Source organism: Salminus brasiliensis, chromosome 9, assembly GCF_030463535.1.
Source record: "Salminus brasiliensis chromosome 9, fSalBra1.hap2, whole genome shotgun sequence".
NCBI lineage: Eukaryota > Metazoa > Chordata > Actinopteri > Characiformes > Bryconidae > Salminus > Salminus brasiliensis.
The window spans coordinates 25,636,776-25,780,954 of record NC_132886.1 but is presented as its reverse complement, the minus strand read 5'-3'; the positions used below and the strand labels follow the sequence as shown (position 1 = coordinate 25,780,954).

General features: G+C 39.2%; 4 protein-coding genes across 8 annotated transcripts; 2 read left to right on the top strand and 2 right to left on the bottom strand.

Annotated features, from left to right (window-relative positions):
* Window positions 1–45,853: 45,853 nt before the first annotated feature.
* Window positions 45,854–53,411, bottom strand: mettl4 (methyltransferase 4, N6-adenosine). Its single transcript, XM_072688027.1, has 8 exons — window positions 53,015–53,411; window positions 52,857–52,922; window positions 51,937–52,297; window positions 51,499–51,568; window positions 50,611–50,785; window positions 49,376–49,482; window positions 48,114–48,196; window positions 45,854–46,092 (listed from the first exon to the last, which is right to left on the bottom strand). Exons 1-8 carry the CDS (start codon window positions 53,237–53,239, stop codon window positions 45,893–45,895), a joined length of 1,287 nt encoding a protein of 428 aa, XP_072544128.1. The 5' UTR covers window positions 53,240–53,411; the 3' UTR covers window positions 45,854–45,892.
* A 1,074-nt stretch (window positions 53,412–54,485) lies between these two features.
* Window positions 54,486–97,232, top strand: smchd1 (structural maintenance of chromosomes flexible hinge domain containing 1). The gene is made up of 49 exons (XM_072688026.1): window positions 54,486–54,758; window positions 56,467–56,542; window positions 57,293–57,451; window positions 57,614–57,696; window positions 57,850–57,983; window positions 60,980–61,094; window positions 61,791–61,910; window positions 62,028–62,194; window positions 62,313–62,403; window positions 65,308–65,524; window positions 66,274–66,388; window positions 66,690–66,873; window positions 68,185–68,256; window positions 69,045–69,170; window positions 69,535–69,648; window positions 71,433–71,539; window positions 72,339–72,421; window positions 72,557–72,667; window positions 72,782–72,859; window positions 73,225–73,347; window positions 74,064–74,208; window positions 74,896–74,995; window positions 75,212–75,284; window positions 75,931–76,067; window positions 77,335–77,469; window positions 77,665–77,898; window positions 78,582–78,727; window positions 78,833–78,918; window positions 79,853–79,971; window positions 80,088–80,249; window positions 81,158–81,286; window positions 82,567–82,646; window positions 82,755–82,912; window positions 83,171–83,286; window positions 83,386–83,447; window positions 84,272–84,356; window positions 84,478–84,606; window positions 86,034–86,189; window positions 86,373–86,505; window positions 87,149–87,268; window positions 87,402–87,487; window positions 88,952–89,074; window positions 89,177–89,358; window positions 90,534–90,643; window positions 91,407–91,477; window positions 92,330–92,504; window positions 93,824–93,982; window positions 94,363–94,476; window positions 96,635–97,232. The coding sequence occupies exons 1-49, from the start codon at window positions 54,606–54,608 to the stop codon at window positions 96,640–96,642; spliced, it is 5,961 nt and encodes a 1,986-aa protein (XP_072544127.1). The 5' UTR covers window positions 54,486–54,605; the 3' UTR covers window positions 96,643–97,232.
* Window positions 97,233–99,343: 2,111 nt separating this feature from the next.
* On the top strand, window positions 99,344–121,311 carry emilin2b (elastin microfibril interfacer 2b). The gene is made up of 8 exons (XM_072688025.1): window positions 99,344–99,804; window positions 101,834–101,956; window positions 107,201–107,391; window positions 107,539–109,056; window positions 118,947–119,114; window positions 119,275–119,322; window positions 119,537–119,668; window positions 119,759–121,311. Exons 1-8 carry the CDS (start codon window positions 99,644–99,646, stop codon window positions 120,067–120,069), a joined length of 2,652 nt encoding a protein of 883 aa, XP_072544126.1. The 5' UTR covers window positions 99,344–99,643; the 3' UTR covers window positions 120,070–121,311.
* On the bottom strand, window positions 121,161–135,394 carry LOC140562400 (phosphatidate phosphatase LPIN2-like). Of its 5 annotated transcripts, none has more exons than XM_072688018.1 (20): window positions 135,238–135,394; window positions 132,178–132,378; window positions 131,733–131,828; window positions 130,906–131,117; window positions 130,442–130,543; window positions 130,152–130,278; window positions 128,108–128,705; window positions 127,264–127,363; window positions 126,924–127,102; window positions 126,140–126,233; window positions 125,984–126,053; window positions 125,810–125,893; window positions 125,616–125,692; window positions 124,763–124,901; window positions 124,515–124,663; window positions 123,234–123,320; window positions 122,978–123,130; window positions 122,671–122,785; window positions 122,051–122,154; window positions 121,161–121,867 (listed from the first exon to the last, which is right to left on the bottom strand). In XM_072688018.1, the coding sequence occupies exons 2-20, from the start codon at window positions 132,367–132,369 to the stop codon at window positions 121,717–121,719; spliced, it is 2,829 nt and encodes a 942-aa protein (XP_072544119.1). In that variant the 5' UTR covers window positions 132,370–132,378; window positions 135,238–135,394; the 3' UTR covers window positions 121,161–121,716. The 5 variants fall into 5 exon arrangements, with proteins under 5 accessions (XP_072544119.1, XP_072544120.1, XP_072544123.1 ...); XM_072688019.1 differs by having other exon boundaries at window positions 130,152–130,275; XM_072688022.1 differs by lacking the exon at window positions 122,051–122,154 and having other exon boundaries at window positions 121,724–121,867.
* Between the last annotated feature and the right edge of the window lie 8,785 nt (window positions 135,395–144,179).

The following is a 144,179-nucleotide window of genomic DNA, read 5'->3' as shown; positions in this document are numbered from 1 at the left end:
GTAGCTTTGAATAAGGCCATCAGATGTTTATGAGGCTCAATGTGTCACAACCGATTGGGGAACAACCTTGTCACTGAAAACAAATACATGCAAATAATAACACCAATGCTTATAATTACATGATAGTGACAGAATATTACATTGAGCTCAATGTAACAAAATCATCCGTGCAGCGAAACATTTGTGAGTCATTGTCCTAACCCATTTCGGACATATTTTGCTTGAAACAGGAGGTAATTATGCTTGGAACTATGCCGTTACAAAACAATGAGCAATAATGCTGCCGTTTGCATAATCTGACATCGTGCTTTAAGCTCTGCTGGATTCGCTGTCATTGGTGAGAGGCTATTTAGACAGCTGATAGTGTGATGAGGAACTCATTATTTTACACCAACAGTGCCACCTCCATGCCTGTTGCCATAGAAACCACAGAGAGTGGACCAAGACTCCCTGTCCTTCTCATACCATCACCTGAGTTCTGAGTTTGATTCGGGGGGGTGGGCGGGGCGCTTGCTGGTGTGGATCAGCCGTTTTTGAATTCTGCAGTTTTTACAGCACAGTTGGCAAGCAGACTGTCCTGACACTCTAGTTCTGCTCTTTCTGATTGGTATAAGATTAAAAAAAACACTTTTTAATAATTATCAACATTTTCTGGACTAGAAATTAAGCTTAAACATATATTTCCAGACAGTATTTTTACTGTCACATGAAACTGCTGCATAATTTCTTAGGATTTCTTAGGAATTCTTAGGATTTTTTTTTTCATGCTATGTAAATATTATAACTACATTATAACACAACTGCAAAATAATGATACATTGAATTAAATTTATAATAAATAAGAATAACTTTGTATTAAATGTATTTTCCAACCTCAGCATGATCTAGTCACCTCTGCACATGAAAAAAACATTTAGCATTAATTATGAACACAAAGCAAAAGACTTTGTACAATTGTTTGCTGTTTCCTACATTGTCAATCACTTTTTTCATGTCAATCAAAATGTGTTATACTTTGCTGAATTTTCCTACCCCCCAAAATATCTAGGCATTATTTCATTGCATAAGTCATTACATTCAAAAAGGTTAAATTGGTTATAATAAACTGTGAAGCATATTCTATACACTTCTATTCTTTGATAAATCTCTAGCTAATGGCTTTCACTGATGAAGAGGAGCTTTAGATCAACAATTAATCAACCAGTTTTCTAAAATAGCTCTGAGGTGCATCTCACCTCCACCTCAACCTTTGGTTGGCAAGCATATATAGAAAGAGCACAACCCAGTGTTACAATTTCTGACAATGGAAGAACAAGGATCACAATGACATGGTCTGTCAACAAATGACAGAATAAAGAGTAAAAGCTTGAATATGAATTCTGTCCAGTATCTTGCTGTCAGTCTTCCACATACAGTAATGTGTAACTTTGTACTGTTGGAATTTATCAAGTCAACAAGTGAATGATGATTATGATCACTGCATCACTGTCATCAGAACCTTAGCCATCAGAAAATACCTAAGAGTCCACTTCCAACAAAACAATGGACATAGCCCAAAATGCTAAATAACTGAGCAAATGAGAAAACCTGTAATGGTCTGTCTAACCAAACAGATACAGTAACTTAGCATGGGATATCCCTCCCATTTTCTGCCAATATTGAATTTCAAAATCATTAATAAAAAACAAAACATTTTTGCTCAGAACTGATACTGAAATATTGACAATATTTGACTGCATTCGGGTCTTGTTTGTAATCAATGACACAATAACACAAGGACTTTTCATTCTGATGACACAGACATGTTCATTGACTTAAATTTTGTCAATTTAAATATTGACAGAAATTGGCAACCATTCCTGAGAATGACTCTCCAATTCAAATAAAGTGAAAATGATTATGTCCTGTTAATAAAGTTAAACCACAAAACAACAAAGGTGAAACTTTTACAAATATAAACATGGCTTTATTTGGCTATATTTACTAATGGTATGCTTCCCACAAACAGTTTACTATGAAGCAATTTGATCTGATACTTTATTATACTGTAACATTTAAATGCAGTTTATTATTTTATGGATACTGTTTCACAGTTTTACATAGCCAAACATGTACTTGAATAAAAATGCATCTACATGTAAACATAATGAAGAACCTTGTTTTAGTAGGGTGCAATATTTGTCATAAGACAAAGATAGATTAGTTTCATTTTATACTCATATGAATTTGGTTGGATGTTTTAATAATAAAAATCAATACAAAAGGGCAGCAATTTCACTTGTTGGGAATAAAGAAAAAATCTATTGGTTTAAATTAAAGTATCTTACATTTAAGGCATTGCAAGTTGTCCATACTTCATTTCCAGTTCTGAAATCCATGTAATAGTTTTCCTCACATATAGTATATCTCCCAAAATGGTGACAGCATTGCTTCTCACGCAGAAGTTATGCACTCACATTTCTTATAGTTGACCTGATGAGATACAGATGGATGTAATAATAAAAATAATAACTCATGACATTTATATAGCACTTTTCAGAGACCCAAAGATACTTAGTATAAATTACAGTTAAAATTAGCATGTAAACAACAAAACATCAAGGCAAACCATATGGATGATAAAAACAGATGAATGAATGAGAACCCTGAGGAGAAAATTGACATGAGTTATGATAGATTCAGGACAGAGGGAGGTTTTGTTGGAATAGACAAAGAGAGTAGCTGGGTTCGATTTAAGAGTATGTTGGTTATGCTCATTGGGAGAACTGAAATTTTGACTGGGGGATATCCAATTTCCAGTCTGAAGTTAACTCTACACAGGCACACAAGGATCTTTTAGAAATAGACACAATTGCATCCCTCTTTCTTTCTCTCTCTCTCTCTCTCTCTCTCTTTATGCCAAGGCAATGAATAACGGTCACGCTGCTTGTTGTTAAAATGCGTTTTTTAGATGGAGGGCCATGTCTGTGGCTAAAAGGGATTACAGAGGTCTGACCCTCTCCACACACAATGACGTGTGACTGTGCATAAGTGTGGTGCAATTGGTGAAGCTTCTGCCCTCTTCAACCGTAATAGACTAAAGACACCAGCACCAAGAAAAGATAGGTTGAAAAGATAAGTAGTGGAATGGCATCAGAGAGAAATATTGGCAAAATCTGTGAAAGGTAAATAAAAAACACATAAAAACCAAAAGGGATCAGATTACAATGAACCAACGTGAACTGGAGTAAAACCGGAAAGATCTGGATGCAGGTACAGTTGACAGTTTAACAGTTCACCACCAAAAGGATGTACTAGTACTAACAAAGACAGACTGACAAGCGTCCATTAGCTCGCTGTTGTCTCTGTTATCATCTCCTGTGAAAAATAGCAGTTTAACATTATGCCTGTTTGAAATTATAGAATAAAAAGTAAATAAATCTACAAACTGATAGAGTTTCTTATGCTTTATTTCATGTAAGTGTGTTATCAGAGCACCATTCATTTTGAGTCTTGGATCCTCTTAAAGTTTCTTCCTTCTGATTTAAGGATGTTTGTCCTCGCTACTGTTACCTTTGGCTTGCTCTCTTGGGGCTCAGGCACAGATCTCTGTAAGGCATTCAGGCTAAAGTCACATGGACTCACTAATGAACTTATGGAATGACGTCTGACAAACAGCTTGTCATAATAGTAGTTGTGTACATAATAACCAGTATATTTTGAGATATTTATATAGATATAGATATATAGATACAGTACAGTATAGTACACTGTATGGACAAAAGTATTGGGACACCTGCTTGTTCATTGCTTCTTCTGAGGAAATCAAAGGTATTGAAAAGTTTGTCCTGCTTTTTTTGGACTGTCTTCAATGTCCAGGGAAGACCACTGCTGTGAAGATGTGCACCCCACCTCATCCCCAACTCGCAGACTCATCCCAAAAGTATTGGATGAAGCACCAATCATCATTCCAAAGAAAACAGTTCCACTGCTTCACAGCTCAAAGCTAAGGGGCTTTATACTCCTCTACTCCCCTAGCCCTGGCATTAGGCATGGTGCCAATAGGTTCATGTTTATCTGCTCCAGAAAGTCCTATTCTATTGGCAGTACTTCTCTACAGGGACTAGACAAGCTGTGTGAGCATTTGCACACCTGTGTCAGCAAGGGGTGCAACTTAAGAGTAACTGAATGCATTCATTAGAAGGGGTGTCCACAAACATTTGGGCATATAGTGTAACTACTTTCAAGTTGTCTTCTTTGTTCCACTCAGATTTACAATATGAGTTGGAAGGTTTCGTTCATGAATAATGATTCCTGATTTGTGAGTCGTGGATCATGAAGTTTGATTCATTTATGAGGTCCTCTGTGACCCTGATTTCAGACAAAAACTTGCCCAGGTAAATTACCCATGACCACCTGGCTCATAAAAGTGGTCAGACTAATGGATTATATAATGATAGTGAGCAGGTGAATGACCTACACACACTCTCACACATGCAGAGATCTACAGTTTCAGTTAGCATGTGGAGCTTGACCTCTGTGTGGATCTGTCTGACGTTCAACTTCACGTGTCAGTGTGAATTTGAGTACAGCTCAATCAAATTAACTGCAGAAAGCCCCCTGTCTCTCTCTCCCAGTCTCTTTCTCTCTCTGTCTGTTTGTCTGTCTGTCTGCTTTGCTCGCCCAGTTGCAGTCACTCTTCAGTTTGAAATTAGATTCTCCAAACATTGTCCAAATATGAAGAAAATAAATGTGCAGAGTCAAGAAGGAGGTAAAAATAAGAAGCAGAAGATGGAGAGATTGGACAATTTGATATTAATAGCAACGTTGGGAATAGTTTAAAGCAAGTGAAAACATGCTTCCCTGAATAGCAGATTCCCTGAGAGTTGTGTGTGTTGGTTTGTGTTTGTGTATTCAGGCTGTTCCCAAGTCAGCAGTTCTTTGAATTCCTGATTAAAAACAAGACCTCATCACATTCAAATTCTGACCTCCAGGAATATTGCTTTTGCCTTAGCTCCATTCCAATGTTTTTTTACTCGCCCCAAATACATGTACATGTAAATCCTCAGTAGATTGTCTCTTTCATGCTAGATTACTCAACTGTGCCATCACATGTCCAAATTCATCAGGACACTAGGACCTGGACGAGGCTTATCTCACCTTGACTTATGCGAAGACGCCACTTCATGCTGTGAATCTCCCCCTCTACCACATCCAAAAGGTGACTCGAAAGGCCATTGAAAAACACTGAACTCATCATGTTCATGAAACCAGTTTGATGCATTGTTTGCTTTTTGATGAGGTATTATCATGCAGAAAAGTAGTCATAAGAAGATGGGTAAATTGCATCCATGAAGTGATACATGTGGTTAGTAACAATATTTAAGAATTTAAGAATATTAAGAACCCATTTGCTGTTCTGACCTGCTTGCCTTATGGCATCATGCTATCTGTATTCCAAGCCATTGTCAACAAGCAAGTCCTCATCATCTATTGTAAATCTGAGGGAGCTTGTTGGTCACATGAGGGCAATACTTAACCAAATATTGTTTCAAATACCATCTGTTACTTCACTGGGTTTTTCTCAGTCTGTAGAATGTAAGCATGGAGTTGTACAAGGTCTGTGGGTCTAAAAGGCCAAACACCATCGAGACGTTGCTGTGCTCCCACAGCTTCCTCAGATTCTACATAGTGCTTGAAGAGCTCTGATGGGGGACATCAATCAATTCATAGTATGTGGACCATGTAAAACCTCATGTACAGAATACATCTGTAAGACAGTCATTACCAAGCCAGATGGACCCTGTTTATTTAGTGACTTTCTTTACCTGTTGCAGATAAGTCTTCAAGAATACAAGTCGGACTATTGAGAATCCAAGCTCATAGACCAATCACCCAGACTGAACCTTCAGCCACATTCTGGGTGGCTCTCATTATCTCAGCTCCCAGACACTCAGGAACAACCCAGGTATAACTGTTTTCAAACAGAAACACAAAGGTTTCTATTAAAACTCCCAGCAAGAAGTCTGAAACCAACCCCTGTTCTGCAGTGACCATGGTTTCATCCCTCAGTTCTTGTGGAACTATGCAGCACTAACATCTACAATGCCTGCAGCTACTTTAAATTGCACAAATTGCTGATGTGCAAATGCACACACACAGCTTTTATAGAACCCGTATAAAAGTACTGCCAATAGAATAGAACTCTCTAAACATAAACATACCTAATGCCAGGGGTGGGCTAGAGGGGTATATGCCCCCCCCCCCAACATTGAGCTGTGTAGCTGTGTTCTTTGTAATGATGGTGAGGTGATGAGATGAGGTGAGGTGATGATTATCCGACATCCTGACCACACTAATGTGCTCATTACTGAATGCAATCAAATCCTCACAGTAATGCTCCAATGCTCAAGTAGAAAGCCTACAAATGAAGGATAAACAACTTTTTCATATATTTAATATGAAAAGAGACAACGAATGAGTAGGTGTCCCAATACTTTTGTCTCTTCAGTGTAAATATCCATTACATGACAGTTGGCTGTGTGTCTCTTTTACTCTCTCCCTCTAGTTTCTTGCTCTTTCCCATTCCCTCGTCACTTTTTCCCTTACTTTATCTCACTCTCTGATGATGTACAGGTGCCACCGTTGATGTTGGTGAGAGTGGCTTTTCTGTTAAGACGTGATTTGCCTTTTGGAAAGAGCGGTTTGCGAGGAGACATAAGGCGACACACAGGAATGGCTTTATGGTGTTTGGAATTGAACTATGAAATTTGACCTATCGAAGCTGCGAGTTGCCCTGGACACCGATAAGTTATCTCCTACATGCATGCACATTTCAACACCTAGGTGTTCCCTAGTCTAGATATACTAGGTAAGAGGACTATGGATTTTTTTTAATTGCTATATTCACCATGTGGGAGGCCTCACCGCCTTAAATAGCACCTAGAACTATCCACCTGCTGACATTGGAGATTAATGTGCTTAGAATGATGACATATTATAACATAATGAGGCCATTTGCCTCGGTTATCAGCAGCAAAAGTTGTTTATTTTTTCTCCAAACAGTAAACGGGAGAGTGACGAAGTGACATGGAAGTAGAAAGGGGCAAGGCACAGATGTCGCAGATGTGCTGTTAACATTATGATGTGGCAAATTAAAATAAGCTGAAACAGCAGAAATGGTCACACTTGTCCTTGATTTTGAGAAGGCTAATTAGCTTGCTGTAACTCTGCGAGAATATCTTTTTCATTCTATTATGTACAACTTCACAGCACACAGGAGGGAAATCTAATTGGTTTCTAATTACTGGTGATTAAGAGGAAATTGTTGAGGAGCGTAAAAAGGGTAACCGAGGCAACAGGAGACATAAAGATGCCTAATGCTGAGTAGAAGGTTTTCTAGTAGCAGGGGGTGTCTGTGTAGTAGCGGGGGATGCCTGTGCATGTGTGAGATAGAGAGGGTCAATGAAATCTATGTTTTATTGGTCCTCTCCAGCACTGCAGAGAGAGGCAGAGAGAGATAGAACGGAGGGACAGACTGGGGACAGATCATCTGTTCCACAATACTAGTTATTTTCATTTTATTTAACTTAAAATCCCTGTTTCTATTTTGACCCAGGAACTTAACAGAAGATAAAAAAAGGGTAAACCAAACACTGTTGTCTCCACCAAAACAGCTGGACAGAGCATACAATGAAGCCAAAGCTGGAGGAAGCAAACAGGCATCCACACTATTCACAAACTGGCCTACCTCAGCTAATTACCAAACTGGAGCTAAATACACATCAGAAGGGAGTACTGGCTTAGTACTGGCTTATTTTTGCCGGTAAGACTTGAGGGAAACCAAGGGAAGTGAGTGGGGAAATGCTTGCCTGGCTACAATCTATTCCGCTTGCTAAATGCACATTGTGCTGAAAGGACACAATACTGTTTCTGTTACAGTGTTAAAACTATGCTATAATACGCAGATTCTGCAAGCTTTCAGTCTGTGAGCTTGGGCAGTCACATGTCCTCCGGTTTAACTGTGAACACCGCAGGGCTATGCTAAGGCCTCTGCACTTCTTCGTTCACCCACATACACTATATATATATATATAATTACTAACATCTCAAATCATTGAATTCAGGTATCTTTAGTGGCCACCGGTATATAAAACCAAGCACCTAGACATGGCAGACTGTTTCACAAACATTTGTGAAAGAATCCTGCTTCTTTGTCTGGCAATCCGATGGACGAGTCTGGGTTTGGCAGTTGCCAGGAGAACGGTAGTTGACTGCATTGAGCCAAGTTTGGTGGAGGGGGGGATTATGGTGTGGGGTTGTTTTTCAGGAGTTGGGTTCGGCCCCTTAGTTTCAGTGAAAGGAACTCTTAATGCTTCAGCAAACCAAGAGACTTTGGTCAGTTTCATGCTCCCAACTTTGCGGAAACCGTTTGGGGACGGCCTAAGTGGTCCTACTGCACTTATAGGCGGCCCTTGAGCAAGGCCCCTCAGAAACCAAATTCCATCCGTGTCCATCAATATGGTTGTAAAACAAACAAAAAGTACTGTCCACTTACTGCCTGTATACTGTCCACATACCACATGCACTGGGCTTATTTTATCTATCTAGAAATCTGTATATTTACATTTATCTTGTTATTCGTGCCTTATTTTCATAGACAACCGAAGTTATAGATATACTTTATTATCTACACATCAATGAAAAACAAAAAATACTCAATAAATGCATTTTCTTTGCATCCAATTTTTTATTCAAGTCATCGTGGTTATACATAGATCCATTGCTTTTACTAAAGAACTCACCCCAAGGACTGTAGAATGGTACAACCACACTGCTTTGGGCTTTAAATAACTGTGAGAGTCACATTGCTCATTATAGTTCATTCAGATGGTGTCAGTAAATGTGTCAAATTGCCTTTATTAAAAACTTGAGACAAAGGGCCAATAAAACTGCGACACCTTAATTGAATTTTGAGGGACAGCTCTTGGCTCAAATCCATTCAGGGAGATGGAGTTATTGTGCAGAGCATGGCGGACTTGGTGGATTAGTAAATGAATGCCTGTAATTTGATGTGGAAAGAGGACAACATACATGCCATTTTGACATCCTTCAGCAGATAATCAGTGCGGGACAGCTGATTAACATGTCAATTTTCTAGATGTTCCAGACATGTTAATCACCATTAGCATCATTATTTGATATAGAGAAAGTAACATAACCAGTAAGATTAATATATAATGTATTACCACCACTGACTTCCAGTACAGGTCAGAACTCTGCCACCTTCAGAAATTCTCTGATGACTCTGTGGTAGTCGGATGCATCAGGGATGATGAGGATGGAGAATACAGGGACCTGGTTAACAGCTTTGTCGTGTGGAGTGAGAGGAATCACCTGATTCTCAATGTGGCCAAGACCAAGGAAATGGTGGTGGACTTCAGGAGGAAGAGGACCACGACTGGTCCCATTACCATCACGGGTCAGGATGTGGAGCAGGTAGACACCTATAAATACCTGGGTGTCCTCCTGGACAGCAAACTGGACTGGAAGGCCAACACAGAGGCTGTGTACAGGAAGGGGATGAGCAGACTCTACTTTCTGAGGAAGCTCAGGTCCTTTAATGTGTGCAGCAATATGCTGGAGACCTTCTACCAGTCTGTTGTTGCTAGTGCTGTCTTTTTTGCTGCAATCTGCTGGGGAGGCAGCATCAGGAGTGGAGATGCCAGAAAGCTCAACAAACTGATCAGGAAAGCTGGATCAGTCCTGGGCTGCTCTCTGGAAGGCTTTGAGGTGGTTGTGGAAAGGAGGACTCTGAGCAAACTCACTGCCATTCTGGAGAACACTTCCCACCCCCTCCATGATCTACTGGTCAAGCAGCGGAGCACTTTCAGTAACAGGCTCCTTCAGCTCCGCAGCAGTAAGGAACGGTACAGGATATCGTTTCTCCCAACAGCGATCTCGCTGTACAACGCCTCGTCACTGTGCCGGGACATTATTGTGCACTGAGTGTACTAATAGAACAGTCCCGCTGTTTCTCAATCGGACACTATTCTGTTCATCAGTATGTACTGCCACACAGCTCTGTCATCTGCACTGCCACTTTAAAACTCTATACTGTAATGATACCCCAGGATGCCTTACATCACTACATTATATTAATGTAGTTACTGCACTGTTACATTACACATAATTCATTCTGTATATTACATTATATTAATGTAATTATTACTGCACTACAATCACTTTTTACGCTTTTATGCCTCTATCATGCTGCTCTCTTGTTTGATTTTGCTGCTGTAAAAACTGACTTTCCCTGTGGGATAAATAAAGTGATCTATCTATCTATCTATCTATCTATCTATCTATTATTACTACATGTCCAAATGTTTGTGGACACTTCTTCTAATAAATGCACTTAGCTTTTATAAGCTTCACCCATTGCTGACACAGATGTGCAAATGCACACACACAGCTTGTTAAGTTTGTGTAGAGAAGTACTGCCAATAGAATAGCGTTCTCTGGAGCAGGTAAACATGAACCTATTGGCACCATTCCTAATGCCAGACGTGGGCTAGAGGGGTATAAAGCCCCCCCAGCATTGAGCTGTGGAGCAGTGGAACTGTGATCTGCAATCAGGTCCACAGCAGTGCTCCAGTGCTCTTTCCTGGACAGTAGAGACAGTTACTCCAACAACAGCAGAATAAACTCTTTTTTAAGATACTTGATTTCTGAGAAAACAATGAATGAGCAGGTGTCCCAATACTTTTGTCCATTGCATGTATGAATGAGTCTTACACACATTTGTGAATGCATTTTACATAAAACAAATTAAATATAAAGGGAAAAAAAAGAAAAACAGAGTGAAAGACAGATAGGGAGAATGGGGAAACAGTGTGCTATTAGAGGCTGTTTGTGTGTGTGTGTGTGTGTGTGTGTGTGTGCTGCCAGGAGCACCAGCAGGAGCTTTCTCTCTGTATAAGGGCAAAGCCAAGTCCCCAAATGCCACTCAGCCAGACATACCCGTCGCTCCAGGTGACCTTTGACCCCTCAAGGCTCTTTTTGCTGATGGAACCCGATTCGACAGACAGTTCAAAGCGCTGAGCACTATTTGACGCGCCCCCACGGCAAGCCACTGGAGGCCAGAATACATCGACTCTCGCTCGTCACTTTGAAGTCAGACACTTGCAGTTAACGCTGGGTGAGGATAGCATACTTAGTCAGGGACAAATACAAAAGATTCAGAAGTCATGGGTGTGAATGCTAACCGTGAAGCAAATTTGGGAACTCTGAGCTAAATAGAATATGAGTCAGACACATTAGCATTAACTGTTAATTAACATCTCTTAAGAATATGATTCAGTTGAAACAAACCAAAAAAAATCATAGACTCCAATTCACTACTTGTCCGACATGATTCGGTCTAGCACAGAAAAAACGAGATTCGGGTCTGATCCAGTATGTTTCCGTAAGGTCAGGATGTTGGATGATCCCCATCCCACTTTATCCCCAACTCCCCAACCCATCCCAAAAGTATTGGATGGGGCACCAACCAGCATTCCAAAGATCACAGCCCCATTGCTCCACAGCTCAATGCTCACCTGGCATGAGGCATGGTACCATATGTAGGGTCATGTTTGTCTGCTCCAGAAAGTTCTATTGTGTTAGCCGTACATGTCTACAGGGACTGGACAAGCTGGGTGTTAGCAATGGGTGTAACCTAAAGTAGCTGAATGCATTTTTTAGAAGGGGTGTCCACAAACTTTTGGACATTTGACATATCACAAAACAATACAAAACAAGTAAGTAGATAATAAATTTTTATTGACTAGTCCAAAAGGAAAAGCTCAACATCTGTCTGACATCCTTTTATCTCTTTTAGATCTCTCCACACAGTCAAAGCCAATCTGAGATTTACTCTTGTCCAATCTTTTGATCACTCTTCCTTGCTTCCTCTGACAATGCCGTCTTTGGCTTCTTTGTAGCCTCTACAATTTTCTTTGCTTTGTAGCCAAACTAGCTTCTTCTTATAGGTAGATGAAGACCCCTTAGTTGTGGTTTTACCTACACACTTTACGCAGCTATAACAGTAGGTTTGGAACTCTGCAGTTATTGTCTCAGCTGAGGTTCAGTGAGCCTTTTAGAACGAACCATTCTTTCACAAATGTTTGTAAAGGCACACTGCATGGCTAGATGCTTGATTTGATACACCATTGGTCATGGGACTGAATAAAACATCTGAATTCAATGATGTAAGAGGTGTGTCTCAATACTTTTGCTTATGGAGTGTAATGGAGCCACATTAAGATTAGCTGCTTGACCTGTTTTGTAAAGCTCAATGCAAATCTTGCAACCATTACAAGCCTGGAGTGGCAATGACTTAGACGCCATTGTCCCAGTACCATCAGAATTAGTTTAAGGCAGTTGTTTTAAGGTAAATGTGCTACATAATGTTGCTTTAAGATCTTAATATGAAGTCACATAAACAGTAAGTGCCTGCAGAAATCTTGAATGTTATTTAAACAAGCGCTCAGATAAATACCACTTTACTTAAGGTTTACCATACATGCAAAGGGTAATACAATAAGGTACTTATTGTTATTTGACAGCTTAAGGGCTGGCTAAAGTGACCAGAAAAAATGGTCCATCATTTATGCTGTAGCTACACACTTCAGCAGGAGTTTTTATAAAGGGACTGACTTGGGGCAGAGGCACAGGATGTGATCATGTACAGTACAGTGTACAGCACAATCATGTAAAGTGACCATGTACAGTGACCAAAACATCACTGCTCTAAAGGAGATCTGCATAGAGGAATGGGCCAAAATACCAGCTACAGTGTGTGCAAACCTGGTGAAGACTTGCAGGAAACGTTTGACGTCATTGGCAACAAAGGTTATGTTACAAAGTATTGAGCTGAACTTTATTTGTTATTGACCAAATACTTATTTTCCACCATAATTTACAAATAAATTCTTTAAAAATCCTACAATGTGATTTCCTGGATTTCCTTTTCTCATTTTGTCTTTCATAGTTGAAGTGTACCTATGATGAAAATTACAGACCCCTCTGTCATCTTTCTAAGCAGGAGAACTTGCGCAATCAGTGGCTGACTAAATACGTTTTGGCCCCACCGTATCTCTGAGTATTTCTGTTGTTGTTTCATCAGAATAGGTGCAATTATTTTAAGGTGTTTGCGCTGTAGCATATCGCATAAGTGTTGCCCTTTCTAGGCATAAAAACTCTGTCTGCCCACACCAAGACAACAAACAGACTAATCCATCTCTGAGGGACTTTGTAATGGGGAAGTTGCATTTCAATTAGCCTTAATTGAGACATAATGACACTCTGATGAAGAGCGCACACAACAGGTTGTGATGAGCGCAGCAAACATTTCCACATCAGGGAAAGAATGAATAATAGTTCAACTTGAGCTAGAAGAACTGCTTCATTTGTACACTGGAGAGCAAGGCTATTACAAATTAGGGTCTGACAAATGTCAGCTGGGTGAAATATGTCGATTTGTATGCTCAGAGTTTAAAGTACGGTATGAATACGCATCTCAGTAAACACTGTCTATTCTTTCCCCAACTGATTTAATATTTGACTCAATTAAGGAGAGCAAGCAGCTGATATGCTATGATTTATTCATTGTTATTGTGAAGAACGTCTTAGAAATAACCCCAGGCTCATGTAATGTAGCCTGCATTATCTTCTGACTGTGCCACATTGCAGTTTACACTTTTTGGACAGATGGGCACAAACATTTTGGTTTTTGCTAAAATTAAGAAATTAAAAAAGGTTTATTTCTCAGCACAAAAAAAAACTAGATTAATTAACTTTCTTCACATTTGTGAAGATCAGCTTTTATAACTGTTATATCTGCAATATATGATCAGTGAAAGGGCGCCAACCACTAGCAAACATTGGTAGACAATAAAATAAAGTGTATGTTTTAATAAAGTAGCTTGTTACTTTAACCATACATAATGTTCAAAACCTTATATAATGTTTTCACTATGTTTTGTTTATACCATGGACATGATGAATAGGCTATTTCTATTTTCAAAAAAATTGCCCGCCTATGTTATAATGAACAGATCTCTACTTGTAACCTCTGTTTCAGTGGGTCGATTCACGCATTCACTCTCCTCCCCAACACCAGCCACCTATTTGATTCATGCATTTTTAACTGGGACTAAATTAAAGGCACTATTTAAAGCACCATTAATGAGACTGTTCTTGAAATAACCACTCTCCCGCTCCCTCCATTCATTCATTCTGCTTTTCTCACCCAGATATTCTGACTTACCCATCTTTTTAAAATATGTCATGTGAATGGACATGAACGAGTTGGTAGACCCATTGTCAACTTGTATGAATGTCAATAACACAAGGGCAAAATAAGTAGTTGTAATTCTACATATATTAATGTAACAATTATATAATATATTAGTATATCATATACAAAAAGCACTACTATCATTATTACGGCTTCTACTAATACTACTACATATTTAAAATCTTCTACTACAAATACTACTACTACTACTACAACTATATATATTTAAAAATCTACTACTAGTACTAATACTCCATACAAAAAAGCACGACTACCACTATTACTACTTCTACTAATACTACTACATATATTAAACTTTTACCACTACCACAACTATGGCATCTAATAATAGTACAACATATATTACATTTTCTACTACTACAACTTCTACTAGTACTACTACATATATTACAACTTCTAGTACTACTACACATACTAAAACCACTACTACCACTATTGCTACTTCTACTTTTACTACCCCATAAAAAATAAAACTTCTACTGCTACTACTACATATACTAAAACTACTTCTACTAGTGCTACTACATATATGAAAATGTATACTACTAGTACAATACTACTACTACATGCTAAAACTACCACTACCACCACTATTACTACTACTACTACTACTACATATACTAAAACTACTTCTACTAGTGCTACTACATATATGAAAATGTATACCACTACTACTACTTCTACTAGTACTACTACATATACTAAAACAACATCTACTAGTGCTACTACATATATGAAAATGTATACTACTACAATAATACTACTACATACTAAAACTACCTCTACCACCACTATTACTACTACTATTACTACTACTACTACTACGTCTACTAGAACTTTGAATACTACTAGTACTACTTGTACTCCTACTAATACTACATGTCCTAATACTTCTATTACCACCACATTCACATTCTCTAGAACCTTACCTGCTGCTATATAATGATAATAATAATAATAATAATAATAATAATAATAATAGTATTAGAACTACTGCTAGTTATATTACTCCTAAATTATACTGCTACTGCTACTAAACTATTACTTTCACTGCTACTGTTACAACTACACCTATGTCTCATAACACTTCTAACAAAACTACTACTTCTACCACTACTACTACTAGGTTATCCTACAGCAGAGGACACCCCACTGGCTGCTTCACTAAACTTTGCTCTCATATTTTCAGGCACTTCTCTTTCTTGGTCTCTTCTTAAATGTTGGGGTATAATGTGTTCATGTTCTGTCTCATTAAAATCTTTTCTCAGACTGTAGCTGTAGGATACAGTTGAACCTGTCCAATTAAAAATCTTCCCTCGTTCTCTTTCTCTTTAGCCCTCTCTCTCTCACTCACACCTCCATAATTAATGATAGCTCACTGCTGACATTTAGACTGGACTGAATGAGGTCACTTAGTACCATGTACCTGTTCCAGGACCAGTCACATCACACCATGAGAACTGCACTGTGACACTATTTCCTAACGAGTGTGTGGTGTGTCTGTGAACAAGCAGGTGTGTTAGAATGTGTGTGTGTGTGTGTGTATGTTTAGATTATGGGACCAAACATCCTATTGGCAATGGGAAACAACAGCATTTTGGTCTTGTGGATAGAGCCAGAGATTTTTTTTTTCATTCATTAATTCTACTGCAGTAATTCTGAAAACAGTGGAAATGCTCAACTAAGAAAACCAGCAAAATTAGAGAATGTGCACTAATGGAAAGTTCTCCAGATCAGTGAAACTCAGCACCTCTTCATTCTTCTTTTCACTGCTAAACAATCCAGTCTCAGCAAAAAAAAAAAAAAAAAAAAGTTGAACATCTGCTTTTTGACTGTTATGTTTAAGTGACTAGTGTGTGTGTGTGTGTGTGTGAGAGAGAGAGAGAGAGAGAGAGGGAGAGAGAGAGAGAGATGATCTAGATTGACATAGATATTCGTAAATACTTAAATTCTTTTATTTCATTTGAGTATATTACAGTGTTTACACAGCAGGTCAAAGTGGCTCAAATACGCTTTTTGTCAGATCTAGATTGTATCCAGATTGATTAGATAGATTGTTTCATAGTCTGGACATTTGGATTTTTGCAAATCAGATCCAAACCACATTTGAAGGTGGCCTGAAGTGTGATCACAACCAGATTTCCACAGATGTGTCTCAGTCTGGACGCTTTGGATGCTCTAAATCAGATGTCGAAATTTCTTGTGCGCCATTTGAAACATGCCAGACAACGGCTAAGTCAAATCCTGAGCGACCTCCATGTCTCCTTCTTAAACATATGAAAAGCAGCTCGTTAGCGCCTGCGTTGTTACCACAGTAACCAGTGCAGATAGGTTTGTGATGTCCGGACACACAAATGATCTGATCACTTGCAAATAACAGTGTGGACAGTCATCTGACCAGATCTGATAAAAAAATCTGAGAAATGAATCTGATTCGCCTACGGTCTGAACATAGCTCTTATACGTGGTATTGAAATTCGGTACATATCCAATACACTGATACTCGGATAGTAATAATTAACTTTTTCTGTTTTATTTCATGATGTTTTGCTGCTTTGAAACTGATCACACCCCTCACTTCAAAATGTGTTATTTCAATTTATAAATAATGCATTTATAAAAAACAATAATAAAAAATAATATAATGTTGAAAATAATAAAATTACGTGTTGTTCTGCAGCATTTATGCTAGTTGCTTAGTACATTTGAGCAGTTTTAGTTATTTTAGAATTACTTTCTTTACTTTAATATTAATATGTACTTTAAAATATTAGCTTCAAAATTATTCTGATGCCTCACTGATTTGTAATAAGAAGAATAGCTACTCTGGGCTGGACAACACTTGCAAGAAATGTGTATTGCTCTGTAACCATACAACTTAAGTCATATTTGTTTAAAATCTTGTAATATTACTGTACCACATTAATACGCATGGTTCTTTCACTTCAGATGCTAGTGAATCTGTGGAATCTCCCAGCTTGTCCAGAAATGTCCTTTAGTGATGGCTCAAAGCAACAATTACACTTTCCAACTGTGGAAAGAGCCCAGGAGCAATAAAATACCAACTGTTGCATAATATTGCTTTAAAACAACATTATGTAACATTTGCACATTAAAATAACAGCATCAACATCATTGCGATGCTCCACTGACGTGTAATAAGGGTAATAGCATATCTGTTATTGCCACTCTGTTATGGGTATGTATCTCTTAGCTTGTCCAGAAATGCATGTATAAGGTAAGTACTTTAGGGGTGGCATAAAGCACTACTTCCGCTTCCCGACTGTAGAGGGAGCCCTGGAGCAAGCAATATCAATTATTACATAATGTTGCTGGAAGTAGCTTGTGTTCTGATGTGTTTGTAGTCTGAATTGTCTTTTGGAAAGCCATTTTTTTTAGTTTTTATTTTTTTTAAAATGCAATTAAACCACTGAAGTGGTGGAACGAACTTCCTCTGGGTGTCCGAACAGCAGAGTCGCTTGCTGTCTTCAAATGCGGACTGAAGACCCACCTCTTCCAAGAGTACTGGGGCGAAGTGTAGTGTAGAGTATTGTGGTCTCCGTACTGACTTCTGAATATGGTAGTAGCTAAGCTTAAAGGTATCTTTTGGATCCTAGCCGATAAAGTAGCTAAGCGTGGAGCGTCTGCTAAATGCCTTACATGTAAATGTACTGTTAAAGTATTAAATATGAGTTGAAGTTACCTACTCACCTGTGGACACAACAGTGGATCCTTACTATTCACAATCACTCACAATGTGTGATTATCTGTGTGTTTGTGTGTGTGTTTATTACTAGTTATAAAGATGCTGTCTTTGTCTTCTCAGTCTTGCTGCAGTTCACTCAGAGTGAACCCCCACAATTAGTAATGCAAGAATTAAGAGAGTTGAATAAGACACAAGACACTGGTTTGTCAGTTCACCGCATCTTCATTGTGCTTGGCTCATTTTTTAGGTTGCATTATTCAGGCAGAGCAAAACACAACAAATCGCAGATGTTATTATGTGTGTTTATCTGGGACATGGTTGTCCCACTGGAGCCTAGAATGACTCTGAAAGCACTAAATGATTTATCTTCATATAAATTCTAAACGATTGAAATACTTTCATCTCTCTCTCTCTCATCTCTCTCTCTCTCTCACACACACACACACACACACACACACATACACACAAAACTTCTTAATTTTATTGCTTAGTATTAACACTGGGTGCTCCTTGCTAATTTTAGCTAAACAGTTCAAAGAGGCATCATCAGCACACTCATGCAAATACATACATTATATGGACAAAAGTTTTGGGACACCTGCTCATTCAGTGTTTCTTCGGAAATCAAGGGTATTAAAATAGTTTATCCTGCCTTTGTTAGAGTAACAGTCCCTACTGTCCAGGATGTTGGATGTTGGACCACTGCGCCTCACCCCCAACTCCCCAACCCATCCCCCCCAAAAATGGGTTAATTCCATCATTCTAGAGGACACAATTTCCGTGCTCTACGGCTCAGCGCTGGAGGGCTTTATACCCCTCTAGCCCACGCCTGGTATTAGGGACTTCTCTTCAGGGACTAGACAAGCTGTGTGTGTGTATTTGCACATTTGTGTCTTGAAGTAGCTGAATGCATTAATTAGATGGGGTGTCCACAAACATTTGGTAATATAGTGTAGCTGTGCACACACTCTAGGCCACATTCATAAATGCCAGGTTTATTTGTATCCATGTCCAAATGGGCCATGTTTTTGTTTTTCTCCAAGACCGTATTCTCCAAGACCATTTTCTATTATGTTTTCAAACATGTTTGGTCATATAAGCAAGTGTTGAGGCATCTACACACATTCAGCTGATTAATCAATGTATAATCTTATGCAAATGTTTGGGCACCCTATAATACCAGTCCACACTACAGAAACTGCAAGCTAAAAATGCTTGGCTTTCTTCTTACAGCCTTCCCCTGGCTTGTGGGCACAGTTTAATTTTGTTTTCAGACAGTTGCATAGAGAAGCCCATGTTTTATGTGTGTTAGTATGAGGTTTGAAAAGTTACAGATTGAAACAGGTAGAATGGTGTCGATATTGTTAGTACTCTGGGCTTGGTATGCTGCTAACTGCACTATATAACTGGAGAAGCAGGCAGGAAAATGCTCGTGAGAACTGCGTTACCCGAATAACATCCATGTAACGTTTTGTGTAATATCACTCTATCGCATCAGTCCACGTGCTTGTTTTACTTTTAAGGACAGATATGTATCTCTTAAAAGTCCAGAAATGTGTGTGTAAAGTGTGTGTGTAACAAATACAGTATTAACATCGAAAAGCATTGCCACTAGAATTAGGATGCCATGCCTGATGCCAAGCATGAGCTAAAAAGGGTTTAAAGCAACCCCCCACCCCACCCCCACCCCCAACATTAAGCTATGGAGCAGTGGAAATGTGTTCTCTGTAGTGATGGAGCACCTTCAAGTACGTTTGGGATGAGCTGAAGTGTCGTTTGCCTAATGCTCTTGTGACTGAATACAGTATAATCATCACAGCAATGTTTCAACATCTCATGTAAAGTCTCCCCTAAAGAGTAGAGGTTATACCTGCAGCAATCCATGTTTAACACCTTAAAACATTAGATAATCAGGTGATATTCTGGTAATTCAGTTAGAAATGTATGCTCTTAAAGACATAGTGTTTTTGGATTACACCCAGGTTGGTCCCTTTCTTTGAGCCCTATTCTCCAACTGACCTTCATTTTGCCCAGATCAGAGGGCTATCTTTCTCAGGAAAGGGTAATGGCACCACTTTTATGACCTTAGATAAAGATGATGAAGATTGTATGTGTGAGAGTGAGAGCTGGTCAGAGGTAGAATGTGGGTGTGTGTGTGTGGATATAATGAAACCATTCATGGAGATATTGGACTTTTTATCAAAGCACATTTAATGTGTTACCACCTCATCAAGTGTTGCTGAAGTAAATTATACCACTTCATCCAGCCTTTAATGTCAAGTCTCCCCTTACAGTGAAGTGCTGAAAATTGGAGGATTAAAACTCCTAATGAGTTTAACCCCTTAAACCTCAAGGCTCTGTATGTACAGTAGATCAACACTGTACTTCACAACTATTAAATTTACATATGATCTTCATGATATATAGGGGCTTCTGTATTGGAAGATATTAGAAGTGGTGTGCTGTGGTCAGTCAAACTTCAGTGTATTCTTCTGATTACTCTACAATATTCAGCATTCATCAATATTGGTTGAGGTCATTTATATTCTGCAACAAATAAAAGGAGTTACATTAAACAGCCTATAGACCAGATCAAATCAGCGGGTGAGCAGATTGTTCAGTTCTTGCCAGACTCAGTAGGGGGTATTGGTACTTTCAGGAGTATCGATACAGCCCACCTGAGTAGTAAAATGAGCAGCAAAGCTGAGCTGTGCATCTGAAAATGTTCGGTTTTTATAATATTACTGTTGTTTATTAAAAGTAAACTTTTTTTTTTGTTTTTACAGAAAATCATAAAAACCTTTTTTTGTACAAGATCATTGATAATGTTTTTTCAAAATTAGTGAAAAATGTCCTGTTCTCACAGAATTACTGAAAACTTTATTGCAAAATTACTAGAAGTCTTGTTTTACAGAAAATCACAGAAAATGTTCTGTTTTCACAAAACTACTGAAAATGTTCTGTTCTTACAGCATTAGTGAGACTTTATTACAAAATGACTGGTTTTACAGAAAATCACAGAAAACTTTTGTTTTTACAAAATTATTAAAAACATTTTACAATAATTTGTGTAAATACCTTTCAAGGTCCTATACTATTAAAGCAGTACTAACAGCGTTATTCACCCGGAAGAAACTTTACTGTTATTTTGACGTAATGCTGATTTATCCTATATGGAGCAGTTGCTAGGTTACAAGTGAACTGCGAAGTTGGAACAAAGTGCAGTAATAGGCAATGTAAATGTTTTTAAAGTGTTTTAGAGTAAAAACACATCAGTCCATACTATTCCTGAATCTGCGCACATTTTAAACACTTCAACTAAAACCCTATAATGCATAAATAAGACTCAGAGGAACCATTTTATGCATTTATTATGAAAAGATGTTCCACATCCAGTCCTCCTGTGTGGTAAAACATCATTGGCCCTTACTTTCAAAAGCTGGTTGCACCCCATTTAGCAGTGATCCCAGCATCTCGCAATGTCTTTGTGCAGTTCAGGTCCTCGAAAGGGTTTAACAAAGCCATTCCAAAATCTGTTCTTTCCATAAATAACTGTGTTTGTAATGGAGATGTGTGAGAATGAACCTTTAAATTGGTAAAGATTCTTTAAATCAAGGGAAGACTCTTAAGATCTTAAAGGGGATCTTCACAGTCATGCATCCGTATTACAAACATGCTCAAAGAACCATTTGAAGCACCTTTATTTTTAGGAGTGTAAGACAGACACAAATGAACCCCTTAACAGCCCAATGCTTATTACACACTAATGTGTATTACTCAGTAACTACAGGGACCTCAGTATAAACTGGTGGGGATGTTCTGTGGTGATAGAAGTTTGTAAAAACTTAAACAATTTCGACCCACCGGTGGGGCATAGTTTGTGTAAGGGGTTAAACTGACTCCAGTTGACTGATTGACTGACAAACACTGCTATAATAAAACAATGTCACTTCATTAAAAAATATATTTTACAGTTTTTGAGAATACCAGCTGCTCTTTTTATTGTGTGCATGTTTTGTGATGAATGGATTCATAAAAATGTTGAAAACATAGCTTTAAATGTTTTTTTTTATGAAGAAATTTCACAAGATACAAAAATGTGTGCTGGCAATCTCAATATATTTCCTGTAAAACAGTCTATAATTCCTATGATATTACAAACATTTTAAATGTTCTGCCAGGAAAAAGTATATGAAATTCACCTTTGATTATTATTTTTCCTCATGCTAAAATAATACAAAAAATACAGACATTACGAATACCTTAAACCTGCTTGCATGCTTGTATTGAAAGCCAAATATTTTACATTGTTGGGTAAACTTTTAGAAAAAGTACTTCACAAATCTTAAAAAAAATCTTTATTAAAGATCCAGAACAAACACACACACACATACACACACACACACACATTGCACATTGTCACTTGTGTTACAATTTGGTCAAGCTGGGTGTCTGTCTGCTTCTGAGTGCTTGTGCTCCTGACAATTTTTATCTTGCTTGTGTCATAACACTTTGGTTGTGTGTGTGTGTGTGTGTGTGTATGGGTGTGTGTCCTTGTGCAGACAGATATCATTAATAACCATTTGCCCCTGTCTGAGTGCCTCTGTCACTGAGAGCTAGCCCTAAAATAAGGCTATTTATCCCCTCCACTCATCCACTCATCCATCTATCGCTCCATCCCTGCTTCCCTCTGCCCTTCTCTCCTCCCTCCCTCATAGTGATACGACTGACAAGGGATTCAACTGACCCCCCACACACCCCCGCCCCAGTAATGCTGCACATTATTTTAACACACTTGTTCTGCACACTTGTTTTCTGTCTGTTCTCAGCATAAATCTTCACAAGTCACTTTATGCTAGTCTTGAGTCTCTGGGTACGAGTCTGAGTTGTGTCTCTAGTCTCTGGGTACGAGTCTGAGTTGTGTCTCTAGTCTCTGGGTACGAGTCTGAGTTGTGTCTCTAGTCTCTGGGTGCAAGTCTGAGTTGTGTTTCTAGTCTCTGGGTATGAGTGTGTGTTGTGTCTCTAGTCTCTGGGTGGGAGTATGAGTCATGTTTCTAGGTGCGAGTCTGAGTTGTGTCTCAAGTCTCTAGATGTGAGTTTAAGTAGTGTCTCTAGTCTCTAGATGCGAGTCTGAGTCATGTCTCTAGTCTCTAGGTGCAATTCTAAGTTGTGCTTCTAGTCTCTGTGTGAGTCATGTCTTTAGTCTCTGTATGTGAGTCAGAGTTGTATCTCTAGTCTCTAGGTGTGAATCTGAATCATGTCTCTAGTCTCTGGGCGTGAGTCTGAGTCATGTCTCAAAGTGCAAGTCTGAGTTGTGCCTCTAGTCTCTGGGTGTAAGTCTGAGTCATGTCTTTAGTCTCTAGGTGCGAGTCTGAGTTGTCTCTCTAGTCTCTAGGTGCGAGTCTGAGTTGTGTGTCTGGGTGCGAGTCTCAGTTGTGTATCTAGTCTCTAGGTGCGAGTCTAAGTCATGCCTCTAGTCTCTGGGTGTAAGTCTGAGTCATGTCTTTAGTCTCTAGGTGCAGTCTGAGTCATGTCACTAATCTCTAGGTGTGAGTCTGAGTCGTGTCTCTAGTCTTTAGGTGCGAGTCTGAGTTGTGTCTCTGGGTGTGAGTCTGATTTGTGTATCTAGTCTCTAGGTGTGAGTCTGAGTCGTGTTTCTAGTCTCTAGGTGCGAGTCTAAGTCATGTCTCTAGTCTCTAGGTGCGAGTCTGAGTCGTCTCTATAGTCTCTAGGTTAGAGTCTGAGTTGTGTATCTAGGTGCAATTCTAAGTCGTGCCTCTAGTCTCTAGGTGCGAGTCTAAGCCGTGCCTCTAGTCTCTTGGTGCGAGTGTGAGTTATGTCTTTAGTCTCTGGGTGTGAGTCAGAGTTGTGTCTCTAGTCTCTGGGTGCGAGTCTGAGTCATGTCTCTAGGTCCGAGTCTGAGTTGTGTCTCTAGTCTCTTGGTGCGAGTCTATGTCGTATCTCTAGTCTCTTAGTGCGAGTCTAAGTCATGCCTCTAGTCTCTAGGTGCAATTCTAAGTCGTGCCTCTAGTCTCTTGGTGCGAGTCTAAGTCGTGCCTCTAGTCTCTAGGTGCGAGTCTAAGTCGTGCCTCTAGTCTCTGGGTGTGAGTCGTGTCTCTGGATTCAATTCAACTTGAGTGCTGAGTCTGTGGATATCAGTGGTGGAACGATCTTCCCCTGTGTGTCTGAACAGCAGAGTCGCTTACTGTCTTCAAACGCAGGCTAAAGACCCACCTCTTCCGAGAGTACTTGGGCGAAGTGTAGAGTACTATGGTCTTCATATTGATTTGTGTTTAGTAGTGTCTAAACTTAGAGGTATCTTTTATTTAATGAGGTTTTTCTTGAGTAAACAGTGAAGCACTTTTGTAAGTCACTCTGGATAAGAGTGTCTGCTAAATACCATAAATGTTAATGTAAATGTAACATCCACTTAGCCCTACCTAACAGACTGAAGTTATAAAGAGTGTTTCACCTGGTCTGCTTTCTAAATGAAGCACAAGACAAGACAACAAATCAAAGCTCAGGTCATTTACCTAAATCTGTTTACATAAATTTACATAAACCAGCAACAATGACCCCATTTACGTCTGGTCATTTGGTCAGCTGGTGTCAGGTTTATATCTGGACAAGGCCAAGCCACCCAAGGTGGAACAAACCCGATCTCTCTGAGCCACGTCATAGCTGTATAAATACATCCAAATCTCTCCAAGGCACATTCAGCAACCAAAACCCCTCCCAGTACAACCAGTAATACAATGAGCAGATTTGCATACTCCACCCCACATAGTAATTGGATTTAAGTCTAATTAGAGACAGCAAGTGTAACAAGTGTAGCAGGTATAAATGCATATGGCAAAAATCTTGTCAGGATACAATACAGTCAATTTACAACAGTGCAGTTACTGCACTTTGTTTTCACAATACTAGTCACCAGTAGACCAGGTGTAAACAGGGTGAAAATAAACCCATAGAACTGCTTTAGTTAGAACAATGTAGGAAACAGACCATTTAACCAACAATACAAACTAAATAAAGCTCTGTTCTAGGCAAACTATCTTTCTCAATCTGTCCTAGGGCGACTTCCAGAACTTTATGTAACTTTAGCTGCTGCTTGGGCTCTGGTATCCACCTGTTTACAAGAGGGAAACTGACACAAATACAGGATTCCTGTCAAAACACCACTTTAAAAATTGATTACATTTTTGATAAAAAAACAGCAACTGCACTGCTATATATGCTAGGCTACTAACAGCATGAATTCGATGGATGATCAGGCTGAACAACAATGTGATAGTGTGAAATGAATGTATACTGAATGCTAATATTTTGGGTTCATTTTGCTGCAGAGAAAAAGATCTTAGAACTCCAAAGGCAGTTGTTGGTATTCCTGTAGTGAACTATTGTTTACTTATTGATCATCTTGGCTTATTGCATCAAAGCTGGATGCTGGACAGAAAATCGAATTTATGTGGAGGGAAATCCAAAAATAGAAGCAGATAGGCTTTGAGTGTAGGGACACATAGGGAATTAACTTCAGTTACTGCTCCCTCTCTCCCTATCTCTCTATCTTTCTCATAGTCCCATTTAATATTTTCACTGGCTTTTTCAACAAGACAAATGAGGCCTCTTTTTAATGATGAGCAATCAATAACTCAATAAACAGGATCAAGCATGATTCCTTAATCTCTACTGAGGACAAAATTAGCAAATCTTTCTGAGATGTGACCAAACATGTGATTGGCCATTCAGTTTAGTGGATTAATAAAGCCTTCATCAAATTGGTGTTATCATAACTACGCAATCATAAACCTGTGTATATTTTTTAGTCACTAAGAAATTTTACGAGTGGATTAGGTTTGTCACGGTACGTGTATTCATACCCAATCGTTGCAGTTAGGTGTGTGGTTGGTTGTACAGAGAATACACACTACACATACCCTATAGGTCAGGGGTCTGCAACAAGAGACATAGAGTCCAGCACAGTTTGTTGATTGCCCTGCTCTAACAGCCCTAATAAACCTGGCAATTAACAGCTGAGTTGAATCACTGAGTTGAGGAAAAGACCAAATGTTTGCCCACCCCTGCTATAGGAATATGCAAAGACTAATAAACGCAATGCCCATTTCCCAGAAACACAACAGTGAAACAGTGAATGTAGTGATAAAATACTGAGCAGCTGACTGACACCAGCTTAGTTTCTCAAAAGCTTTGTAGTTTTTCTTAACCCCTTAATGCAGAAGGGCTTGTGATGCACTAAGGTGTATTACTCTGTAACTACAGGGACTTCTGTACAAGCTGGTGGGGCTATTCTTTGGTAATAGAAGTTTATAACAACACTTCCAACCACATGTGGACATAGGCTGCTTAAGTGCTTTAAGTTTTTTGTGATGCTTGCTCTACCATTGCCTGTAATTTGTGGTGAGAAGAACTTATTACTTCTGCATTCAAACTGAAGATTAGAGCTGAATGGATCCTTATTTCTTCTGCTGTTAGATGCATGATCCATTCAGCTCTAATCTTTAGTTTGAACGGATCATGCCTCTAACAGCAGAAGAAATAAGGATCATTATTTTATTATTTAAGAATAATTTATTGTTTTATAAACACAGTATGCTACATGGGTCTTGGCATGTAAAAATGTGGGAACCCCTGACATAAGTATAAGCTGTTAGCAAGTTAGCAACATGCCATGTTAAGCTTAGTTTGAGAGCTGAATGGCCTCTGAAAAAAGGATAAAAAATAAGTAAAAAGAATACTGATACTAAACTCATACCGAACCAATTATGTCCAAACTGTGGCATGATCCGAATCCGACTTCTGTGTATCGTTACACCCCTACATTGTAGTGAAGACCAGAGACACACAGAGAGCATCATGTGTTCTGAGGGAATGCTGCTTTGGTGACCTGTCAGAGTGTGACAAACACCCAGAGGGAAGTCATGACTGAATGAAGAGGTTTCTGCACAAAAGCTGACATCTCTTAGTCATGCTGTGGGTGTTTGTGTGTGTTTAAAGTGATGTGTTTTAGCCGCAGGCTGTGCGCTCTTTGTCGATACACCAGAGATGTGACTTTTTCCGTGCACAGTGCCCTCCGTGAGAACCCTGTCAGTATTTACGATAGGTATCAGTGGTGACTGTGGCTATTAAACCTAGGCCTTCAGTTCGTCTGGCTTTACGACTGGCTTTTCCTACTAGTTAACAACATTAGCCTGGTAATATTTGGTATTAATAACTATAGTATAAAAGAGATGTGGCTGTTTATTAGTGACCATTGAATATGCTCCTGCTGAATATGTGCAATTCTGGAAAATGTCTGAAATGACTTGCTCAGCTATCCCTTCCTAATCTTACATCCAAGAGCTTCCAAACAGTCTCCCATTTCAGATTTAATGTTGAACTGTTTATATAATGATACGATATAACTGAGCATAAAGGGTTGTGGGTTCTATATCTAATTTGCCAGTATTGGGTCTTTGATTAAGGCCCTTAACCTGTCTGAAGTGCCATAGCATGACTGACAATCCATTTCTGAGGCCTTTTTTGTCTGTATATTTACTCAAAATAGAGCCAAAATAGAGTGGAAGTACCAAAAAGGGACTTTTTGGATGTGGTTGCTTATTATTGTATAATGAGGGTCCAATAACATACCTGTAAAACAAAACACATTCAGATGTAGTTACTCAACATGCAGGACATGCCAAAATGATTTACGTGCACTTCACTTCCACAAATCACCAAATGTGTGTGTATGTGAGAGAGAACTGATTGATTTAGGAGCGGCAGGTCTCATCACTTATGCCTCATCTACCATCTGTTCCATATCAGCAGTTTTGGCTTCAACATTGTCCACTTATCCTCCAAATAACCTTAACTCTTTTACCCCATCTTCCTTTCTCCTCTGTTCATTTTCTCTGTTTTACTGCTGTGTATAAAAGTCTCTCTCTTTCTGAATGCATGATAGGGCAATAAAGCCTTTCCAGAGCAGGTGTAGTTCTTCCTCCTGAGCTCATAATTAGGTACCTCATCCCTCCCAGCGCCGTCACTTTAAAGACATTTTCAATTACCTTCATATATTAAACTTGGACTTCAACAAGCCATTTGCACTGCCGCTATTTCAGTGGTTCTCAAACCACTGTTTGAGAGTTTCACTCTCTCTCTCTTTCCCTGGGTGTTGCGAGTTGTGGGTTGTGTCAAAAATCTGGACTGCATGTAAATATTTATTGTTTCTGTTACTGTTTAATGTTTAATGTATTCATAACTATATATTTACTCATATATTAACTGTTGCATGACCAGCATGGTCTGACCATTGTAGTCTTAGTCAAGCTAAGTTTAGGCAGATTATGTGCAGTCTAGCTCACTAGTAAGTACAGTCAGAACTATTTCAGTAATGTTTTGAATGGAACCTCATTAACTTCCATTTAACTCTCTGAAGTGCACTGTATCCACATTATAAATGACCATTCACAGAACGGTTTCTGTGGTTACTGGTATTCTGTGTTATATACTGTAGAGTAATGTTTAAGCTTAAAATGATTCAAAGGATTCAACATTATATCATAATTTTGGGTAAACCCTGACCAACCCTGACAATGCAACACTACACCTATTTGACAACTTTCTGTAGCTCTATGGGTTCTAGCTTCTATATGGGTGCAACACATCACACAAAGTCAGTCAACCAACTCTTCCCTAAGTCTGGTCATCTGTCATCTGGCAAGCTATCGCAAATGCTGTCGTAAACACAGCATTGAGAGTGACATAGTTTAGAATTTAGCCAATGAAATTCTTAATACTTAATACAATACATACAAGTATTCAGAAGAGTTGACGAAAAGGTCCCAGATCTACTTTTAAAGGCGTCATACAAACCATACTCTCAACAGCCTAAAAACGCTACAAGAGCAAAGACAGAGGCTAAAAACACACATACAAAACTTAGCTACATACCTTACACAGATGACCTAGCCCTAAAAATCCAAGAGTGATGTACCTGTTCTGTGTATGTCATTTCCAGCAAGTTTTCTGCATCATTTAATCCACACCTCTAGAATATTGCCAGGTGTGCCAACATGTAAACATGGATCTACTGTTTCTGCAGATTTGTGGGAACAGTGGTTGTTGTACCAGATGACTCCAGAGACAAGAATACAATAAAGCATGAATTCAATCTTGACAAATAATGAACAAGGAGATAGGAAAAATGATAACAACTTAAATCTTTGTTGATGTTGGCATAGGCCCTATTGTCGGCCAACATCTAGACTCCCAACATCACAGATCCTACCAAACTTAAAGGCAGGGGGTCAGAGCCAACCCCCACGGGCAGCCGACGGGACCAAACTGTTGGCGGTGGGGAAGAAGGAGAAAGACATCTGAAGTCGCTTCTGAAAGCAGCAAAAAAAGCGTGTAAGTAGAGGCCTTTTGAACACAGGTGGAGGCTGGTGATTGACTGAAGACAGGTGACGGTGCATTAGAGTCTCCTGGTAGAACTTGTGCTAGGGCTTTCATTTCCTGGTAGGCTAGTACTAGGTCCTGACCTCTGGAAGCGACAGCAAAGTAGGCAAGTTGCCACTTTGTTGACTGAAGGTCCTCACTACAACAGTGCCTCTGAGTTATAATGCTTCTTAGCTGGACTTTCCCCCCATTTCATGATGAATGGACCACCTTGAATGAAACAACTGACTGTACTGTTTACACACTGCCCTTCTCTTACCTAACTTTCCACTGTGGTAACAAGCAATGAAATGTGTATGAAAGTATGCTTTATGTAGTGCAAGGCCCTCGCTTGGGTAGAACTCCCTTCAGTGTCTTTAATGAACTATATATTTAGAAATGAATGTTAAGAATTAAAGGCTTCCAGCCCCAAACAGTTGTCTGAGACAGCTTGCCAACACTGATTGCTTGTTCCAGCAGCATTTTAACCTGCCAAGTTCTGTCTTAAAAGCATTAGGAAGGAAGTGGCATGGATGAGCCAGTGTGTATATGTGAGTCAGTGAGAGGAAAGGAGGGCAATACATTTAATTTCAATGATGTTGTTTTGTCCTGACAGTTGCCACTGTTCCACTGAGTAGAGTGGGACCCATAAACCTGCCCCATAAGCCTCTATGCGGGCAATTGACTTTTGAACTATCAAACACAGCTAATCTGTAGCCATTGATTACTTAGCTGAACAGCTGAGCAAGTGTGTGTGTGCTTACTGTGCCTTCGGCTAATGCTAATACTCTTTGGCCTTTGTTTTAATATTTCATTCTAATCTGAGGCAGGTTAGGCTGAAAACCAAACCACACTTAGGTGAAGTTACATTAGATGAAGAGCAATGGAAGCTGGCATGCTGGAATCATATATGGAAGCAAATATGCTGTGTTCTGAATACTGGTAGGCTAGTCAAGATACACCACACTGGCACCAAACCAGCGTAAACCAGCATATCATAGCTGTTGTGGCACAAACCTAAATCTCTCCAAAATGGGCTTTTACAGGAAGAGGCAAAAATCCTTATTAAACCAGTGTAAGACGATTAATTTCAAGTAAGATTATTTTTATTGGTGCATTCATCATGATTCTTAACAAGACAAAGAACAAACAGGGAACAACATTAAAATGAAGCTAGGAGGAAAAACACCCAAATGCATTAGGCTAGGTTTCCTTTCAGTTACAGTTGGTTTGGCCTAGTGTTGTACAGTCCTTCCTAAGGTAGCCCTAAGGTAGCTGAGCTAAGCTTAGCATGTTGTGTTGCTAACTTGCTAACTGCTAACAGCTCAAGGTTTTTAGGTAAAACTCATTGTAGTGAAGTTTGGGTCTGGATTATGTGTAATCTTTTCACATAGGCTACTGCGCAATCTCTGTACGACTGCATCTATCAAACCTTAATGGCCATACAATAATGGTTCAGGGCAAACACAGGCCCATTACACTACTATTATTATACCAATATGGATTGTCTGGTATGAGCAGTTTAGCCTCCCCACAAGCACCTTGTTGGCACAGTACTTCCATGTAATTTTCCATGTTACTGTCCTTGCTTGTGTTCCTTTGTCTACTTTCCCAGTTTTCTCACGTGTTTGCTTTCATCCTAGTCTCTGTACTCCGATTTGTTTCTCCTCTGTAACCCAGTTCTTGTCATTAGTCTCAAGTAGTGTGCTAGCACCTCACTGAGTGATGGGGACAAAGGCTAGTTTTGCAACACAGGTGGTTGTGGGGTCTCCAGGAACAGAACTTGTGACCTCCTGCATTATGTGTCAAAAATGTATGAATAAAAACTGCAGAAATCCCAATAGCTTCTCTGATGAAAAAGGTGTATTTTAAACTGTTCTGGATGGGACACCAAAAAACGTCAGACAAAATGTGAACTCACTGGTGGTGGGCATGTGTGGGGTCTTGAGCAAACATTTGAATGACTGACATGACTGTCCTAAAATCAGCATAGCATTTGGAATTCCTCCCAGGAAGCTGTGGAGACTGCACCAGCCCTGAATGAATGACCTGCAAATTAGGCCCACGGGTAACATGAGGAGGAGAGGACTAGGTGAAGATGAAATGGAATCAGTGACAGGAGACAATGGAACAGGTCTTGGTGATGAATAATGGATGTACGAATAAAGTGCGGTGGAATTGGTGAAATGCTATAGAAGTAAGTAGGGGGTTCACAAGGACTCAGGAGATTTTTTAGTCTAAATAGAGTAGTGTATGCAAAGTAGTCTTTCTTGCTGAGTTAGAGGATAAATGGTAGAGGTCAATCACATTGCCATGAATGTTTGTTTTGGCCAGTTTGGTAGAGTAGATGCTAAACAACCGAGAGCACCTGGTAAAGATGAAATAGTCAGTGAGAGGTATCAGTTTACAAAGCTGTCAAGTTGTGCGCATACACATTTTCCCCAATCCAAGCAGCATTAGAAATGTATTGCAGTTATTGCATAACCAAGATTGATCTGTCCAAATAGGTGTGGTTATTATGCATACACTGATGGGCCCTCCCTCTCCCCCATAACTATTTGCGATGCTAGCCAGTGGGATGTCTGTGAGCTGTCATAGCTTCTGGTTAACACTCTCTCTTCCAAGAGTTTTAAGCTGTCCAGTGACATTGTGTTAGCGTTGTGTTAGCAGTGTGTTAGTGGCATTAAAAAGAGAGAAAGGAGATAAAACTGGGAACAATTATGAATACACTGACCTTTATGGACATTATTTTAGCACCATTCTTGTATGTCAGAAATGATTTTAAAACATTAAGTATAAACTTTAGTAACTGAAACTTCTCCTGATATAAGCCTCGAGCAAGCCTGGAGCACTACAGACATCAACAAGGAACAATGCAGGTGCTTGAGCACTGTAGCCTCCCTCTGCAAATGAAACCACAAAGGCTAAGTGGATCTATTTGAGATTACCTAAAAGTGCCCTTGGCATAATGAATAATGAAAGTTTGGTACATGGTAGAGACAAACACCTCAAACACTGCCGTCTCCTCATTCAAAAGAAAAGCCAGCATAACCCAAACCAAGCTGTATATAGAATTCAAAATAAATTCTGACTTAAAATGATGTAAATATTCCAATCTTTTGAACATGATATGCATGGTTTATGTGTGTGATAGTTACATGAATGAGCCAACTGAAGTTTAGTATTAACCTATCTTTGTTTTCTTTTTTAACACTACATCCCAGTTCTTGGCTGATGAGCTGTATTTGAGGTAAAGGAACAAACTCTAGTTTAACCTCAACTCAAATAAAAAACTTTAATACATATGTTATCACATATTTAATAACACTAACAAATAAATGAATTAATGTTACACAATTATTTATAAATAGTTTGTCACATCTGTCCCCTTGTTTGGATTCACCATATTCTTCCTAGCACATGGCTCTGTTTGTGTCTGTCATTCCTAGCACCGCCCGTTTATTAGTGTTTCCACCTGTGCCTCCTCTGTAACCACGCCCCCTTGTTAATCCAAGGTGTTCCTCATTTGTCTTTGTATAGGTACCCCTTTGTTTCAGCCTTCTCTTGTCTGGTCTTATGCCCATTCGTGTGGGTGCCCGTTCATGTGGGTGCACAGTATGTTGGGGAGGCCTGACTGTTTGGTTTCTGTTTGTTAGTTTTAGTACTGGTTATTTTTGCTTGTTTCTTTTGTTAGTCTCAGTCTTTATACTTGCTTTACTTGTTTGTTCTGTTTCTGTTTAGTTTGTTAGTTAGTCTCAGTATTTATTCCCTGGTTTGTTTCTTTGTAGCCTGTTTGCTGTTTTGTTTCCTTTGTTTAATAAAACTTTTTTTTTTTAAGTAAATGGCTTTTAAGAAATCATTGCATTTAAATGTTACTGATTAACAGGCAGTACTATATTTGATCATGTACACAGTGTAGACCTGACAATTAGTCAAAAATTCCTTAATGCTAAACCTCCGACAAGGCTGTGCAATTGATTGTACAATGTAATTTAGTCAATTAGTCATCAGATCACAGGTGTTTAACATAGACTAAACCAAACATCTCCATAACACAGCAAAGCTACATCATAACTAACTAATTACTTCATCTTTTGCACGTCAATCTTTGGTACTTTATTTACTCAGACCTGTGTAACTCATACAGAAATTGGGTAATCATTTTTATATTTTAACTACCTCTTAAAAAAAGGGTGATTCTTTGAGTGATGCCATAGAAGAACCACGTTTGATTCCATAAAGAACCAGGTTTGTGATAAAGATAGGTTAGTGTGCTGAACCTTTAAATTGGCAGAAAAAATGAATAAATAGTAAAACATGTATATTAAGTGTGTAAGTGTGGACTGTATGACGTTGTGGTTGAAAACTATTGAGGGTATTTTCCTCTGTGGCTCGAGAGCATCCCTTCCTTCTTTGTTAGCATTAAAACGCCTCAACCAATCGACAGCAGTCCAACAGAGAGCGAGCGAAGGAGATTGAAAAGGCTTTAGAAAACGAGCGTGAATGAGGGCCGTCTCTGTGAAGGTCAACCTACAGAGCCCCACAGGAGCATATTGTGGAGCGATTTTAAAGAGAGAGAGAGAACGAGAGTGAGAGAGAAGAAGAAGAAAAAGCGAGCAGGAGGGAAAGTAATGAGAGACGGGGGAATTTCGGCTTGTTTCATCTGGACAATTCAGCTTCAGATTTAGAAATCAACAGCAGTATTTTGCTGCTCTTATTTTAAATAAACTACATTAGGAATCTGTTAATGCAGGCCAACTCCTGTAAAAAAGCCTTTGTATGTAATAGAGGTGAGCAAAAGTACAAGATTTTATCCCTTTTGGAAGGACTTTTAGGGGCCCCCATCTGCCTAGGCAATATATATATTGGAAGAAACAATTAATAAACAGGTGTCCCAATACTTTTTACAATTTTTGTGTGTATTTATATGATATTATTATATATAATTATTCATCATAGATAAATATTGATTAATATATTATACATAAAATGTAGTTTTTCAAAATGTTTAAAAATTTGGAATTTGCCAGTGATGGGTCAGGGTCTCGGAAAATAAAACACTACTGTGATTGGATGAGCTGGGCAGCGTTTGCTCTGATCAGCTACGAAGTGACAAACTAAACAACAAATAAAATGTCAGCATCAGCCTGTATGTACTAGCTGTAGGATACTTAGTGGCTGTTCATGTTGCTTATTAGGTAAAGCCAGCTCTGGTGTCAGGGAGGAGTTAAGGAAATCGGTTGCAAAATTTTTTTTTCACTGTGCAAAAAATGTGGCACCCAAAAAGATTTGATCTGTCAGCTAATGTTTAGAAAGATCTCAATCTTTAAGATCTCAAGAATGTAATTAGCTTGTTAGGGCTGTGGCTTGTTCAGAATCATTGTTCAGAATCAAGGCCAGGTGATGCAAATTTCAAAGCTTCCTAAATACAATGACTCCTCACAACCATCAGCAGCCATGGGCTCCTCTAAGCAGCTGGGTAGAACTCTGAACTAAAAATTAAAAAGCAGGAGAAGGCTGTAAGAAAATAGCAAAGAATCAGAATCAGAATCTCATTATTTCACCAAGTATGTTACACATACAAGGAATTTGTCTTGGTGAGAGCAACACATATGACAAGTAACAAAAAACACAGAACACAGTCTTAAACTAAAGGAAAATTACACTAAACAATAAATAGGGTAGGGGATAAATAAAAAAAGTAAAAAGTACTAAAGGTAATAAAGAGCTGATATTTACAGAAAGTAAAGAGCTGATATTTACAGAAAAGAACATCTGTACAGTGTGCAAAAAGCATTTTTGTAGCGGTTTCCTTAGTTTGTGTTTAAGAAAAGGTCGAGTTGAGGTGTGGAAGACCAGTAAAAAGTTTCAGAGAGAACTACTTAAAACCCCTATTTGGCTGTAAACTAAAAGTTTTGCCATGGCCCTCAGAGTTCCTCAAATTAAACATCATCAAATATCTGTGGATAGACTCCAAATGAGCACTGCATGCAAGACAACCCAGGACTCTCATAGACCTTGAAGGCTGTTGCAAGGGTGAAAATCCTCAAAAGAAGAACTCAAAGACTTTTGGCTGCCTTAAAAAAATGACTATAGCTATGCAGGGTTTTGTAACTGTAAACATGGAAATCAAAAAAAGTAATCGTAATGGGAAAAAAATTATATTGACTGACTTCCAAAAGAAAATCAATGTTTATTATTTTTTCTTTGTTATTTGATCTAAAAAAAAAAAGTCCAAAGATTTCTTTTTGATTTCTCAAATTGAGGTTACTTACAGTCAAGTCTACTTCGGTATATTCAGCTACTGACAGACAGTGTGTGGGTGTGGGTGCATGTATGGGAAGCTTCTCCCCATTAGTTAGTCTGCATTATCATATATTAATGTTCCACCCACACACTCACCAGAGGAAATGCTGGTCATGCTTCCTCACAGAAATGGCCCAGGGCATAGTGGATAGTCCAGATATTCTAATAAATTCTGACAGGAACTTCCTACATCTCTATTAACCCAGTTTCAGTTGCAGTCACATTAGCATATGAGATTGCTTTTTTTTTTTTTTTTTTACTTAGTATGACTATGTCTAATCAGGGTCATGTTCATAGCAACTATGCTTTGCTTTACTAGTGTCCATCAATATGTTGTGAAATGCACAAGAATGTTTTCAGCACATCAAATTCCCAGCACCAAAAATATCTGACCCATTAGCTTCATTGAACTGAACAGAAGCCTTGGCAAAGCAGTAGAGCACAGATTAATGCGACTTGTGCACTCCTAGAGGCAAGAAGAAGTACTGGATGATGAAAAGAAAGCATGCTGGCCTACACGATACAGTACTGAACAGATTCTGAAATCAACACAGGGTCAAAACGATTAAATTGGTTATCAAAAAAGAGGACAAGGGACAAAAAAGATTACTCAGGTGAGGATGCTGTGGCTGGGTTGCTTCAAGTAGGCCTAAGTCAAATATGTAACCATAGGCATTAATGCATAAACATTTATTCATTTGCCAAAACTAATAAATAGCCTTAATAGCCTATATGGCCAAATCATCTCCTTTCAGCTTAAGTGGCTCAATCATCACCTATCGTTTCAACTTGAGTGTAAAACAATAGCAAAGCAAAGTTAAATACTTTTTATGTTTTTTTTTCATTACATTACATTAGTGTAAAAAAACAGATAAATGAAATCAAAAAGTCAAAGTTATTCGGGTGTATTTATATTTGAGTTTGTGCATTTAAGGCTGTGGCCAATCAGCTGTGGTGAAAATTAGTTTGACCTATATGAGTGGTGAGAAGACAGAACTTTAGCAGTTTAGCCCATGTTTGATATACTGCAGATGAAGGTACATGTAGACCAATAGTGGCGTTAAGAAGGCAGGACTTGACCAGTGGCTGAATGCAGATGTACACAGAACGTATGGCTGCTGAATAAAGAAATACAGATGTAAAAAAAAATGCGAAATTTCAATTTCAATATTTTACACAATTTAGAAATGCTGTAATTGTGTGTTTGGGGCTGTTGTTCTGCAATTTGTGCAGTGTACCAGTTCCAAAATAGCCCAAGAACATGTTGCAACCACCACCATGCTTAACAGTTGCTACAGTGTTCTTGAGGTTGAATGCCTCACTTATGCTTCTCCATACATCTTACTGTCATTCATCAAGCTTTAAACATCTCCTCCCGAGGGCTTTTTTTTTGTGTCATTATTGGAGTAGGGGCTTCTTTCTAGGACAACATTGCGATGTAAATCTCACTTGACTGTAGACAGTGAAACTGGAGTTCCAGCAGCTTTCAGTCCAAGGTAGACTGGTGGTTTTGGAGCTTTTCTTGACCATCCTAACCAATTTTCTCTCAGCTGAAGGTAACAGTTTGGGTCTTTTTCCAGATCTTGACAAAGAAATAAGTTAAAATAAGTTCATATAATTGTTAAAAAAGTAGAATATTGGTGAAATACTTGTTTATTTCTGGTCATTTTGATTTAAAACAGAACAGTGAGAGGTAGAGAATACACAGACTCAATACTGACCATGTGAGTCACTGTCTCTACATATGGCAGCGAGAGGGGGAAGGAGGGAGTCAAGAAGGATGGGTGGAGGGGGTAAACAAGACTACATTTACCACAGCAATACTCTATACCACTATCGGTTCCACAATACCATGCAAATCCAACAGCATACAGCTAAAGGGTTACAGGTGGCACATGCACTTTTAAAATTACCCTAATACCTAAATTGCCATACCCTAATAATAAATAAATTATAAATACCCTGTATTTATGACCTTAACATTGAAGGTTCGGTATGAATACAAGAACAGTTAATAATATTTGTTTTCAAATATTACTAATTTTAATATGTTGTATTAATTATGTACTATGCTTGTAAGTTTTTGCTTTACCACATGGCAACAGTTTTCAAAAATCCCATTTATTTCTCTACTTGCCAGCATGTGAACAGAGATTAGCATGTAGCCATGGTGTATTATTTTGAAAAACAAGAAGTAGTCAAAATCTATACTATTTGTTTGATTTTGAAACATGTAAAGGATTTAGAGAGTGTATAAAACACTTTTTTATGGTCTTTGAGGTTTGATTCGTCTGTACTGGAAATGTGAACCTGCTTGAAGAAAGCTGTAAACAGAAGCATCAAACTGTGAGTGAGTCAGATCGTCAGATTTTGCCACCTGTCGCTCATTTTGTCAGTGAGTTTATGGCCTTGTTATAAATTATATCACGTTGTCATGTCCACCTGTCTCCTGACATCTGACAGGAGCTCACATCTGACACAAACACACACATACACACACACACACATGCACACACACACACACACAAACAGTGAATGCCCATCTCCAAATTGATTCAGACATGAACTGTGAGATGAATTTGATATTGACTCTCTGTAGTTGAAGAATTTTGATAAGGCTGTGTTCTTCCTTTGCTTTCTTTGTTAATGAGAGGACTCTTTAGCACTCTGAGAGAAGGAGAGACAGACTGATCGAGAGACAGATAGATTGAGAGTGATTTGGTGTTAATAAAGGGTGTGAAGCCTTCAGGCTTTAGTAGGAGTGACTGGCTAATTGATAATGGATTAAATCGCATGCGATTATGAGCCAGTTCTAGACCTCTGAAGGTGTCCTGTGGTATCTGACACATCTGATACATTAGCAGCAGATTATCCTTTAAGTCCTGTAAATTGTAAGGTAGGGCCTCCATGGATTGCATTAATTAGCCGTGGGTGCCCATGACCAGTTGTCCTCTTCCTTGAAGCACTTTTGGTAGGTTCTAACCACTGCAGCTGTGTTGGAGATGCATTGTGAAGTGTTTCTCTTTTGATTAAATGGAATTTATCCATAAATTAATCGATAAATTGATAAATGTATAGTGTGTTTAATTATGTATGGTGTGTGATCATTCACCCATGCGAAATTAAACAGACTTTTATTTTTTTATTGTAACTTTAAGGCAGCATTATGCTATTTATTTGCTACTGGGCTCTCACTACAGGTGTAAAGTGTAATTCATGGTCACACCACTGCCATACATACAAATCACACATTGAGTTTCCCTTATAGACAGCTGTACACATGCATTTGTTGACAAGTAGAAATAAAATGTGACTCGGGCTACACAGCCTTACGAAGCCTTATGCACCCTTAGGCAGTTCTTGCGAGAAGTCTCTTGCAGCTCCACTAAAGTTGTAGCGCAGTAGCAGCGTTCCGGCTCAACGTGGAAATGCAGAAGAAGCCATTCTTCCAATTTCAGTCAGAGCATCACAATTATTCTGATTTGAAGTTAAAATTGATGCATATCATTGCTTTAAATGATAAAAGTAAAAGGTAGTTGCAAAAGGTGGAAAACTATAATAAATTGGGTGGAAAAGAGTAAAGAAGGTATTTTTAAACCTTTAATCTAAAATGTTTGTTGAAAGATATCAACATATTTTAATGTCTTTTTCTCTGTCATTAAATCTATGAGATATGTTGCCATTGTCCCCTTGTCCTAGTCAATTTTTAAGTGACATAACCCAGACACGGTGGCATTTTCACACTGAAGGCCATGAGGACAATCCCTGCTGTGAATGTGAAGGAGCTGTCTGAAGACAGGCATGGAGATTGATTCTGCTGTGAAACAAAATATGGAATGTCCTGACACCTGTCTTCAGTGCAGTTTTAATTCCACATGTCTCATTTACACTGACACGGCGAAGAGGGAAGAGTTCAATCAAATCCTGCTGCTGACATCCACCTCCTCTCACACGCCTTTCTTCCTGTAGCTTATTGAAAGCAGTCTCTTGTGATTTGAGCTCATTTATTCCATACCCATCACACACAATACATGGGCACAGATACACAGAGCATAGAGAGAGTTGCAATACCCTGATGAGGAGCAGATGTACGTGTAATCTGTGAGCACTTATGGCAGCTTTTACTTTGAATCCACAATAAACACACACACATACACACACACACACATAAAAAGTATGGAAATCCTACTGGGATTGATCTCACAATTTATTGTTTTCCTTTATTGTTTTCTCATGATCCTTCGGGAGATGAGAGGCCTGTCATCTACTTCATGGGCTGTTATTAATTTCTCATTTCTCTGCTCTCCTAGGTGACACCAGTAACTCCATTCTTCTGCCAGTATTAGATGTTGTTTCAGTTGTCGCTTCACAGACTTCCAAATGATCAACAGTGACTCACGACAAGTTTCAGCCGTTTGTTCTGAGATGTAGAGTCAAGGAGTCGTTTTCTCGTTTTAGTTATTGCGGTTATTGCTTGATAGCCACCAGTCTGAGAGACTGTGGTTTAAAGGAGTACTCCAGAGTTTTTCAACATATCGCTATGTGCTACATCTGTACATCTACATTTATTTGTGTAGGTTCCTGTAATATCATGTTACGCATACTTCTTTCACTTCTACTTGTTAACAAATGCATGTTGTATAGCTGTCTATAAGGGAGAGCTCAAAGCGTGATTTGTATTTATGGCAGTGGTGCAACCGTGAATTACTCTCCACACCTGCAGGGGAAGCCCAGTAGCAAAAAATAGCAATTCTCACATAATTTATCACATATTTATCACAGCCAATTATATTAAAATATAAAACATTAAGTATTTGTGAGTTTGGAATTTGCCATCAGCACATAATAAAGTGATAGAGTTTAGATGGCTTCTGCTTGTTGGTAACAGGCCAGTCAAGTGATCAAACCCTACATGAATAATTCAGTTATTGTTCCTAAAGTGAAAAGTATTGCATTGCCACTTAGTTAGCCAGATTTTGTGAATGCCACAGGGTTCTATTTTAGGCCTTATGAAAGTGATGTAAATGATAACATTAATGGTGTGGGCCTACATACAGGGTTTAAAGGGTTAAAGGAAGGAGACAGCGAGTCTTCTGTGGGTTGCGAAGACGTGGTCACATCATCGTGAACATGATGGTATTTATATGATGTTAGATTCAGAGGAGGAGGGGTGTCAAGCATGTCCTTCCTTCCCAAATTGAATTATTTCAGAATTAAATGTGTGTAGAACAGTTCTAAGTACTTAAAGCTAAATAATGACCATCACAGCAAGTATTAAAAGGGTGTTCCTTGGTTCGGAACAATGGTGGAGCTGTTTTTGGGTACAATATGCTTTAAAGAACCAACTACAGTGTGTTTTCCACCATAGTGAAGAACCCTAACATTTCCAAATGGAATGGTATAGTTGCAAGACAAAGTAAATAAAAACTCTTTGGAATTACCCTGAATCTTGCATTAATTACAAATAAAATATTTTCTGATCAGTCAGTCACAGTAGTGGACAAACAGAATATAACAAAATTATTGGCACACAAACAGTTGTACTGTTCATTTCTTTTATTGAGCACATTGAGTAAATATCCACAGTGCAGGCTAGAAAAAGTAAGTGATCCCTCGAATTTAATTACCTGTAGATTCCCTTTTTGCAGCAATTACCAGCACTAAATGTTTCCTGTTGCTGCAAATGAGATTTTCATTATAATAGAAAGGGATTTGGGATATTTTGTGTTTTTTTCGTGTTCAGTTTACCAGTATTTTTGGGATACCTTGCATGACCAGCTCACAGTGCTACAGCATTTTAAAAGGGTTAAGGTCAGGACTCCAGAAGCTCTTATTGTCTAGTTCACTGTCTAGCATTACCCAAAGTCTCCTCAGCTTCAGATAATAGAATTGTGCCCTTGTTATACCTTTGAATTCATTATTTTCTCAATGATTAACAGGCATCCAGGTCCTCAGGCAGCAACGCAGACCCAAACCATGATGTTACCTCCACCATGCTTCACAGTTGGGATGAGAGTTGGTTTGTGGTGTTTAGTCAGTTATTGTATAACAGAAACAGACGTTTGCTGAGTTGTTAAATTGGCTAAAATTGATATTGTTTGATTGGAGTTACTTATAATGGTTTAGTTATTTATTGTTTATTACACTTAAAACCTATATCAGTACATTTTTCGTTTCATAAATGTAAATTTTTCGGAAGTAATAAAAAGAAAATTCATTCAGATTAAGTAATAATTGTTTACCACTGAAACGGTTAGTTTCTTTAGTTTATTTGTATACCCCCTTATATGGATCATCATCACACTTCCCAGCAGTATACAGGAGGAACTGACTGGTTGTGGCATGGAAATAAAGGTTCTTATTTAGCAACTGATTGCTCTGAGCCGCTGTACCAAATCGAAGTCAGATAGACTGTATAGGGCAAGAACAGGGTCAATATGGTGAGTTTGTGTGGGTGTGTGTGAGTGTGTGGATGTGCGTAGCCCACCTGGGAATGCCAAGACCTAACCAAGGAGGACATTTGTATAGGCGTTTCCTTAGAAACACACAAAAGCTTTTGTTTGAAACCACAGAAGAGCTGCTGCTTTCAGCGTCATCTCACCAACAGAGACCCATGCGTACACACGCTCAATCAAATCAATAACACAGCCTGTGTTTGAGTTTGTGTGTGTTTCTATCAGATTTGAAGCTTCTGTCAGATATCAGGGGACAGGTGGAAATAAATCTTATTTATAATATGGTCATTAACACGCTCGCAAAATGAGTGACAGGAGGTGAAATCTGAAGTGCCAAATTAGAGAAGTTCATCTGTTTAAAAGTAGGCAAATGCTATTGAGAAAGAAAAGCAGTTACAGGGATATTGTATAATGTGTGGTCACAAGGGGGCTCAGAGGTCTCCGCTTATAAATGAGAGTCAGTCTTTTTGGCTCTTATTGGTTTTTCTTGTATTTCTAAACTGTGGAACTTAATTCAGCCATCAGTTTGTCATTGACTCAGTCGACTTTATATATAACAGTACTGTTCCTCACCTTTATGGATTGTCTGTAAAGCACGACCTCTAAGCTGCAAAAAAGCTTCTTCTTCTTTTCTTCTTCTTCTCTACCTCCTCTTCCTTCTTCTTAAAGGTAAAAAAAGGTAAAAGTGCAAGTATTTGTCACTGTACTCTGTACAGTGAAATGTGTCCTCTGCATTTGACCCACACTAGTGAACTAGGGGCAGTGAGTACACACACACCCAGAGCTATGGGCATCCAACTCCAGCGCCCAGGTAGCAGAGAGGGTGAAGGGCCTTGCTCAAGGGCCCAACAGTGGCAGCTTGGCAAGCCCAGGTATCGAACCCACAACCCTGTAACCAATAGCCCGGCGCTCTAACCGCTAAGCCTCCACCACCCTCGTCTTCTTCTTATTATTATTATTGTTATTCTTTGCCTCTGCCTCCTCCTTCTCCTCCTCTTCTTCCTTCTCCCTCTCCTCATTCTTCTTATTTTCCTTTGTGCTAATCTCACACAGGCACAGCAGGTAATGTGTGTGCCAGGAGCCTGGGGTTGTGGGTTTGATCCTCACTATGATCTCTGTCTGTGAGGAGAATTTGTGTGGTGAATTTCCTCCCAAAAACACACATGGCAGATGACCTGAATATGCTAAATCACCCCCTAGGTATGAGGGAATGGGTGTGATGGACTGGTACCTTGTGCAGGGACATCAGCCCATTCAATGCTTTGCACATATGGTTTCCAGATAGGCTCTGGACTCTCTGCAACCCTGACCAGGAAGAAGCAAATGGGAAGATGAATGATGATGATGATGATGATGATGATGGTGATTGAAGTTTAGTTCTAGCACTTCCATTGTTTCATTAATATATTTACATTATCCTTTATTAAATGTTTCATTTTAACAGGAAAAACTTATAAAACTATATTACCCTGGTTAATAACTACATAATACTACATAAATCTCTGTAGATTGTAATACACATTTACAAATTAAAAGAAATGGTGACCAGAGATATTGTTGCATTAAATTAGCACATGTCCTTAAACAAACTTTTGCATATGACTGTATAATTATATACAAACATATATGAAGTGTCCCAGTTCTCTTTTTTATAGCTTGTCAATGCGGGGAATAAATACTCCTACATGGTAATATGCATCACGCCTCAGCAGCCTATATTTACTGTGCTTGTTCCCCCATCAATTATGCTTAATACATTTTGTGTTTATTTTATGTATTGTAATTATTCCAATCTATTGCATTTTTGGATGGGACAGGTCATCAGTAGTGCATCGACTTACCAGAAGATGGCACCAAACACCAGGAGGATAAGTCTACTTTCCCTGTCTCTACATCTCTGAGCTTAGCTTTTTGTACATATGTAGTTACTTTAGCTTGTTTACATCAAATCCATCTGTACTTTTACTTTTACATGCCCCACCAAGTCTAATATATATAATATATTATCCTAATATAAACTGTTTAGGCTTCTTCAGTGTTTTGTAAGGTATGGAACTAGAAGTTTGTTAGGAAACGTATTATCATAATCACTAATTATGGAGTCTGGTAAGAGTGTGTCATTATCCACAGTGAAACGAGTACAGTATTGACATGGGCTAAAGGCCACTCTGCCAGGAAGAAGCCGTTACTCCAAAAGAAACATTAAAAAGACATAAAGGAACAAAGACCTTCATTTTTGGAAACGTCCTTTGGTCTGACGTAACTAAAATTGAACTGTTTGGCCATAATGACCATCGTTTTTCCGGGTTTTCCAAATGGACAATGACCCGAAGCACACTGCCAAACTGGTTACAAAGTGGCTTAAGGAGAACAAAGTCAATGTTTTGGAGTGGCCATCACAAAGCCCTGATCTCAATCCTATTGAAAATGTATTGTCAAAGCTGAAAAGGCATGTGTGAGCAAGGTGGCCTACAAACATGGCTCAGTTATACCAGCTCTGTTAGGAGGAATGGGCCAAAATTCCTGCCAACTATTGTGAAGAGCTTGCGGAAGGATTTTCAAAATGTTTGACCCAAGTCATACAGTTTAAGGGCAATGGTACCAAATAGAAAGAAAAAGAAAATAATAAAAATTGGCATAACAAATTCCCTCTCTCGTTATTTTGGCATTGTGTCTTTTTTATAGTGTATGTAAACTTCTTGTTTCAATTGTAGATAGTTTTCAAAAGGGCCATGCAAAGCAATCTGTGAATGGCCTGAGAAACGTTGTTGGAATTCTGCTGCTTTCCAAAAAAAGTGAGTCTGCTGACTCATTGAAAACTGAACGGAACTAAACTGGAGTTGCTAAAAAGTGTGTTTTGGATGAAATGTAAGTTTTAAATAAAACTGTGCTGTATTTGAGTAAGATAAATTTACTTATGATTGGATATCTAAATGTAGAAGCCTAAAGATCTTCTAGCGACCTTAATTCAAATAGCTTCTTTGAGGAACCAGAGGATTCATAAGAGACATCCTAAAAGTTTTCACTGGCATCTCTACGAGCATACAGGAATTTGAGTTTGTGGGGGTTCTTCACACTCCCACATCTCCATTACAAAAATAGTTAATCATGGAACCAAACATTGATTCTTTTTATGGCATCAGTCAAATAACCCTTTGTAGGACCTTTATTTTTTAAGAGTGTTTTGAGCTCTCTCTTCATTTATAAATACTCTACAAAGGTGTACAATTACAGACTGTAGCTCATCCGTTGTCATATCATTAACTGGATATTGTATCAGACACCAACTACACTACTGATAATAGCATGACTGGTATATAGTAAAACTGGTAGTATTGTACTTTCTTTAAAATATCAAATGCAATAGCAATTATAGTTGACCTAATGTAAAAAATTAACTAATGTAATAAATGACACAGTCCTGTTTAATAAAGGTACATACTTATGCACAGCTAGTGCTCAAGTGTTTTTTAGTGCTATATTGTGCTATACAGAACCAAGACAATCCAAAGAACAATTTCTGGAACAATGAATTTGGATTAAAAAATATATTTTATTATAAAATGTTTATTAAAAAAAAGTTTATTTTATAAATGTATAAAACTTTGGTAAATTTATTTAAAAAAAAAAAAAAAACTGAACATCAGTTCATAGTTGGGCAGATGTGTCCGCCTGCAGATTTGTACTGGTAGTATCATCACATATAGTCTCCATGCTCTCTGTGGTGAAATAGCTGTGGTGCTGGAATTTGATAACTTCATTTCCCCAGCTCGTCCAATCAGGCTGTAGACTTCGAGCGAACAGTTCCAGACACCTGGCATTAGGGCTAATGTAGGGCCTCAGCACAGCTGGAACAGAATCAACAGAACGGTTAGCTTTGTGGTAAAGTTTCAAAGAATTCAAAGAATAATAGCTTATGTTTTTCCTTAGCTCAGTTACAACACGTTATTCACCGCTCTTGCCTAAGACTATCCAAGCTTTAGAATCATGAACAAAATGCATTGTCACCCTGATATTCCTCTTTTTGGGACAAACTGACTATAAACCAGACAATTCAGTCCAAAATCTGACTAAGGCATGTTGTAATAAATACTCTAAATAAGCACACGACTGCACATTACTGCAAATAAATAATGTATTAATGAGCTTCTGTATTACAAACTGTTGTGCTGTTCACAGATGTATAAAACTAGATAAAATTAGGGTCAAATTTGTGATTAGCGAAGCCACATCTGAGGCTGTTGTAAAATACACCTCCTCACAACTAAATTCTACATTAACCCCCTTAAGCCACAGAGGCTTATGACACACTGAGGTGTATAACTGGCTGTTAATTGGTAATGGAATTTTGTAATAACACTTTTGGCCCTCTGGCGAACCACAGACCATTTAAAAGTACTAAAGTAAAAATGCAAACTAAGGAGATGAGGAGATTTAGCCAAGAAGATGAAGATTTCTGTAACTGACTGACTGACTTGACGAATCTTGTTGATATGTTCATGCGCAAGATCTGCCACCTGTTTGCCCAGAAGAGACATTTTCTTGTATCTACGGTCAAAGATGGCATTTTGCCACAAAGCTAACAGGTGTAATCTTAGGTAAGCTGAGGTTGGGTATCTTTGCCTGATATATTATTGTAAGGGTAAGAGGGTGTGGAGACATACTGTGGCATTAACGTGTGCATCAAAGTTCATAGCGAAAGCATATGGACTCAACAGCGCCTCCGCAGTGTTAGCACGCTGGCTTCGCCCAGCATCACTATCGAGCTGTTAGCATCTCTATTGTTCCGGCTGCCAATCTCGCCCAGCACTGCTACCACGGCGTTAGTCACAAGCCATGTTCATGAGATCCTGGGGCCTTAACATCTAAAACTAGTAAATATGTGGTCTACATCTTAAGACTCTGAGGGCAAGGCCTGAGTCCTTTACCAGGCAGGGTCACATCAAAAATAGTGCATGAAACATAATAGAGGTCATTTCATGCCTCAGAGAAAAGCTTTGTGGTATCGACTGTTAAGCACGGTGGTGGAAGCATCATGCTCTGGGGTTGTTTTGCTGCCAGAGGAACAGGGACATTTCACAAAGCAAATGAAATAATGAGGCACCAAATTCAAAGTTTTTGAATTCTTCACAGTTAGGTGTTCTACCCAAGAAAATGACCGCAAACATGCATCATCTCACGTGATGAGACTAATACACCTGAATAATGCTCCAGCAACAAAGTGTGCTGCATTGTGAGATAATGGGCATACCCCAATGATTGCTTGGTGCTAGCAAAACATTTCTAAAAATCAGCGCCATCATTGCAAGGGTAACCTGGTGAGCAAAAGCTACACATAAGGTGTTTAATGGTTTAGTACAGCACCACTAAAGACTGCTATATGACCACAAAATGAATAACTGTATAAAAGCAATAAGCCATTTGAGTGACTTTACAGTGATTTGATCACATGTAAGGGTTTTCTAGGTGAACTACGTTCTTTAGTGGAAACTATTTACCTTGGTCTATTGCATCATGTTTTCTGTATTTTGTAGGTCATAAAAAAATCCTCCTCATGTCCTTTTTAACAACAGACATACAGTGCGGTACAATCACTGTTGAACAGCCTCGGTTGGCTTATTGCATAATGCAAGCCCAGCTTTTGTTTAGACTAGCACAGCGAGGTCTCACAGTTGTCAGCTGGACACTGACGCATGGCCCGGTCTTTCAGACACGTCCTTATGCAATTTTGCCTCTGCTCTAGAACGCTAATAGACTCCAAAGTGAGAATGGAGATTAATGCTTTGCCGCTGTGGAAGCCAAAATAGCATGCGGTGACGCCAACAGTGCCTGATCAACGTGACAAGAAGCTGTGTGGTCTTGCGTGTACCTGACAGTGATGGCTTGTGAGAGTGCAGTGCTGAGGGAATGCTAATTATGAGCCGCTGATCTGGGATCTCGTACTCCTCTGGCCTGAAACAAACAGGACGACAGGATGAATAATTTTGTATAAATGAAGAAAGGGGGAGGGGAACCCACAGAACCCACACACCGGTCCTCCGTGGCACTCAAATGGATCAGTAAAAATTAAGCAGTGTGTACATGAGGCTAAGGCTTCTTGCGCACAGTACTGGAGTTTTTAATGAGCACTTTCCCAAGTGATGGTTTGTTGCAGCATACACACTACCAGTCTACAGACGTTGATTCTTCAAGGGTATTAGATAACTGCATTCAAATTGTGTAACCCACAGTATGAACAGGAAGGCTCAGAAATTGAGTAACCCACAGAAAGCCTGGATATTGGCTACACCCACAACTCAATTTAAAACCTAATTTTAACCCTCAAAAATTATAAAAAATGTGTATATTTCCATTTTTCGTATTCCCACATGAATTTCTATTTGGACCTAACACTCACTGAGCACTTATATTAGGACATACGAATACTGGGAAGGGTCTCCCCTTGTTCTCAAAAAAGCCTCAATTCTGCATGGCATAAATTCCACAAGATGTTGGAGACATTCCTTTGAGATTATGGTCAGTTCCTGCAGATTTGTCAGGATGACTTTCATGCTGTGAATCACCCACTGTACCACATCCCTATTGGATTCAGATCTGGTGACTGGGAAGGCCGCTGAAGAAGACTGAATTTATTGTCACGTTCATGAAACCAGTTTTAGACGACTTTGCTTTGTGACATGGTGCATCATCATGCTGCTAGTAGCCATTAGAAGATGGGTCAATTGTGGTTGTGAACGGATGCACATGGTCAGCAATAATGCTCAAACAGGCTGTGGTATTTGAGCGAGGACTGCTTGGTATTTATGGCCCAAAGTGTCCCAAGAAAACATTTCCCAGCACCACAATTGCACAGAGTGGCTCTTTGGGTTACCGTAGCACTTTAAACCTGTCTGGCCATTCTCTGTTGACCAGCAGTTCTAGAAATACTCACACCAGCAGCCTGCCTGACCACAACAACCATGGCATGTTCAACACACACACCCTGATGGTTAAGGTAAATACTATTTGAAGCTGCTGGCCGGTATCTGCATGATGTTATGAACTGCACTGCTGCCACCAGATTGGCTGATTAGATAGCGATCATATGATGTCAATGTTTCTGAGGGTTCAGAATAGAGCGGGCCACATTACCTAGTTGTGCTGATGTTGTTAGCACAGGTCCTGCCAAGTAATAGCACTTCATAAGGCTTCTTGTGTGGAGAGTCAAGAGGGAAGACAAACTCTCCTGTCCGGGTTACCTGCAGACAAATACAAATACTGTAGGTTACACACTGCTTGACTGGCATCTGAGATAATATGCACAGAATAAACAGTACACAACAGACAGATCTTTAAACAGGGAAATGTGTAGACTAGGGCCCAACTAATATATCGATTGTATGATAAAATCAGCCAATAGTCAGGTTCCACAAATTTACACGGTCTCCTTAAATGTATATATATAATATTATATTTAATAATATTTTTGTTGTTTATATATATATATATATATATATATATATATATATAATTGATGTGTATTTACACAATAAACATAACATTTATACTTGGCACAAAATTTAATTAGATGTTTAATTAGACATTTAATTCAATATTTCAAATGTGTTAAAGTTATTCAATTATAAACAATGTACTGTAATTACAATTAATTATAATACATTTATTTAATTTTATTTTTTATTTTACAAATATTCTGCTTTGAATAATCTTCACTTATGATTCTGGATATTATAACATCTTATAACATTCATGCTATACAGCTTTCTCTTGCTTATTAACAGCTCTCTTCATTGTTCTGGACACATCTAAACTTTTTTTTTTTAATTATTTATAGTTTCCTCGTTTCCCCACCCAAGCACATCTCCAAAAACACTGGGCAAGTCCTGTGGATTTTTTCCCCCCGTTATGCAGTGGTCTGTACCTATCAAAAGTGTCTAACAAAAAAAAAAAAACACAGCACCTCACAACTTACAGGACAGATTCCACAGGATGCCTTCAGAGGCCTTGTGGAGTCCATGTTTCGAATGGTCAGATTTGTTGTGGCGGCATAAGGGAGACTAATATTACTAAATATTAGGCTGGCGGTACTAATGTTATGGCTGATCAGTGCATTACTATTTAATGAATTAGAAACCACACAGGTTGCTCCTGTCCTGAAAACACTGATTCTAAACTTCTTGTAAGACTTTCTGTTTTTCTTCTGTTTATTTGAGCATAACTACACATTACTTGTACAATCAAATATCTGACTTTTTAGTCTCTTAAAATCAGTACTGGCTATAAAACTCTATATTGGTTGGGACTTAGTGTAAACATCTTGTGTCATGAACAATATCTGTGTGTGAATACAAGTAATTATTCTGCACCTTAACCCACAGCCACTCTGCCAGCAGCTCCACTCCCCAGTGAGGGTAAAGCTCCTCTCTAACAAACCGAATGTGCCGAGGACGGTTGGTTACCCAAGTAACCACCACACATCCTGCTGCGCTCACCGCTGGGACAGGAAGTTGTTTGAGCTGAGATGATGGCAGGAAACCATACCTGTCATTCAGAGAAAATAAAAAAGGACCCCACCAACACAGATGCAAGTCAAACATTTGCGCCCTTTTAAGGCACAGTGTTGAGAGTCCTCTAGTGTGAAAAATTTACACTGCATTGCTAATAAGGCCTATTTAAAAGTAAAGCAGCACTATCCGAGAATTGGCATTTCTTGCTCCTGAGCTCCCCCTACAGTCTGGAAGTGAAATTCCCCCCCTAAAGGACACACTTTACACATGCATTTTTGGACAAGCTGGGAGATACAGAAGTGAAGGTGAAAGATGTGGACTGACACAGTACAGCTCTCGTGAGGGTTGTCCTGCCCACGTCACCAAAGTTACAAACTCTATTCTCCCATTACTCCCCCTACAGTTAGGAAGTGTCATTCACGCTTAGCTCTTCTCTCAAATGCTTTCACATAGCTAACCAGGAGAAGCTTGCGAGTGCTACGCTTTTAGTGCAAAGTTAAAATCTAACACTAGCTGATCAGCTACAATCTATTCAACTAGGTCATTACAGATCATGGGCACCTGGGACTCTTTGTCCTAACCAAAGTCCCATATTTATTTCATACTCATCAAAAACAAGTTAAAATACACTATAAATACAATCAATGGCACCAACATGCAGAAACATTGCGTGTGGACAGTAAGGATATGAGAAATGTGAAAAATTGTTGTACTATTTAAATAACATACCAGGACTGTTCAACCTACCTATTGCTTCTCTTCACAGACTTATTTTCCCACGGTGGATCAAGGACTATTAGGTCATATTTCTCCTCACCTGGAGAAACAAATGACACATATTGTAAAATCTTTTCAGCCATTACTAACTGGATTTTACAAGAAAATCCAAGAGGCAAAATCAAAGCAGGTAATGGTTGACAAATGGCCTGACATTAGGCCTAAGTTGGCCTCGAAAAGTCTATATGGTTATATGAGAGCTGAGAGTACCCTACAATAAAACTTCCAAAAGCTTAAAAAAAATTTGCAATATCCCAGGGACAGGAAACGCCTAGTCCTGGAGTTCTGGATTTCCACACAGTTTGGTGACCTTCCTGCTCCGACACCCCTGGCCAGGGTTAGTCGGGGTATTACAGCAGAATAATCACATACGTGTGCTGAACTCTGCCTGTATTGAAGTGACCTTACTGTTGACGAGTGGCTGTATGCGCGTGAAATCAGACAACAGGAAGCGGCTGCGGGGAGGCAGAAAATACATCTGTCCCATTAGTGTGACCTCCTGAGCAAAGTCGTTGGGGTTTTCCGTGAGGCATGAGAGCAGGTCGAGGTGTGAATCCAAATCTGCATGTCCCTTAACAGCCTGTACATGCGATGCAGCGGACCTCTCCACTGCAAGCAGCTGCTTGGCCATGTCACACAGGGCAGCGAGCTGGCACTCATGAATTGGCGCTTGTTTAGTTGGCATTGTGTGTAAATCTTCGGTCAGGTAACCGCAGTGGTGTCCTGCTTCCACAAGGGGCTGACTGCCCTCCAGCACCAACAATCTGACCTGTTTTACAGACAGAGAGAGACCTTTTTTTCTTTTTTTTTTTGATGAGGTAAACAAAACTTAAACAAAAATTGCAATCCCTAGCATTTCAAAGCAGCTTTAGAAAAAGTGTGAAAGAAGTGCGAAAGAGTGACTAAGAGCGAGAAAGAGAAAGAACAAGAGAGTGACAAAGAATGAGAGAGAGGGAGAGAGCCTTCGTGACATCTAATGGTAGTCAACCTAAGATTTTTGAAGCATTTCTACTGATCCATTTATCATTAATTTTGACAAAAGATACACGCTTTTTGCAGGACATACGTACAATAATGAATATTTGTAGTGTACACCAAAAAATAGATGCATGATCCGTATATTATGCATGTGTCCACTAAATGATATGTATTGTATAACAATTATATAAACACTAATATATATTATCCACTAAATTACAAAAACACTGTGCTGCCTTCATCTGCAATGCACGTAATTATCCTCATTTACTTTTGGGGACAAAAATACATATGCAAATATATAGAAGTGCATATATTAGATTTCCATATTGATCAGCTGATCAGGTTACCTTTGCATGGAACGCTTCAGCATCTACCTCCCCCTGATTGAGATCACTCCTTTTTCGCTTCCTTTTCTGCAGAAGAAATGAGCTAAAATTAGCATAAAACTAACTCCTATGAAGCGTGATATAACTGTATTAGCCCGAAAACACACGTTTGCCACTACCTTCCGTGTCTTCAGGTCGATTTTAGAGGGTGCCTCTGTATTTAAAGCAGGGCTGCTGTTCTTGCCTTTATCCACTATATGAGGCTTTAACAGATCAAAGTACTGCTTGTTGAAGCGGCACCTAAAGTGGCCCCTGTTTGCACTGAAACAGCGCTCAAACCCGGCATTAATGAGAGAGTAGGAGTCCAGCAGCCACCCGCGATCATTAGCGAACAGGACAGACATTTATAAAAGGCGCCGAAATGAAATGTAAAGTGTGAATAAATAAGCGATAAAACAGCTGTGATTAAAACTCCTCGTCGTTACTGCAACTCGGTTCAGCGCAGCGCCATGACACAACACAGCCGCAACACAGCTTTACTGCGGCCAGGCTGCGCTGAAGAAACGCAGCTTCTGCGCATTTCTTATAATCAATTAACTAAATCAAAATGAGGAACTTGAAATAATAAGAGCACACAAAGCACATTATGCATTTATTTATTTTACATTTTGCGATCATTTTTACCAATACATACACATATGGCATAATTCCAATGTTTAAATAAATAATATTAAAATTTGCGATCATTTTTACCAATGTACCAATACATACACATATTTGTGTATTGTGTTTTGGCATTAAAAAAACACTATATATTATATATATTCAGTTTTTCTTACAACTCATTTTAGAGCATTTCTATTGGGCCACGATGCTGTGACACAGTGTAAGGGACAACTGCCAGATTAGCATTAAGTAAAAAAAAAAAGGCAAAAATGGAATGACAGCGACAGTATGGTTGATAACAGGAGTTTTAGATTATATGATTGAGCCTGTTATTAGTATCATTTGTAGGCTTGGGGTGAATAAGGACGTCAATGAAACGCATTCTTTGCATTCTTTCACCACGTAACACTAAAACGTGCTGGGTGGGGACTTTTATTTTGACAATATTTGGGTACAGCGAATCTCCCTGTGTTTAGGTCTTTCCTTTGCATTTTTTTACAGTTACAATAAAACTGTGTGAAAAATAGTTCGGCGGTTTCTCGTTTTTAATTCGCGTGTGGTGTATAATGGCCGAGAAAATGCACAGGAACGTTTGGCGCCAGAAAAGGGTTGCCAGTCGTAGTTTTATTCCGTGTTGCTTTTAATAAGGCTTACACGTCGGGTTCGTTCGCTTTAATTTTACTTTTTATTTCGTAAAATCAGTCCTGCAAGAGAACACAGTTTCAGTAGCTTATAAACACTGCACAAGTGACACAGCTGCTGTTTGTTAAAAAATAAATAAATAAAAAGTAGCTAGCTAGATGTGCGGAAGCGGATTTGGCAACCCCACCGACCCAAAAACGAGCGCGTGGAGACTGACAACACAGTTACAATATCACATGGTTCGGTTTGATGTGGAGGAGCCTTTACAACTCAAACACTGATGGCCGCTGGATGCCAATAACAGCTCGGAGAAGCCTCGGTCTCTGCTTGCATGTCAGCGCAAACATGTCGGAAGCGGAGCGGTGACGCCTTTCTCTTACAGTTTCGCTTTGGAGGATCTGCGAGGCGCCTCAGAGCTGAGAGATCAGACCTGAGGTGGCAGAAACATCTGAGGGGAGAAACATGGCGGACTCGGGAGTTCCCCGAGCGGAGTCCGAGTCTGACAGCAGGTCGGTTTATATCTACGACTGTCGTCCAGAGAGCAAAGACTCTTCTGAGAAGGTGATAGAAACCAGCGGTAAGGACTACAGAGAGTTCCTGCAGGCTGTCCTCAAGGTGGGTGAAGCTCGTCTAGTCCACAACTTCGCACTTGTTACTCTGCGAGCTGGAAACATTCATAAGTAGCTGCCTGGTGCTGAGCAGCTCGCAGTTAGCTGGACTAGCTGATCGTGGAGCGACTAAACCTGTGCGCTTCCTCTCGGAGGAAACAGAAAAGGCGATGCCACTCCTAGCAGGGCATGGAGGATCTGCAGAGCTAGGCTAAGTCTCCCAGACCTGGTGTTTCCACTTTCTTCAGCTCACTCTTTAAGTATCTCCTGCACCTGTTGGAGTTCACTGTCATTATGATGTCCTTCATGAGTTGTATGGACAGAAGTATTGGGACAGCTGCTCAATCATAGTTTGGGGTTATTCAAAATAATTAATCCAGCTTGTGTTGAGTAACTGTCTCTGCTATCCGGGGAAGGCTTTCTGCTAGATTTCTACTAGATTAGGTGATCACCACCCCATCCAATCCCACCCCATCCCCAACTCATCCTAAAGTACTGCATGGAGCACCATCCATCATTCCAGAGAACACGGTCCTACTGCTCCACAGCTCTGAGAAGTGCTGGGGGGCTTCACACCCCTCTAGCCCCCACCTGGCATTGTGGCATGGTGCTAATTGGTTCGGGTTAATCTGCTCCAGAGAGTCCTATTGTATTGGCAGTACTTCTCTACAGGGACTAGACAAGCTGTCTCTGTGTGCATTTGCATATCTGTGTCAGTAATGGGTGCAACTTAGGAGTCACTGAATGCATTCATTAGAAGGGGTGTCCACAAACATTTGGGCATATAGTGTAGGAAAGTGGGGAAATTCTCAGTGTCACAGCAGAAAGGAATAGCAAGGCACTCAGTTACAAAAAAAATTAGATAAATAAATGTAGATAAATAATTTACACTACTTGATGATACTACCATGATATTGACTGGTGCAAAGATCTGAATTCATACATTTAAAAAATGTGTTTTGAGACTAAATCCACTAGAATTAGCTTTACATTAAGATAATTATAAATGATAAAAATAAATAAATAAATAAGAATTTCTATAAGACTGAAATGCAGATCTTATTCTAGCATAAATTCAATATTCTGTTCCTCTGGGGTTCAGTAAATATGTATAATATCTGTATAAAATATCAGTCAGATCTAAGGGTGGACACTGGAATAAATATTGCTCACAATATGCTAAATGTATTGTGATATTTTGATATGCAGAAAAAATGCACCATTAATGACAGTTCCAATTAATACCTCATACTTAATACAGTGATTTTTATTCAAAATGTACTGCAGGACAGTCCACACTGTTTGACACAAAACATGCCCTTTGTTTAGTCTTCTTTTAGCACTGATGATATCTACAATATTCTCAGAACAAACATAGTATGTATTGCAATAACATAATCCATCACAATATGCAAACACTGCCATATTGCTCATCTTTAGTCTCATCTAGACATAATTTTTAAGGCATTATCTGCTTCAAACACCATTGTTTATAATTTATCTTCATGGTTTGATTCTTCTTTGTTTGCTATAGTTTAGTATGTGGCTGGTTAATGTCATAGCTGTACTACTGGAGCTGTGTGTTGTGAATCTCAGACCGTTTGTACAATTGTAAGCATAGTAAGTGTGCTGAGGATACAGAAGCGGGTCAAGGAAGGGATGACTGTACGGGAGGAAGCTAGATTGATCTGATACTAGTTTTATGTTCATTTCAGGAGTTTTCTATCTCTCGAACAGAAGCTTTTGTGCTCACAACAACAGATCGCAGGGCGATTGATAAAGACATTTATGGTAAGTATCTCCAGAAATGCACTGTTTTAATGAATTTTCCTGCTAAGATAAAAGATGAAAAAAATTTCGTAGACCTTTCTCCAATTGGCTGATTGGTTTTTGTTGACGGGCGGGCTTTCAGCAAGCTGACTGGCTCTTTTGGTCAAGGACGGAGCTTTATCCATAACCAGCAAGACTGACTGGCTCTTTTTGTTGAAGGCCGGGGCCTTTACGTAACTAGCATGTTGATTGGCTCTGTTTGTTGAAGGGCGGGACTATTCCCATAACCAGCAAGTGGATTGTCTCTTTTTGTTAGGGTGGGACAGACGTTCACTTGACAGCTGTTCAGTCTGCATGTTTCCATTGCAGCTTTGCATCCAGATGTAGGGAATTCTTACTGTAGAAAGTAACACCAGCTGTAAAACTGTATTCCACACTGTTATGGTTAAACTTTTCTGAAACTAAACTGGCTTTTAGTCCATGGGCCACGTATGCCAATAACCGTTTCCTAGTTAGCGCAAGAAACATGCGTGGTGATGTCTCCAATTATTCAACTAATTTGGTCATGGATTTTATTTAGGTTGATTAGTTTTTGCACCCATATTGAATTATTAACATTAGCAGTTTCTTATGTTGTTGTATGTCCTATGCATTATGTGATGCTGTACTTCACCTACTGTCATAGAGGAACCACAGCTAAATGCACTGATGCCTGCTTTTAATTTTAATCATTTCAAACTAAATCTGACTGTTCACTTTGTGGCTAAATAGGTGAGCTTGCGAATGGCAAGACTTTACACCTTCTACAGTCTGTGGATCAAGAATTGGCTAAAGCAACTCAAGAACGCATTAATTATCTTCCCCATTACCACACCATTGTGCAGAGTGGGCAGTATGAGTACTACGCCAGTGAAGGACAGAAAGCACTACGTAAGGACCAGATTGTTCCTTTTCTTCTTACTCTTCTCTCTCACAGTCCCCTGCACATTCTTCGTAGCTCTCGTAGAAACAGAAACATACACATTTCTTGTCTTCTGCAATGCTCAGTGTTGTTGTCAGCTGTAAATGGTGCTTGTTTTTATATTATTTTAGCCTATGCCTTTGCTGAGCTCATTGATAATGCACTTTCCGCCACTTCACGTAATACTGGAAAGAGGAGCATCGATATCAGACTGGTGAGATTTTTTTTAAACTAACTAAATATTTTCCTGTTTCAGTCCTGGAGGGCAACAGCCCTGCTCTAGTACGGTTGCCTCCACTTATTTTCCACCTCTTTCACATGCTCATTCTCTTTGCGTTCTCTTTCTCTCTCTCTTCCTCTCTTCTAGTTGTTTGATGAGTCACAAGGTGGACCAGCTGTGGTGGTGATGGATAATGGTCGAGGGATGACCTCTAAAGAGTTAAACAACTGGGCTGTATATCGCCTTTCCAAATTCAACCGAGAGAACAGCACTTTTCAGAGGTAAACCTAGACCCAGGTGTTTTGTTTTTGTTTTGTACTTACACCAAAACTGATGTTAGAAGATGTATTTAGGGTGTTTGTTCATTAAAGTAATGTAAAAGACAAAACAGGATACATGGCAGAGTTTGGAATATTGTACCATTTAATTACTTTGAGTGCCCCTTGAGAAGTATTTTAAATTGTAATTGAGAATCGATCTTAAAATGTATTCATTTCTTTTTGATACTCGCGAAACCCCTGAGGATTTTCTTAGGTAAGTGCAGGAGACTTTTTATTAACAGTTAGCCAATTGTGCAGCACAAAAGTGCAAACTGTCTACGTTTTGACTTAATCTGGGTTTGGGAAGCCAGCCTAGGTGACAGAAAAGTAAAAAAAAAAAAAGTAAAAATCTGAGTAGTTTTGAAAACTCTCTAGCAGTGTTTCTAAAAGTCTCTCAGTCCAAATGAGGAACCAAACACTGACCTAAAACCTTTGCTTGAGCAAACCAACCCTGCCAGTTTGATGAGCAAGCATAACGGCCAAACTAGACCTAGATACAGGTCAAAGATATAGCACATTTTCTAACAACAACAAAGACTTTCTCACTGTGTTTTGTTCAAACCTAATGTGTAGCCAAAAAATAACGGTTAATCTATTTGGGTAAACAATCCTTTTAATTGCCCTGGTGACGCACTGTCTCTAAATTACCCACACGCTAAAAATATCTGGATGCGTGTAGAGGGGACTGGATAGGGTGTGATCATCAGATGTGCATTCAGATCGAGCTAGATAACATTGGTGGGATTAAAATTCCTGGTGAGCCACTACATATGCAGGAGGTAATGTTGTATGAGTCTGCCCAACTAATTACAAATTAGATGCTCAGCGTGACAATAGAAGGTGATTTATGCTTCAGGTGTCGAAGTCTCAATGAAGCTTCAAGGCCTGAGCCCCTTGTACATCCAGGATGGGAAGAGTTAAGTGCTAAGAGCTGGGATTGTAGAGGAAAGAATCCTAATGTTTTGAATTTTATTTAGATTGTTTAATGAATGATTGTTACTCATTGATGTAGTAGAAGCACATAACCCCATTATAAGGTTAATGCTCTGTGACTTTTATTACACCACAAGAATTACTAATGTGCAACTATATGCAAAGTTGATCCTAAGTTATAAGAGTGGAGAAAACAAGCCAGGAACCAGGTGGTTCTGAGGTGTTTAAGAAGTTTGATGAGTGCAATACCTCTTAAAACTGATGAGGAAAAGAAACAAGAAGCTGGAAATATACAGTCATGCCCGAAAGTATTCATACCCCTGTCAAAGTCTGACTTAAATTTACTTTTATTTAACCAGAAATTATATTTTTGCCTGGAAATGACACAGGCATCTCCCAGGAGATAACACGATGATGTACAAGAGGCATCATTGTGGGAAAAAATATTTCTCAGCTTTTATACACATTTGAACAAAAAGTGGCATGTCCAAAATTATTCATACCCTTCTCAATAATTAATAGAAAAGCCTTTATTGGCTATTACAGCAATCAAACGCTTCCTGTAATTGCTGACCAGCTTTTTGCATGTCTCCACTGGTATTTTTGCCCATTCATCTTTAGTGATGAGCTCCAACTCTTTGAGGTTCGAGGGTCTCCTTGCCATCACCCTGATCTTTAGCTCCCTCCACAGATTCTCAATTGGATTCAAGTCCGGACTCTGGCTGGGCCACTGCAAAACATTAATGTTTTTGTCTGCTAACCATTTCTTCACCACTTTGGCTGTGTGTTTTGGGTCGTTGTCGTGCTGAAATGTCCACCGGTTCCCAAGGCCAAGTTTCTCTGCAGACTGCCTGATGTTGTTGTTGAGAATCTTGATGTATTGCTCTTTTTTCATGGTGCCATTTACTGCAATCAAGTTCCCTGGTCCATTGGCTGAAAAACACCCCCAAAACATTAGGTTCCACCACCATGTTTGACAGTGGGGATGGTGTTCTTAGGGTTGAAGGCTTCTCCTTTTTTACGCCAAATGGTGCACACATCATTGTGGCCAATCAATTTTTGTTTCATCTGACCATAAAACAGAACACCAGAAGTCTTCTTCTTTGTCCAGATGAGCATTTGCAAAGGTCAAGCGGGCTTTTGTGTGCCTTTTCTGGAGAAGTGGTGTCCTCCTTGGCCTGCGTCCGTGGAACCCAGCAGTGTGCAGTGTCCGTTGAACTGTCTGCCTTGAGATGTCGCCACCAGCAGAGTCCAGATTCACCAGGATGGCCTTGGTGGTGATCCTTGGATTTTTCTTCACCTCTCTTACTATTCTCCTGGCCAGCACAGGTGTCACTTTTGGCTTCCGACCACATCTTCTGAGATTTTCCACAGTGCGGAACTTCTTGTATTTTTTAATAATACTTTGCACTGTAGCCACTGGAACTTGAAAACATTTTGATATGGCTTTATAGCCCTTTCCTGACTTGTGAGCGGCCACAATGCACAGCCGCAGGTCCTTAGTGAGCTCCTTTGTCTTAGCCATGACTGTCCACAAACCAACTGCAGAGAGCTGCTGTTTTTCTCCTGTTGAGTTGATTAAAACAGCTGTTCCCAATGAATCAGGGTAATTAGGATGCTTTAAAACAGCTTGGACTATTTGGAATGGTATAGAACTTTGGATTTTCCCATATACTGTGACCGTTTTCAAAGGGTATGAATAATTTTGGACATGCCACTTTTTGTTCAAATGTGTATAAAAGCTGAGAAATACTTTTTCCCACAATGATGCCTCTTGTACATCATCGTGTTATCTCCTGGGAGATGCCTGTGTTGTTTCAAGGCAAAAATATAACTTCTGGTTAAATAAAAGTAAATTTAAGTCAAACTTTGCCAGGGGTATGAATACTTTCGGGCATGACTGTACTTACCTATAGGAAGGGAGTTGCTGATATTAAGAATCTTAAGACTGCCATATTAAGTAAAATAACAACAGAATGTAGTGGTAAGTTTAATCTCCATATGTGGGTTTGTTTTTCCAATAGTGATCATTCTTCATATGTGCGTCCCAGTCCAGTCCCACGCAGTCTGAACAGCGACATCTCCTACTTTGGCGTCGGAGGCAAACAGGCCGTGTTTTACATCGGCCAGTCTGTACGGGTAGGTGCTGCACCCCAGGCCATTTATTCCACTGTCACTGTCAGTTTTTTTACTCATACGGAATTGTGTTTGGTGGAAAGTCGTTTATGGAAAACATTTTTTTTAGATTGGCAGCTTTTTCAACATGTTCAGAGTCTTTGTTTATTTTATGTTGTGTTTCCCAGAAAACTGGGATGTTATTTGTTGCATAACCGAGAGAGAGTGATGCTTTCTCAACCTACTTTGTCTAAGATGTTTTGGGGAAAATTGACAGTTAAAAGGGCTGTCTTGATCCAAGTCTATGTTTTGAAACATATTGCTGTTAAGGAAATCCAGGAAAAAAACTGAAACCAGACCTTGTTCTTCAAACCAGCTCACAAAATCACAACGACTTACATCTATTACTATTGCAAGCAAAGCACTTCTATTGCCATTACCCCAATGCCTCACCAGTCTTTGAAAGGTTGTGTATCTCTACATCTATAATATCTACAATATATCTATAATATAATACATTCAATGGAAGGTGCTTATCAAACATTACTACTAAAAGTACTCAGGTTCGTCCAGCGTAAAACTCTACAATTAAATTTGTATGATTGGAAATCCCCGCTGCCTTAACCAGTACCCAAAGTTGACCATAAACTGTTTTTGTGATGTTAATGTAATATGTTTCACTGCTTTTTTTTGTTGCTGTTATTTCCTGTCCTGATCTAGATTATAAGTAAGCCTGTCGGCTCTCCAGATGTTCACGAGTTTGTCATGTCTAAAGAAGACTTTGAGCAGAAGGAAAAAAACAAAGAAGAGATTTATTCAGGCATCATCCGCAACAGGAAGGTAAAATGAGTGTGCATGACCAAAAACACTTATAGAGCTTCATCCTGTCGGCATTAGTAATAATAGTATGTTTGTTTACTTCACATCTTGCTTTTGATCTCTCCGTTTCTTACTCAGCCTGGGGACTGCTCTCATGTGAAAACAGATGAAGAACGTTTCTTACAGTCCCTCGTTCTGGAAGAGAAAGGCAAAGACAGCTTCACTGCAATAGTCATAACTAGAATCCAGCCAGAGCATGTTAACTACCTCAAACATGACTTCATCTTGTGGACAAGAGAGTTGGCGTAAGTGTCTAGGTTGAGCACAGCATGAATGTACCCACAACGAATGCACTCTAACACAGATAGATACTTATCTGCAACCCATGTAGTAATACTGGTTATTGATTTTCTTTCTTTTAAGGCACATCTATCATTACTATGTTCATGGTATCCATGGACATGACATGAAAAATGAGAAGAAGACAGATTCTGCATCAAACATCGACATACAGGTTTGTGTCTTTGCATTTGCATTGGTTATCTCTAAGACAGAAGTGAATGTATATGACTGAAAAAGTGGGTGTTCTTGGTATTTTGAGCCACATTAACCCTCCAAGGCTTATTACACACTAAGGTGTATTATTCAGGAACTACCGGGACTTCTGTACAAACTGGTGGGGCTATTCTCTCGTAATAGAAGTATGCAGTACCACTTTTGTCTTGCCGGCAGTCCATAGGCTTTTTAAGGGGTTAAACATGTTTGAGCATGAGATCCCTCAGTATTCAAAGACTTTCATTAAATAACAGTGGACATGTGAACAGTCCAAGTTATGGTGGTAGTTCTCAACATGCCACTGTCACAAACCTTTCAGAAGCAGCCTTTTTAGGACTCTACCAAAGGTCCTCTTATCTAGGTTTTTTTTTTAATGCATCACTCTTGAATACCACAGGTTGGTCCATCCTTCTGCAGTTGCATTTCTACCTTAAAAGAACATCTACAAAATGCTTGTCATGCTCAACTGACGTAATATGGAGAACAGCATTGCTGTCGTTGCCACTCTGGGCTTAGCACACTGCTAACTGCAGCATGTAGACTTGTCCAACTTGTCCAGAAAAACATTTGCTTAAGGGAGGGCCCAAGGCATGAATTACACCTTTCGACTGTAGGAGGAGCCAAAAAACAAGAATTGCAGATTTTACATAGTGTTGCTTTAAACAATTATCGTCAATAATACAATGTCAAGTATCATAAAAAACAAGGGAATGCATTTTAAATGACTGTACATGCAGGCTGTGCTTTATGAAATATTGTTTTTCTATGTTTTTAATTTACAACTAAAACATTATTATTATTACATTGTAGTCAAGTCACTACATTGAGAGAAAAGCATGTCACCTCCCCAGCATAATGGAGAGGGTCTTGTTTAGACATTTTTCCAATAACCATAATCAATGTTGTAAATAGGTACACAAATTACTGATAGAAGATGTCTATACAAACAAATAGAAAAAACAGTGCCATTCTATGCCTTCTATGCCTATGAAGTGAAACACAACCAAATGAGACCTTCTTGAAATTAGTTTTAGCGTTTATAATTAAGTCAATGTCTAGAAGCAAATGGACTTATAGTTGTGAATTTATTCATTCAAGGGCTTAATTGGAAATGTACCCTCTCAAACAAGGCTGAAGTAATCATTTTAAAAAAGCTGGAAAACATATTTACCAGACTGCAGCTGCTGCAGGATTTAAAGTGGAACAATCTAATTAGACATCTTTTTATTCAAAGCCAACTTCATGCATTAATCTCCATGCAAAACGACTTGGATTCTAACTTTTAACTGGTGGAATAACAGCACATTTTGAGAGCAATTAATGTATGTGCATTTACGTATGAGTGTTGTCTGAACATTCCAGACTCCTAGAATCACAATTTAGCAAATTGGGATAGCAAATCCTTTCTACATCGGAAAAATGTCGTCAAGCAATGCCAACACAGAGGAGAATGCAAACCAGAAGTTGATGAATTTAGACTGATCACTGTATAGAGAGAGCTAATAGCATAGATATTGCTGGTATAGCTAGTACCAGTGATGCGCTGTGATGATTTCTTTATCTGTCTATAACACCAAGTCAGTTGCGACTGTCCACATAGCTGTCTTAACCAGTTAGACTCTCTATGTAAGCCTACACTTCAGTTCTTCTATCTCATAACTATGTTATTGTAATAATTAACATCCGTTTAACAGGCCCTAAAACTGAACCCTGTGGGACTCCACAATATATATTCTATACCAAACGAATACCAAATAATTCGCAATAGTTTCTACCTTAGGATTAAAAACTAAATAATAAACCTAGGGTACTAGGAATTAAGGAAATGCAACCCAGATTGCTGAAGCTGTAGAAAAGGAGAGTGCAAATCTTCCTCTACAGCAACCCACCTCAGTTATGATGTAAACATTGAATCCACCTTAGAATGGGGTCTGCAAATACGTAGAAGAAAATGGTTCATTCAAAGCCTATGAATCAGTTTGATCCTTTTCATTATAAATCATTGTACATCACATAAGAAGTGCAAAATACATATGTATGCGTTTTATACACCGTACCAGTCAAAGTGTTTGACACATCTGGCTAAATATGAGCCAAATGCTGGGGTGAGCATGTTTTTGTTTTTAAAAAAAGAGGACACTGGGGACACACTGGTATCTAGCGCAGTTAGGATGTAGTGGCTGCGGTGGATACCCATGTTTTCCCCAGTGTCCCCAGCGTTCTCTGTTTGGCTCAAATGTTTTTAAGATGATGAGCGGTACTCATTCAACCAGGTGTGTCCAAATGTTTGTTACTATATGTCGTTAAGTGTATTCTGGTCCTAAATATCAAATACTGCTTCTTGAATGAGCTCATGCATATTGAGGACTGATTCTCAGCACATGTTTTGAGTTCCCAAATGTACCACAAATCTACAGATCATAGCTACGTATTTTAAATAAAGATGCGGAAATACTCAAATGAACAGCAGAAGAAATCTAAATAGAAAAATTGGAATCAAATGTAGCTATTAATGTCCACCCATAGTCAAAATTGACGGCAAAGCATTCAGAGATCCCTGGCATTTCCGGTGCTTGTCCCAAACTTCACAGATGCACATGGATGCATGAGTGGTTGACTTCAATTTAGGGCTATCAAACAATAATAACAAAAAGAAACATAATTCTATTATACCTTTTTTTTATCTGTGTAAATTTTATAAAAAAAAAGAATGGATTTTTAAAGTAAAATATTACAATTAAAATGGTGAAGACATTTTATGATATTTGATATATTTAGGATATCTGAAATCTACCATCTGTCATATCATAACCCAACCATTTGAAGCTTAACTCTGCTTCTCTTGCTTCTCTTTCTCTTTTAGATCTGTTTGCTTGACCGCTCCCCTCGCTTGCCAAGGCTCATTAATCTGAGGGAGATCGACAATGACATGCAGACTCTTTACATAAACTCCAGCGTGGCAGAGTTTGAGTTTAAAGCCAGTAAAGGGAGTGATGCCAGGGTAGAGGGACTGCTCAGATATCATCCTTTCCTGTATGACAGAGAAACGTACCCAGAGGACCCATATGCCTCAACACCAGGTATTTAAATGTATACAGTATTTATACCTTATTTATACCTTATAGACTTTCTCCCTCAGGATGTTCTGATAGAAAAGAGAATTTATGTTTTTGTCAATTAGGGCAAAACACCCAGACCTTGCAGCTTAGAGCATCCCCACACTATCATAGCACCACCATGTTTGACAGTTGTTATGATGTTCTTATTATCGTAAGCGGTATTCTCTTTACACCAGATATAACATCAATAATAGCATTCAGCGGTAAGAACGTCATGCCAACAGTCATAGGTGGTGCTGGGAATCTGAGGGTGTTTCCAAAAACCTCTGCTTTAAACTCAATACACAGAAAGTTTGAGGCTCATCAAGGTTTTTTTTTTATTGTTTTTTGGAAAATACGGGCCAAGCCTTTATGGTTTTTTAAGGTTTTTAAGGTTTCAGCCTCGCAACTTTGTCAGTCTTTTTCTTACGGTAGAATTATAATGGATCTGAGATGAGCGATGCCTGCGGTTCCTTAAATGTGTGTCTGGGATCTTTTGTGACTTTATAAGTCATCGTTGCATGAATTTTGATTAAATTGTGAAATTTTGACAACATGCCTCAACAAATTAACAGCAGAAAAAAAGTTTTTAAATTTGGAGATAATGGCTTCAACGTCCTAGTGGTTTCTAAATAATAAAGGTCCTGAATGAAATGCTCTGGTCTCAGATTTGACATGGAAATGAAGGATGTCTCTAATTCTAATTGTGTGTCCTTGTGTATGTTTTACAGTTGCAGAGAATGACGATGAAGACTGCATTGTTTTTCAAACTGAGGGAAGAGGGAAAAGACCCATCTTTGAATGCTTCTGGAATGGACGATTAATTCCTTATTCTTCTGTGAATGAGTAATTATTCCTAAAATATTTTTAACCTCATCCTTCTACCACTTCCAAAACTTTGGTGATCTTTGGTGAGTTTTAAGCTTAGATATTTGTGTGTGTGTGTGTGTATGTGTGTGTATGTGTGTGTATGTGTGTGTATGTGTGTATGTGTGTGTATGTGTGTGTATGTGTGTGTATGTGTGTGTATGTGTATGTGTGTGTATGTGTATGTATGTATGTGTGTGTGTGTGTGTGTGTGTGTGTGTGTGTGTGTGTGTGTGTGTGTGTGTGTGTGTGTGTTTGTGTGTGTGTGTGTGTGTTTCAGGTTTGAGTGGTGTGCAAAACCCAAGAAAGTCTGTGCAGTGCCTTTAGAATGCTACAACAGAATCTCGGGTGTTCTCTTCACTAATGACTGTTTTCAAGTCAGCACCAATAAACTCACATTTATGGATCTGGAACTGCAGCTACGAGACAAAGAAACCATCTTTACCAGAGTGCTCAACGGCCAGGTAATGCATACACACCCCTCTTGACAACCTTTCAAAAGTTGTTGTCATGCATTAGTATTTAGAGCTGTGTTGTTGGTGTATGAGCAGTGGCAAATAACTGTATGTTTGTGTCTAAGAACTACTGGCAATATTTTAACAGTTATTTAAAAGTCCCAGACATTTCAGTGCATTGCATATTGATGGATTACGGAGATGCACCAAAAGGGAAATAAACTACATATCACTACTTTTAGAGGTATATCTGACATATACCGATCAGCTATACCATTAAAACCATAAAAAAGTCCTCTTTATTCCACCAAAACACCTTTGACACTTTGAGGCATGCGTTCCACAAAACATCTGAAGGTGTCCTGTGGTATCTGGCACCAAGATATTAGCAGCAGACCCTTTAAGTCCTATGAGTTGTGAGGAGGGGGTCCAGGAGCATCAGCAAGCCCTGTCGCTAGTTCAGCGATTTATCCTTCTTGATGTTTTGGAGATGTTCTGACCCAGTCGTCTAGCCATCACAATTTGGCTCTTGTCGAAGCGTCTCACATTCTTAGGTTTGTTCATTTTTCTTGCTTCCAACGCATCAACTTCAGGAACTGACTCTTCACCTGCTTAATATGTAGATTCCACCCCGTGGCAGGTGTCATTATAACCAGATAATTAATGTTCACTACACCTGTCAGTTGTTTTAATGTTATGGCTGATCGACGTGTATTTTACTAATTGTTTGAATTTAATTTAACCTGATAAGCATGGTCTTTACTGGATAACATTTGATAACTGGTGCATTATTCCAAACATTGGTGCTTTAGTAAGTTATGCTTGTATTCTTTTGGCACATATTGTTACTCCAAATTTGGACTGATTATTCTAATTTGGTTCCTTTACCAAAACGCATGTGATGGGTAATTTCCCAAATGTTTTTTTTTTATTAGTAGAGGTAGAGTTAAAGTAGAGGTGCCTAAAACTTCAAGGCTAAATTATTACTTTTCATGCGCACTGCATGTAGCCCCACCTACTAACCACACACTCCGGCACATGGCTTTAAGGCCTTGGTAAAGTGGAGCCGTAAACAACAGTTGAGACATCATAAGGGAAGAAAGTACAGTCATTAAAACACCCAGTGAATTGTCTGAATAAATAAAGTTCAGAATATTGCACAGGAGTGTACTTCTTCTCCGGTCAAAAAAAGAATATTTGTTGTGGAATATTATTTAGGGAACTTTATATTCATCAGTCCATGTTGTTATCTATTCTTTAATCCTATAAACAGTTATTTCATTTGTCAAACTGGGTCTTTCTTGGCTTTCTATTTTGCAGGAGCAGAGAGTGAAGATCAGTCGAGAGTTCACTACATGGTTGAAAGACTGTCATGAACGATTTGATAAACAGGTGTGTGGGTGATGCAGATCGGTCTTGTTCTTACCAATAAAGGTGTCAAAGAAGGCTATTATTGAGTATTGCTTAGATGCCATGTAACAAGCCTATTTACATCCCTGTTGTTTTCCATGTACAAAGGGCTTGTGAAAAAAATGCAGGACCTGCGTGCAGGTTTACACCCCAGCAAAGCTCACAGAACCTGCGTATTATAGTATGTTTTTAACATGGTAAACACTAATTGTACTAATTGTTTTATAGTATTGCTGTCCTCTAGCTGTGTTCTCTCGGCGCATGTGCTGTTAGCATGCTAAAGAAATTGTTAGCTTTTAGCCTTGCTTTCTGAAGTTTGGCTTTCTCAAGTCTTACTGGTAGAAAAAAAGGAGGTACTTTCCCTTCTAATTTGTGTTTAGCTCCAGTTTGGCAGTCAGCTGAGATAATCCAGTAATCCAAAGGTAATCCAAAACTATTAGCTTGGAGCAGATCCCATATTTCCCCAAAGTCTTTGTTGTGTTATACTGTTTCGCCAGCTTTGACTAGGGCTTTCGCTAGTGGTCTTTGGGTGCAAAAATATATTAATACTGTTGCATTAAATAAGTCAAGACTGTTTTGGTTATGCTGGATTTTCTTTTGAATGAAGACAGCGGTACTTGAGGTTCATGATATGTATATCACTTCTATATATCAAACTCTCACTGTTTAGCAAAGCCAAAGAAAAGACAGTTTGACATTCTGTAGATGTGTGACTTCCAGCTTGTAAGCCATGATGCAGGTCGACTTTATATTTACATTTCTGTTCACAGGTGAAGTTCATTGGTTTCCATGGTACAACGACGCGCACAGATGTCTCATCTAAAAGGCAGCAATCACCGTGGGCTCGGTTCAAAGCCATCCATTGGGATGGCAAAGTCTACAAGACTGGACAACAAGTGAGGAATTGATGCAAACACAAGCACAAGACTTGATAGCATGTGCATTATTGTTGGTTCATATGTACTGATCGAATGCTGATGCTACAAAAAGTGTACATTTCCACATGCCGATGATGGACTGTGTGAAATCATTTCACTTCAGTGTACAGCAGTGTCACTTACATCTGGTATATGTAATTTCCCACAAGCCCAGTTAACAGCAGGAAGCAGATTGGGGGTTATTTTAAGATGGCATACACTACTTTGGATCGAGCATTTCATGTAGTATATTAATACAGTAGTGTGTATATATATTGAGCATTTCATGTAGGTACTTATAAACTGACTGCAATGCTTATGGAGTCTATTTTCCCTTTTTTAGGTGAAGTCAGTGAAAACTCAACCTATTCTGTTTGGCTCCATAGTTCAGTTTTTGCTCTATGGAGACCATGAAGGAGATGTCTATGCCACAGGGGGACATGTTCAAATTGCATTGGTAAGAAAGAGCTGATCTATGTCTGTTTGTAGGTGACTCTTTATATTCAGTGCATTATCAATTCATTTGCCTGTTAGGAGCAGGTTGTCTCAACAGACATGTACTTGGAAAATTACTATGAAATAATTGCATGTAAATTTATATACTGCATTAAATACAACCATAAACCTACCAAGCACTTTGAGAACATGACATTAATACCAGGTAGGGCCTCCCTCTGCTCTTAAAATGCCTTCACTTCTTCATGTATTGGATTCTACAAAATATTCCCTTGAGCTTCTGGTCCTTGTTTTTTTTATGCAATTCCTTAAGATTTTCAGGAAAACTTTCATGCTACGAATCTCCAATTTTACCACATCCCAATCATGTTCCATTGGATACAGCTCCAGTGACTGGGAAAACCGCTGAAGGACACTGAACTTATTGTCATGTTCATGAAACCAGTTTAAGATAGCTTCTGCTTTATGACATGGTTCGGGTTGCAATATTCTGGGAATTTTACCAACTGCTATTTATGGGGAATAACGGGAATGTATGGGAATAAAAAGGGAATATTCATTGCTAAAGGTGAAATACATACATATAGTTGGTAAAAAAATATCCTGAAGCATAATCTTGGCTAAAATAAAATAATAATAATAAAGACATGATACCAAAACAGTTGAATAGCAAAGATGCTCCTCAATCCCAGGCACATGGCACATTACACACTGATGGTCTATTAAGACCACACCCCCTGCATTTACTTATTTTAGCATTAAATTGATCATTGACCAGTGTGGAGTGTGCTAATAAACCTTTCCACACACCATTACACCAGCTCCACCAGCCTCACTTACAAATGAGTTGCTGTCAAGGTGTTCCTTATAAAGTTCTCAGTGAGTCTGTCTGACTAAACCTTGCTGTTACATACAATTAAACCTCTTACAGGATCACAGTAATAATGAAACAACTTTTAAACCCAAGCTATTTCTATGTTTATGAGTCACTAATGTGCCTCTGCTCATGCTAACTACAGCAGTGAGAAATATGGTAAAACATGTGGGTAAACCGTAAAGTCTGGTTTTGTTCTCAAGCAGAACCTTCACTGTTTTACTTCTGCACTGTTTCAGTATATTGGTTTGGCATCTGCAGAAACATTGTCATCAGGCTAGTTGCAAGTCAGTCACTTTCTGAACTTTTGACTTTTCAGAACTTGGCACACTGAGTCAAGCCTTTGACATTGCTAACCACATTTGCTGTGGTTTTCAGGGACAATTTCAAAAGAATTAGAAAACACGATGATGGGACAGATGGAAAAATCAATGGGCTATGTCACAATATTGGCAAATTTTGATGCCCAATATGCAATTGGTGAAAGGTTGGTAATTTATGCAATCCTGAGAACTGGTGAGATCATATGATCCATCATGGAATGCTGCAGGTCCTTAATAAACTGCTAGACGCCACAACAGACTTTGCATGTGGTCGCAGAAACCCATTGAAACCTGTGTTAAAATTCGCTGCATCTGACTCCAACTTATGTATTGGTAGAATGTATAAAAGTAGCTCTGCCTCATGGGAAAAGCAGAGTGAAGTCTTTTGATAGTAAAGACTTTTTCCCTGCCAATGTGAATGCAACATCCAGCTCTGCCCTTGATTGATATTACCGATCTGCATTCGATGTCAGCCCCAAAAAACACTGATTGGTCCATGTCTACATATGAAATAAATGTGTTTGCATGTGTTTGCTCACAATACATCATAATCTCCTAAAGTAAATTGGTCTGGTTCTGTGTCCACAGGAACCAAAGGAACTGTATAATGAGGTTAAAATCATTCCTATATCCAAGATCGACAGACTGGCTACAGCTGCTGCCATCAGGAAAAGCATTGAGGATGAACTGGCCAAGTAAGTGATTAAATTTGAGCAATTTAAGTTTTAAACTTTTGTTTCTGATTAGATTAAATGTTTGTATGATGTTGATGGTGTCTACCAAAACCTTGTTTTCTTGTAATTAAATGTCCATACTCAAAAAGCAGTGTAAAAAGGAGTGTAAAAAATCTGGAGAACGGTTGAATTTATATTAGCACTGCACTGGTACTGCTTATTGAATACCAGTGTCTTACCATGCTTAGTAAATTCCTCTTTAGTAAATTTTAAACAGTCCGACCATAGGGGCTCTGAGTGGTGCAGTGGACTAAGGCGCTGCCATTACGATTAGAGGACTGCTGGATCACTGGTGGGTTAATTGCACTTCCACCCCATTGTGATGTTGGTCAGGCTGCCAAAAGATGCTGCATTAATGGCACTTTGAAAAGAGGCGGTAGCTGGCTTCTCCTCCCTGTGTGGGGAGCATTGCTAGTGATCGGGAAAGTTTACATGAACAGAGATTGAGTAATTGGCCTTCTAGAAAATGGGGTTAAATTAAAAATAAATTATAAAAAAATAGACAACATTTTATTAGTATTTAATGCAGAAATCCTGGTAGTTTCAAAGGGTTCCCTTAGATTTGAGGGGGGATGAGAGGGGAAGGTATTTCCCCCATCCAAAAAAACAAAACAAAAAAAAAGAGTTGTCATGAATACAAAAAAGGCTACAGCAAACAACTATAAAATTTGCTCTTTCTTTCATTCATTGTTTTTTTTTTTTTTTTTTTTTTTTTTTTTTTTTTTTTTTTTTTTCATAATTTATTTGTTTTCTCTCACAGGCTTCCTGAACAATTAAAGATTACATGGCCAGAGGGGAACCCATGGCCTGACAAAGCTGTTCGACCAGCTGGCACACCTTTGGGTACACACAACTTCATGCCCAAGAAGACACATTTCCATCACGTTAACCCGCAGTCACATGCACAAGCTTACCTTCAGTTTTCTCACAGCTTACAATAATACCTGTGCATTTGTGTACCAATCTGTCCTGTTTCAGGTCCAATCCAAGTGGAGGTTCTGAATAAGAAAGGAGAGACAATGTCACGGTTGCCGGTTGCCAACATTAATGCCAAGAAACTCCTGATTGAGCTCAAAGTCATCTGGCACTGTACGGCATTTCATTTAGAGTGTCTTTACCTAATTATAAACCATATCTAAATGTAAGTGTGTGTGTATGTGTGCATTTGAGTGTTCATTTTATGTTCTGTTCTTTTACTTTTAGCTCCTAAAGGGGATGTCGAAACCAACTCTCACATTTGCATGCACTCCACCAAGTGGGAGTACTGGTTCAAAGTAATGGGTAAAGACATAATCATACAATCCTACCTGCTGTGAACTTATTTAAATGTACTGAATCTGTGTGCTTCTACAGATAAGGGAAAAAGTGAATCAAGGGTTGTTCAGGAGCTGTCCAACAAATTTTCATTTCTGCTCATCCTCAGTTACATTTCTTTAAGTGGTTTATACTGTTACTCAGCCTAAGGATGTCCTGTATGGTGATGCTTTATATGTATTTTAGTACTGCCTTATATAAAAACATAGGCTGATAGGCTAAATTGCTTTTAACAGAAGCAACCACTTGTACCTTTATGTGGACTTTTTTTAGCTACAATGTTCAGTATGTAATTTCTCATCATTATTTTCATTGTGTCTGTGCATTTTCAGAAAACCTGAATAAGTTGGGGAAATACACACTTTGCCTGCAAACTATTCTAGGTGATAGTGAGTCAGCTAGTGAATGGGCTGGTAAACGTCTGCCTCAGTATGTACTCAACTTCACTATTAAAGGTAACACAGATTTATCATATTGTCAATACATATTAAGCCTGTTTTGTTTCATGTTATAGCTTTATTTGTATGGACATGTATTTAATAAAATCTTAGTAAGACATTCGGCATTGAGGGTCTCCAAATTCTTAGGAAAAAGAGAACATATAGCTCCTGTATTGTCTATGGAATGTGCACATTAATTTCATGTGACTCATTTTAAGAACATTTTATCTATACCTGTCAGTCATAACATTAGCATCACCTGCCTTTTATTGAGTAGGCCCCCCCTTGTGCCGCCTTAACAGATGGCATGGACACCACAAGACCTCTGAAGATGTTTTGTGCTGTCTGGCACCAAGGCGTTAGCAGCAGATCCTTTAAACCCTGTAAGTTGTGAGGTAGGACCTTCTTGGATTGCATAAATAAGTCTTGGATGCTCCGTGACCCTGTCCCGAGTTTACCAGTTGTTCTTTTTTGGACCACTTTTGGTCGGTACTGACCACTGAATACCATGCTCCATACGCCTCAAGACCTGCCTACACATTTCTCCTGCTTTTAACATATCACCTTTAAGAACTGACTGTTCACATGCTGCGCAATATCTCCCAACCCTTGACAGATAACCTTACCTGATTTGGCTGATCTGTGTTGTACTTAATGATTCTGAACTTAACATTGGAAGGAACATTGTTTTTCCCCATTGTTTATGTATTTCATTTACTCCTTTCTCTCAGAAAGCAGCGCAGCATCCTTTGTATTGCGAACAGTTCCCACATCTGTGCAGGTGGGGGTGCCCTTCTCCCTGCCTCTGGAATTTAGGGATGAGTTTGATCATCTGACTCAGCCTCCATCTGACATCAAACCCAAGCTAGAGTGCAGGTGAGTTGCAGAGAAAATAGACCCTATATGCATATAGCAACAAAGAGATCAGTACAAGAAAGTGTTATATAGACCACAAGGTGGCAGCAAATCTACGGAGAACCTATGCTACACCTATAATCCACATTTAAAAGCTGTCTGATTAAGTAAATTAAACCAAAAGTAAATGTTAAACCATCATCATCCCACATCATCCCAAAAGTGCTGGATGGAGCACCATCATTTCAGAGAACACAGTTCCACTGCTGCATGTGGGGGACTTTATTCCCCTCTAGCCCACTCCTGTCATCAGGCATGGTGCCAATAGGTTTATGTTTATCTGATCCAGAGAGTCCTATCCTACTGACAATACTTATCTACAGGTGTGTGTGTGTGTGTGTGTGTGTGTGTGTGTGTGTGTGTGTGTGTGTGTATGTACATTTGCACATCTTTGTCAGCAATGGGAAATGAGCTGAGTTCATTCATTTGAAGGGGTGTCCACAAACATTTGGATATATAGTTTAGCCCTGTGTATCCAGATGATTTACTGTCCAGGTGTTCTCAAGAGTTGTCTTTGTCCCAATTGCTATATTAACTAAATCATTCTTCTTTTTCCTGCTTGTTCTCTCTCTCTCTCACACACACACACACACACACACACACACACACACACACACACACACACACACACACACACACACACACCAGTTCACTGCAGCTGAGTTATGAGCAGACAGCTTTAAATGGAACTACGTTTGCCATACAAGACCTGAGAGCCAAGGGTAAAGTAAAGAACCAACCTGAAAAGGTCAGTGTGTGTGTGTGTGTGTGTGTGTGTGTGTGTGTGTGCAATGTATTTTGTTTGATTTTTTTTATCACATGATTTCACTGAATGTTAAATATTAAACATCATGAAGCTGTGTTATTATTCCTGGACACAGTGTACTATGTACATCTAGTATTTTGTTTGCTCTTGGGAAGATCATTAAGCTTCTAATACTGAATCTGCACATACTGTTGACAGGTACACACTGTGAAAGTCATCGTCCCTGGCCTCAGACAAGACTGCCAGTCCATCCAATTTAGTGTGCGCCCAGGTATGAATGCAGACAGTTTTCAGAAATCATATTCAGTTAATTATAGCAGCCTCAGCTCTTTGTTGAGAGCATCTCTCAGTGTTTCTGCAGACACAGGCCCTATTGTTATTTTCCAGAATGACAGACACACATTTCATGAGAATTGCAGATGTTGTAATTTAAAGACTGGAATTTTTACCACATGCAGAACTGATTCTGGACATTAGAAACTTAGTAAATGCCACACATGCTAAAACTCCTGATTTACACTATATGGACAAAAATATTGGGACACCTGATCATTCATTGTTACTGTCCAGGGTAGGTTTATTACTAGATTTTGAAGCATTGCTGTGAGGATTTAATAACATTCACCAACACGAGTCTTAGTGAGCTCAGGTTGTTGGATGATCATCACCCCACATGATCCCCCAACTGCTCCTTTGTGTCAGCAATGTGTGCAACTTACAGTAACTGAATGCCTTCATTAGAAGGGGTGTCCACAAACTTTTGGATATATAGTGTAGTTTTGTTTACTTTCCTAAAGCTTTGACTGCTGGGTCATAACCGGAAATATAAGTTTGCTCATTTCTAATTCTGAAAAGCTGTTGAGCTAAAAGTGATATTTTTTGTTTAGTGAAATATTTTTTTCCCTTTGTGCCTCCAGGTCCTCCACATCAACTGGTCGTTTTTCCTGAACATGACATCTCTATAGAGAATGGAGCACCAGCAGGATTCAAAGTAGAGGTTCATGATGAGTTTCAGAACATCACAACACATTCCAAACTCATCGTTCGCTGCCAGGTAACACATCACCCACATGAGTCATTGTGAACACACAATTATTCAACTCTGTGTTATCTGCATTTACATACACCTAACACATTTGTTGGCGCTTTAAGTCAACTAAACATAGTCTCACAAAACATCAAAAAAATGTGCTAGAGATTCAGGAAGAGCTGTAATTCTATTATATATTTATATATATATATATATATATATATATATATATATATATATATATATTTTATTTTTATATATATATATATATATATATATATATATATATACTTTTTCAGGACAGAAAAAATGTATTTTATTCAATTTAAATCAAATGCTTGGTTTGTTTGTTTTGGATTTGTTTTTAAGTGCCTTCTGTCCAGTTTAGGGATTGAATTCTAGAAGGTCTAAAGAACCAAATAATATATTTGAGAAAACTAATTTTGTGATTCAGTGAATGATCAGATAAAATATTGGGAACCTGCATAGAAGATCTGATCAAACCGTTGTAACATAGCCTTCCCATATACTGAACTCAGTTTAGAATATAGGCGGCATACCTAAACCTGTAGGAAGTGTTTTATAACATACACAATTTCTCTGTGTTTTATCTGACTCAGAATTACTATTTTTTTAATCACAGATGATCCTGTATTTGGACACTTTTATAACGTTTTTTAAGCTGGGGATAGACAAGGCACACAGAGTGTTCTTAGTGTGCTTTAAAAATGACTAGCAGACAGATCTGAGTGTATTAAAGTGCAAGCATCTGTTTGGACATTGTGTATATTATGTAATGTATTGTAGGTCACGAAGACCCTGTTTACACCTGGTCAGTTTGTGTGTCTTGAGTATCAGGATTATAATAAAAATAGTCTAAACACACCCAAGGTGCATTTAAACCGGATATAAATCTGATCACTTCAACCACTTTGTGAGGTGGTCTGAGACGTGTTTGAGACACTTTATAGTCCTTTATAGCGTCTCCAAGACGCATTCCACAACCAAAGTCCCTCCCAGTACAACCTAAACACCAGTAATAATTATCACGTAACAAGCGAATGTTTATATTGCGTGCCACACAGCAATCGGATTTCAGTCTGACCAACCGGAGACGTATTTGATGAGCCAGTGTTGTAAATGCATGCGGCTAAAACCTTATCAAGATACAATGCAGATACTAGTCAAAGGAGAATGTTGAAGTTCAATAAAAGATTTTTACATTTGTGAACTTCTCATTTAGTTGTTATATGTATGTGTTCATGTTTTTGTGTGTTTCTGTTTTATATAGTTATTAGGAGCCCCTGATTTACCAGTGGATACTGTTGACTGCAGTAACACTGGCACTGGGGTGTTGCTAGCAAAGCCAGTTCAGCTGAAGAATGTCAGCACAGAGCAAGTCCTCACGGCAAAGTTTGGCATTCCTGTAAGACATACTGTTATTATCTCAGTGCTTCATCATTGCATGACTACATTACTTATCTCTGGCGTAGATAAATGTCCTTATACATTGAATTTTGTATATAGTTACTTTTAATTACTTTTAGTTACTTTTTAGAACAGACAGTTTTTATTGTTTTGTAATTTGTATTTATTTAATCAGTGTTGTCGTTGCTCACAGAACCAGAAAGGAATAGCTTGTGTGGAGCGGAGTCTGCGCGTCCTGCCAAGCACACGTGTCTTCCGTGTAGAGGTTTACAGGCAGGAGGAGGATTCAGATGATGTCATGGTGATTCAGAATCTGGAAAGGATCAACTGGACAGCAGGAGACACACTCGGGAGTCTGCGCTTTAGGCTGTATGACGAAGGGGGGCGGCCGGTGCATTTGACGTACAAACTTGCACAGAATATAAAGGTAGATATTTGTGTAACTTTTTTCAGTTTGGTTCTCTCGAGACGTGGCAAATCCAGGTTCAAAACGTAAAAATACTGAGGTGGATTTAAACTTATTCATTAGTGTAATATATATATATAAAGCAGTTTTTAAAATCAGTTTTAGTATGTTTTTAACTAAATATTATTTATGACTGATTTTATGTCATATGCACCATAACAAAATTTAAATAATTTAATTGTAAATCTTAAAAATATGGTAATTATAAAATATTATTGCTTTTATCAGTAATATTGCACATGTATCTGTGTACTTTTTTGGAAACACTATTGCCTATTTTAAGACAGACCTGTCTTATTATCAATAAATCATATCGGCGCCACCACGCAATGACATAATTTGAATCTGGCAGTTGTCATGTCAGTGTCAATGTCATGATGAATGGACCATGAGAAATACTCCAAAAATGTCTTGGAATATAACGTTTTCTACATTGACTTTCATTGGAAGTTGCTTCTCCTGTAAAGTTGCCATTTTGAAGATGCAAGGTTTTTGCATGACAGAGACGATATGCTTATTTTAGCTCAAATTAAATTTAGATGCTATCCCATCTCCCCAGTAAGCTTAGCATATAGTTCTTATTGTCTTATGGTATTGTATTACTGTATAAATGGTTGTTGTGTTTGTGTGCATGTGTGATTTAGGTGAACTGGACTGGAGGCATGAAGACCACAGAAGTGGCTAAGGGAATACTGCCGAGTGTGACTGTCCCAACGAAAGCACAGGGAGAGCACTTCTATCAGGTGGCATTTACAGATCAGCAGCCAGTTGACACATCCTTTATTATAATGTAAGACTGATCACACATACATGCTCAATTTAAATACAAAAATAATGTGAATACATGGCACACATGCCATTATGTCATTAATAAAATCATTTTGTGTGCATGTAGCCCACGTCCAGATGAACCTGAGAAACTGAAGGTCACTCTCAGTGAAAGCATTGTCAGAATGGGAGAAACTCTATCAGGGAATATTTGTAAGTGCTTTCTGAAATAATATTGTAATTTTAACCATGTACTTAAAATGAATTAAAATGCTAGAAATGCATAGCATAACACCACTGGCTAAAGCTATAACTTTGCACCACTAACAGAACTGAAGAACATTGATTATCTTAATCTACAGTGGCATCTGTCAGGGGTTTGACATATTAGGCATCAGGTGATGTCGGGAGCAGGACAAATGGGAAAGCCCTTGACAAGGGTCAAATTGTAATGGCTAGACGACTAGATCAGAGCACCTCCAAAACATCAATCAGGTCTTGTGAGGTTTGTCTGGTATGCAGTGGTCCACGAAATAGCGACCAGGTCATGGGCACCTAGGGCTCGTTAATTTGATGCATGGATGCCCCAGCTTACAGAATTTAAAAGATCTGCTGCAAATGTCTTGGTGCCAGATACAACAGGACACTTTCAGTGTAAGGTCAATGCTTTGAATGGTCAGATCTGTTGTGGTGGCACATGGGGGACGTACTGATTGTTAGGCATGTGCCACTAATGATATGGCTGATCAGTGTGTTTTGTTTTCAGCATATTATTCTGTATTATCTTTCGGCCTTACTTTAACATTTAAAAGAGAACTCCAGTCATTTGGACTATTAAGAATGTTTATATTGAGGTTATCTGCTCATTGACCCATATTCACAAAGCTTCTCTGAGCAGCAGTGCTGATCTAGGATCTGTTTGTTTCAGGAACGTTATAGTCAATAAGAGAGGAATCTGATCCTAGATCAGCACTTATACACTGAGAAGCATTGTAAATATAGGGCCATACAGGCATGTATGGAAATAAAAGAAATAACCTGGAAAATTATATATTTTTATATTTATTTTACAATAATACTACAGTTTTTCACCACTGTTTTTTTTTTTTCATTTCACATTAACCATAGTGTTCTCTTTCTGTGGTAGCTGTGGATGTGGTTGATCAGTATGGTAATAAGACGGATGCTCTAAGTGCTGACAGCATGAAGGCAGTCAGTGTTTCTGCAGATGGCCTTGATCGGTCAACCCTCACTGTCGATTGGCAGGTAGGTACACACAGACTGCTGCTTAAAACACATGTGTCTTGGACCTTTTAGATCATTGTGCATGTTAATATTATTCTACATGATCTGTATGTATGTTTGTATGTGTGTGCATGTAGGACAGTACAAACACTGTGTTGGTGAGTGGTGTACGCTTTGCAGCAGGCTTACCTGGTCCGAGGGAGTTATGCTTCAAGTACCAAGAATTTGAAGAGTTTGCCAGAGTCAAAGTCACTGCTGGACCACCAGCAAAAATCACTCTGATGGAAGCTCCAGAAATGGTAAAAATCACACACTGGGACTCTCATGCAAACGCATATTAAAGCTGCCTTAGAATAGAAAACTGTATTTAGTTTGGCTTAGTTGAATGAACAAGAGTTTGGCGCATAAGTCATTAACTGTAAAGCTCTATATTTAGAACTATTATGTACACCCAGAGAAAACAGTTTTAACAACGAAAGCTACAACAGCAAAGCAACACAGTCAAATGCAACAGCCACTTCAAGAGAATACAGTGTTTTTGATACTTCCAGTCAGCTAGAACCAGCGAATCCAGCGGGGAATATTAGGAATATTTACAATGCTCTTGTTATAGTGCTAAAAACAAAGCTATGCTGGGTTTTCTATGCTACACTGTGTGGCTACTGTAAGCTGTTGCATTTCTGAGTTAATCATTTTTTTGTCATGAGCCCACCATTGTTTCATTCTGTGGTACAATAACAGGTCTTTTGTAAATGGTCTTTTAAACAGCATCTGGGCATCTTTTACCTCCAACCAAAGCCACATTCTTAGTATTTCTACATCTTTAAGCAACTTAAAATACTTAAGATAAATAAATAAATAAATAAATAAATAAATACATCTACAAAAAACAACAATTTAGAAAAATAATCACATATTTTGAATTTAAATACAAAATGGATATACTGTGTCATAAAACAATAAACATTTAAATTCAACATTTAAATGTTTAAATGTACAGAAAACACTGTTCCAAAAAGCACATATAAATGCATAAAATCATGGTGGTTTAAAATATGGTTTAAAATACATATTGTATTTTGTATAAAGTTTCATGACATGATGACATGCATTTTGAGTTGATAATGATAAAAAACATAAAGTATAAATAACTAGATGTTTGCTAAAAGTGTTTACGTGACTATTCTCTGAATGTGTTTCTTTGCAGCCGCTACATGTGTTAAATGGACGAGGTTTGGACACTCCATTCCTGTTACAGTTATGTGATGAGTGGGAAAACCCTGTTCCAGATCAGCGAGTTGTCATAGCAATCAAAACTCTTTCAGCACAGCTCAAGGTAACAGCTAAGCACATTCAAAGAATTTTAAGCTCAGTACACACCGTGTTCTTCAGCAAACACCAACAGTCGGATGCTTATTTAGAATATTCAGAATATTGGATTACAGGGTGAAAAGAGCACATTTTAAACAGTGTTAATGGATTTTAGAACAATGTGGATGTGGGTAAGAACATTGTATAATTGTGAATGGAAGAGCACATTGTATAACATTGTTATTTGAGTGGGAAGATCATTGTTAAACAGAATGGAGGAGCACATTTAGGACATTGTTACTGTTGTAGAACAGTGTTAATGGATGTGAGAACATTGTGGAACAGTGTTAATGGGTGTGAGAACAGTGTTAATGGGTGTGAGAACATTGTAGAACAGTGTTAATGGGTGTGAGAACAGTGTTAATGGGTGTGAGAACATTGTAGAACAGTGTTAATGGATGTGAGAACAGTGTTAATGGGTGTGAGAACATTGTAGAACAGTGTTAATGGATGTGAGAACAGTGTTAATGGGTGTGAGAACATTGTAGAACAGTGTTAATGGATGTGAGAACAGTGTTAATGGGTGTGAGAACATTGTAGAACAGTGTTAATGGGTGTGAGAACAGTGTTAATGGATGTGAGAACATTGTAGAACACTGTTAATGGATGTGAGAACATTGTAGAACACTGTTAATGGATGTGAGAACATTGTGGAACAGTGTTAATGGATGTGAGAACATTGTGGAACAGTGTTAATGGGTGTGAGAACAGTGTTAATGGGTGTGAGAACATTGTAGAACAGTGTTAATGAGTGTGAGAACATTGTAGAACAGTGTTAATGGGTGTGAGAACAGTGTTAATGGGTGTGAGAACATTGTAGAACAGTGTTAATGGATGTGAGAAAAGTGTTAATGGGTGTGAGAACATTGTAGAACAGTGTTGCTGGATGTAAGAACACTGTAAATGGGTGTGAGAACATTGTAGAACACTGTTAATGGGTGTGAGAACAGTGTTAATGGGTGTGAGAACATTGTAGAACAGTGTTAATGGATGTGAGAACAGTGTTAATGGGTGTGAGAACATTGTAGAACAGTGTTACTGGATGTAAGAACACTGTAAATGGGTGTGAGAACATTGTAGAACACTGTTAATGGGTGTGAGAACATTGTAGAACAGTGTTAATGGATGTGAGAAAAAACAGAGTGAATGGAAAAGGACATTTATGGTCGTGTGTGTGTGTGTGTGTGTGTGTGTGTGTGTGTGTGTGTGTGTGTGTATCTATGCGTGTATGTTTGGGTGCTATAGGTTAAATCGTCAGTGATGTCCCAACCTGTGGATCCAAAAGGAAAGGCCTGCTTCAAGCTGGAGTTGGTGACGGCTCCAAAGTGAGTTAAAAACAGATCCTCCAAAAACGAAAGGCAGATGTTCTGCATGCTCTGTGATTTCTCACAAAATCATTGTGAACATCCAAACCATGTTTTCTCTGCCTGTAGAGGAGAGCATTCTCTGGAGTTCCGTGGATCCTTCAGTAGAAATAGTATTCCTGGTCCAGTGGTGAAGCTGAACGTGATGCCTGATCCTAACAACCCTGTGAGGCTTAGTGTGGAGTATGACAATGATGCCATCTTAATTGCAGGAGATACTTTCCCAGGTGTGTGTGCGCATTTATGTGTGTGTATATGTAAGATTCCTGGTTGCAGAATTCCTATGGATGTTCCAGGTGTGTGTTATCGTATGTGTGTATGATGACCAAGTGTGTGCTTGAGATTGTGTGTAGTTCCTAGATATGTGTGTGTGTGTGTGTGTGTGTGTGTGTGTGTGTGTGTGTGTGTATGTGTAAAGATGGTTTCTGTGAAGTATATGAAACTCATGCACCACAGTTGATTAATGCCTTTGTGTGTATGCACAGTGTTTAAAGTGACGGTGGTCTCTGAAGAAGGTGGCCCTGTGAGGAATGTGAGTCCAGGCAGTCTGACCATGCTGCTGTGGCAGGGTTCAGCTGCAGGGAACCGTCCTCCTCCTGAGGTAATTAACACTCATACTTAATGTTTTTCTGTGTGTGTGAGTGTGGGGGTGGGGTAGGGGTCATATAATGGGCTAATTTCATTGCTTTGGTGATTTCAGGCACTGACGTTTAAGTGCAGTAAACCCAGGGAGAAGGAAAAGGACGACCACTTTTACTTCAGGTGTGATATATGAAAATGTGTATAGCGTAAATTATCACAACATTTATTATCTGTATTTATTAGGCAATCCATCTTAGTAATGTGTTTTGCTTTAGTGTTCCAGTAGTTATGTTAGAACCATTGTATTACATTGTGTAATGTACATCGTACCATTGCAACCATGGTGGAATTCATGCTTTGGAATTGTGGAATTCCAAAGCAACCGTCTAGCATTTAGTAACACCATAGCAAACACCTAGCAGCTCCATTGCAATTGCTTAGCAAAAATAGTTCACCCTAGTGACTTGGTTGGAACAATCTAGCAACACCCTGGAACTGGGAGCCAGTTAAAGCAACATTATGTAACATTTGTACTTTAAAATAACAGCCTCTAAATCAAGTTAGTACTCCACTGACCTGTAATAGGGTCTTTGGGCTCAGCACGCCGGAAATGATGGTATGTAACTTTGAAGAAGTGGGGAAAAATGCATAATGCTGTTCTCGCAAACCTAATCCGAGGGAACCTAAAATCCTGAAAGATTACTCTACTACATCAGACCACATGCTTGTTTCACTTTCAGTGACGGTTCTATATATTTTCAGCTCGTAAACTTCACGTGTAAAGCTTTTTCTTTACTGGTGGCTCAAAATGCAAATTCCACTTTCTGTAGGGGGAGAAAATGGCATTTTTAAAGGTAAAAAGGTAAAGGTGCACGTATTTATATTGCTGCTTTAAGCCATGCAACCAAATGCACTTTTCTAGTTTGTAAAGAATAAGAAGAATGAATAATAAATTAGAGTTCTAAAAAATAACTCATCATATATTGTCTTTTGTTATTATCTAGAGATAAGGAGATTCCAGAACAAGTGGGAAAATACATTGTGCAGTTTATTCTTGTAGAAAAAGGCAAGTCCCTCTGGAGCAGTCAGGTGAGTCTTCCTCAAGGACACACAGCACATTTACCGTCATCTATCTATGCTTTTACAATTTAATTTAATTAAATTCTTCTGTACACCATCTCTGATGAGTAACCCCCCCCCCCCATTTCAGATTGCACTAAATATTCTTCATAATAAGCCGGTGAAACTTCTCCCAGAGTCTCCTCCCGCAACCCCTGTGGTCTCTAACAGCAGTGCCAGCAGTCGCATCCTTCTAGACAGTTTATGTCTGAGGATTATGGTGAGTTTTGTTAGTTTGATTTGTTTGTATTTATCACACACTGCAGCTCTGTGAGAACTGAGCAAGAGTTCTGTCAGAGGTTTATTCAGAACTGAAAGTGAAGGTCAGTTCTGGAAGTAAATATTAGAATGTCAGCAGGAATGCCTCTCTGTACAAACACAATAGCATTGCTCTAATGAATAATCTACAGCTGCGATACGTTTCACAACATGTTTGCATGTTTAGACTGTATTTTAATTAAGGCGCAGATGAAGTGCATCTGATTATGCCCCATACTGCCCTGATTATTTGTCTTTTATTTGTAATATTGTGTCTTTTATAAGAAAGTTGATTTTGACTTTTGTATTTATAGTAATGGTAAATGAATTGGACACCTTTTGTTAATATATAAATAGGTATACTAATATATGCTAATATATAGATATATGTCTTTTATAAATAATTTGTAAAATTAATAGAAATGTTCTTTTCTTGTGAGGACAAAGGTAGGACACCCTCACATTTATTACTGCGTAAACTGTCTAAAATTAGAATCAGGTGCTTCACATCAGCTGCAGATGATTAGAACATGGTTAAAGAAGATTTTGGAGGAACCTGTCTTATTTAAACCTCAGACATTTAGTTTGGTTTGCTCTTGATGGTGGAAGTGAGTGGTATCACCATGGTGAGAGATCTCTTTAGAGATCTTTAAAAAGAAGGTTGTAGATGCAGATCAGTCTGGGAAGGTATTTAAAAAGATCTCAGAACAGTTGTAAATCAGCCATTACACTGTCTGCAAAATATTTTCCTAGTGCAACAACTGCCAACATGGCCAGGTCAGGCTGTCCTAACATGTTCAGTCCAAGAGCAGACCACAAGTTGCATAAAGGAGTCTCCAAAAACCTGAAATGTCATCTTGGGACCTACATGTAGCTCTCGCCACAGTTGAAGTCAGTGTGCTTTGGACAGATGGATCTTAAGTCTTTCCTTGATGTTTTTTTGAGGAGTAATAAATATGGGGGTGTTCAAACTTAATTTTTTTCTCATAAGAAAATTGTATTTCTTTTAATTACATTTTACATATGATTTATAAACTTAGACATTTATTCAGTTTTATTAGTTACTTCAGGTTAGTTATATTATGAAGATCAAATGTCTATGTGTGTATATATATGTGTATGTGTGTGTGTGTGTGTATATATATATATATATATATATATATATATATATATATATATATATATATATATATATATATATATAATTATATATATATATATATATATATATATATATATAATAGATATTTTATGGGGTATCCTAATTTTTGTCATGACTGTATGTAGCTCTTCAAGCTTTTGCAAAGAAAGTGGTAAAAACCTAGTATTAAACTAGTTTTGTTAATTATATCTGTGTGTACATGTGTATGTGTTTATTTCACCCCATAGGACAAATACAACAACCCAGCTGGTATGGGGATAAACGGGCAGGTGGTTGTAACAGTGATCGGTGCCGAAGGAGGCAAGGCAAAAGACCTCCCTGTGTTTGAGAACAAGGCCAAACGCTTACTCTTCAGTCTCACCGATGGAGAGGCTATGATCAATGTGAGTGTGATTAGATTTAGTTTTTGTTAGAAATGGCCCTAGTTGAAGAGCTACATGCTAATATAGTCTTTTCACAGATTACTCACGCCTAATCTTTTTCATTGGTTAATCTGGATATTACACATTAACCTTAGTCAGCTTTCTGAAGGGGTGTTGTATATGTGTCTGTATATGTGTGTGTAGGACTTGGCACTGATGGAGAACAGTCCCGGTTGTGATGGAGCTGAGTACACACTGCAGTTCCAACCAGTGGTTGAAGTGGTTGGACCCAGTACCACCATCGCGCCTTTTAATTTACCTTTCAGATTCTACAATGGTTAGTTCCTCTGAATAGACAGTCTAATTAACACTGGTTTCATTCATTATTCTATGATGCTCTATTGCAAGTAAAGTTGCAATAGAAATTTAAGATGCAATAGAAGAACCACTTACAGTTTCATAAAGAGCTGATATTAAAGATTAAATTCACCAATATCTTCCTCAGAATGTTTGTAAAAGTTCTTGATGTGTTTTTAAAATGCAGATGTTCACAGCCATGCTCTTAAAATGATTGGTCTCACTGTCCTTATAAACTGAACAAATCCCAAGTAAGAAAAACATTGGTGAATGTCAATTTTTATGAAAACTGCGTAAACGGGTAAATTTTGGAGAATAAGGCCCAATGTTTGCCAAATAGACATGTGAGTGTGAAGTAACCTTACCAAAGGTCTAGTGAACCTCACTTGTTCTAAAGGATATTTCAGTGTCACACATCTGTATTATGAACATGGTTCTTTATGAAACTAAAGTTTATTTTTAAGGGTATGTTCATAGTTTGAAGAAAGACAAGAACAATAATTGGTTTCTGAAAGAAGTAAAATATTAAATAGATTGTAAAATGTTAGATATTTGTGTGTGTGTCATTTTACATTTTGTTCAAAGTTAAAGTTTCATTTAATTAACTTTTCTTTGTTTTGTAGATGCAGAGAACCAGAAAGTTATGGCTGAGATGAGTAAAAAGAAAGACCAGCTCTTTCACTCCATTGGGCTCTACAAAGGCATTTTAGAGACCCACACACAACTCACTTCCGAACTAGAAAGTAGGCAATACATTAAACCCTTCCTCCTGTTCTCTTCCTTCTCTTTCTCTCTCTGTCTGTGTCTCTGTCTCTCGCTTCCTTATTAAGCTGGTATATATTTATAATATATTTATTAAGTTTTATTTCTTTTTAGGTCAGGTGCGTGATGCAGCTGGCAAAGAGACTCAGTTCAAATCAGAACTCAGCAAAAGTGGCATAGACATTTCCAAATTACCCTCTGTAAGTATATTTTACTACTCTTAGTGTACTACTGTTGTTTCAAGTTTCAATTTACTACAGTTTAGAATGTGTAAGGAATTGTGCTTTTAGGTGGGAAGACAGTTAAAGCATTTAGGGGAATTTGTATGTGGGGTGGACCAGGGGTGGCCAAGGGTTGTTAATAAGTATGGAAAACAAGTATTTTTTAAATGTATTAACATTCTACTAATGATAGCGTAAAACATTCATTCATAGGCTACACGCATACACATAAGTCAAATGCTCTGTGGAAACCACCAAACTTTGTGTTCTGTCTTCAGTACTATACCGTACTGTATACAGTACACTACTACTTGGTATGTTGTTGTCGATCTTCTGCCTTGGACGCTCAAATAACTATACAAGGTAGCCTCTTTTTATTAGGGTGAATATATTTTGTTCATATAATATAATAAGTGAACATATTTTAAAGCAAACTGCAAATAATATATAGAAAAATAGATTCATTTACTATTTCACTGGATACCCATTAATCCTCCTGATGAGTCAAGAGGCTATAACTGTATAACTATTGATCAGTGCTCAGCTCAGTGCTTCTGGACCTTTCAGAATATTTTTTCTTCTTGGTTCCACCAAGATAAAAACAATGGATTTTTCCCTTCTATAACTGATATGTTTATTTACAGATGCATTTTAGCAGTATTTAGGCTGTGGTGGGAAGCAGTTTGACTTATGGCTGCATGTAGAAGCAGGTTTATATAGACTATAAACATGAAGCAGCGTGAAGATGGCTTAAAGATGTGTTTAAATCCATACAAAAGCTGTTGAAACACACTTACGTGAAATCAATGCAAAATCCTGGACATTTTACATCATTTAGAAATCCCATGCAGATTTATTTTTTAGATCCCAAAAAAGAGGGCATGTCTAGGAAAAACAGGGCATATGGTCACCCTACTTTTATACAACCCAACATGTAAGATAAAAGGAATACAAGCTACATGATGTATTTTTAACTGTTACTATGGCTTCTCTGTTTGAGGGAAATCAAGTCCTGCTTGATTTTTTGGATAACTGACACCTGGGTGTGCACAGAGGACATATATCCATTCCCATGGAAGAAAGATCAGAATACAGAACAGTTTACAGCATGCATATGTCAAAGCATATTAAACAATGCAAGGTTTGCATGTAATTTTATAGCTTGTAATTGTATAGTACTGCATTTTTCTTGCTCCTGAGACTGACTCAGAAATCCCCCACAAGCTCTTTTTAATAGGCCATTGCCCTTAAGTTCAGATACTTTTTCCATCTGAGTTGATCGATGAAACCGTTATCTCAGTTAGGACAAGGCACTGTAAAGTGTTTTTCTTTTTTTTTTAAATAAAGATGTCTATATTTATTTATTACAATTTGTAATTTTGCAGACATCTTCAGCTCATTCTGTTTCTTTAATACATTTCCTTAATATGTGTTTGAATATAGGTGTCAGCAATTGAGAGCTTGATTGCTCAAAAGAAAGCAGCTTTGGAAAGGATACAGAATGCACCTCGCCGAAAATGTACCATGCCTGATCCGTTTAAAGACAGTCCGGATGTCCTGGGAAAGGTGTGTGCAAAACGTTCGGGAGGGTGAAAAACAACTCTCCTAACTCTTTACAGAGAGGTTTCACATTCATTTGAACTTCTGTGTCTATGTGTGTGTTTACAGATAGCACAACTGGCACAGGTGGAGGATGATGATGCAGCAAAGGTTATCTCCTGGCATCTTCTTGGTGACATGGACTGTGTGGTTACTGTCACAACAGCTGCTGCAAAGAAAATTTATGATGACACGCAAGGACGACAACAAGTCATGCCTTTAGAGACAGTTTTCTGGAGACCAAGTAGCAGGTAACAGCTTGTTTCATGTGTACATATATACAGTGCACCTAAGCACATGATTTAAAACCAGTCATTTTGGCAATAAGGATGTTTGTGCTTGTAGGTAAACATAAACATACGTTGAATACAGTAAAAAGTAACAAATCTCATTGTGAAGAAAGAAGTTAAAATCTTGTGAGCTAGTTGTAAGAACAATGCTTGGTTTGCATTTGGACACCACCAGCTAATCTGATTTAACATCATGGGGGGTTGTATAGCCAAATCAGTTATTGCATTATAGTGATACAAGTAGGGATGTGCCAATCAGATTATTTTGCCCCCGATCCAATCCAAGTGTCTTAATTCTGAGTATCAGCCGAAACCGTTTCTATCCAATTACATTTACATTCATGGTGTTTAGCTGACACTCTTATCCAGAGTGAACCACATTTAGATGAGATGAGCTCCTGATTAATACGTTCACTAAAATTCATTTATTTTTAGTAGCAGTTTCAATAATGGGAGATCCTGAACTGATTGATTTAGTTTAGTAGAGACTTTTCTTAAAATAGTGTATTTATAGTGTGTTTCATATCTTAAAATTCAGTCGGACTCTCCTTCTTGACCAATCAGCTCCCCGCTACTTTAAAACACTGCAGTCAGGTCACTGTGTGTGTGTGTGTAGTAGTAGTAGTAGTGGATCTATTTTGAAGATTCTGGAAGGTTTTTGCATGCAGGCAACATTATTCACTATAAGACAAAAGTATTGGGACTAGACTCGTTCATTGTTTCTTCTGAAATCAATGCCATTAAAAAGAGTTTATCCTGCTTTTGTTGGAATAACTATATTTACTGTCTAGGGAAGGCTTTATGCTAGATTTTGGAGAATTGCTGTGAGAAATTGATTACATTCAGTGACGAGCTTTAGAGAGGTCAGGATGTTGGATGATTACACACCATCTCATCTCTAACTCCCCAACCCATCCCAAATGTACTAGATGGAGCACTATCATTCCAGAGAACACAGTTCCACTGCTCCACAGCTCAATGCTGGGGGGCTTAACACCCCTCTAGCCCATGTCTGGCATTAGAAGAAAATACACATTTAATCATGTGTCTTCTAAGATAATGACTTGCAGTCTTATTTGTTTTTCTCATTCCTTTCATGTATGTGAATGACTGTTTTGTGTTTGTGCTTGTGTTAGGCCACTGCCCCACATCAGGAATGGTGAAAGTTTGTTCGAGCCTGTGGGAAACCCTGTGTTTGTTCGAGATCTACTCATTTTTCCCAAGCATGAAGAGAGCTGTAGCAAGGGTGAGTTCTTAGAGGACCTCACGCACCCACATACAGTCAGTCATTCTCAGTCTCTTCATGAGACTTTTTGATTGATAGATGAAGTGGGAACTGCGTCATTGTTTCCTATTTCAGGCAGTCAGGGTGGGGATGAATGCTGTACTGTTGCACTGAGTTTGCCTGGGTTGTGTAGCAGTGGTTGGAGCGGTGTGTTTTAGACTCTTCTATTCCTCTCTGAGTGTTTCCAGATGATGCCCCCAGCAGAATACTCCACGATGGGGGAGGGTGGCTGGGGTTAGGCCAATTTACTGTTAAGATTGAGCTATTTGTATATTGACAAATGTAGGGAAATAGCTGTAACAACAAAATAGCGCATGTATGTTCCCCCTGGAGTCTGGATTCAGTACTGAATTGTGCTCTTTGTCTGTCAGTTTGTTTCTCCTTTTCCTAGTTGCTCTGTGAATTATGTTTCAGTAGTTCCAGATGCCTCTTTGTTTGTGTAGTTCAGCATTTGTAGGGTTCCCCCAGTTTTGCCTTTGTGTGTGTAGAAGATTGCTTTATTCCCCCTTTCACTACCCCACTGATTTTCTTCCTTCTGTAGGCAGTATCGAAATGAGGTAATGCATATCCTGGAGCAGCACAGGGATCTTTACAAATGTTTCTCAGCCTCCAAGTTCAGGCATCAGGGATTACTAGAGCTTCCAAGAATGAGGGCAGCTGTGTGTGTGTGTGTGTGTGTGTGTGTAGAGCTGAAGTAATCATGTATGTTTGTTTGTTTTGCCAGTTTTTTCAAGTCTTATTGGAGACACTATATTGGTGGATGATTTGGACTCTGCTAACCATTACCGCAGGGGGGTAAGTAAGTGTGTGTTATACTGGATGGCAGATGACTGATCTGCATGGTCTTCTGCACAGACTGGTGCACATGTTGACAAGAATTATCATAACAGAACAAGACAGCCAAAGAAAACCCAGAAATATGGTTACCCATTGAATTTGGTTGTTTTGATTCCAAAATTGTTGTACAAAACATTGTACATCAGATCATCATGTCATGTCAAATCTAAAAAAAGTTGGAGTGGAAGAGGGAAGAAATTAAAGCTCAATGCTGGGGGGCTTTTTATCCCTCTAGCCCACACCTGACAATAGGTTCTTGTTTATCTGCTCCAGAAAGTCATATTGTTTTGGCAATACTTCTCTACGGGGACTAGACAAGCTGTGTGTGCATTTACTTCTGTGTCACATGTTTACACATTTTTGGCATTTAGCTGATGCTCTTATCCAGAGCAACTTGCAAGGTGGACCAGTGTAGTGTTAGGAGTCTTAGTGTGAGGAGCCATAGACAGAAAATCAAATCCCAGGCCTCCAAATGGTGTGGTAGATTACTGGCAGATAGTGGTGTTGACTAACCAGTCTCAGCAATGGGTGCAACCTAAAGTAGCTGAATGTATTCATTAGAAGGGGTGTCAACAAACATTTAGACATAGAGTGTAAGTTCTACTTTTATTGGCTGGTTTTACGTGACACTGTGACGACGCACAGCCGCCTAGAATAGCTTAGTGCTGTAAAAAGAACAATTCACACTGTCCGTTCCTACTGTAGAATATTCTTTAGCCAACTGCCTTTATAAGACTTTTGGGGGTGAGAGTGTGAGAACGTCTCACTTAGGACACAGTGTGAGTGTATTTGTGTTTGTGTGATTCACAGGTGGTTCAGAATAAGGTACAGTGCCCCACGCTGCTGACACGTCAGGGCGAGCGTATTCGCAGTAATGGAAAGTTTGGCGGCCTGCAAAATAAAGCTCCTTCAATAGAGAAGTTAAGGGGACAGGTGTTTGGAGCGCCGCTGCCTGAAGAATATCACACCGTATGCAGGCACATAGGTAACTCACACAGCTCACATATATCTGATGTCTGATCTCTGACCACACATCTCTGGAACAGGTTTTAAACCAGCCATTAGTTTAAAATAAAGCTGTAATATAACAGTATTAAAGTTGGCTTCTTATTTACCTGTTTCTTATTCCTACTTTTCATTCCACCCTAAACATTGCAGCATTTTATTTCATATGGTGCCCATACCATTTAAGGTGGAGCAGAATATTCAAAACAAAAGTTTGACATTACACTCTTATCTCTTGCAGTGCAGTGTTAGAAGGTAACCCACACTGCTTTATCAGAATATCGCATCTGAGTTCATACATTTTTTTTTTTATCACAAATGTAAACGTCACCGTACTGTCCCTCAACCTGGGTTGCCACCAACCAGGTGCTGAAACTCGCCCAAACAGTCAAATGACAGATTCTGTTATTAGTATTATAACTAAGTTAACTGTAACTAACTGCAATTATGCTTTAATGAATGCACAGAGGTATGTCTCTGTAAAACATGTCAGTTTTTTTATTTAAAACACTTGTAATTGACATGTAAATGTGGGGCACCTAGACATTTGCATAAGCTGTATGTATGACATATGTATGTAAAATGTTGCTGTCAAGCAAAATTCTAGTCTCTCTGTTTATGACTTTTTTTTTTGCTATTTGACATAATATGTGTCCAGCAGTGTGTCCTTTACATCTCAACACCATATCAACTACAACCACATCTCAACACCATGGACCAATAGAAATGCTCCAAAATGACCTAATATCATTTAATGAAAATATTTTTACATTAACTTCCATTAGGATAAATGGGGTTTTTTCCTTCTCCTGCAAAGTTGCCATTTTGGAGAAACAAAGTTTTCGTGCCATATCAACAATATACAGGTATACAATTTCGGCTGCATTTTGAAACTAGCTCAATTGAGCAGGAAAACACAAATTTGGTAACATCAATAAGCACATGATGGCGTTATAAGACAACAGTGAGGTTGCCATGTGGTGGCGCTGTGGGCAAATCTGTACTGTTTTCAGTCTTGATTTGTTTCAGGATCAAATTGGATTCATTGGTCACTTCTTTTCTCAGATATTCAATTCAGCGTATTTTGTATTTCTTGGCCTGTTACCAGTTCTGGGTATCGGATCAATACCATTGTTAATATGAGTATAAAACTTATAAATCAATATAAGCCCCATGGTATTGGTACTGGCCACTATCTTTCCTTATTTGTTGAGTTCTAGCTTATATTGTTTAAACACTGTGTAAAACCAAGTGTGTGTATAGATAGATATGTATGTCTGTGTGTGTGTTTGTGTTCAGAGTTGCTACAGCAGTACTCTGTAGCGGTACAAAAAGCATCGAAGGTCCAGGCTGATTTAGACAGCCACATGCAATACCTACGGAGTCCTGAGATGAAACGGAAACAGCAGGAGCTTCAAGATCAAGAACGAGCGCTCAGAGACATCGATAAGAAACTAGGTAGGTCAATGGGGGGTGTGTATGTGAATGTTTGAGAGAGAATGTGTGTGTGAGAGGGTGCATCTGTGTAGGTGTATTGCACATACTCTTTTTAGGAAGTGTTTGCAGGAGTGAGTAATTATTTGGACACAGAGTTGTTCAACGTGGTGAAGGGGGTGAAAACGTTTACTGCTGTTGTGTGCTCTGAAGTAGTCATGTAGTAGGAACTGCCTTGTTTCAGTAATTAGACACTTCTGACAAACACAACTGTTTGCTTGCCCCAGGGTTTGCGGAGTCGAGACGGCAAGGCATTCAGATGAGTTTATGGTGTGTGTGTGTGTGTGTGTGTCTGTGTGTATGTATGTGTGCTCATCTGTGTGTTTCTTTTTGTGTATTCACAGCTAGCACCCCTGTACGCAATGCTCCTGTTTCAGTAGCCAAACGAAACCTCCTAGATGAGTCTGATGAGACCCTGCCTGCAAAAAGGATTCGCCGTAAAACTCGAAAACTCCTGGGTAAGAACCTTGACCAATATCCAATACATACTAGATACCGTTGCAAGTAAAACCTTTGGAATTAGAGGGATTTCTGCATACATGACAGAAAATATAGTCTTATGAAATATGGTGGGATGATTATTTAAGTCAAAATTTTATTGAGCACATTGAGTAAATATCCACAGTGCAGGCTAGAAAAAGTAAGTGAACCTTTTGTATTAATGACCTCTCAAAGAGCTCATTGGAAAACTGTGCTTCAGTTAAGGAGGATTAGATTTGAAGTAAAGGTTTCACAGGTGCTTTGCTCCTTAAATAAAGGCACACAATGTCTGCTAATGGACAGATCCATGCTTCTCAAGAAAGATTGATTAGTATGCATCCTCAATGCAACTTTCAGAAGGCTGCATGAGATGTGTTTGTGCATGAAGCTGAAAAAGGCCACAAAAGCATTACCAAAGGCTGAGATGTACATGAATCCACAGTTAGACACGTTGTCTACAAGTAGAGAGAATTCGGGACTGTTTCTGTTCTTTCTAGGAGTTCTTTCTTTCTAAAATATAATGCTCATAGAAGGAGACCACAAAGTAATTCCTGTGAAGCATGGTGGACGGAGCATCATGTTTTGGGCTGCTTTGCTGCCTCAGGGTCTGGACACCTTGTGATCATTTTACAGAAGAATTTAAGAGCAGCAGTCACATCAAACTGAAGATTTGGGTGATGGAAAAAAAAAAGTCCTAACCTTAACCCTATGGAGATGATTGTGGCATGACATGAAGAGATACATGAGATTTGTTGTTCTATTGATGAACTGAAGTACATTTTCAGGAAATGGTCCAAAAGTCATCCTTAACATTGTGCAAATTTTATATGCATCTGCAAGAAATGTTTGGTAGAGGTGGCTGCTGCTAAAGGGGAATCGACAGGTTATTAAATTGAAGGGCTCACTTACTTACTTTTTCTAGCCTGAACACACACTCACACACACATGTGTTAGGGGCAGTGAGTACACACACACACCCAGAGCGGTGAGCAGCCAACTCCAGCGCCCGGGGAGCAGAGAGGGTAAAGGGCCTTGTTCAAGGGCCTTTACCCTCTCTGCTCCCCAGGCGCTGGAGTTGACTGCCCACCGCTCTGGGTGTGTGTGTGTACTCACTGCTCCTAACACGTGTGTGTGTGTGAGTGTGTGTTCACTACCAGATGGGTTAAATGCGGAGGACACATTTCGCTATACAGTGTACACTGTACAGTGACAAATACATGCACCTTCACCTTTACCTTTACCTGTGGATGATTACTCAGTGTCTTCAAAAAAGACATGGACAGTACGATTGTTTGTGTGGTATTGGTTTAGCTAGATTATGTTTATAGCTGTGACTCTGAAAACAATAAGACCACATTTTGTTAGCAATGTAGAATTCCAGGTCAATTTCAGGGGTTCACGTAATGTGTCTTGATACACTTATCCCGTTTGAAAAGCATCTGAGAAAATGTAATGTAAAAGTGTTTATCTGGGCTGTCTAATTGTCTTAAGTCTAATTGTGTGTGTGTGTGTGTTAACCTTTTCCCAATACATAGTTTACAGTCCAATTTCTAGGTTATCTATTAAATCAGATGAGCCATACCTGTGTTCTTCTAACTGTATTCTTCTAATCTACATGTCTGCCTTTTCTATGACGTGCATAGAGCTGTTTAGGTAAACAAGAATAAGTCTTAAATAAAACACTAATTGATCAGTTAATTTCTTAACCAGTCTTTCTGGTAAGGTCTCAACTACATTTGCAGTTAACCATAGGAAGGTCAGTGAGTTAGTGCAGACAGCCTCAGACGGATAGCTGTTCTTCTGCAGTCCGCCATGAACAAGGCTAGTTTAAGGTAGTAAGGTGGTGCCCATAATTCCATTTTACTAATTTAAGAGCTCCGAGGCCACTTTAAACCTGTGGTGTTCAGAGCATAAGGTGCCGAAAGCCATGGGAAATTTGCCCACAGCAAATTCCTTACTTTGTGGGGAAAAAAGGAACTGAGTTTTGTTTCATGAGCTGAAGCAAATATGTGCACAGTCCACAATGCAGAATCACTAAAGTTCTAATTCTCCAACAGTTCACATATTTTACAGATGTGTAAAGAACTCCCATTAAGTTCTTCCATTGCCAATTTTCCTTCTATTCTCTTTTCACAGATTCTTAGACAATCATCTCAGACCAGCCTGCAAAATCATCTCTACATAGTATTTATCTATACTACTTCCGTACACTTCTGATTAGAATTTTGGAACAAAAGACTTTCTTTGCTAATAAGGGATTTATGTTTCTGTCAAAGACTGTGAGGATTTCCTGTTTAAGTTAATACTATGTAGCTCCTTTATTTCTCCTTTTTTTGTTTGTTTTTTATTTTTGATTTTATTTTAGTTTTTTTTAATATTGCTCATCTTTTATATAAGTAACTTGACAGATTTCTAAGATCAAATATTCTTTGTTTGTTTTAAATAGAAAAGGCAGCTCAAAGTTATGGACCATGTCCAGAATGTGATTTCTATGTTTCTGTTAAAAAAAACTTTTTAAAAAGATGTTTTTTACTTTACACCACTGTCTTTTCACCATTGAAAAAGATTCTTCTTATCATTTCTGTGTTTGTATGTGTTTTCCTATTTGGCATGATGTATAGGCTAAAACAATTGTCATAAAATATCCCAGAAGTTTCACATCCTCTACATGAAACACACTTAAATATGACATTTGTCGGCATTTTAGAGCACAGTGATTGTTCAATTGCTGAAATAAACACACATATATATCATATATATATATATATGATTAAATGTATATAGATACATTTTCAGTATGTTACATGCAGAGGTTAGACTGTAACTGTGAAGAATTTGTACTTCAGAAGTGCCTCTGTTAATTTAGCAGTTTTCAGATCTCTATGATGAAGCTAATTATGCTGGTGTATATGACTCTATTTGCTTTCTGGTTTCAGAGCAAGCATCCAATATCGAAAACATGTTTATGAGCAAAACAAAGCCAAGTGTACAAAAGCACAACTGTCATCAGCACAGACTTTCTGGAAGTCATATGTTCTGCTCTGTAACACTCGAAACAGTCAGCTTCTACTAGCAAATCTTTGTTCCTTACATCAAAATGTGTAAAAGCATAATACTGCCTATTAAACCCTTCTGTAGTCAGTTTATCAGCAACAAAATACACAATACTGTCAACCCAAATGATGTTTACTATCCAAAAACAAGTCCCATTTATTTTGGCTGCAATTACAGACAGTAAAATCAGGCCAGCTCTATACATTGTGTTTATTCAGTAAGAACCCAGTTTGATATGCTGAGCTGAACTGAACTGAATTAGTCTGAAGTGCATTTATAGCTTTTACCCAAATTCTTTGGTCTGCGCTCAACTCGTTTCAAAACTGATGTCTCTCAATGATTTACAAAGACAGCTGCTATCCATTTAAACAAATGACCCATGGCCTGCTTTCTGCTATGTTCTGGTTTCAATATCTAAAATCCAAATGAATTTATGAGAACTATTATTATTGCCACTTACTGGAGTATAGTTTGGTTGAAACAATATTTTAAACAGCTGAACCATCCAAAATGTGCAGTGACTGAAAATGTGGGCTCTCTAACACGGTTTAAGTTATGGAATAAACTAGGAGGTGCTTTGAAGGTGGGACAACGTCAGAGACGACGTCAGCAGCATCTAACCTGGACTAAGGAGAAAAAGAACTGGACTGTTGCTCAGTGGTCCGAAGTCCTCTTTTCAGATGGAAGTGAATTTTGCATTTCATCTGAAAATCAAGGTCCTACAGTCTGAAGGACAAATGGAGAATCAGAGAAGGTGTCTGAAGTCCAGTGTGAAGTTTCCACAGCCTGGGATGGTTTGGGGTGCCATGTCATCTGCGGGTGTTGATCCACTGTGTTTTATTAAGTCCAACGTCAATAAATGTCGTCTACCAGGAGATTTTGGAGCACTTCATGCTTCCATTCTCTGATGGAAGTTTTATGAAGACTACGATTTTGGAAATTTCTTCTTTTCCAGTAGGTCCTAGCACCTGCCCACAGTGCCAGCTACTACCAAATGCTTTGTGCTTAATTGGCCAGCCAACTCTCCGGACCTGAATCCTGTAGAGAATCCATGGGTATTCCATGGGAATTTGTCAAGAGGAACATGAGAAGCACCTGATCCAGCAAAACCGATGAGATGGAGGCCACTGTCAGAGCAACCTGAGCTTCAGTAACATCTTAGCAGTGCCACAAGCTGATTGCATTTATGCCACACCACCATTGATCAGTAATTCATGCTAAAGGAGCCCCAGCGAAGAACTGAGTGTATAAATGAACATACTTGTCAAAAGTTTGACTTTTTTAAATTGTACATCCTTTTCAATACAATATGTTGATCTTATGAAATGCTCTAATCATTTGAGATGCTGGATTTCTTCATGAGCTGCCATATGCCATAATGATGTTTAACCCCTGTTTTTTGTTTTTTTTGTTTTTTTTAAGTGAGCGAAGCCAATGTGCCATTCGTATTATATTTGAAGGACTCTTCTACCAAGAAAGAATCACTTTGGCAAGGTCTAAAGATCCCTCACTTGATGTAAAGGTTCTTTACCCATCTTCATGCTCTCACATCTCCATCGCAAACAGGATTCTTTATGAAACCAAATGTTGTGTACTTCTAAGGCATCCCTCAAAGAACATTTATTTACAGGAGAACAACTGCCTTTACCAAAGAACCATTGAAGAACCACTTCCTTTAAGAGAGCTTCCCTAATGCACTTACCACATGTACTGTTATTTTTAGTCGTTAGACTTTAGAACAGGACTTTTGAACTTACTAAATAGGGCAGGTATGTTTGTGGGCCTGGTATAAGTACTATATTTAAAGTAAGGGCATCATTCGGGGGCTTTTTCTCAAAATGAACTACAATTACAGCAATTTAGTTTAATTTAAAACACAGAGTATCAGTAACTCTCCCATGGATCTGATTACACCATTAAAGCCCATTGGAACTGAAAGAAGAAACAGCCCCAGTGGGGTAATTAGCTCTGGGGGCGGGGCCTTGAAGCCCATCTGTGTTTCCCACAGTCAGGACCCTCAAAAGCCTGCGCTGCTGCGAGCACTCTGAGTGCTGTCTGGCGGTGCCTTCCTGCGTCTTCTGGTGTGTAAAGATGAAGTGTGTGTGTGCGGGTTACACATGGCCGTCCACGGCGACGCTGCTGCTGCTGCTGATGATGATGATGATGGTCCCGCTGATTTCTGGAACTCCGTCCAGGTTCAGTTTATTCCAGGGAGCTCCGTACTCCAGCAACGCTCACCAGCAGAGGAACAAGTGAGTCAGCCTCTCTCTCTCTCTCTCTCTCTCTCTCGCTCTCTCTCGCTCTCTCTCGCTCTCTCTCTCGCTCTCTCTCGCTCTCTCTCTCTCTCTCTCTCGCTCTCTCTCGCTCTCTCTCGCTCTCTCTCTCTCTCTCTCTCGCTCTCTCTCTCTCTCTCTCTCGCTCTCTCGCTCTCTCTCTCTGAACGCATGCAGTTGTGCAATCTGGAGAGAAGCGCGTGAACAGGGGGGTGATGGCAGTGCTGCTGCTGCTGCTGCTGTTCCACCATCACCTTCTGTTAAAGCGCTGCTTTCCAGATTGCGCAACTTCCATTCAGAGTTGCAGAAGCAAACTACTTAAATATAGCCAATTACTTCACCATTTTCACCGAAGTACTTGTTTTTACAAAAAGCAGGTGGTCCACCATTAAGACCCTTTCACTGTGGGTGGGAGTAGCTATAGGTGTCTCCACAGTTCCGTGTAGACCAGCAGTTTGGAGGCTTTTAAAAGTTTTCAAAGTGTTTAAATAATGATAGTTTTACTTACTAAGGGCTGTTGATCAGGATAATGGAGTATTTTTACTGGTTAGATGTGTTTAAGGTGTTTGGTTGATGGGTTTAGCTATACTTCTCAAGTGCTAATAAGCTGCGTATGCATATTTGTGAGGGGATGTTGCTCAATTTAGCCTACGTCCATAACATGACATTATTATTATAATAATATAATATAATAATAATTATTATTATTTGCTTTGCTGTTGCTCACATTTCCTCTATGTTATTATCTGTAATAATAACAATAATAATAATTTGCTCTAATTACTCTAGTTATTATTCTTTTTTGTTTTGGTAGCTACTTTTACTTCTGCTATAGATTATTATTTCATACAATGTTGAGTCCCTTACTGACAGCTAACTATTCATTTGGCTTCTTATTCTGAGCTACTGATTCAGTGAATGGCTGAATCCAGCAGTGTCTTAATGTAAACATACTTTTGCACCATCGTTTCATTCCTTTTCAGTTGTTTCAAATGTTTTCAAGTACAGAAGACTGGTCACCTGGTAAGACTGGTAATTCACTGGTAACATGGCATATTCAGTAACTACCAATAGTAATTCTAAATGCCATATGTCATATGTTACTGTTTAATCTGGAGGATGAATTTAGCTTGGACTAGAGATCCAATAAAGTTTGGACTAAATCCAGGTTTTCCGTCCAGTGGGGGGAAAAAATAGGACGTGTAATTGTTCCGGCCCAACATGAATGGAGTATTCAGGATCCTTCCTGGATCTGCAGCTTGTGGACTTACACTGTGGACTTACACCAAACACAGACCAAACACACGTTTTCTTATCAGTAGTACTCTAATGAGGATGTCTTAATTGTCAACCTTTTTTTTTTTTTTTACCTGTGTGAACAATTGCCTCATATGCCCTGTGTTTATATGTTAATAGGGGTTTCAGGACCTTCTGAGAAGCTAAGCTTTCCTTATGGTGGGAGACTAGAACTATATTTCTGATTAGTATTAGTTCTGACACAATATGAGTAATAACGTCAAAATAATAATAATAATAATATGTTGCCCGTTCACTTTGAAGTGTTAAGTGAGTTTGGGCTTGACTATATCTAGGTTTTCTTTAAAGTGGAAGATTGCTCTGGCCCAACGAGAATGTGTTCTCCAAAATCCCTCTAGAAACTTTGTGTGTGCACTACTGCACAATTTGACATATTGCCAGTTTATTATAACATATTAAAGTGTTAAGTCAACTTATGCCAGACTAAAAACAGGGTTTTCCTTACTGTTAGAGACTACAAATCTATTTCAGATGTGTATGAGTGTTGGCATGGCACATTACATGCTTAATTTTGTTCCCAATATGTTATATCTAGGAAATGTAGAGGATGTGAACGTTCAAGTGTAATTTGGACTTCAAACCAGGATTGTTTGTACACAACTGTATTTGAAATGTTTGGTGTGTGTTTGAGGAATAAATATTAAAATAGTGAAATTCTGTTCTCTTGCATGTTAACATCTCACCCGGGAAGAAACTGGTGTGCGTTCGTGGTGCATAGAAACGTGACCTGTGCTGTGCTGGACACCGAGAGCATTGTGGAGGCCCAGGCTGCCCCATGTCCCCCGCATCTACCCCACTGTGCACAAAGCCTCATGTAAGTACGCCCCCCTCTCCCCCAGAAATGATGGGAAGGGTGGAGAAGAACAAATTTTATAGGTCAACAGGGCACAAACCTGGCTGTCTTGTACTGGAGAGAGCTGAGGTTTGGTCCAGAAATGTGTCACTCTGGGTGTTGGCAGTTTTGTAGAAGCATTCTGTGGAAAGTAAGGCGATATGGAAATTACACAGTACTTGGAGACACTTTCACAAAGTACAATGTGCATTTAGTTCTATGGCCTGATACATTCCCCACACCATTATTTATTATTTACACCTGCGCATAACATGTTTCATGCCTGGATTAGATCACATGGGGACAAATTCTGTTTACATTATAATTGTGTCTCCAGTGTGAGCAGATGAGATGTGATTTTACTCTCTCATAAAAAAATAGTGCACAGTTTCCGACCTGTTACTACGTTATGGTAATGGAAAGTAAGGTGTGTTATGATGAACACAGAGCAAACCTTAAAGTTTTCTACTTAACTTTCCCAAGATTGTGCCACAAAATGCAGTATCTGAACTTTACAATATGCTATCGGGTCTACAAATAGAATTATGGGATGATGATGAACTTTATTGTCTATCATCTCACCATATACAAAGAATGCACCTGATACCCTCTGTGTATGGCACCCCCAGGTGTAAGTATGATGATGGATCATTGATGGTTTAGGGTTGCTAGTAGTCATAGGACTGTTCAGAAAATTTGTGGTATAATGAATTTCTCCAAATGCCAGAAGATTAAAGCCTAAAATCTGTTTGCCTTTGCCAGAAGGCTGAAACTTGGCTGTGGTTGGACCTCTTAGTCAAATAATGACTCCAAACACACATCAAAATCCAAAGGTTTGGCAGTGACCCTCCCCAGAATTTGATGAAATTCCATAAGTAAATACCCACAAGAGTGAAGATATCGGAAATGTCAAAATCTGCAAATGCAAAGCACTACTGATAGAGGCTCAGTGCTATAACTCTCGCCCGTGAATTCTTCACCTGATATTCATTCACAACGGCAGTGCCAGTTTACCGTATATGAAACCTGAAACAGTGTATTCCTAAAGATAACTTTGTATAAAGGGCAGTGTGCGGATTGCCATGGATTTTGAGCAGGAAGCAATGAAAGGCTGATAAATAACAGAATATAAATATGTTATATATGTTATGTAATATAATTATATAATATTTATAAATGTAAGATGTGTTACGTATTACTGTGTATTGGCACATGCTATGTCTGTAGATGCATGTAGACCTTGTTGTTGTCCCGTCCAGTTGTCCCGGCTGAGGGCCTGAATAGCCTGTAGAAAGAAACTCCACTTCATCTAACTGTGCTGGGCTTGAGAGAGCGAAATCTCTTCTCGGAGACCCACAGAGAGAAGAGACCGATGTTGCAATGGCTGAGGTCCTACACTATCTTCCTGGTCATGGTCCAGAAATGCTTGCTGTAGGTGGTCGGCAGGCAGGTCCGGTAGTTCATTACAGATTTTATGCTCAGCTCTTTGCATCACTCTCTGGAGCACCTGTCTATCAAACCATGCTGTGATATAGGACCAACACTGTATGTCCAAATTTTTGTAGTCACCCCTTCTAATGAAGGCAGATGTACAAATGCGCTCACACACAGCTTGTCTAAATCCTGTAGAGAAGTATATCCATTAGACTCTCTGGAGCTAATAGACATAAACCTTTTGGACCTTACTGGACTGTAACTAATTGTCACCAAATTCTCCTTCTGTCTGTCTCTCTTACCCGCGGTCACACACATGCATACACACACACACATTCACTTTGTGACACAAAACTGGGGTCATAAAACATGTCTTAACCCCCTGGATCTATATGACCACAAATCACAGATTCCATTATGTGGGAAATGACCTAAGATAAGATTGGGTTAGATCAGCAGGAGGCTCCTCTAGGGGGGAGAAAGAGGTCAGGCTATAAGTCACCTTGATTGCACTTTGATTGGCGGGTTGTGAATGTCTGTCTAGAAGCCAACTTATTTATGACTTTTACAATGCTAAGGGGACACTCCAGATATGAGTGGTGTGGCATGTGAGGAATGTGGCAAAACGGTGGTCCTAAAAGTGAACTCAAGGGATTTTTTCAGGATTGGGGTCTGTAGCAAGATGAGAAAAAGAAATTGACTATTATCTTCATGCCTGAAAATATATTGACCCAATATTAGGATTGGGTATCGGTCCCAATATTAACAAAATTAGCTGGATTGGGTATCAGATAAGTAGGCCGATCCATGGAACAAGTCCTGTCACTTTAGTTTGATGGTGTGAGACTGCACTAAATAAATAAATAATTAATAAATATCTAATAAAAATAAAATATAAATAAATAAATAAATGACAAATGACAATTTAGTACATTTATATCTGTGTTAACGTATTATAAAAAGTAAATTGAAGTCAATCCTGATGCCTGAAGTCTCTCCCACATGGTGAGGTGTACGGTTTATTAATTCAGCAATGGTATCGGACTGGTATCGGGTATCGACCGATATGCAAAGTTTATGTATCGTGTCAGTATCGGAACTGAAAAAGCTGGATCAGTGCATCACTAGTTATTATTAAATGCATGCTAACTGGGTTTTGTTTTAAATGAATGTACCATAGAACTCTCCATATAGTTCCTGTTTCAGATTGTTGAGTAGTGGTTGGTGTGGCGCAACAGATAACACCAGTCTGCCAGTGAGCCGAGCCATGTGGGAGACTGGGGTTCGATTCCCGGTCTGGGTGACTATGCAGCGCTACACCAATAAGAGTCATTGGGCAAGACTCCTAACCCTACATTGGCCCACCTCTGTAATACCAGCTCTGGAGAAGAGCGTCAGCTAAATACCAGAAATGTAATGTAGAAATGTTGAATGCATAAATGGTTTTTGCATGTTTTAAAAAATTGTGCCATACTGTAAATGGAAAAAAATGTAAGGCACGGCAACTTTAAATGATGACGTAACTGATGACTGAAAGCATGTTTTCATTAATTTAACATAGTTTAATCGAAACTTCTTTTAACACACATTTTTCGTTCTGCATTTCCCACTTAGTCAACAATACGATTCCAGTTGAGCCTCAAAAACATTAGTAAAGCACCTGCAGCTATATGATGGTGGGGTTTTTAGTACATGTCCCCTCCCTCCAATTTGTTCACTGTTTATTCCCATTTACAGATAATGATAGGACTCCTAAAATGACATGGGATAGACCTTTGTATTGTCAGACTACTGACCATGGAGGTCTGTGGTGTTGATGGGATTTGACTTAAGGTCTTCTGTCTCTTGATATGCAGGCAGTTAGACAGTTGCACATGTTCAGCTTGTAAAGAAGAAGGTTCCTAATAGGTTCCTTGAAGTACCTTAAGAGTTTCAAATTGAAGATACTCAAGGAACTTATACTTATACAATGATATGGTGGCACAGTGGCCTAACTGCCTGCTTGCCAAGCATGAGATCATAAGTTCAAATCTCAGCAGGGACTCAGCACTCCATTGTCAAAAGCCACCCAGTCTGGGGACATCATGCGAATAAGTAGTAAACAAACTGAGGGGGAGGGACACAGACTAAACATCTTACTAAACATGTAAGCAAATTCAGCTGCAGCTCGTTTACTAATGTTTTTGAGTTAGCTAAACTCAATGGGCTAGTTTCCCATACAGGGATTAAGCCTAGTCCAGGATTACACAGCATTCTGAGTGGAGATTTTCCATTGAAAGGAAAATACAGTCCAGGACTTGACCTAATCCCTGTCTGGGAAACCAGCCCAACATGTAGTTCTGATCAAACTCTGATGCAGAGTTAGGAGAACTTTACACTAAACTTAGTTGAGTTAACTCCAAAAAAAAAAAAAAAAAAATCAGTTCACTCACCCTTACATTATTTACAGTGTAGTTCTATATAGTAAAGCCAATATATCAGAACTCTTTTGGGCAAAGAGTGTGTCGATAATTTTGCTGAAGGCCTAGGCAGATATAGCACCAGCCCTGTGCTCAGGCCTTTCATTTCTTCCTTACTTTTTGTGGGTGCGTTCCTTAGTCAGACGCCGATTGCTAAAGGGCTCCAGGACATGCAACTTTTATGTGGTGCACTGATGTAAGGCATTCACAAATGACTCTACCCCTATGAGTTTTTACTGTTGGCTTCTGACACTCATATTGCAAGTGCCACTCCCTCCGTGTGTGTGTGCGAGTGTATGAATGAGCTCATGCTCTGCTTCTCTCTTGCTCTGACTCTTTTCCACATCAACACGTTGGTCATTGCCCCCCTCCACAGCCTTGCAAGCTGCTCTCCAGATGTGTGTGTCACAGTTGAATTAAACCATAATAAATTATGTGCCATGTAATAATGCCACACTTTGTTTCTTCCTGAATGTTTGTACTTGTGAACACTGTGAGTAAGGAAGCATGAATTTCTCTGCAGATCGAGCGGTCAGCCACAGCAGATCAGTTACATTTTAGATTCCCCGATAGACTGAAGCCGCCACATTGCTCAGTCCTGCGTTCGTGGCACATGTTCAGCTTGTAATTGAAAGCATTCAATAGGAATGTATAGATCACTTGCCCATCATGGTACATTTATCAGCTTCTCAGAGAAGTACTGCCAATAGAATAAGACTCTCTGGAGCAGATAAACATGAACCTATTGACACCATGCTTATAGCAGTGTAAATGCATCCAAGACGCATGAAATGTCTCTCCAAGACGCATTTCACAACCAAGTATGACTGAAACTTCAGTAATAATTGGCGCGCAGTGAGCGAATTTGCATATTCCGTCCTACAGATATATGTGATTTCAGTCTGACTAACCAGAGACACATTTGACTACCAAGTGAAAATGCGTGTGGCTAAAATCTTATCAGGATATAATCTAGATACTAGTCACATGAAGTGACAGGAGGTAAACAGGGTCTGTGTTTTCTGGAATGATGGTGCTTTATCCAGTACTTTTGGTCTGAGTTGGGGAGTAGAGTGACGAAGTAGGGTGGTCATCCTCCAACATTCTGACCTTCTGTAATGCTGTTGTCGATGAGTGTAATCAACATAACATAAACAGGATAAACATTTTTTTGTAATACCATTGCTTTCAGAAGAAACAGTGAATGTGCAGGTGTCCCAATACTTTTGTGCCTATAGTTTATTATCAGCACATTGGGTTCACTGGGTTAGACACAAAGTACAAAGCTTTTTTATTTGAGATTTTGTCTCATTTTTCATATTTCTGCTCTCAGGTACCGTACTCACATGAGGCCCATGTACAAAGTGGGCTACAAGCAAGTGACCGAGCTGGAGTGGAGATGTTGCCCAGGTTATCGTGGTCACGACTGCATGGAGCTCAAAGATGTTCCATCACCTCCTCGCATTCTCCAGGAACCACAACCAGATCTATCATCCATCCACGGGCAACAACAGAGTGTCCTCGGTAGGCCTTTTAATATGATATAGAGCTTTGTGAAACCTTTTAGATGGAAAATAAAGGATCTTTGCAAGCTTAGAGCTTCTTTCACTCGATGATCATACGTTAGCTATGTCAATTGTGTTTATGTGGTGATTGTGTTATCTCCTGTAGGACCAGAAGTCTTCTCTGGTGGCCAGCCTTGGGCACATCCTGGGCAGAACGGACAAACCCAGCACCCCTGGACTGAGGGTGAAGAGTCTGGAAGACGGAGGGGTCATCACAATAATAATCGGGTTCAGGAGTTAGAAGACGAAGTGCAGCGTCTTTCTCAAACAGTCCTTGACCTGCAGGCTGCCATGACTACTAACAGCGCTAACCTGCGCCTTGACCTCCAAGAAGATGCAAGCAAGATCATTCTGAACCTGCTTGGTAATCTGCGGCAGCCACAAGGTGCCCTGACTGGTGGCACTGAGAGCATCCTACTTCCCTCAGACATCCCACTTTTTCCAGCCACAGATGAGCTTCAGAATCAGGTTACCCATCTGTCCAACACAATCAGCACAAACACCAACTCCATCCAGGACCTGGAGTCTAGATTCCTGCAGCTTGAAGGACATATGAATAAGCTAACAGAGGCAGAGGGTGATACCACGGTTCCACTCCCTTCTTCAGCCTCAGCTACTGACTGCCAATGCCAGGCTTACATCGACCAAAAACTTGAAGCACTCCGTAAGGAGATGCTGGAGGGAATGGACATTAAAATGGCTGATTTGAAAAATGCTTGTGACTACAAGGTGCTGTCAGTCAAGGAGCAGTGTGAAGAGCAAGAGAACTCCTATCTCAGTCTTGCCGAGCTCCTTGACTCCAAAGAGACCGACCTTCGGCAAGAGATCCAGGACCTACGAAGCTTTATTTCAACAAGCTCCCCCTATGGGTTGGAGGTCCCAGAACTACAAATGGAGCTCCAAAACCTGAAAAATGCACAAAATGACTTGACCAGTGCTGTAAATGCAACCATCCTGAAGCAGAAGACTCAGGAAGAGGCACTGGAGGCGAGGGTTAACCTGGCAGAAAAAGGTGCAGAAAGGCATTGTCTCAACCTGGAAGAAAAGATGAGGAGAGAGAGGACAAAGGAAAAGGAGGCACAGACCAAAGCTCTGGACCACAAGATCAATGAAGCTCTACGTGCTTTTGGAGGCGGACAAGCAATACTAACGGGAGATGCAAATAGCCTGCATATATTAGAGCGGGAGCTACACACAGAGAGCCTAAAGGGTGATGTGGACAGTCTCATGGAACAGGTAAAAAAATTGGAGAACTCCGTCAAAACACTCAATCAGTCAGTCAGCCATCAAAACCATACTAATGACCTGTATGACAGGCTAGACAAACTGGAGGAAGATTGTGGGAAGAGCCAAGACTTTGTCAGAAGGCTTGAGGAGATGTTGTCTGGGGTGGACGGACGGGTGTCCAGTGTCGAAAATGTTTGCGGCAGGTTGGAGCCAATGTCAGACAGTCTGAAGAGAATCAAAGATGGACTGAACAAACATGTCAATGGTCTTTGGAACTGCGTTCGACAGCTCAACAGCACCGTCCTCACTCATTCAACGGACATTAACACTTTGAAGGCAAATACCCACATCACAGAGGGCAAACAAGATGGAACCTCCAGCACACCACAGTACACAGGTAAATAGGTAAACATAGTTCTAAATGCTGATATGGTCACAAATGGATCTAAATGTTTATTTACTTTCTTTTACTTACTACTACTTATCAATTATATTGTTATCCACTAAAGAAAACAGTACTTTGACTGTACCGATGAGCCAAAATAGAACAATTGTGTATGTCAAGGTCAAGGATATATTGTATAGACTGTAATTGAACAGTTGGTTCTTGTAGACAACTTGTGGGAGACTGGGGTTTGATTTTCCGTCTGGGTGATTATGCTGCACTACACCAATAAGAGTCCTTGGGCAAGACTCCTAACACTACACTGGCCCACCTCTGTAATACGAGTAACCTTGTAAGTTGCTCTCGACAAGAGCGTCAGCTAAATACCTTAAATGTAAATGTGATATAAAGACCTGAGTGACTTTAAGCTGAACAGTCGATTTTGATGACTTTTAGGATGCAGGAGAAATGGGCAGGTGTGAAGACCTGAATTGAACATTTGGTTCTTGTAGACAACTTCTTGGGTGCAGAAGAAGTGGACAGGTGTGAAGACCTGAGCGGCTTTGACCTGAACAGTTGGTTCTTGTAGGTGACTTCTGGGAAGCATGAGAAATGGCTAGGTGTAAAGACTTTGACCTGAACAATTGGTTCTTGAAGACAATTTCTAGGCCGCAGAAGAAATGGGAAGGTGTACCAACCTGAGCACCTTTGACCTTAACATTTGGTTCTTGTAGGCGACCTCTGGGATGCGGGAGAAATGGCCAGGTGTAAAGACCTGAGCGACTTTGACCTGAACAATTGGTTCTTGAGAACAATTTCTAGGACACAGGAGAAATGGGCAGTTGTACAGACCTAAGCTTCTTTGATCTGAACAGTTGTTTCTTGTAGACAAGTTCTAGGACGCAGGAGCAATGGGCAGATAAGTAAGAACTGCATTGATTTTGATAAGGATCCAATTGCTACGTGTATGGGTTGCATAGCTGCTGACCAGTTAGAGTGCCATTACTTCACCACTGAAAGCACCTAAAATGGAAATATTAGCATTAAACCCAGACTTTGGAGCAGTGAAAGAAGTTCAACTGAGCTGGTAACAGGATGGACTATGAATTTTGATGCTCTGGGCAATTTTGTGATGGAGAAACCCTGTGTTGTTGCAGACCAGGTACTTTTCTCTTTTAGCAGGATAACTGCACACATTGTTTGAGAATGGTTTGAGGAACATGTTAAAGAGCTCAAGGTGTTGCTCAGGCCTCTAAATTACTTAGATCTCAGTTTGAATGTGGTCCACCAAGCAGCTTAGAGGACTTGGATCTGCTGCTAAAGTCTTGGTGACAGATACCATAGGGAGGTTTTAGAGGTCTTGTAGAGTAGATTATTCATGTGGAACTGATGAACACGTTTCATATATACAGATCAGCCATAACATTAACACCACTGATATATGAAGTAAAAAACATTGATTATCTTCATCTACAGAAGCTTCTGTCAAGGAGTGGATATATTAGGCAGCAAGTGAACACAGTCAGTTCTTGAAGGTGATGTGTTAAAAGCAGGGAAAATGGCCCCCTTTGACAAGAAGCAAATTATGACGGCTAGACGATTAGGTCAGAACATCTCAAAACATGAGGCAGGTCTTGTGGGGGTTTTCTGGTATGCAGTGATCAGTAGCTCCCAAAAGTAGTTAAAGAAAGGACGGCCAGTGAACCGGCCACAAGGTCATGGGCCATAGGCTTATTGATGTGAACCATGAAGGCCTCACCTCACAACTTACAGGACTGCTGCTAACACCTTGGTGCCAGATACCACAGGACGCCTTCAGAGGTCTTGTGGAGTCCATGCCAAATGGTCAGATCTGCTGTGGTCAGACTTAATTTTAGTCAGGTGGTGTCAATGCTATGGCTGATCAGTGTATCTCCAAAGCACTGTTCTTTCAGTGTGCTTGAAGGGTCTGCTGTGTATCATCTATTAAATACTTGGCCTCCACCCTGTTTAACATCATAGGACTGTTTGACTGACATGCATAACAACTATTGTTTTAGCTTGTAGGGGTAGGAGATTTCACAAAGAAAGCTTCTAAAGTTTTCAAAGTTTCAAATAACCTTTTTAAGATGTTATGCCATGAATTTCACAATTCCACAGACAGTATTACCCCACAAGGCTCAGTGGCGACATGCATAGCAGGTAACTGGTTGTAAAACTGCAAAATCGGCTCCCATCGAACTGATCAAACCCACATGGCAGAGCGGATAGCTAATCAGGAGGGGACCAACAACATCACAGTAGTTGTGACCAGCTGTGTTTAATAGATATCAGACACTCTATGTCCATGTGGGTGGAGTGTCTGAGGCTGAGGCTAGTATTTGCCAAACCTAAAGTCATTAATTTGCCTAAAAGTAACAACACTGGCAGTAACTGGCCAGATAACTGGCATTTCTCAGAATCTCGACCCTGTGCCATGCACTCCTATGGTTGGGCACCCTGACCAGCAGCTGTGTTCCATCTGGCATTAAAGGGCTAGATTGTGTTTAATGAACTCACCCCTAAAGGTTACTGTTTAGAGACGGATTTCCTTTGAGTGGGGGTATATGTGAGTTTTCGTGTATGGTGTAGGTAGTTCCTCTTCTGTGTATACCCTGATTGGACACACATGTCCGTTCTAACAAGACAGACCCCATACCCCTTGGCTTTTTGTGAAGTGTGTGAATGTGTGTGTTAGAGAGAGAGGGAGGGAGATGGAGAAAAGGCGGCATCTGCTACTCATTTGACCCGTGTGTATGTGTTAGAAGCACAGAACAGATTAGCTAGATCAAAACCCCACACAGGGGGCTAATGGCTTTAGAAACATGAAGGCTAATGATACACTGGCAGCATTTGAAACATTAGAGCTCTTTTAGACTTTTAAGCCCCACTTAGAGATGATTGCTTTAAACATTTTGTTAAACTTACTGTTTTAATTTCCAGCAAGTTTTGTGGATTGATTCTTGAAGACTGATAGCATTTTGAAGGACAGACCAAGACAAAGTGTTTCACAAAGACAGATTTTTAAGGCTACGGTCACAAGTGACTCTGATTACTTTACCCTAATATGACAGATCTGATCTTTTTTCAGGGCTGTGTGGACATGTGAAATCTGATCTTTACACAGCAGATTTGGGTCACTTTCATATGTGCTCCTAAATCGGACGTGTATCCAATTTGTGGGCATGTGACATGAATGGGAACGGTCAGATCGGATCTCTGCATCGGTTAGCTTGTACGCATGTGTGCATGTGCGAGTGCTGTCGCCATCAGCCAGCACTGGCGGCCCAGCAAAACAGAAGCGGAGACGTTTCAGGGACAGCTACAGGTCACTGAAATGTATAAATGTGAACCGCCATTGAATTGATTGACAGGCTTGTAATGTGACCACAGCCTAAGTAAGATGGAAGGCCAAAGTGAGAATCGACCAACTGAAACCTGTGGTGAAACTGCTTTCAAGCTTATTCAGTAATAGTCTACAGTTTACCAGTAATGATGGTAAACCAGCGTGTAAACCAGCGCTGTCCAAGATGTGGACCATGAGCTGAAGTTGGTCTGTTTAGTTGGGCTCACTAAACCCCTAAGCCCACACCCTCACCCAATGAGAGGAAAGAATTATTTTCATACCATACAAAAAATGTATATGTGAAGTATGAATTACATAATAATCCACAAATACACATTTAATATGAAAAATAATACTTATATAAAACCTACCTACATTAAATTTATACTAGAAAAGCCATCAATTCTACATAAAAGTGTGATGACTATTAGAATGTTTGAATGGTTTATATCTGTGATGGAAAACCTCTTGGTTTTATGGTTCCTTAAAGCAATAATTCTGTTTCACACCAAAAAGTTCTATATAGCCCCTTTTCAGTACTATATAAAACCATTTTTGCTCATGTATTTTTATTTATTTGTGTGGTTTTTAATCTTTTTGATCCTCAGCCCCTCACAAACATTGCATTTGGCCCTTCCAACACAAGTGTTCCGGGCATCCCGGTCATTTCTGTGGCTCTGCATGTGACTCTGACATCTCCTGTTTAGCTCTGTCTGTGAATTAGAGACAGGCAGCAGCCCTTCAGCTGTGTAACAGATGAAGTATTCAGGCCCCTTTGCTGCTGTAAAATAACTTTCTTCGAGAACATTTTGTGCATGTGTGCTTATTTGCTAACAAATGCAAACAGGCGCCAGTGATCCGCCCCGCTCTCTTTATTGAGGCTTTATTGCACATATGTGTTTGGGTATGACAGTCGTTCTCTCTGTGTTCTCTCTGTGACCGTTTACTCCGAGTACGGACTCGTCTTCTGCTGTCTGACTCCGTCCACTTTGGACACTTACACAGTTACATATTTATAGACATTTTATCTGAAAGTAGCTGGAGTGTCCTGATTGGCGAACTCCATTTTCAAGTGAAAGCTCGTTAGTTTATCAGCTGAGTGCTGATATGAGCCATACAGTGTGCTTTCAGTTTTGAGTGCCTCTGTGAAACCCCTTTAAACATTTTCCAAGCATCCTGTTTTGCTTATTTTAACAACCTCCATCCCATCTAATATATGAATGACTTGTATATTATTTATAAAATACCAGTCAAGTCTAATCATGTGTCTTCTGATCATTTCTGATCATCACAACATATGCAGTTTATTACATATTTACAGCTTTACAGAAGTTGTCTGTTTGCTACCAATTTTTAAAAAAGTACTAAACAGCTGCTTAGAGGAGCTCCTAATGGGAAAGAATGCACTTAGTTGTATTTATGTTGTCTAATAACATTGTAAAAATACAGACGAATTTATGTACTTACTTAAGCATAATATTAAAGTATTTTAACAGGTTTTATCAATTGCTTGCAAGTAAACTTATGTATACATAAACTTATATATACAGGTACATTTCCTCTGTGTGTTTACTTGTAATGTATAGGTAATGTACTTATCTGGCCTCGGTGAAGGCTGTAAGAGCAAGTTCCCACTTTCTTTGCTGCTGAGTGGGGCTTTATGTAGGCTGAATGCCACTAAGGCAGATTTATACCATCAGCATTTGTGAAGATGGTAATTCTTAATATGTCAGTTAGTCAAAGTCTGTGTCAGAGGTCTTCAAATCTGGACCTGGAATCCATGTTCTAGTCCTGGACTTTGTAATCCTTGGTAGGTGTGACATTATGTGGCCAAACAGTTACATTTACTGTTCCTTTAACTTCCAGTGAAAACACAAACCAAGACTGGAAACTGGATTGACCGTCTTAAAAATATTGTATATTTGTTTTATTCTATTTTTAGTACATTTTAAATACACTCAGTGTAAATGAATTTAAATGGAATAAAAAAACATATGCAATAGTATGTTTATGTTTTACCTGCGTATAAAACTAAAAGTATGTATATATATATGTATATATGTGTATATATATATATATATATATATATATATATATATATATATATATATATATATATACTTTATGTAAAACCTGTTAAAATACTTTAATATTATGCTTAAGTAAGTACATAAATTCTGTTAAAATACTTTAATATTATGCTTAAGTAAGTACAAAAAATATATATATATTTCCAACACCATCGAAGTGTGAAGTGACAAGTCAGGCTTTTGTTCTATTTTTGTACACTTAGAATAAGAATAAGTACACTTTAGTGCAGTGTAGTATAATAAAGTTTACTTGAGGCTACTTTTGTCACTAGGGTTAAGGAGTCTGAGTAATTATAAAGCTTTGACATTTGCATCATAGGATCCTAATGACCTAATGTGGGAACCCTAACAAGCTAATAAACTAGTCCTAACAAGCTTTTATAATTATGTGCTTTTTGCAGACATTCTCTGCTTGTTTTGAGACGTTACGGATGGAAAGTAATTCATATTAATTTACAGCATTCTTTTGTTGTCAGCAGCGATAAACTGCATAACTACTGATGCATTAAAAAAAAGCCTGAGGTTCCTCAGTGGCAGATGTATTAAGAGTCGTTCAGATTCTTTATTCCACCTTTGCACCTTTTGCCAGTGTCACAAACCGCATAGTCAAGTTGTTTGCGCTTAGTTAACAACTCAGCCCAGTTTTGCATGCAGTTTGCACAACACTGAACTATTGGCTATAAGAGCCCATTACTTGTTAGCTAAATAAACGTAACTCCAGTGCCAAATCTTAAAAGGCTAGTTTTGGACGCCAAACATATCTTGGCTGATTGACTACATTTACTGTACGGGGATCATTTATCAGAGGCATGTCTTTAAACTACATTTTTATCATTCTTTGGATTTACTAGCCCTAAAGCATATGCACAGCCTGCCAGTTTATTAAAAGCTCTGTCCCCTTAGTGGTGAAACAAGGAGATTGGGTTTCCACACAAAGCTCCCTCCTGATGTTTCTCAGCTCCTTCAAATCGTCTCTTTTTTCCTTGACCCTACAAGGTCAAAAAATAGGTCCGGTGAAGTATGTAAAAGGTCTGAATATGTTACATGTGTGGATGTGTGTAAGTCAATCCAGCTGGGTGACAGATAGTGTAGTATCTGAGGTCATGGAGAAAGAAGCTGAGCGTTAAATGCAAAGTTACTACTTGGAACACTTCACTTAACTTTTGCTCTCTTTCTGTCACCCCCCAACACACACTCTTTCTTTTTCCACCTCCCTGCCAAGTGCAGACTCATAGTCCTCAGAGAGAAAGGGAGGAGGGGGGCTGTAAATATGCAGTAATGTGGTCATTACTTTGACTCAGTCGCCACGTAATACATGAAATTCAGTCCAAACAGCAGAAGTAGTAAGCGAATGGTAAAGGCTCTTCATCAGTAACTCTGTCAGTTTAAAAGCTTTTGAAGAGAATACCTCCACAGCGAACACTGGGCCTATTCATTGTAGAATATCTATTGAGCAGTAAGTGAACACAGTCAGTTCTTGAAGGTGATGTTGGTGTTAAAAAGCAGGAAAAATGGGCGAGCGTAAGAATCTGAGCCACTTTGACAAGAACCAAACTGTGATGACTAGATGGCTAGACGGGCCAGAGAATCTCCCAAACCTCAGGCAGGTCTGGTGGGGTGTTACTGGTATGCAGTGTCCAGTGCCTAGCAAAAGTGGTTCCAGAAAAGACAACTGGTGAACCAGCACCTTTGGTCGTTGATGCAATCCAGTTACACAACTTACAGGACTTACAGGAGCCAGATACCACAGGACACCTCTAAAGGTCTTGTGGAGTCCATGCCTTGAATGATCAGTTGTGGTGTGGTGGCACAAGTTCTTTAGGCAAGTGTTATGATGGATCGGTGTATACTGTACATTTTATTTTTCCAGATCTCCTTTCCTAGGTCTTGATTTCTGGAATTGAGAAAATTATATGGAAGCAACTCGGTCAATTCTCATGATCTGGAATTGGAATCAGGTCCCGGTCTGGAATTTCTGGAATTGTATTCTGAAAATGCATTAAACATGGCGGGAAAAAACAAAGCTGTGAACTTTGTCCAAGTGTTGCTTCTACTCTAGTAAACTTCCATTTCTTCATACTTCCATTTTTTCCAAAGATGGAAAAAAAAAAAGATAAATCCATAATAAAGAGAAAGCTGCTACTGCAATTAAATGACTACATATTCTAATTTGTTTAAGAATAGATTAATTAATAATGTGGCACAAATAAAGACTGACCTACACAAAATGTAGCTTTGTTAGATTAGAAGAGTAACCTGATTCAGCAAAACACCTACCAAACTGGAACTGTGATTGGTCAGGATGCTCACAACACAGAGTAACATTGGTTATATGTTTACTATGAGACCCTTATTGCAAAGACCAATGGTATCATAGTATATTGCACAGCTGTAATACTGTAGAGGTATGGTATTAGAGCTGTAAAGAACATTGTACTGTATTAGATGTGGCACTAGAGAACTATCTGCTAGAATACTGTAAGCTGGTCTATATGACACAACTTAACAGTGTGATTTGAGATGTGTGTGTGATGATCAAGGTAGCGTCCATTCCTTGTGAGCTACATTAGCATTATCTCCAGCCCAAAAGAAAGAAAAGACTAAACATGTCTAGGTTAATGTCTTGGTTGATGGACATCTGGAGAAAATTACAGACAATTCCGATGCAGGAGTAAAAGTGTTGAATGTGGGACGTTCCGGGAATGCTTTTGGAATCCGTACTGTAAAGTGCTGAGTGCCAATGAGCAGTAAAGCACGACTGCTGGATGACAGAAATGATGAGGGAGCCCCGGCAAGTTTTAATGCTTCCTTAAGAGACCCCATGAAACATGGGACTGAATGAGAAACACACACACACACACAATTTTGTCCGCGTTGTCTTGATCTCCTCATGCATTTATTAACCTCTTAAGTGGGTGTGATGTTAAGTAAGCTCAGCTTTCTAACACATACGTCTTTTCGAACACACACTCAGCACAACCGTTTGCTGGGTATGTATATGTGCTGCTTTAGAGGGAAGGAAATGAGCCACATGGAAATATACGAGCTGCCACGAGCAGCTGGGTCGGGTGCAAATAAAACAAACACATGGTTTTTACGGAGAGGGAAAATGACCACAAATCCCAGCTTCAAAACCGCAAACACGCCTCCTGACCCTAAAAGGACAAATGTAGATCTGCAAAGAACTTTGAGGAGCTGCTACGTCTATAATAATATTTTCATCTGCAAGGTGTAGTTATCTGAATATCTGTATATTATAGCAGAAGGATATCTGCTCCTCCAAGGCAAAGGGTAATAAATGTTGCTCTATAAATCTCAGGATAAAGAGCCCATATTATAACTGTGATGTAGTATGTACTGTTACTAATAGCTGAGTTTACCTGATTTCCAAAAGGCGTGAAGTTAAATATGTAAGAAAAGCTTTACCATTTCAAAATAGGGTCCCCAAGCAAATGTTTGGGCACCTTACTGGTCATTGTTCATCTAAAACAACATCTCTGGTCAGTTATATCCTCCTCAGGGAGTATAACAGCTACATTTAGCAAATGTACACAGCTAACCGTCCTTTAGTTCTTGTTTGGGGGGCTTTTTTAGGCCATGCTAATGGCTTCTAATTCTATGAGATTCCTGTGCCGGCTTGCTGTGCTGCTTTTTTGAGGACTTTCCACAGATATTTGATGCTGTTTAGGTCAGTGGACTGTGGAGGTCCATGGCAAAATATTCACCTTGCCCCTCTTAGGTGGTCCATTGCAGATTGCAGTGTATTTAGGATCAATATCCAGCTGTAGAGGCTTGTTTACAGTTGGTGTGGCGTTCACGTCCAGAATCCATTCTTCCTTCAATCAGGGAAATGTTCCAAATGTGCCGCATGGCCCATCCACCCCAGTGCTTCACAGCTGGAGTGGTGGTGTTCTAAATTCTGCACCCTTTTTTCTCTTAGTAAACCATTTCTCATTGCGACCTAAAGGTTCAGTTTTACCTAAATCAGTCCATATGGCTTGTTTTTAGAATGCATCAGGCTTGTTGGAATGTTCCTGTTTTTTTATTTTCTATGTTGTTTAGATTAAACTGATGTGAGGATGCAGAAAAGGGGTTTCTTCTGATGCCTCTTCCATGAAGGTCATATTTGTGCAGTCATCGCTGCACAGTAGAACAGTGTGCCACAGTTCAGTGCCACCATGCCAGAGTGTGTAAACCCTTGTTTTAAAGCACTTAAACGAACAAACTGCACCCTTTCCCTGACCATATATCCTCATGCACATACACACACACCATTGCACTCTCCATCTGTAATTCTAGGTGTCTGCTAGGTGTGTTTAAGGATGTGTGTGAACCGAAAATCACACCTGTTAAGCCTGTCATTACCGTCATTACGTTCCTAAGCTAGCTTTCTCCTAATTGCACCACTCCTCCCTTTTCTCTCTCTCTCTCTCTCTCTCTTTCTCCAGGTGTTCATGCTGGTATGAAGGACTCAGATGTTGTCATGGCAACAGGTTCCACTCCTCCTTTTGTGGAGTTTGGGGAAGCGGGGCCACCCGGAACTAAGCTTTCATCCCGAACCCCTCAGGGGGCCAATGGCAGTATGACACCTGTTAAGGGCTACGCTGCAGCCCCAGGTGTGTGTGTATGTGTGTGTTTGTGCGTGTGTGTGTGTGTATGTCAAAAACATGTGGCACCTACAGCGTAATCTAAAATAAACGTATAACAATGAAGAGCAATGTGTAAAGGTTTATTGTAACATTGTGCTGAACATGCCTTTTCCTGTGTGTGCTGCAGGCTATCCTGCCATGCCTCCTGCCTCTGTCACACCTCATATTCTTTCAGGTACGTTACACACCTTCTGGTGCTCATTACTGCCATACCAAAACTTCATAAGTGGTTGCTGTCCTTGTTTTTTAATACTGTTTAAAGACCTCACCACCAACAAAACCTACTTAACCTCTATGTACTCAGCAAGAGGTTCTGCCTGCATACTAGAACACACAAGCCATAAGTGTGTGTGTGTGTGTGTGTGTGTGTGTGTGTGTGTGTGTCTCAGGTCATAAGAGCGTGAGTGGTCCTGTATCTTTTTCGGCTGGACTGAACCTTTTACCATTTTCTGGGAACGTTGGCATCATTCGCTTCAACCAAGTGCTGCTGAATGATGGAGGACACTATGACCCACATACAGGTACACACACACACACACTTCAGATGGTTAGATGTGGATGTAGCTGCACACACATGGGCAGAGTGAACCCTCTCTGTGTTTGTTCTGCAGGCATATTCACCGTTCCCACCAACGGACGATACCTGCTGAACGTTGTCATAACAGCCCAAAAGGGAGAACGCCTGGAAGCGGTTCTCTCAGTGGCCAATCGCAGTGTCCAAAGGCTCGATACATCAGGGGGTGTGGCCTCTGCCGAGTGTCTCTGTGGAGGCTCCGCCTCAGCCAACCTCGTCCTCGACCTTAAGCAAGGTCAGAAGGTGGGAGTGGTGATGACATCTGGAGCGCTAGCAATTTCAGCATCCACCGAGGTTCTTTCCACGTTTAGTGGAGTGCTGCTTCACCCACAACCAGCTAAGAGATAACCTTCAGCCAAAGGAACGCGTCAGGGTTCTAGCTCCTGTTTTCAGTGCCTTTTTTAGTGCCACTGACAGAGCTTAAAGAGCACCGGGAGGAAGAGCTCAGCATTTAAATTGGGGGACATATTTTGAAGAGGCTAAATTCTCAGTTGAATGCAGTTTACAGATTAACTTCCTGAAGTTCTGTGTGTGGCACACACTCCAGTTTCCCGCTCTCATGACTGTGTTATGCCCCCCCTTCACACTGTTCTAGAACGTCCTTCCCCCTTTACACTGTTCTAGAACGTCCTTCCCCCTTCACACTGTTCTAGAACGTCCTTCCCCCTTTACACTGTTCTAGAATGTTCTCCCTGTTCACACAGTTCTGGAATAGTCTCCTGTACGTTCTATATTTTTCTTATCCCATTTACACGGTTCTAGATTATTCTCCCTGTTCACACAGTTCTAGAATTTTCTTTCCTCAGACACACGGTTGTAGAATGTTCTTTCCTCAGTCACACGGTTGTAGAATGTTCTTTCCTCAGTCACACGGTTTTAGAATGTTCTTTCCTCAGTCACACGGTTTTAGAATGTTCTTTCCTCAGTCACACGGTTTTAGAATGTTCTTTCCTCAGTCACACAGTTCTAGAATGTTTTTTCCTCATTTACACGGTTCTAGAATGTTTTTTCCTCAGTCACACGGTTCTAGAACGTTCTTTCCTCAGTCACACGGTTCTAGATTAGTCTTTCCTCATTTACACGGTTCTAAAATATTCTTTCCTCAGTTAACGGTTTTAAAATGTTCTCTCCTCAGTCACACGGTTCTAGAATGTTCTTTCCTCATTTACATGGATCTAGAATATTCTTTCCTCAGTCACACGGCTTGACTTCTAGAATGTTGTCCCCCACAGACCAGGCTGTTTTAAAATGGTGTACCTTTTTTGAGGAACTGCAACTCTGAATGTAACACTCGTACTACACCATATTTCATTTTTAAATACTGTGTACTGTGTGTGTTTGTGTGTGTGTGTCAGTATGTATGTGTGTGTGTAAGAGTGTGTGAACGTTTTTTGAAATCCTGTGTAACACTAGACTTTTTTTAATTACTGAAATGAACAGACATACTACAGGACATTTACTGTATCTTACAAACATCACCAGTGTTCAGATGTCTTTTTAAAATATAAATCATTATTGGAAATGAGATGACATATGTAATATTTGTAATGCAAAATATGAACAGTAAAGCTGTTTTTAAAACTGTCAAAATGTTTCTTTTACATTACAACTAAAACAATTTAATAGCCTTAGTCCTCGTACAGTATATTATACTGTAAACCTACATACTAAAGTGCATGCAGCTCTAGTTAAACAGTCATAATCATTTAGAAAAACACTAAACATGATGTTGCCTGCTAGCTCATTATTTGTGCCCATCAGCATTCAGTAGCAATGCACACACACACTATCACACACAGTGTACACACAGCATGCAAATACAGCCTTTATCAAGGCACATTCTGACCTGAAAACGGTCTTTCCCCAAACACTAAATCAATCGTGACATCGGCTTCAAATGCAGAAGCCGCATCAGGGGGGCCTTTAAATACACTCAGACAGCACACAGTTCCAGCCTGACCGATCACCGTAGGTTTTCCACCGTGGCTCAGCCAATCAGAGTAACAGGATCTCTTCCAGACACACCTCAGCTATCGGCTGCCTCCAGTAGCAGAAGGAACTGAATTCTGGGTGAACAAAAGCAGCACTTTGCTCTTTCTCAGCCATAGGAAATACATGATCGACCAGCTCGCTGAGGCGACTGTACCTGCAATGCACACATGGAGAACAACGTCACGAATCTGTCAGTGTTTGGAGTTATGAGTCATGCTGTAAAACAAACTCTGTGAACTCAGTGATTCCTCAGTGACTAGATCATAGATCCTGAATATCACTAATGTAGCAGAAGTCTGTCCAACCAGGGAGTGTTTGACCCTAGTCTTAAACTTACGATGTTTTGTTGCCTCTGGTCAGCTCCTGAATGACCTCTCCTTTAGGGTTTACTGTGAATATGCGGCATGTTGGAACGTGCACATGCTTATAGGCAAACACATCCTGGAAGCACACACACACATGCACACACATTTGAACTTAATTACAGTAATTCTCTGAAGTATCTGAGGTTCTGGGGGATAAACTAACCACACATGAGCAAGCTCAAGCAAATGTCTCTACTTGATACACAAAACACTGGTAAGGATGTGAAAATACCTCATTTTCCCCACTTAATCCAGTCTGTCACATTACAGAAAGAATAATGGCAGCATAGTATCAAGTTGGTCAATAACATAAAATGGCAATTTTATCTATAATAGCTTTTCTTTGGTTCCACTTATCTGCAGTTTTGTTCTGCTGTGGGTTTTTAAGGCCCCACTGAGGCTTCACTGTTGTTACGGCACAGTACTGAGTTATGTTAGCTCAGCTGCAGTGCATTACTACAGGAGCAAAGCAGGAAACCTTTTTTAAGGGTGATTAACCTCAAATAATGTACATGGATAAACCATTCTGCACTGATTTTTCCAACCTCTTTTAGTTATTAAATAATCAAAGGTGCACAGTATGAAGGCTCACATTGCTACGGTTGCCGAAGGCCGCATAGAAGGGCTCAGAGTTTTGAGGGAAGAGATTCTTGATGTCTGTTAAGCACTCAATCTTAAACTTCTCTGGCTTCTTCTCAATCACCTCCCTGGGGAACAGAGAGAGTAGGGTTTTTTTATCATTCACGCAGCTGCTCTGTACGTAGCCTCCACCCTTTACCTTCTGTTTAACCCCCTGAACCCTAGGATCGTTATCCAGTAAATATTCTTAGGACAGGTCTTTGTAGTTTAAAAGGTTAAACCACACTTTGGGGATGGGGATTGTGTTTGTGTGTGTATACCTGTGGAAAGCTGAAAACAGGCTGCTGGGGGAGAGCATGAGTGGTCCTCGGGGTAAAATGGTCCCTCTATCATTGACCCAGTGTAAGTATCCTCGAGTCATTCCAGCCATGCCAATTGCACGCGCTGAGCAGTACAAAAACTTATAGCCATTCCTGCAATAATAACAATAATTACTGTGCACCGATTATGTGACTTATTTAGTGCATTTAAAGATTTACAACAGCCTTGCTAGTCTTCTCTGATGCCATGTCTTACTCGTGTATAGTGTGGTAGAGTTTAGCAATGCCTCGATGCGTCCAGTCTTTTCCAAGCTGCGGAAGAAACTGTCCTAAAACATCAGACCTAAAAAAAAAAAATGTAAAAAAAAAAAAGTGAACCAGATGTTCCAGACATTTTTATATACTTTGATTTAAAATCACTTATTTTATATTCAGTAGTTATCAATAATGAACAAGCAATGACATTTTGGTTAATGTTTGATGACTGTATTCAATGACTGTGCACCTTCAAAGATAAATATACATAAATAAAAAATAAAATAATGTATAAAACAGCTGTATAAGAAAGCTAAATAACACAAAGAATAAAGTTAAAACAATAATAATATCTAGAATGCATTGTATTACAACAATAAATACATAACATAGATTACTTATCTACAATATATTATTTATGATTTAATTTCAACTTCAATTTTTACATTTACACTGCATATCGTTGCTGTCACGCAAAAACCTTATATGTCCTAAATGGCAGCTTTACAGAAGAAAAAAAAGAACCATCTTAACTTTTAATGGAAGTCAATGTAAAAAGATTTTATTCATTTAATTTTGGAGCATTTCTATTGGTCATGAAATGCTGATGCAATGTAAAAAACAGATTCACATAATGTCAAAATATGAAATACAACAAAAATAGAGATACAAAGTGTAGATCACAGCGATGGTAGGCTAATTTTGTATGCTTTGATTTTGTATTAGAATTATTATTAGTATTAATATTATTAGTAGTAGTAGTAGTAGTAGTATCATTAATATTATATATTAAGTTGATCCAAGCTTTTGAATAGTAGTATAAACTTACAGATGGTTCTGCTGGTGTGGAAAAAATAAAGTTCCATAGCAGACTAAAGGAATATATCATTCAGAACACTTTTGCAGCATTTATTTGTCACACTATTTTTACACTACTTCCCTTTACATTGTGTCAACATTTCAGCATGAAATGAAATTAATTATTTTAATACTGTTTTAATAAGTTCTTCTTTGAGGTTCTCCTTTTAGAGCCACACTTTATTTGTTTCTATATATCCCAGGAAAACATCAGCTATAGAAAGCACACTTGGTATTGTAATATATTTCTAAAAGGCACAAAAGTTTTTTTTGTGGCAAAAGGAAACAACAAGAGAATCATAAGAATCAGAAGTTCTTTAAATGTTTGTGTGCATGATTTCTCTAACTATTGTTGTCCGCACTACAAGATTTTCTAAAATCACAGATCATAGGTACATGTGTTGCAGTAGGAATGATAGCATACTTGGTGATGGTCCCATCAATGTCAGAGATGACGATCTTGTCATTCCAGTGCCACAGATAAATGGTTCCCTCACAGCGGCATGTGCCCTGGTACTGCGTGGTAATGCTGAACACAACATCATTGGGCCCTTCCTTTAGCCCCAGACTCGCCTTTCACACACATACAAGCATGCATTTTAGGACAGTTTCATTACTCCACAACTTTCTCAGTTACTTTATACAGTACACAGTCTGATCCGTATGCCTTACAATCTGATCCGAAGACAGTCGTAATGACTTCTTGTAAGAGTGTGTAGGAGCATGTGCCTCCATTTGCATGCACTCTGCCAGAGCTGCTGTGTTAAGCTCCTTAGAATCTTCATCAGTGGAGGAGTCTGCTGCCACCTGCCTGAGAAAAAAACAAATCACACAGATGTTTAAATAAAACAACATAACTCTCACTGGTGTATAGCGGTGGGCTGGAATTCAGTTACTAATATAATACATCTGCCAAATATTCTTGGAGCAATAACGTTGCTGCCACACAAAAACCTTGTATATCCAAAATGGCAGCTTTACAGAAAAAAAAAAAATCAATGGAAGGTAATGTAAAATGATTTTATTTCAAGTTATTTTGGAGCATTTCTATTGGTCCATTCATCATGGAATTATAACTGATAACAGATTCATGTTATGTCAAAAAGTAAGAAATAGCAAGAATGGAGCTACAAGGCTTTTATGTCACTGTGACAATAAGTCTCCTTGAACTTAATTAATTTGTAATGCTACAAATGTCAGATTGTGAATAATATGTACTAAACATTATAAAATTTAAATATAGCTAACTTAATTTAAAACTTTAAACTTTGGTGTATATATATTACTGTGTATAAAGTGACTCCTTTGCTCAAGTGTGTTTACAATAGGGTGCTGCAATGTTAGTTGTAATCCACAGGGGGCAGCACTTAACATACTTCAAACACAAAGACAATTCTGTTTTAAAGTTAGTGTCAGGTGGCCATGCCTTCAGACATCCTATATATGTGTTGAGTGCAGTACCTACTTAAATAATAGTATTCCATTATATTCAATTTCTCCTATGAAGTATCTGTACTGTACTTACCGAGGAACAGGACTATCACGGTAGTGGGCTGGCCCTCTACTGATCAAACCATGCATGTCCTCTTTAGTCTCTGACTGCTGGAAACAAACCAGTGACATGTTAAAAAATATGTTTGTGCCATGCAAACAGAACTAACCCACTGTGTACTAATACAGTGTGTCTGTATGTAAATGTGAATGTAGATTTGTAAATACCTGTTGGATGCTGCTCTTCCGCCAGAACCACCAGCGGTTGGTCTTCTTTGGCATTTTCTCTTTCACCCAGGCATCCTCAGCTGCCTGCATCACATACATAAACAGAATGAGTCAATTGTATAATGTGATATTACACACCTATAAACTTTCAATCATGTGCGGTGGAAGGCCAACCTTGGGAAGATTTTTCTGAAAAGCTTGCATACTGAGAATTAGAGGGGCAGCCAGGGTCCAGTTATAATATCTGTAAAATAAAAGTTATGAGTACACTTTGGGAGCAACAGTTAAAGTATAAGTATAAACAGAAATCTTTGAATTAGTTTCACTGACCTATTGTCGATTCTCACAACAAGGTTTGGGTTGTCAATGATAGCTGGGTTGTCAGCAAACTGCTGATAGGTGACAATGTGTTCCAAAAACTTCTCTGTAATAAGAGGCAACATTTATATTACAGAATATTACAGAACATTCATATTGCAGAAGTTGAGTTCCTATGCCACTTACATAAACAATATTTTAATCAGCGTTGGTCCCCTTGACATAATGGTATCTATTTATGGACTATGTATGTACGTGGACTGTGTGCCATAATACAATTTATTTTTTGTATGTATGTTTGTGTGAATACATTTATTTCTGAAGGTTATTTGGAGGAAAAGATGTTCGAAGTTCGGTTGGAAAGTTATTTCTCAACTTGGGTTTTAACTATATTTTCTTTAAAATGTGTACAAAACACACATATATAGTTCTGCTGTCCATTGAAAAGCCTGTAGCTGCTCTGTACACTGTGTAAATAATGCAGGATGAATGGACCAACAGATATGTTCTAAATAATTGTAATATTGTAATATTGGACTTTTATTGATTTTACATGAACTTTAATTCAGTTAAGTATATCATCATTTTGGAGATACATGTTAATGGGACAGCAACTATATATATATATATATATATATATATATATATATATACTTAATGTTTCACAAACTGCACTGCACCAGATCTAAATTGCCGTTGTCCCTGTCAGCGCTATCTATGCACACTGTTTATGAAATGTTTTGCATGTGAGTCAGTGAATGAGTGATATGAGTGATGTGAGTTTGCATGTGCATACCCTTGTTAACATGGGCGTTGTCTCCAAGGCCTCCACACAGCGACAGTGAGACAGCTGGCAGATCCGCAGCTGAATCAGACAGACATTCTGTACCGCTGTCCGCAGCAGCACTTCCCACAGACTGAGGAGACTGAGAACCAGAACACACACACACTTCCTCACACTGCCCAACTGACTCACTACACACACACACACACACATAGCCACTGGTAAGAACATAGGCTACATACATAAACATAGCCAAACATAGCCTTCTTCACATGACAGTGAAGATATGCACACATCAATAACTCAACCAGAGTGCAAAGTTGAAGTAGAGTGTTTGCTGAAGTGACAGTACCTTTTGGGAAAATAACGAGCAGCAACGTGTGGCTCCAAAGCTGTGAGATCATCCAGGTAAATATCTTCTGGGCCCTGATGCTGACTCCTCTTCCGCACACCTTTGTCAATCACAAACACACAACAGTGTACAAATATGTATACAAACACAGATACAGGCACACGTGAGATACAACCTGAGGTATCAACAACAACACTTATACTTCTGGTTACATTGTCTTTATATTTTACATTTATATGTAATAAGAAAGCCTGGTTTATGAAGTAGTTTAACCTATTATGTGGCATGTATGTGGTCCACACTCATTCTCATTAACTACAAAACGTACATGCTAGTTTCAGAGAAGTTACTGAATAATTTGCAGTATTATTTTAGTAGCTGTTGCAAACAAATACAGCAATTACATATACATATATAAATGGCCAAATAATAAATGTGCATATTAGGATTAATTTGGGGAATTTCACAGAATTTTGAAATTCAACAATTTAGGCTATAGGATGATTGCTATGTTTTTTTTAGCTATGCAATGTATTATAGTTTATTGTTATAGTTAGCAGTACATTGTGTACTGTGTGATGATTTAAGCAAGTACCTTTTACCATGATGACTGCTAAGACACTGGTATTTTGGTATTTTTGGACATTAGTAGCTTCTTTTACTCCTTACTGATCGTCCTGTTATAGCTAAAAACTAAAGAAGTTAACTTACACTAAATATGTCTTGGCTGACTGACTTTATTTGGTGTAAGTATTACAGGGAATATTTGATTTGTTAGACCAATAATACAAAGCACAGTCTGAAAACTGATGTACATGTATTTTTTTTTTTACGTATTGCTCACCTCTCCTTTTGAAAGACGTGTCTGGTTTGGCAGATTGACATTCTGGGTAGCTGTCACTGACATCCCCCAGCAGACGAGCGGCAGCCTGGGGAACACACACAGGCAGCCTGCTCCTCCCCACAGGACCAGGAGAATCAGGGCTGGATGAGGAGACTTTAGACTTTAAGGTATGAGGTTCACTTCTGGACGGTTCTGTTTGCTGAGCATGAGGTGCTGACCTGGATGTATAAGAATCTGATATGCTTTCTGGAATTTGGGGTTTGAATATATGAGGTTCAGAGTCATTTTCATTCACATGAGCTTCAGATCTGTGTGAAAGAGGTTGAAACGTAGGCTCCTCTTGGTTTGTATTATGTCCTGGCTTTGCTGTATGACACTGTGTTGGCTGTGTTTGAGGTTCTGATCTAGTAGCGTGAGGCTGAAGCTGTGATATAGGTGTCCGAGGATGAGGTTTCACAATGACTGCCCGAACAACAGAGTCATCCCGCTCTGTCCCTGTTGCCACAGCATCTTTGTTGTTGATGACCCGAAAGTGAGTACTCTCTGATGGCCTAATGCTGACAGTCTTCAAAGGCTCTGGCCAATCTCTACAGCTGAACTGAAAGAGTTTCAAGGGAACAAAAGATACAGTCACTACATGTGTGTTGTGCAGTATATTAAAGCAATACATTCAATCTAGAATCTAAAAGAGTTTGCTTCATTAGTTTTGCATTAGTTTTACAAGGCTAATGTAGCTACAATGTAGCTAAAGCGTATACTCCAGCCAGTAATGTGCCTACATTATCACAGGATTGTCTCAAACTATGTTCCTGACTAATGCTGTTGAGTAATCTTAAATAGACTGACTTATAATGATGTCATGGATGTAATTTGCATAATATTAGTGCTGGGTAATTGATACAGATCATTATCACAATATTTTCCAAATACATCTCAGTATCAGTTGATGTTGAAAATGAATGAACCCACTCTTCTTGAGTACTGATACTACAGTACTCCACAATGCCGTTTAAACTTGTTGGTTCCTACAGCTTTCTAACCCCAGTGCAAAACTAAAAAAGAAGCAGTCTCTGAACACCAAATACAGTTGTGGTCAGACGTGTAAAATCACTCATCTTGGACAGAAATGTCATGGCATGAACTGTTTTTTTTCTGGGGCAGAATAAGTGTACGACATACACAAAAACTAGATTTTGGTGTACAAGGTTATTTCTTTTTTTTCTTTTTTTTTTTTTGGGGGGGGGGGGGGGGTTCAAACATCAAAGAAGGGTCAGAATTATGCATACCGGGTCCAAATTATAAATACAGAATGACTAATGCTTGGGTTCATGTCTTCTATCCATTCAGTTTCAGGATCATTGTCTTTTAATATCACACCCATAAGGTTATGCTGAAGAATTCTGAGGTAGTCATTCTTCTTCATTATTTTATCCACTTTGTGCAATGTACCAGTTCCACTGGCAGCAAAAACAGCCCAGCAGCTACCACCATCATGCTTGTTGGTGCAATATTCTTTGAATTAAATAATTCACTTTGGTCACTGTGGTCAAACAGCTCAAGTCTTGTCTGACCATAAAACGTTCCTCCAAAGGGATCATCTTCTTCTTTTTTCTAATATGTAACCATTCAACCATGATTGTATTTGTGCTATGAATGCCTACATGCAACAGTCCCTGAACATATAAAGATGACCTCATTCCCATTCATTATATTACAATTTCGTACAGGATTAGTCGTGGTTTGAAGACAAAATTTCGAATTCAGTCCAGCACACTCAGCATGATGCAAAGTTACACCCAATGAGCTCATGTCTAATGAGTTTCACACACAGACACAGACAATTATCTCTAAAGGACAAGATGTATAATAGCAGCATTTAACTCTGTACTACAAATTAAAAATGACATTAAACTTTGATCTATTGTAAAGAAAAAAAAGTTAAGTCCATAACATGACATCTCTAAACTTCTTTGACATTAACTGAGGTCAACCGTATATTCCTATAAAGAAGTATGTAGTACGATTATGTTCAGTGAGCTCATACCTTGGTGGCCTCTGGCAGTTCTCCCCATGACCACTGCATATGGGAGTCATCCTGCATGACACTTTCTGAAGACCTCATTGCCAGTTCTGAGTCACTCTTAGGAGAGCTGGGTTCTGACACACTCCTGCTGAAAAAACACAGCAAGAACATATTTCTATGTGGCAGGTGTTTCTCCCAGTGTAGTTATCAGGATGGAATCTGGCAGTATATCATATCAGTATGCTCTGTGAGTAAATCATAGATAGTATGTAATAGTGATAGACTGAGCTTAAGTAAGTGGGTGTGTGTACTTTTCCGTGGACCAGTCTCCATCTGAGAGTGGATAACTGTCTAGGAGGCGGTATGGAAGATTCTGTCTGAGCTCAGCTGGAGAAAATGATGATGATGATGCCCTGTAAACACAAAAGCACAAAAACAAAAAATCAAGTTTTAGTAAAAAGTAATTATTTTGACATTTTTTACAGATTTATGATTTTTTTATTACATTTTAAATCATGAAATATCTCCTTAATACTTTAATACTTAATTCAAGAGTACATGTCAAATGACACCATGTTTTTAACGCTGACCCTACCAAAAACTTCTACAGCAATTCAATATGTGAATTTTAGCACATATAAAAAAAAAATCCAGCTTACATCAGGCCCTGAGCAACACACGTACAATACATATTAGCAATACTCTGTGATGACCTGTGTGTTTTTTCATGTGTTTGTTAGTGCACCTTAAATATAATAAAATATAACTGAATTACTGATTGGCTGCAGCTGAGCTTTGCTCTTCTTTCCTCTGTTCCGAAGTTTTGTGTTTTCTCCTCCTTCTCTTCTTCTTCTTCACCATTCCACTCTCTCCATCCTCTAAGACTCCGCTCTCTTGGCACGGTTCAGAAATGCGCGAGTCACGGCTCCAGAACACCGGCTCTTCAGTTGGGATCGGCGAGGTGACCAGATGAGCGGGGATTTTTTCCTGTAATTGCAAAAACAGGTCAGGATGTTTCGTGTTAAACTTTCCATTAAGGCGTGCACCGCCAGAGTGATTATGGAGGGCTGGGTTTACTCATACTGTTTTAACGTATTACTTCATGGGTCTTTAAAATGGGCAAATGTCCATTAACAATACTGTCAAAAGAGCATGGAGTTACAGCACCTATAGAACTACAATTTGTGCCACAGTTCAATGTCTAATTTTGCTAATCTGGAGACACAGCCAAATAAATGCTTAAACACTGCTTAGCAAATAAGCTGATTCATGCTGTTATAGACTTAAGCGTCAATAAACCATTGACTTGAGTAGTAAAATTCTCAATGCTCATTCCTAAATGTAGAAAGTTCCATATATTTTAATAGTTCCACCAAGCATATTGCTTGGTATATTTTGTAATTCATTCCAGTATCATTTAATTACATTTTAAATTAAGTAAGATATTATGATGTAATGTCTCAAAAAGCATATATATATATATATATATATATATATATATATATATATATATATATATATATATACACTAGTATTAGTTTTTAAAAGTAATTGATTGACTGAATTAAACTGTTGTGAACTTGCCACTAGGGGTCTACTCACATTGGCTTGCTGGGTCTCCTGGACAAAGAAAGCCTCTCCATTGTCACCCAGCTTCATATGCAGGTCAACTGGTGATCCATTCACCTCAATGTCAATCTGCAGTGTGACAAAGAAAGAGTGTCATTCTTATGTGTCCTACATGTAATTTATACCAGTTTCTTACTAATACATTAAGCAGTGAGAGTTTACCGTGGTTACATAAGCTGGGCCGGGAGGGCAGGGGCAATGTAAGGGATATGCAGGACTAAGCTTAGGTTATACAACCAATCATCCAGTGCTGCAATATAGACCAAGCAGTAGTTCCCCAACTACTGTGTTCTACTCAACACAATAAAGACACTTACATTGTTCATTAAGCAATGCAACAAAAAGAATAAAGAAAACAAAGAACTATGTTTGCAGCAGAGAAATTTGAAACGCTTTACTGTCTGTGCTATTCACTCACCACTTTCTCTCTGGAGCGCAGGACGCCCAGCTTGCCGAAACGGACGTGGAAAGGCGAACACTGAAAGGATCCATCAGGCTGCTGCACCACCACCACATCAATGCAGCCCGAGAGAGTGGCCTGATTTAGGCCCTTGTACAGCTCTCTAACGGTTACTAGCACCTGCCCTGCCAACTGACCCACATAGTTCATACTGCCCACCTGAGACAAGGAGGCAAGAAGAGGGGAAGAAGGAAAAAAATATGAAGGGATGGAATATATAGGACAGAAGCCACTTGATGCAAATGCACAGTTAATTTGTTAGTGAAATGCTCTCCAACGTGAACTGACAAAAACTCCCACACAGGCTGCTGTCCAATAACCCACTTATGAAATAAGTGTTTTAACTTGAAGAAACTCAAATGCTTGCTCTCACCAAAGTGCCTTCATTTGCTTGGAAAGCCTCACTCTCTGTATTCTAGTAGGCTCAAATAACTACCAACAGAGCCTTCTTCTACTTCTACTTCTTTTAAGTCTTATTATTTCTTTTTGTAGTTGCTGTTTCCTATTTTTCTTCTTTCATAGTTTATGTGGCCAAACAAGGAATAAACAGCCTAAACCATACATTTTATTGCCCTAAATATTAAAAATATATATAAACTGTTGTTTTACCGGTGCATTATTTTATCCATTCTAACTAACCTTAGAAAAACTAAATATTACAGTGCACAGTGTGTGCCATGTCTTCAAATTAATTTAAATAGAAATGTCATACTTTTGGCATTTTCATGCAATGAAGTGGCCTCACTACATTACACTAACAATTCACATTACATAAAACAATCCACGTCTCACTGAAGTCCGAGACAATCTCAATAATCCCTCCAAATCACTACACTTTACTGCTTTACTACATTCCACTCAGTGGAAAATACCAGAGTAAGAGAGTGGATTAAAACCTTTACATAACGTGTAAGCAGTGTTAAAACCTCACACTCTCACACTCTTTCTCCCCCAAACTTGCTCATTTCATTCTTCTTGCTTCTGCCTTACCAGTGCCGGAGCACAAAGGGCTCCATACTAGCTGTGCATGACTTGTTGCATGCCCCCTTGTGGTGTAGATGCCAGGGTCTATGCTTTAATAGCTTTCAAAAAATATAACTGTGTGTGTTGCGCTGGTAGGAGTGGAGCAGTTTTTACTTCTGACAGTTCCTTATTACATGCCTCAGGCTCAATAAGGTCTAAGACCTTGCCAAACAAAAATCCTAAATGTTTGCACTGGACACTTTTTTAATGTAATTAAGGACTCTGCATTAAGATTTGATTTAAAATATTGTGTTGTATGCTTAAGTAGCTACAGATGTTGTGTTTACTACTTCTAAATTTAATAAAAGGCTAGGCCAAGGGTGCCTAAAAGTTACAGCAGACCCTGTAAGTTATGAGGAGGGGCCTCCATGGATCGCATCAATGAACAGGGTGCCCCCTGCCCCTTCAGGAGGTTCACAGATTGTCCTTTATTGGAGCACTTTTGGTAGGTACTGAACACTGCAAACCAGAAAACCCCACAAGACGTGTCTGACTGTCTAGCTGTCACAGTTTGGTTCTTGTCAAAGTGGATCACATCTCTCTCTCTCTCTGACCCAATCAGAACAGGTATCAATACAATGTTATCTCCAGGACTTGTCCTCATCCTACCACACACCCTTACCATGAACAGTCTCACAACTGCATTTCACTGCTGACAGACTTGAGCATCTCACATATAGTCTTGAGAGGCTTTAGCAACTCACACTTACATTGAAAAGTTCACTTGACTGCCTGTGTGTACATACTCACATGCGTGCGGTTCACCCTTTTCACACATGATGACTAGGACGCTCAAGCGACAAGGCGTTGTCATATATACAGTCACACACAGAGAGACTCACAGGGCTTGGTGCGGTGACCACATCCTCCTCTTAGGCTATCTTTGTTAAGAAATAGAAATATCAACCTACGCTGCTTAAGAATAGACTGCCATCTAGAATTTTTGCAACCTGTTCTTTACAGTGTCGGATGAGACTTCAGACTTATACACTCACAAACCCACTATACATACATACAATATACAACATATCTCCCTGTCACCGGTTCACCAGGTGTCCTTGGACCACTTTTGGTAGGTACTGACCCCTGCACCCCAGAAAAAAAAATCACAAGACCTGTCTGATGTTTTGAAGGTGGTCTGACCCAGTTAGTCATCTAGCCGTCACAGTTGGGCTCTTGTGTAAGTACATACTTACAACCTAGGCTATATCAGTATCTCCTTTACCGGAACACTCGAGCTTGTGTTTTCACTCACAGGCCACATTATGAGCTCCACTTCCCTCCTACCTACACAGGTGTACAATCACAGACTGCAGCTCATCTGCTGACCAGTTTATACCCTTACTCCATTCGTAATTGGTCAGTTTTTGACCACAGGACTCTGCCTGTTTGGTTGAATGATCATGGATGGTGTATCCTGCTTGGTTGACCGGGTCCCATCATGAAACTGACCACCGATCTAGGGCTAGAAGGTGACAAACACACACTGAACAACATTAGATGAGCTACAGTCTAACTACAGCTACACCAGCACTGGGTGTGTGTATGTGTGTGTGGGCAAGGTTCTAGTAAAGTGGTCAGTGACTTTACAGAGCACATTTACACCGAGGTGTCTCCTCTAACTGGCTGAACAGGTGACCTCGAGGATCAGGTGAGTCCAGCTCACACTTTCTCTTGCCCTTGGTGTTCCTGTTGCTGTTGCCACATTAAGCCAGTTGATCCGAATTAACGCCTAAAGCATCTGTCTCTGCCACAGTATGCTGCTCGGTGCAATAAGGACCAGCAGAGGAAACCTTTCCTGACACACACGCCATACTTCACACGAGGGAAGCAGCCGTTAACACAACTGTTTTACTGAAGCTAGACAACTGCTTCATTTTGAATGGTCGAAAGTTCATAACACTGGCTAAGGTAGCTAGCTAGCTACGTTATATCCCGTTATATCCGGGCTAGATGTTGATTTCACAGTCTACTGAAGGGGCTTTAAAAACTCACCTGAACGGGTCTCCAACTCGTCTGACAATTCTGCTCGCTGTCATTCAGAGTCCTTTTTACCTCAGACCGAAAGAGACACTTCACGACAGACCTTTACCCTCTTCTTCTCCTTCTTTCTCTCCCTCGTCTCCCCTCGTCTCCCCTCTCCTTCTCCTCGACGAGATTCGTCAGGTGGATCTAAATGACTAACGGTCAACTCACCAGCGATTCGCGAGCTGCGCGAGACCTTTAAGTGATTCGATTCACAAGAGAATCGATTCACGAATCAAAATGTGTATCACGCTCCAAGAGCTGTAATAATTAACAATTATTACAATTATTAATAATTATTAATAATTATCCAGTGTGTAAGATAATGTTTAGGCAATCTGTGGCTAACATTTCCAGTATCTACATTTCCAATGTACTAGTGACGTCGATTACAGTCCATAAATCAAAGCGTAGTGCCAAAGTCTGCGTTATTGTTTTTCTAAATACATAAGCATAAACATTATAAAAAGTGTTTATTGTAGAAGTAGCTAAAAAAAAAACTAGGGTTGCCCTGTGTAAATAATATTTTTCGTAAACAAAAATAATTTGTTTGATTCAACACATTTAAAAAGTTGGAAAGAATCGATTCGGCAAAACTGAATCTAACTTGGTAAGGCGGCGGGCTCACGTGACCTAGTGATTCAGTACCACAGGGAAGAGAGAGAGAGAGAGAGAGAGATAATTGAAAGAGAAGTATTTGAGAGAGATTTTCTCTCACAGATCAAGGGAGGAGGATGAGGAAGAAAGTGAGAGCTCTGGAGACCACACTGGACTAAGTCATGGGAAAGTGTAAGTTAAGAGAAGCAGAATTAGGGAACAGAAGAAGACAGAGAGCTGGAGCAGAAAACAAGGGGGCTAGAAGCTAAAGATCTATATGGAACTCACTGAGCGATGGAAGGTGGAGAAGAAATGAATAGAAACCCAGATAAGCAGGATGAAGATAAGATTCAGAATGAAAGGATTCAGAGAGAGTGATGGAGGTCTGCAGAGAGAGGCAGACTGAGAAAGTGCTGGAAATTAAGAGACAGGAGAGAGAGAGGGAGGAAGATGATCATGGAAGAATGGAGTGGAGGAACATTGAAGAAGAGAAGAGAAAAAATGAGAAGGAGTGGAATGCTGTAGAAAGAGAGAAGATAATGATGCAGAGAAAGATGAGGGAACAGAGAAAGAAGGCTGAGAGAGGAGGAGGAGAGAAGGAAGACAAGTAGAATGAGAAATTAAAAAGGCACAAGTCTGAAGAAAGAGAGGGTTTACATCATGTTGGTGGTGGAAGAGAGTGATGGAGGTCCAAAAGGCAGAGATGGAGAGAAACAACAGAGAGAGGCTGAAGTAGACAACACAGACACAGCAGAGGTGGCTTCGGAGTTAGAAAAGTAAGACACTGTGGATGAAGATGTTCAGCTGATGGAGAGAGACGCCGAGAATCACTGCCGAGGCAGACGTCTGAAAATAACAAATACAACGGTGATAAAACATTTGAGCTGATGAACCCAAAACATGTTAATGTGAAACCTGAAGAAGCGATGGTTCCTGCTCTGAAGATCACTACCACAATTAGGCCAAAAAAGTTGCTGAATAATTAAGAACTCGAGGAGAAGCTGGGAATCAGACCCTCAGATCTGTTTTATGAACACCAGCCAGAAAAGCCCAAAACAACATCACACACACTGTAAATATGTATTTACATTTTCTTCTCATTCAGAAAGCATAAAAGGCTCAAGAAACGTCCTCAAAAAGGTTGGATATAGAACCAGGAATTCTGCAACATTGTATTATTATTCAATAATTCAATAATGTATTATTGAGTCATATTCTATTGGCAAAAACCAGGACTAGACAAGCTGTGTGTATGCATCTCTGTCAGCAATGGTAGCAACTTAAAGTAGATGAATGCTTTCATTAGAAGGGATGTCCACAAACATATGGACATACAGTGTAGCTACACAACTGAAAGATTTCTCAGCAATAACAACAGACATTCAGAGGAAACAGCACATACACACATAGCTCAGTAGAAATATAGCAATAAACCTATGAATGAATAAATGAATGATTTTATTAAAACAGAGGGTCCATTCAGTTTACTCTGAAATAACTGCATTTCTACAGGAAAATTAAAGGTACAAATATGGTTTCCATCAGGAATTAACCAAGCTTAGATTAAATGAAATTACCAATCTATGGAGGCTCATTCCTGCCGGACAGAAAACAGGCAGAAGAAGATCTGATGACTTTTGTAAAATACATTGTAATCCTGGCATACTATCCTAAAGTGTAATAACTAATTAGTTGTACCTTTGGTAGAATATCGAGAAGAAAAACCATTATTTTATCATAATGTGTCTAAATATCAAGAAACCAATACGTTATTTCATTATGATGCCAAATATGGAAAGAAATAAGCCATTATTTTATTATAATGTGTCTAAATACCAAGAAACCAAGCAGTTATTTCATCATGACGCCAACTTTGAAAATATAAGCCATTATTTTATCATATGTGTCTAAATATAAAAAAACAAGCTGTTATTTCATCATGATGTCAAATATTGAAAAGAAAAAGCCATTATCTTATCATAATGTGTCTAAATACCAAGAAACCATGCCGTTATTTTATCATGACTCTAAATCTAAAAAAAAATAAGCCAGTCATTCTCAACTCTGGTCCTAGAAGATCCCCTGCCCTGCACATTTTAGTGGTTTCCTGCTGTAACACACCACCCCCAACTCAGGAAGGGTTTGTTAATATGCTGATTAACTGGATTAGGTGATCTGGGAGCAGGGTCTATACTAAAATGTGCAGGACAGGGCGTCCTGCAGGACCGGTATTGGGAACCACTTGCATAGTTTCTCACGAATGATGAAATAATGACTTAGTTAAGTTGCACTCATTATGTGCAAAACCAGTGAAAATCATGTGAAAACATGCTATTTTTCCTTATTACAGTCCAATATGTAATAGGTCATTTCATCATAAGAAGTCCAAATTCACCATCATTTCATTAATGGCATGAAAGAATCATGCATTTCTCAATATCATCAATACTACTGTGTGGCTCGCTGGCACTGTGTTTCACAACAGCGTAGAATATTTGCTAAAAACAACTGACCACACTCAAACACACGTGAAGGCACACTTTCTCCATTCACACTCCATCTAAGCTTCCTCTGACATGCAAAGCAGCATTCATTTTGCAGTTCACCTCTGAAGCTGACTAACCCTCTTTACTGGCTGTGGATGTCTGCTTACATCTATCTGTTTGTCCATATGTCCGTCTGTCTAGCTCTCCCTCTCTTTCTCTCTGTGTCGCTCGCTCTTTCTCAGTCTTCCAGGGTTGCCAGCTCTTCTTCTGATGCCTCTGGGACTGGCTCTGCGTTTTTGTCAGGCAGAGCTGGATCTATGGGTATGGTCTCAGGTCCAGGTGTGACAACAGGTGTTGTTGGGGGCGTGACTTCAACTGACTCCACCACTCCAGCAGGTAGTTTGAGAATAACAGAGTCTGGGTGAGACAATACAAGTAAGTAATCTGCACTGTGTAAAATTAATCTGTCACTCTCCAACACAATTATCTATATTTTACCACTTTAAAACACCAGCTGGCCTTTATGACGAGTGAACATTTAAAAAATGACATATTTCAGATATTAGATCATAATGCTTGGTCAAGAACATTTTTAGATGCTGATTTTGGAGATATGAGGCCTACAGATTACATTTAATTGCAGTGTATTCCAGTTAACTATATTAATACATCAGAAATGAATGAAGTCCCACCTTTCCTCCTTGTCACTTTCTTCTTCTCCTTCTTCTTGGTTTTGTCTTCTGGTGTGGAGGTAGGTGAGGTGGGAGAGAGCGGTGTAGTGGGGGTGGCTGAGGTTGGATGTTTAGGTTTGACAGGTGTTGGGGGTTTGGATAAAAATGCAGTGGGAACAGGTGCTGTGGGTCCAATCACTACATTGCCATCTGCATCAGCAAGGTATGAAACCACACCTAGATCACCCATGTTCTCTGTCACGTTTAACTGGCAAAGCAAAGACACATTTATATTAGAAAACAGTGTTTAGTTTAATGCTTGAGGTGTGACAGCTATTATTTACACTGCATTTACTCAATTTGAGGTCCAGCATGCAATACTTAGCACTATTCAGATACGTACAGATAAATGTCGCCGCTGTCATGCAAAAAAAAAACCACACAAAAAATGGTATCTACATTTTTGACGGTTTACACTTTTTTGCATAACGTGAATCTGTCAGTTCTTTTATTGCTAAAGGTACCAATAGAAATGCTCCAAAATGATCTGGAATAAAATCATTTTACATTGACTTCCATTGAAAGTTAAGAAGTGTTTTTTCCTCCTCTTGTAAAGTTGCCATTTTTAAGATACAAGGTTTTTGCAGGTCAATGATAATATTCACATTGTTTCTACATATTTAGGATTTATAGATCATTAGCTATTTTTTTTTTTTACCACAAGGTCTGATGTACTGAATGACATCAGAGATGTGCAATACTCCATTACACACATACAGTAATGTGCAAAAGTCTTAGTTACCTGAGAAAGTTAGAATAAAATAATATTCTGCTTCTCTGGGGGGTTGTAACCATTAATTTCGTCAGTAAATAAATACAACTAATAATCAAAAGTAAATAGTGGGTTTGCGTAAGCCGTTGTGGTAATTTACCCACTGAAAGCAGTATTATATGAAACTGTTTTTGGGAGTGTAATTTACTTTTTTTACGCCACTGTCGTAAATAGAAATCATACTTTGAGATCCCCCTTTATAGCTGTCCATAAGCATTTGTTGTCAAGCGGAGACATACAGAACTGACATCTGAAATGAAAGAATCATGTGGGCTGACACTGGTAGAATAGTATTACAGGATTTTTCAGCCCAGACTGGCAATAAGAGGGATGCTGTTCTCTGATTCTGGAGAAAATTATTCTGGAGCTGCTATTTTAAGGTAGAATTGCTACATAATGTTGCTTTAGAAGCTGTAATGGTAGTTCAGTATATGGTTAATTTGTAGCCCTTATGTAACACCTGGCTTATGAAATGAATACAACATTACAGGAAATCATGTGTGCTAAATGATCATGTATGATATATTGTAGTTATTGCAAACAATGTGCTTAAGAGCAGAAAACCTTTAACATTAACACTGCACATTATTTTAGTCAATGGATCATATAAGCTCTACAATCACCCTAACCTTAACCCTAACAAAGTGCAGATGAGACACTCTCCAACAAAGACATGCAGTTGCAATCACAATTATTCAACCCATATTATAAATAATGATTAGTAGCAAACTCGCAGCTGTTTGCAATAAACCAAACAAACAAGAACAGTTTAAATAGCTCAACACAACTAATATAAGTTGCTTTCTCTGTATTCAACACAAAATGCCACCTTTAATGGTGATTACAGTCTCAGAATTATTCAATCGGCCCCTTTTGCTGTTATGACCTGCTGCAAACTCATTGCATAAGGCAGTGGCCTCTAGGTCACTGATATTTGTAGGTTTGTGTGCTGTAACCACCTTCAAATCCTACCCCCATTTCTATGGGGTTCAAACCAGATGACTGGGACAGCCACTTCAGAATCTTCCAGGACTTCTTCTGAATCCAAGCCTTTGATGCAGCATCAAACCCGAGAATATTAGTGAACTGGAGGCCCCTTACCATGAGGAACTAGCTATGCATCACGTTTGCAGCAGGTCAGAACAGTAAAAGGGACGTATACTAAGTACTAAGGATGCTTGATCCTGAAGGGGTTGAATAATTCTGAAACTGCAGTCATCATTAAAAGTGGTATTTTGTGTTGAATTTGGAAAAAACACTTGTTCTATTAGTCATGTTGAGCTATCTGAATTGTTCTTGTTTGATTGGTTTATTGCAAACGGGTAAGAATTTGTCATTTTTGCTAATATACCTAATGTGTAATGTGGGTTGAATAATTGTAATTTCAACTGTACATAATGCTGTAAAAATGTCTCTTTTTTATATGTTTGTCATCATAGTGGTAAATGATTGATGTGTGAATTCAACTATGTCTTACTTACCTGAGAATGAGACAGATGGAGCTTAAAACTGTCTTCACAGTGTTGTGTTTTTTAGGGCAACAGGGTAAAGTGTTGTTTACACTATATGTTAAGTATGTAGACATCTGTTTATCAGTTTCTTCTCACATCATATGTATTGCAGGTAGTTTTCCACTCTTACTGCAGTAACAGCCTGTTCTATGGGGTTTACTTTGTACTCTGGGGTTTACACCTGAAGACCCACCTCTTCAGAGCATACTTGAGAGCATAATGAATAGCAGAGTACTATGGTCACCTTATTGACTTGTGCTTAGTAATGTCTGAAGGTTAGAGGTATTTTTGAACTATTAGTCTATTCTAGCTAGCTAAGGTTTTTCTTGGGTAAATAGCAAAGCACTTTTGTAAGTCGCTCTGGATAAGAGCGTCTGCTAAATGCCCTAAATGTAATGTAAATGTACACTGGCATCTTAGAACACCACTCCAACTCCACTGCTCTACAGCCCAATGCTGGGAGGCTTTTCAACCTCACTGGCCAAAGCTTGGCCTTGGGCATTGTGACCTTTGACCAATAATAGACAGTGGTATAGTGCATGTATACTACTGTACTAAAGTAATTTTTAGTATGTGTAGCTACATCGTTGCATTTTCATTTTTATGTAAACTGTCAACTTTTTTCAAGTCCCTGAACTACTGATTTTCCAATCCTAGTGGTAACATACAGACGTACTAGAAGCTCTGCTGAGTTCTGCTGAAATATGTGTGTAATATATGATTTATAGATTTCCCCATGTTTCTTGGTCTACTTGTTTTTGAGAAATTTGATATTAAACCTTGTGAAAGTGTTAGCGCCCCCTGCTGGGCTGGCATAACCACACAAGCGGGTTCTTCATCTGCTAGTAGGTGATGGCAGGTGTACTTTTTTTCAGTATCAAATATAATACTATTAATAATATATTTTACTATGCTATATATACATATTAAATAACATACTTTTTACTGGCCATTTTATCGAGGGGACGCAAGTAGCATGTAAATTGGAGACCCTGGTTCCTACACCCCTGTCCTAAAATAGAGGTTCTGTTACTTTAGTGAAATAGTGACCCAGGTATGATATCTAGCATGTGTGTATATTGGAGACCCTGGTTCCTACACCCCTGTATTCAGATAGAGGTTCTGTTACTTTAGTGAAATAGTGACTCAGGTAAAATATCTAGCATGAATGAATACTGGAGAGCCTGGTACTCAGCATTGTGATAGTGAAAAAATGATGAAAGTAAAAGTATGAAAAAGTAGAAGAGTATAAATACAAAAGTCTTGCTGCCTCCAGCATCTACCAGCACAGCAACTGATACTGGTTTGGTGCTATTCTCCACTTTTTGATGCAATTTTGGTCTAAAATAAAACAATGAGCCTCAAACACAAGATATAAGCAACGGTAAATTACTAAAGCCACATTTGAGCTGAAGTAAAAGCACTATCAGGTGCCTATGCTCAGTAAAGACCAACATCATAATATCACCTCTGTTATCAGGTTAGCTTGGAATGACCTTGACTGTTTAGCGTTTATTTGGCTACATTGGACCTTACAGTTCCTAACCACCACTAAACAACTCTCCTGAACTTTTATGCAGTAGAAAATTTAAATACAATGCTATTAACTATAATCAAAAATAATAAATATTAATGTAAAGGTCGTAAAAAATCTGGTAAATTGCTGTGAACACAAAAATCTACACAGATGTCTGCTGTCCAACCTAAATACATAAAAATATCTGCATCAAAATTAGCACATATTTCACCCTGCTGAATTTTCCATCACCTTTTCTGTGTGTTTTCATGTCTGTATGCAAGTCAGTCTGAGAATGTGTGTTTGTATGGGTGGGTGGGGGGGTGTTGAAAGCTAGCTGCTCCGCCTGTGCTTGGTTGTCCAGCGGAGGAGTCATCCATCTCAGGTGCAGGGCCGTGAGCGAGGGATGAGAGTGAGGTGGATGGAGTGATAGGAGCAGAGAGGATGCAGGTCTGAAGAATGACACAGTGAAATCACACAGAGAGGGGGCGTGAGGGAATACGTGCTCCATTTTATTGGAAACAGGGCAGACACAGTGATGTCATCGCAGTGACACAGAAGTGGCGCCAAACACCTCAAAGCAGTGAGAAGGGATGTCATTACTGCTACAGTGCTCTAACCTACACAAAGCGAAGGAAGTGCGGGGATTCAGGACGTGAGGAGATAACTGCTGAAACGTGAGAGGACGTGAGGTCATTATTAATGATCAGACATCATCAGAGTGAATCCAGAGATCCAGAGCATCCGCTTTCCCCGTAAATAAAGGCTTTAAAGGTTTCATGCACAAATCAGTGCTGCAGTTCTCTCTTAATAAAGCTACAACACACCCACACACAACACAATAACAGTCTAAAACTAAAGTGCTGCCCTGGTCCTGAGATGGACCACACAATGTAACAGACACCGTTAAAGGCATTATCAGCTAATTCTGAGAAAGAAATTGAGTAATGAAACCGGGAAGGGTTCGCTGGGTTCAAAGGACACTGATTTAGTCCACATTTGTGTTCTGATTCATGGTAATTAGCCGTAAGATGCTGATTACCTGGCTCAGGTATGTTTCATGGTGAAACAGAACTAAAATGAAGACGGGCAAAGTGTTACCAAAGCCAAGATTGGATTAGAAACCTCCTCCCTTGTGTATTACTTTTACTAAGCTCTACCCCATTAGTGATATGATAAAGTATACAATGAACTATGAACTGATTCTCAGTTTCTCGGTTGGTGAAACTGGGGTACTACTGTGGTGCTTTGATGAAAGATTGGACCAAAACATTTAATCTTCTATCCAGCCATAGCAAC

Bases quoted from the DNA above. Each gene is read 5' to 3' on its own strand.
- emilin2b (XM_072688025.1), top strand. From the start codon at position 99,644: ATGAAGTGTGTGTGTGCGGGTTACACATGGCCGTCCACGGCGACGCTG. The intron at 107,392-107,538 runs GTAGGCCTTTTA...TATCTCCTGTAG, and splicing joins GCAACAACAGAGTGTCCTCG to GACCAGAAGTCTTCTCTGGT. The intron at 119,669-119,758 runs GTACACACACAC...TTTGTTCTGCAG, and splicing joins ACACTATGACCCACATACAG to GCATATTCACCGTTCCCACC.
- LOC140562400 (XM_072688018.1), bottom strand. From the start codon at position 132,369: ATGAACTATGTGGGTCAGTTGGCAGGGCAGGTGCTAGTAACCGTTAGA. The intron at 131,118-131,732 runs GTGAGTAGACCC...TTGCAATTACAG, and splicing joins AGGAGACCCAGCAAGCCAAT to GAAAAAATCCCCGCTCATCT. The intron at 121,868-122,050 runs GTAAGTTTAAGA...TGTGCATTGCAG, and splicing joins ACCAGAGGCAACAAAACATC to GTACAGTCGCCTCAGCGAGC.
- smchd1 (XM_072688026.1), top strand. From the start codon at position 54,606: ATGGCGGACTCGGGAGTTCCCCGAGCGGAGTCCGAGTCTGACAGCAGG. The intron at 76,068-77,334 runs GTAACACATCAC...TGTTTTATATAG, and splicing joins AACTCATCGTTCGCTGCCAG to TTATTAGGAGCCCCTGATTT. The intron at 90,644-91,406 runs GTGAGTTCTTAG...TTGTTTTGCCAG, and splicing joins TGAAGAGAGCTGTAGCAAGG to TTTTTTCAAGTCTTATTGGA.
- mettl4 (XM_072688027.1), bottom strand. From the start codon at position 53,239: ATGTCTGTCCTGTTCGCTAATGATCGCGGGTGGCTGCTGGACTCCTAC. The intron at 52,298-52,856 runs GTAACCTGATCA...TCTGTAAAACAG, and splicing joins CTGAAGCGTTCCATGCAAAG to GTCAGATTGTTGGTGCTGGA. The intron at 50,786-51,498 runs GTAGGTTGAACA...TCTGAATGACAG, and splicing joins TCTGTGAAGAGAAGCAATAG to GTATGGTTTCCTGCCATCAT.